This window comes from Quercus lobata, chromosome 2, assembly GCF_001633185.2.
Source record: "Quercus lobata isolate SW786 chromosome 2, ValleyOak3.0 Primary Assembly, whole genome shotgun sequence".
NCBI lineage: Eukaryota > Viridiplantae > Streptophyta > Magnoliopsida > Fagales > Fagaceae > Quercus > Quercus lobata.
Window position 1 is genome coordinate 6,161,246 of NC_044905.1, and position 143,417 is coordinate 6,304,662.

General features: G+C 35.5%; 10 protein-coding genes across 24 annotated transcripts in view; 4 read left to right on the top strand and 6 right to left on the bottom strand.

The window, feature by feature from the left end:
- Nucleotides 1-8,403: 8,403 nt before the first annotated feature.
- LOC115974235 (CST complex subunit CTC1) lies at nucleotides 8,404-17,190 on the bottom strand. Of its 3 annotated transcripts, XM_031094493.1 has the most exons (16): nucleotides 15,982-17,190; nucleotides 15,733-15,851; nucleotides 15,334-15,408; nucleotides 15,147-15,222; nucleotides 14,973-15,035; nucleotides 14,807-14,884; nucleotides 14,497-14,694; nucleotides 13,654-13,932; nucleotides 12,926-13,417; nucleotides 12,642-12,785; nucleotides 12,183-12,542; nucleotides 12,005-12,096; nucleotides 11,036-11,243; nucleotides 10,787-10,907; nucleotides 9,365-9,699; nucleotides 8,404-8,823 (listed from the first exon to the last, which is right to left on the bottom strand). In XM_031094493.1, exons 1-16 carry the CDS (start codon nucleotides 17,089-17,091, stop codon nucleotides 8,650-8,652), a joined length of 3,924 nt encoding a protein of 1,307 aa, XP_030950353.1. In that variant the 5' UTR covers nucleotides 17,092-17,190; the 3' UTR covers nucleotides 8,404-8,649. The 3 variants fall into 3 exon arrangements, with proteins under 3 accessions (XP_030950353.1, XP_030950352.1, XP_030950354.1); XM_031094492.1 differs by having other exon boundaries at nucleotides 12,183-12,785; XM_031094494.1 differs by lacking the exons at nucleotides 8,404-8,823; nucleotides 9,365-9,699; nucleotides 10,787-10,907; nucleotides 11,036-11,243 and adding an exon at nucleotides 11,513-11,627 and having other exon boundaries at nucleotides 12,183-12,785.
- A 3,863-nt stretch (nucleotides 17,191-21,053) lies between these two features.
- LOC115974237 (gamma-tubulin complex component 5-like) lies at nucleotides 21,054-32,092 on the bottom strand. 3 transcript variants are annotated; one of them, XM_031094496.1, is made up of 19 exons: nucleotides 31,873-32,092; nucleotides 31,601-31,653; nucleotides 30,720-30,839; nucleotides 30,486-30,601; nucleotides 30,098-30,361; nucleotides 29,911-30,008; nucleotides 29,243-29,405; nucleotides 29,037-29,147; nucleotides 27,562-28,596; nucleotides 27,314-27,466; nucleotides 27,103-27,202; nucleotides 26,910-27,004; nucleotides 25,529-25,711; nucleotides 25,385-25,441; nucleotides 25,238-25,309; nucleotides 24,933-25,031; nucleotides 22,282-22,413; nucleotides 21,990-22,163; nucleotides 21,054-21,771 (listed from the first exon to the last, which is right to left on the bottom strand). In XM_031094496.1, exons 3-19 carry the CDS (start codon nucleotides 30,751-30,753, stop codon nucleotides 21,601-21,603), a joined length of 3,057 nt encoding a protein of 1,018 aa, XP_030950356.1. In that variant the 5' UTR covers nucleotides 30,754-30,839; nucleotides 31,601-31,653; nucleotides 31,873-32,092; the 3' UTR covers nucleotides 21,054-21,600. The 3 variants fall into 3 exon arrangements, with proteins under 3 accessions (XP_030950356.1, XP_030950358.1, XP_030950357.1); XM_031094498.1 differs by lacking the exon at nucleotides 30,720-30,839; XM_031094497.1 differs by lacking the exon at nucleotides 30,720-30,839 and having other exon boundaries at nucleotides 31,601-31,780.
- Nucleotides 32,093-33,647: 1,555 nt separating this feature from the next.
- LOC115974238 (mitogen-activated protein kinase kinase kinase 5-like) lies at nucleotides 33,648-39,976 on the bottom strand. Of its 2 annotated transcripts, XM_031094499.1 has the most exons (11): nucleotides 39,237-39,976; nucleotides 37,778-38,551; nucleotides 37,608-37,695; nucleotides 37,003-37,065; nucleotides 36,738-36,901; nucleotides 36,275-36,350; nucleotides 35,926-35,985; nucleotides 35,703-35,828; nucleotides 35,183-35,392; nucleotides 34,843-34,940; nucleotides 33,648-34,544 (listed from the first exon to the last, which is right to left on the bottom strand). In XM_031094499.1, exons 1-11 carry the CDS (start codon nucleotides 39,623-39,625, stop codon nucleotides 34,379-34,381), a joined length of 2,214 nt encoding a protein of 737 aa, XP_030950359.1. In that variant the 5' UTR covers nucleotides 39,626-39,976; the 3' UTR covers nucleotides 33,648-34,378. The 2 variants fall into 2 exon arrangements, 1 of the variants encoding a protein (XP_030950359.1); XR_004087875.1 differs by lacking the exon at nucleotides 33,648-34,544 and having other exon boundaries at nucleotides 34,848-34,940; nucleotides 35,183-35,297.
- A 5,746-nt stretch (nucleotides 39,977-45,722) lies between these two features.
- LOC115974239 (protein OSB1, mitochondrial-like) lies at nucleotides 45,723-51,966 on the top strand. 6 transcript variants are annotated; one of them, XR_004087878.1, is made up of 5 exons: nucleotides 45,723-46,138; nucleotides 47,004-47,142; nucleotides 47,839-47,923; nucleotides 49,754-50,322; nucleotides 51,623-51,966. XR_004087878.1 is itself a non-coding variant. In XM_031094501.1 (4 exons), the coding sequence occupies exons 1-4, from the start codon at nucleotides 45,840-45,842 to the stop codon at nucleotides 50,026-50,028; spliced, it is 798 nt and encodes a 265-aa protein (XP_030950361.1). In that variant the 5' UTR covers nucleotides 45,723-45,839; the 3' UTR covers nucleotides 50,029-51,196. The 6 variants fall into 6 exon arrangements, 1 of the variants encoding a protein (XP_030950361.1); XR_004087879.1 differs by having other exon boundaries at nucleotides 51,664-51,966; XR_004087876.1 differs by lacking the exon at nucleotides 51,623-51,966 and adding an exon at nucleotides 50,919-51,196.
- Nucleotides 51,967-64,181: 12,215 nt separating this feature from the next.
- On the top strand, nucleotides 64,182-67,857 carry LOC115974240 (probable disease resistance protein At4g33300). Its single transcript, XM_031094502.1, has 5 exons — nucleotides 64,182-65,008; nucleotides 65,501-65,889; nucleotides 66,001-66,356; nucleotides 66,459-66,664; nucleotides 66,833-67,857. Exons 1-5 carry the CDS (start codon nucleotides 64,300-64,302, stop codon nucleotides 67,657-67,659), a joined length of 2,487 nt encoding a protein of 828 aa, XP_030950362.1. The 5' UTR covers nucleotides 64,182-64,299; the 3' UTR covers nucleotides 67,660-67,857.
- Nucleotides 67,858-70,493: 2,636 nt separating this feature from the next.
- LOC115974241 (nucleobase-ascorbate transporter 3) lies at nucleotides 70,494-76,888 on the bottom strand. Of its 2 annotated transcripts, none has more exons than XM_031094503.1 (13): nucleotides 76,268-76,888; nucleotides 75,555-75,652; nucleotides 75,268-75,444; nucleotides 74,676-74,776; nucleotides 74,438-74,513; nucleotides 74,107-74,348; nucleotides 73,902-73,998; nucleotides 73,596-73,682; nucleotides 73,390-73,448; nucleotides 72,630-72,721; nucleotides 72,454-72,531; nucleotides 72,200-72,363; nucleotides 70,494-71,316 (listed from the first exon to the last, which is right to left on the bottom strand). In XM_031094503.1, exons 1-13 carry the CDS (start codon nucleotides 76,410-76,412, stop codon nucleotides 71,098-71,100), a joined length of 1,635 nt encoding a protein of 544 aa, XP_030950363.1. In that variant the 5' UTR covers nucleotides 76,413-76,888; the 3' UTR covers nucleotides 70,494-71,097. The 2 variants fall into 2 exon arrangements, with proteins under 2 accessions (XP_030950363.1, XP_030950364.1); XM_031094504.1 differs by lacking the exon at nucleotides 76,268-76,888 and adding an exon at nucleotides 75,856-75,967 and having other exon boundaries at nucleotides 70,988-71,316.
- Nucleotides 76,889-87,121: 10,233 nt separating this feature from the next.
- LOC115974242 (serpin-ZX) lies at nucleotides 87,122-91,158 on the bottom strand. The gene is made up of 2 exons (XM_031094505.1): nucleotides 90,627-91,158; nucleotides 87,122-88,188 (listed from the first exon to the last, which is right to left on the bottom strand). Exons 1-2 carry the CDS (start codon nucleotides 91,014-91,016, stop codon nucleotides 87,409-87,411), a joined length of 1,170 nt encoding a protein of 389 aa, XP_030950365.1. The 5' UTR covers nucleotides 91,017-91,158; the 3' UTR covers nucleotides 87,122-87,408.
- A 20,609-nt stretch (nucleotides 91,159-111,767) lies between these two features.
- On the top strand, nucleotides 111,768-115,763 carry LOC115974244 (protein NRT1/ PTR FAMILY 4.5-like). Its single transcript, XM_031094506.1, has 6 exons — nucleotides 111,768-111,813; nucleotides 112,077-112,155; nucleotides 112,276-112,493; nucleotides 113,575-114,012; nucleotides 114,531-114,655; nucleotides 114,765-115,763. The coding sequence occupies exons 1-6, from the start codon at nucleotides 111,811-111,813 to the stop codon at nucleotides 115,621-115,623; spliced, it is 1,722 nt and encodes a 573-aa protein (XP_030950366.1). The 5' UTR covers nucleotides 111,768-111,810; the 3' UTR covers nucleotides 115,624-115,763.
- Nucleotides 115,764-115,870: 107 nt separating this feature from the next.
- LOC115958068 lies at nucleotides 115,871-125,424 on the bottom strand. Its single transcript, XM_031076434.1, has 11 exons — nucleotides 124,435-125,424; nucleotides 123,638-123,706; nucleotides 123,468-123,539; nucleotides 123,166-123,252; nucleotides 122,985-123,052; nucleotides 122,641-122,759; nucleotides 122,398-122,521; nucleotides 122,218-122,279; nucleotides 119,351-119,535; nucleotides 118,920-119,246; nucleotides 115,871-116,811 (listed from the first exon to the last, which is right to left on the bottom strand). The coding sequence occupies exons 1-11, from the start codon at nucleotides 125,098-125,100 to the stop codon at nucleotides 116,065-116,067; spliced, it is 2,526 nt and encodes an 841-aa protein (XP_030932294.1). The 5' UTR covers nucleotides 125,101-125,424; the 3' UTR covers nucleotides 115,871-116,064.
- A 16,975-nt stretch (nucleotides 125,425-142,399) lies between these two features.
- Nucleotides 142,400-143,417, top strand: part of LOC115974584 (leucine-rich repeat protein FLOR 1-like) — a 5,251-nt gene continuing 4,233 nt past the window's right edge. For all 4 annotated transcript variants that reach the window (XR_004087979.1, XR_004087978.1, XR_004087980.1 and 1 more), the window contains exon 1: nucleotides 142,400-142,893. Coding sequence is in view for 1 of the 4 variants with exons in the window: in XM_031094996.1 (XP_030950856.1) it covers nucleotides 142,847-142,893 (47 nt within the window). In the remaining 3 variants the exon portion in view is untranslated. The remainder of the gene's footprint in view (nucleotides 142,894-143,417) is intronic.

Here is a 143,417-nt window from a genome sequence, read left to right on the forward strand (position 1 = left end):
ACGGAAAACCCACCGCCTGGTGACCAAGGCCTAGCCTTTCAAACCCACGCTCTACAAATGATATTGTTTGGATCTTTTTACGTACGAGCCCAACACCGCTACGGTTCGTCACGAATCGAGTCCTTACAAGTACAAAATAGCCTTGGGATACAGCCGAGGACGATCCAGTCCTCGGCATGTCCAAAGTCTCACAGGAAGGAGGGACAAAAACGACATAGAGACAGCTTGGGAAAAAAATCTAAAAATATCTGTGTCAATAGAAAAGGGTACGTTGGGAAGTATAACGATCAGGGAAAGCTGCCCTTACTGCCATTCAATACTCTGCACCTGACAGAGCCATACTCTCAAGCTTTTACAACCACCCCCAACCACTCTGGGTATGGGCTGATGGGACAAGTATCCGCCTTGGAATGTCGATCTTACACGTGGACGAAGGATAAAAAAACACAGGCTAGTATAAAAGGAAAAAAAAGCAATTCAAAGAAAGGGCTGGGAAAAATGGCCAAAAACCAGAGCCTCCCAGCCCGCCTCTAGGAGAAAGACTCCTAGGGCGAAGACGACTTAACCATGTATGGATATCACGAAAAACCCACTGCCTGGTGACCAAGGCCTAGCCTTTCAAACCCATACTCTACAAATGATATTGTTTTGACCTTTTTACGTGCGAACCCAACATTGTTACGGTTCGTTACAAATCGTGTCCTTACAGTAAGTAATGGACAATTAAATACACATGAATCTATTTTTTTTTTTCTCAATCATTCACGGTTAATCACGTGAAAGTTGCAGCAGAAAATCATGTCCCTGCACTTTTTGGTTTCGTTTAGTAGCTATTTGGATTTTTGAGTTTTGACTCTTCCTTCTTTACATGTCTTGAGACGGTATGTGTTACCGGTTTCGGCACATAAATTGGCTGAGAATAAATTTAAAACCTCCTTGGCAATGTAGAAATTAAAAATGTTTGTACCATTCTACTTATAAAAAATAAGTTGTTACCTATCCTCGTGAACTTAACAAGGAATAATATTTATGCTCCTGCAACTGCAAGCTTATATATTAATCAATGGAGCGAACTACCGCATTCAAGCACGAGTTCATAGGTCGGGGTTGACCATTGTGGAAAGAAGAAAACACCTCCTTACCGATTCCACCCAAGAAAGAAAAAAAAACACTTTTTTTCAGACACGAATATTGGATTTTTTTTTTTTTTTAAATTTCCAAATGCAAAGTAATTTGAATCCACCATCCTCATTTGTTATAAACAAAAAAAAGTGCAAACATGGAGCATTTAAATGGGCTAAACATGTAAGAAAAACTAAGGTAATTTTAGTCGAAAATCTTATAGCCCAACTTATACTTTATGGCATTTTCAATTAAAGGAAGTTTAAATCTCCTTCCCCAACTATTGAATTATAAAAAATAAAAATTGAGGCAACTCTAGCTAGTAGCCATGGCCTTGGTGTATTCCAAGTAAGGTCATTGTCACAATTTAATGGACGCATTGATTTAGTATATTTAGAAATTTTTTATGGAAAAAAAAAAAGTAATTGATTTTTTTGATAATTTTTTTATATTTTATATAATAGTAGCAAAAATTTCCTAAAATTATCCATTAAGTTAATGCCACTAAACCTCTCTCTCTCTCTCTCTCTCTCTCTCTCTCTCTCTCTCTCTCTCTCTCTCTCTCTATATATATATATATATATATATACTAGTGTGTAGCTTTATGCATATGCACAGATACAATTAAAAACAATCACAATTATACAGTTCAAATTATACATATTTTTAAGAAAATGCTCAAATTATACATAGTATTGTTAAGGCTCATTTTTTACAAGCCCAGTAAGAGAAAAGGCCCATCAACACAGGCAGACCAAAGTTAGCAAGCAAGAAAAAGCCATTGAGCCCAAGTGATAGGAATGAATGGCTCACGGGCTCATAATGTGGGTCATGAGGAAGCAAACAGGCTTGAATAGGCTTGGAAAGAGAGAAGAAGCAAACCGATGAGCAGTATGTAGAAAAGCAAGAATGGATCACAGTAGACCCAAAGTAATGCAAACAAAGAAAGTAAGGGGCTAATGGAAGACCCATCAGCCCCAAAGATGAGGTATAAAGTAATTGGGTCAAGAAAGCTCAAGAAAGTTAGTAAAGGCCCATGGGAAATCAAGATTGGAAAATGGCCGAGGAAGCCCAAGGAAAGCAAATGGGCTAAGGGTGCCCAAGAGGGAAATGGGACACAGGAGCGCGCAAACAATGTAAGAAAAGGTTCAGTGAACACACTGAGTCATTGAGAGGGAAATAAACAACAGGCCCAAAAAGGCCTAGTAGGATTGAGTCAAACAACATTACAACAAGAATAGCAGAATGGTACGGCTAGAAATGCTAACAAGGCCACGGAGTGAACACAGAGTAGGCCGGAGGAAGGAAAGCCCATGATCCAACAAGGCCCAACCCCCAAAAGAAGTAGGAATGGCAACGGGTTGGGTTCGGGCCAGGTTTTTCCATACCCGGACCTGACCCACGGGTCTGTCCCAGAAACCCGGACCCGGCCCGTTTATTAAACGGGTTTTTTTCTTAACCCCAAACCCGCCCCGTCGAGCCTCCGCGGGCCCCATCCCCTCATGCCCAGCCAAGCCCAAAATCGGAAACACAAACTTTGATTTATGATTTTCCGACCCAAAATCACAAACACAGACACAAATCCAAACACGATCACAAACATAAACACAGAAATCCTAAACACAAATGTTAGATCTATGATTTTCCCTTTCATAATCACAAACCAAACACAAATTTTAGATCTATAATTTTCCCTTTCAAAGTCACAAACACAAACTCACATTGAGACGAACTAAACCCAGAAGAAAAAAAAAAATGGAGATCGAGGTGGAGCGAGGCCATGAGGCCATGGGCAAGGAAGATGAGAGGGGCAGAGGGCTGTGCGACAGTGAGATCGGCGACGGTGAGGACGAACAAAGTTGAGAGAGTAGAGAGCTATAGGCTTGTGACCGTGCGGCAACAGTGTGAGATCGGCGACAGCGACTACGACTGCCTGTACTTGACTACTTGTGGGCTTGTGGCCATGTGAGACAATGAGTGAGTGAGATTGTGAGCTGGAGATGTGAGGCTAAGGGCGTGAAATTGAAATAAGATCAGATTATGAAAGGCGGCTGGATTAGGGAAATAGGGTTTACATTACGACTATATATATAAATATAAGGGGTCTTTTTGTAATTACATAAACTAGGTCATATTCGGGTTGGGTTTCGGGTCAGGTTTCGGGTTTTTTATAAAAACCCGGACTCGCTTCGGGTTTTTTTTTAAAAACTCATACCCGACCCTATTCTTTACCGGGCCGGGCAAAATCCGACCCATTAGGGTTGGGCCGGGCCGGGTATCCGCAGGTCGGATTTAAATTGCCATCCCTAAAAAGAAGCAAGTCATAAAGAATGGCAGATCAAAAAACAACCCACGCCATAAGAGGCCAAAAGTGCACGGCAAAACGTACAGACCAATCTCCAGATCACAGCAAATGCATGGGCAGTAGGCAAAGAAGGTGGAGCACGCGCAAGACCCAGGCACCACCAGCCTGTACCCAGCCAATATAGGAAGTGGTGAGTCATGGGTCAGAGGTAAGAGAGAACATGGTCTAGCGGTGAGGAGAGAAAAAAAAACCTATTCTGAGGTTTTTGCTCAGGTTCTTTTTGGGGGAAATGTCCTACTAGGATGACATGCCATCCAAAAGAAGTAAGGATGAATTGGAACCACTAGATGCATGCCATAAGAGATAGAGAGAGAGAGATCACACACACTGTAACGGGTAGAAAAGCCACGGCAAACAAACAAACAAAATAGTTTTCTTTGTCTGGCAGGGGGGAGCAGCACAGCCAGTATAGGTAAATGGTGGTGGCTGAACAACTGACAACCAGTAAGTGGTCGGCAAGGACACCCACACCAGACAAAAACAGTTAAAGGCTAAAACAGTAAATACTAATCACGGCAGGCTCTATATAAGGGACCCCTTGTTGTGCACTAGGGGGAGGAGGAAAATCACGGTAATAGGAATTTCTAGGAAAAACGATAACCAGAAGTAAGCATTGGGAAGAAAAGGAAATAAAACAAAAGAAAAGAAAAGTAAGAAGTAACGAGAGGAAAAGAAAAATAGAGAGTTTAAAACGGTAGACATGCACCAATAGGTTGATCCCCTCTCTCCCTCAATAGCCTTGCTCTCTATAAAAGGCAAAATACCTGTATTTGGGCATAGACCATTTAGGCCTGTTCTCTCAAAACAATTAATTTCTTCTCTGAGATTACTCGTGTTGAGGGAACGTCCCTTCCTTGGTTTCAATCCCGTGTATCACTTGGCATGGCAGACTAACACTTTGATTTTGCTTACTCTGTTTATCCTTCACTTAGCTTATTCTGTATACAAAGAGCCTTCTGTTGCTCACTTTTATTTATTATGACTAAAAGTAGTGACTATATTTTATTGTGTTATTCGTATTATATCTGCCTACCATAATTTCTTTATAGCGGCTCTACTTGCCATGGGCATGTAACCAAAACCTGGCAAACGTAGTGTAGTTTGTGCACAAGTCAGACCAAAGTAGGTTCCAATTAGACCAATCCCAACTCCTTTATCCAGAAAACTCAGGCCTAGTGTAGTAGGAAGCAGCCCAACATTACAAACAATGCCCACCACCTTACAAGTATTAATTTACACTTTTTTGAAACCATACATTTTCTAAAATATGTAATGGTTTCTCATTATATATATATGATTTAGAATTTAATTGGTTTTAAACTCAACGATTTTTGCACCCAATAATTCATTTGCCACAAAAATTAAAAACTTAGATGAACACGTGGCGAAAAATTGGACTCCAATTAAAATCCAATTGGATTTGGACTCTTCAATTTTTAGATGGACACGTGGCAAAAAATTGGACTCCAATTAAAATCCAATTTAGAATCTAAATTGAATTTGGACTCTTCAATTTTTACAATCAATAATTCACTTGGTACAAAATTAAAAATTAAATGGGACATGTGTCGCAAAATTAAGAATCCAATTAAAATCTAATTGAATTATCTTTAAGTTTTGGCTATTAATATATATATATATATATATATAGATGAGTTGAGTTCAAATTACACCTAATGTAACTTTAAGTAATATTACACTTCCTAATATTTTTTAATTAGATGTGAAATTTGATAAGTCAACCGCTGGATTACATTATCTTTATATATTTTTCATACTTACAAAATTTTAAGATGATCAAAGATTAATAATTATGTCATCAATTAATTATTTAAATTCAAATTTTTGAAATTTAAAATAATACATAAAATATTAGTTTATAGATCGAATAGTAAATTACATCAAATTGGCATGCAAAATGGCATATTGGCATGCATGTTAAAAATGTATAGAACATGTAATTCAACCGTTGGATTTTCATAATATGAATTGAATAACAAGTTATTAAATGATATAACATTATTTAGAGTTACAAATAAATAAATAAATAAATAAATATATATATATATATATATATATATTTGTTAATGACATTAAACATCACCAAGGCAGGCCTATTGAACCCACTCCTAGGAAGTAAATTAGGGAAAAACGACCTCACTCGCCAGCCAAAACCGTATATCAAGTAATCTAACAAAACTCCTAATAGGGATTGAATGTCTGGTCTATAGCTCATTCAATGCCTCTAACTACTAGACTGCACCCTGTCATTCAGCCAAAAAAAAAAAAAAGGGACTGCACCCTGTCATTCAGCCCAAAAAAAACTGCACCCTGTCACACAATTATATAAGATAGGTATTATTTTTTTTCATAATGCAAGAGAACCTAATGACCAAAATTTTGTTGAAAACAGTCTTCTAGCATATGCATCTGGCAAAAGAAGAGATGTAAAGGCATTTCAGCCTTATCAGGAATGTAAACATAAACTGAAAACATACTCAGGATTTTTGATATTAAAGGAAGAAGAATCCATCACATTCTTTAATAATAATATATAATAATAATAAAAAACTACCAAAAAGCTATTTCCAAAATTAATAAAATAAAACGGTAAAAACGAGCTATAACATCGAAAAAACACCTGAAGGAATTAAACATTTGCCTGCGGATTCTGAGGAGAGGGCTCCTCTTGCCTGTCTTCTTGGTGGGTTTGAATTGGCGTTGTTGGTACCGAGGTGAGAGACGCATTATTAGCCCTTGGTCTTGTAGTAGTTGTTGGGGGGCTAATCCTTCCATCAATGCATGATGAGCATTTCTCCTCTACCCACCTCTCCATATCATAATGGCCGTAGCCCAGGGTTGTCCCACCTGAGCACAGCCGTCCGATCATAATGGCAAGCACCCCAAAGATTATGATCACGGCGAAAACGGCAATAAAAGGAACAAAGGTGCTGTGGCTGGAGAAAGTTTGCTGTGTTATGGTCACTGTTGGTGGAGGTGGTGCTTGATCTAGTGGCATTGACATTATGTAAAGAACTCTGTGAAGTTTGATGTTCCAAGATAAATATGATTCTGGACTGTTTTTGGAAAGCTGGGAATTGGCTAGGTAAAGATTTCAAGCTTATGGGGTTTTTGGAAGATGTAGCCTGAAAATGTTGGAGGGTATATGGATTACAAGTTAGAGGTCGAGTTTGGAGGTTTGGAAAAGAGATTGATGAAGAGAATATAGAAGGGACTGGAAGGACAAGATATCTTATGGCTAACTAAAAGAAGCAGTAACCAGATAGTGTAACTCATTCAATAATATAATGAGAAATGGAAGTACAGGGTCAATACTTGAGGCAAAACCAATCGAGAAAGAAAGATTCTGCAAGTACAGATAATACTAAAAGGATGTATGTGGAATCTTAAAGATCATGAATACTTTCATTTCATAACCACTGAGAGAGAGATGCAGTTTAAATTTCAAAAAAAAAAAAAAAACAAGAAATGGGACAGATAATGATAATGTGTTTGGCAAGTAGAACTGACTATGATAGTTTTTAAGCAAATATTGGATCTACAGAGAGGACACTACACAGTTCTGTTCACCAATGGCAAACGCAAACCGTAGAGCTGTTTTCACATAAGTAATAATATGTTATTTTCACTTTGAGGAACCCAAGGAACAGAACAGACTACAACAGTAAAAGGACGAGAAGAAAAGCAAAAAGTCATCAGAAAAGTGGGGGATTCTCGGTACTCTAAAGTCCAAACTCTTTCCGAGAGAGAGAGGTATTCTAAAAAGAACGTCGACGAGCTTTTTCAGGACTTTTTTTAAAAAAAATCTTTGTGGTGTAATGTATGAAGCAATGGAGAAGGAAAGAAAACAACCTTAGCATGACACTCCTACCTGAAAGTAGGAACTCTTTTTTTCTTGCTCGTACCACGTGAACACCACTTCCTATTAATAATAATGGCAAACAAACCTCAGGCTCAAGCCAACATTGGTCCCCCTTTTATTATTTATAATTATTATTTAATAAAACCTCAATTCGTCCAAGCTCTTAACCATTTTTGTTTCCGGATTTTTTTAATGAATTGGATTTTGTTTGTTCTGTAGTTTTAGGGCTTTTAAGCTTGTCTAAAGGTACAGTAATTGAGCTCTCATTGGATCAAACCGGTTGTTTAAGACAGGACAAGTATCATCTTTTATTATTCTCATAAAAAAAAAAAAAAAAGATGGACCATATTATTATGGTAGGAGTGTGTCTGTGACATGATTGTGTGTGGATTTAAGCCCTCAATATAGGGGCCACTCAAAGATTTTTAACTTATTTATTGCCATCAATGTTTTAGTAGCTGAACCGGTCGAATGAGTCGCAAAGGGTTGTGGCCAGATACCGATTCATCAGTTCAAACAGTTCAACCGACTCGACTAGTTTAGCCCATATTAGAGCCAACCTCTACTTGAGCTCGCTCAAATATACACATGACATTATTCAACAACAGCCACTCATGCTATCTACATCCTCAGGAACTACGAGCAATTAATTCCTTTCTATTTTTCATATGCTGTCGTGATCAGAATAGCTTTTAAAATCGCTGTATCTGATTGCATTGTTCATAGATTGCAAGGGCTTAGTGGTCCTAGACCCTCAGATATGAGATCAACAGTACATGAGATCCAAATCCTCAGCAGCGAACAAGAGTAAACTCCTCAGCATCCACGGCAGCAAACAAGAATGAAGAACCCGTGTAAATCAAGGACCTGGACCGGGTTGCTCCTAAAGCATATCCACAACAGCTTAAGAACAAGTTTCAAACAAACAAATTAACCAAGACGTATTCGGGAAGGGCAGGGTCCTCAAGTTGATCAAATAAGTCAATTTGTATGTTAATGCTTTAACTACACAAGTTAATTAGTATCATTGACATCATCGAACTAGTTAGACATTGATTTTATATTTCAACATATATGGTTTTCTACCTCCTTTTAAAAAAAAGACCCTGCAACCTATAGTTGGCTACTAACAACAAATCCTTAATCCCAAGACTTTTCAACAATATGATACATTCTTGAAAAGTAACTAAATTTTACATTTGCCGTCAACCTTCCGCAACCCTCCACCTTTGTGTGGGCTTAAGACCAACTGTGAACAAACACATAGGCCATAAAACAATTATCTATTAAGCAGTTCTTGGATCAAATACCTGCCATCAGTAAGTTGGTTTGAGTAACAAACTTCCATAGCCCATATGTTTTGTATGGCATGCACAGTCGGCCCCATTCCTGAAAGGTGTTCTTTCCCCAGTTGCCTAACAGTACTTGGATCCATCACGCTTGCAACAACATTCTGCCAACACGAAATTGAGTCAAATATTTCAACGTGTGAAGAGAGGAATGGTTAGAAGATAACAGAAAAGGCAGCAACTGCAAAAGGCCTGATCAAGAAATGAGCACAGGGAAGAGGAATGATCAACTCAGAGTACAAGAGAACATCCAGGACAATGGTAAAATTGATAATAAGTTCCCAAGCAGAAGTAAATAATATACACTAATCATCATGAGGAAAATTAAAAATTGCAAAAGGAATATGCATGAAGGGAATTTAGACATATTACAAATGTGTGAAATCAATATTCTAAGCTTTCATAACATTCTACTGAGCACGCCTATCCTACAACCCTTTGAAATTGCAGGTAAAGTCACTAGCAAATTGAGAACTTCCGGGTGATGACTAGCAGGTTCAAACTCAAATTTGTCATGAATTTAAAACCAAATGATTCCATCTCCATGTAAAGGCCAACCATCTAAACACTAAAAATATCTTCATTCTATCTCTGAGGAAACAGAAGTTTAATTTGCAAGCTCTTCCACAATAAATGTAAACTCACCCAGAATGTGCCAAAGCAAGCATTGAAGATTATGAACTTAAGGAGGTTCTCATCTGAGCAACTGAGGGCGTTATCTGAACTGACAGAAACAGCAAGGTCTTGATAAGAAGAATCAAACATTGACCCATGATTCTTCACTGTAATTCTATCATGGTTCCTGATTATTCTCTCAATATGATAAATGATTGTGCTACAGGCATTGTCATCTATCTGAGCCCACTTTGAAGTCCAGCCACTGTTTTCAAAAGCTCCCTGTGGGAGTTTTTCATGCAGCCTCAGCAAGGTTGCTGCTCTTTCAGCGTTGGCCCAGCAAAAAGAAGAGGATGACCCATCATCTACAAGTTGAAATGAGGGGTAAAAAATAAGGATTCAAAATTACGCCAAAATAAGTACACTAACAAATGAAGGCGAAGTCGCTAGCAAAGCTGAGAACTCATGGAAAGTGGAGGTGCTTGCTTCTGAATGTTGATGATTAAGTCGAGATCATTGTATAATCTAACCTGCTCCACTTCTGTATTATTCACGAATTATTTTTGATAGGTAGTGTACGATGCAGGACATTTAACTATGACTCTCCATAACGTTTACTAGACTACTCAACAAAAATAAAATTTACCAGACTCATGACAATTACATTAGTGCTGCAATATTTTGTAGCAGAATGATTTAGGGCACCGAGATGAAACCTAGGAATCACCACATTCAATAAGAGTTTTGGATGTATGTGGGGTAAAGTGTCAGACTTCAAAAACAGATATATTGCTAATTGAGATTTATCGTAGCCCTTTTTCTTGAAAGAGTAGAGAACCTTAAACAGACTTTGTTAAAGCTGGTTTCTAAAAATAGATTCCAGTTCCTTCAAATTGAGCTTTACTTGTCAAAAAAGAAAAAAACTTTGATTCAATATACTTAGACCTTCTGAAAACAACTGTTCCTTAGTCTCACCAACTGAATGTTCATGCACCTAGGCAAGTAGAGGGTCTTGTCTTTGACATGGAAAAGGTTATAATCAATTTTCTACCATAATTACACAACTCCAAAGAATTAGTGTAAAAGAATGTTTAACCGCAGGATCAATTCAATGAATTAAATTCCTATAAATTGTAGGACATACTATTGCACATACCCAAAATTCCCATGATCTGAAGGTCCCCAACAAAATATAAACAAGGAAAACAAAGAACAGTAATTGGAGAAATAATACAGGGATGAGGAGGAGAAGCCTAAAATGCTATGCCTAGATACCACAAGACAATATCACCAAAACAAGGAGCTGTAAAGAACCCACTGCAATCTCTCATCCTGGCTATGAGAAGCAATCAAGTAGTGTCAACTAGCCACAGCTTTCATAACACAAAAGGCCTTAACTCTTAACAATGTCATCATATTATAATATTTTCTGCAAATAGAGAAATGACTTACCCAAAACAAAACCAGCAAATGGGATGTCAACAAAGGGTGTCCTAGAGGTATCTTTTGATTGTAAATCATCATATTTTACATTCCTCCTCTTCTCCAGAACCAGTGTATGGATAGCAACAACCTGTAACAACCAATGGCACAATATGAGTAAGCTTCATCTGTCTGAGAAGACACATTTGGGGGTGTAGTAAGGAGATGAATTTAACCTGCTTAAAACTCATATAGTATGATAGACAAAAAGCAACTTACCCTGCAACGAAACCTCATTGGCTTGCAATCCACTCTTTGAATCAAATCAGAAATCAGTCCTGAAGAAACAGTATCTGGAGCAGCATCATTGTGCACATCTGAAGCAGGCCAAGAATTGATATTTTTGTCATTGTAGGGTTCACTGACTGCACTGATGGAGTTTATTACAATAAATGTTACAGGTGTCAACATAAAGCTATTCTTTCCCCTGGAAAATCAAGGAATAAAATTGAATTATTATATAACCATTGCAACAGTTTAGCAAAATGTAAAGAAACCGATTTAGAAATAATCCAGATAATCATTGCAAAAGTGGAACTATGAGAGTATAGGTAATTTCATAAAGATAGATTATGCAACCACAACTTAGAATTTGAAACTGAATAAGCTATGAATGGAGACAACACACACAAGAAAAAATGAATGATATATCTTATAGCCATGAATAAAGTCTGTAAAGGAAGTACACCCTGCAACCTTCAATGCATAAATGTGGGCAATCACCATTGATGCTGCAGCAGCAAAATGTGTTCCAATGTGTTCCCCAATGTCATACTTGGATGGTTACCAGATTCTCATCCCAACATGCCACCTAAAGCCAAAATCGGTACCAATTTAATTGATTTAATAAGTTAATACTACCTTTCACCCACTAAATCATAACTTATTTTTGTGGCTGAAGCACTGTCACTTCTACATACTTGATTGCTTCTTTAACCCCATTAAACTCAGTCCCACTTGCAGTTGTCCTTGATTACAGAACGCTGGGTGTTATTTTAGAAATCACCTATAAATGTTACATTAAGCAGTGCCTAGAAAGTGATTGGCCAGCAAATGTCTTTGAAGCTTCTTACTAGTGGACATCTATAAATAAACCTACCGATTCATACAATCAAAAGCAAAAAACCACAGGCACTAAAGAAGAAGAAAGTAAAATCTATAATATTAAATAACAAAAAAACTGCCTACCCCCTGTCAAGAATTCGATGGAATGTTGCATATGCTCCAGGTCCAAATCCAATAGGAATAGCGCGTTTATTCAGGGAACCACAGATCCTCACCTAATTAATGGAATAGATGCAATGAGATAAGACATAATCCGTCCAAATTATATCCAAGAAAAGAAGAAAGTGAACTAGGAATTTACGATGTGATGGTCAACCAAAACATGAATACAAAAACTTCTTATAACTCCCTGAAAGAATCTTGTCTGGAGAATATCACCAAGGCTTTCACAGCTCAGATGTGCATCAATGGAACTATGGTCCATGCTATAAAAGGAAACCACCTGCCCCCGTAAAGATGATAAATTTCCCTCAGGAAATAGGCAACTACAATCAGTGGATGCCATAGACAGAGAATCATTAGTGATTTCTTTAGGTGGCACAATTGGTTTGACCAGGCCATCTTCCAAACCCCCAAGATTTGCCTCCAAGATATCTCTTACATTTGCAGGGAAAATAATATGAACATCTGAACAAGTGCTAGGAGAATTTTCTGTAAAAACCTGCAGGTGTTCAAGTTTATTTTCAGAGAGAGCCTCATTATTGCTGAAAGTAGAACTACTGAATACCCGGTGGTCAGATGAATTACTATCAGGAAAAACCTCATCAAAAGCATATGAAAGGCTCCACATATGTATTCCAGAATTAAGAAGAACTTTAGCATCACTGACGTAACCAGAACCCTTTTTACAAAAAGAATCATCTCCATGATGTTTTGTGATGTAATAACCACCAATCTGCAAAAACTGGAATTTAGATGAAAATAAACACAAGTTAATTCACATTAAAAATGAAAGCACAATGCAGCATTATTTCCACATCCCTGGACCAAGAAAGTACCATTGGAGCAGGAAAAATTTGGAGTAAAGAAAGAAATCAAACTCACCTGATACTTGAAAAAACTTTCAGACTTGATCTCCAGCAATACCTTTCGTGCACTTGGTCTGCAACCACCACCACCATTTAAACTGGAACTTGTGCACTGCAAGGTACCTGAACTAACCATGCTATTACAGTTAACACCTCTAACAGTGATCAAACAAGAAATTTTTTGGTAAGAACTCAAGTTGCAAGACATCAGCTCCTCATTGAATTGAGCATAAGAATTAGAACAAGAACTCAGTCCATGGTCAGGTTTGCTGCAATCATACATTACAGCTGCACTCAATGCTTTGATTGATGCATGATCAATTTTACGTCTCTTGAGAGAAGCATGCTCCTGGTAATTTTCACCAGCACAACATTCCATGGGTTCCTCCAGCTGTTCCATTGAAACCTTTGTTGGAAGCCCATCCCCGTTGAGAAATAAATCCCAAGGCAAAATTATGGCCTCAACAAATAGACTTGACGTGTTTGATACAGCCATATCACCATTAAGCTGTGAAATTAAGTAAAAGTGGATTTATTGATCACAAAAGTAATGAGATAACTATGTGTTCTAAACAATCAGGGCTAATGCTCCTAGAATTCCCACCCTCCCCTCTCTCTCTCTCTCTCTCTCTCTCTCTAATTTCCATAGGTTTCACTTGGGACAACTCCAAGTGAGACTTGGAAAAGCTTCTAAGAACATGACAGAAACAATGTAGAGAATAAAGTTACAACAACAAAAAATACCTTGTGCAACACAGGAAATTTGTGTGTTACGCGAAGTAGATGAAATGCTCCGCCTTCAAGTTTCTCAAAATCATCCTTTTTGTCAATACAAGGATAAAAGGGAAGATTTCTGCAGGTTGCATCCCTCAAATGAAAATAAATATAGACTGCTAGGTTTATATCTCTTGCCAGTGGGATGCACTGAAATATACTTCTGCATGAGACTGACTCATTATCAAGCAAACCCAAATGATCTATCAAATGAGGTTCACCTTCAATAATAAGACTATAGTCAATTACCTGAAAAGCCAAAAGAAAATAAATGTGACTCCAGAGACTGGAAGAATACAGCCAACACGTGCAGACAAAATTTTATTTCAATCAAAGAATCTCATGACTAGATAGTGGAGAACAGGTTGCAACATCATCACCGTATATGACCTCATATATGCTGTGGGTATTCCAGGTTGATGGAAGATCTGGTATAAGAACATCAATGTTACCAGTCGCATCAACCAACTGTAATCTTCCAACTGTAATCTTCCAGAAGAGGGAGAAATCTGAATAGAAGGCATTCTCATGATGATCAGATCTACAGAAGTTTATAACCCAACTCATCTAAATTTTACAGTACACAATCAGCATTTTGAGAACTTGACACCCAGTGAAAATCATGTAAAATGTGCAGAACATACAATTCAAATGCTCAAAAAAATTAGACCACCCATTAGTATTATGACTGTCTTCTTTCCTAATCAACAACTGGACTTTGTGGGTTACATTTGATGAAACTGATACAAACAACATGATGGCCCAGATGTTACAAGATACTAGAATAGTTTAAAATAAACCTCAATTACTAACCTTTAGACTTCCAAGCAAACTAATGCCCATATCTTCACTTGTAATTATTTTCTTGATTGATCGGCCATAAAATCTCCCTTCACAAGATTGAAGGTTAAATTGGTTGTTCTCACAAATATTTTTACAGTCATTTTCCCGTTGTAGCATTCTCATCCATGTGGCCTCACAGTGACAGATAAAACTAGATATGGGCATCACCTGAAATAACAGCTTGAATAATCACATTTCTATAGGAACTAGATAACATATGTCCTTCAAAAAGATCAAGAAGTCAATCCAACACACAGAGAATTCAAGACACAGGAGTTACCAATTTGAGGTTATTAGAATGCACTTCACTACCACAGCCACACTGGTCATGATTACATACTTCCACGAATGATCCATGCTGCCAAAAGAAAATAAAAATCATTATATAAGATGAGAACAAAAGAAAATGATAACAGATTTTATCCAACTGATAATTACCAATTTACCCGAGATCGAAACGCTGGCGGAGGTAAATGTAAACTAGCATAGACCTGAGCCAGTCCTTCCTTCTGATAACACCTTGCAGACGCCAAAGCTAGCTTATTGGAAAACAATATAACAATGACTATTGAAAAGAACAGAATGCTAGAAACTCTGTGAATCCAAAGCTAGTGAATTACATGTTTTGATCCCAAAATCTCCTCATTTGTCATACCAGCAAACTTTTTCCCAAAGCATGAAATGACAAGTAATACCCTGAAACCAAACCATCCAATAAAATAAAATGTCAGACATCAAAAGGTTTCATCTAAAAAAGATAGTTTGATAACTATACAACATATAGAAGCTTTTGGGACAACTGCATACCATAGTCGAGCAGAAAATACTAGGGACTCAACAAACTTCCCCAGCATACTTTGCAATTGTGAAACTACATGACTCCTGCAGCATAAGATTAGATTATTTATAAACGGGTGGAACGTATGGAAATTCCAAGGAAACTCAATGTTTAGAATCTCATTTGAAATATCAGGGACTAAATGCACTCAACAAGTAAGCTTTAGGGACCAACAGTGTATTTTGGGATGGTTCAGGATCATTTTGAGTCATCTTCTGATATGGTTTAATGCTCAAATAAAAATGAAAACAAATGTTCCAAAAAAGAAAAAGATGCTCAGTTTCCACGGGTTGTCCACAGCTGCCTTAGATGACTACTCACACATCAGGAATTCATTAAGATAACAAAATTAAGTAAGCATCCCATACCCAGTTTCCAATGGGGAGAAGGATTCCACAACAATGCTAGTCTTGAAGCAAGCCCCCAGTATAAGCATTTTCTTCCAAGAAAATTTTGGATTCACAAAATGAACATTTCTCACAGATATCTACAAACAATTGAGGTGTTACAAAACTCAGATACTTGCAACAAATTTCACCCATTTCTTATGATAAGACATATTGTATGTGCAAAAATAAATTTTGGGTCAGACAAACAGTGAATTCATTCTCACTTACAAGAGCGCCAACCCTAAGACTATGCGGTGGAGTTAGTAAATGCTCAGTCAACAAAAGCCACACTTCATTGTCCAGCTCAACAACCATCCCTTCCATGTACACACCTCTAATTACGCCCTTATACGAACCACATTCTCCTTTCCCCTCCATCACACGTTTTTCACGCAGTGCCCATTTCTTAGACAATCTACACAAATGCAAAGCAGATTTCTCCGTAGTCACATACATCAACCGAGACTCTTTCTTTCCTATATACACCAACTTCATATTCAACCCCGAGACCATCACAATCTTCCCAATAAGTTTCACAATTACAGGATGCCAAAATGAAGCAGAACCACAAAAGTACACAAACACGGGTTTTGTATAAGAATGAGTATCATGTTCTCGAATGGAATCATTCAAACCCAATTTAGAACTCTTTGAACTACACAATTTACATTCACAAGCTATAACTTGAAGTAAAAAACCTCGAAGACTTGAATTTACACCTCTTTTATTGCATGGAACCACAGAAACAGGACTAATAAACTCTAGAGCACCGTGAATTCGATGCCAAGCTTTGGGATCAGCGTCAGTGGTGGTAGATGAAGAACCTGAAACCAATGGAAATGTATCCACATTCGAACACCGACCGAGCCCGGGCCCACTCGATTCGAGGAAACTCCATTTGATAATCTCCAAGAACCAGCCGCCGCGCTTCAAGGGAATGAAATTCCAAGCGAGGACGCGGATTTTCTTGCCGATGATCCGAACATCGAGGTCGAGAACGTCGCAGCAGATCGAAGCCGAATCATCGGAGAACTGGAGGCAATTGTTATTGTTGTAGGGGCATCGAAAATTAGGGTTTGGATTTGAGGGAGAGGTGTTGATTGGGAGGGTTAGGGTTCCGATCATGGTGGCTGGGTTGTTGAGAGGAGTGAGAGTTTTAGGGTTAGGGTTTAAATGGGTGGGATTTGGGGGTTTAGGTTTGTGTTTGGGTTTGGGTTTGGGTTTGGGAGAGATCGGACGGCCGGGAAGGCGGGAGTGGAGAGATGAGGTGGCGGTGATCGGACGATTACGGTGTATTAGGTCGGAGATGGTGAGGAGTTTCGGAGTCGGATCATCCATCTTGGTTTTGGGTTCGGAGATTGAGAATGTGTTAATGGCTTTCTCTATTCTCTAGTGCTCACTGTAGAGAGAGAGAGAGCGAGAGAGAGAGAAAGAGAAAAAAAAAGGAGGGAAATGAAAAATGAGGCATTTGAGAGGGAAAATTGGTTTTTAAAGTGGGCTTCTGATTTGGGCTTTTCAATGCGGGTTGAAGGCTAACCCGAAACTGGATCCGGTGATTCGGATTCCCTTTTTGTTTTGTTTTTTCTAATTTTAGTTTATACTGTGTTTTGTTATTAATTATTTAATTAATTGCATATCTTCTTGTCAATTTAATTTAATCCACCGTTATTATTATTATTATTTTTTTAGAAGGCCATTATTATTATTTTGATAAAAAGAAGTAGTGTCCCAACTTTTGATTAGACTATTTCACTCTTTATCCATGAAACTTAAGACTTTCAAGTTTAGGACACGTCTTTCAAGTCCATTATTTTGCTTATAAGAAATAAGTTTGGCTTATATCCAATACTCTAATGCACTGGACAAGACATGATTTAAACACGTGACTGCATTGTGTCACACTGCCCACGATAATCTTTTCATTTCCCTTATGGGTTTGTTTCGATAGAACTTATTTTGCTGAAACTGAAAACACTGTAGCAAAATAATTTTTAAATGTGTGAATAGTACTGTGGGACCCATTTTTAATGAAAAAGTTGATAAAAAATGGAGTTCGTGGGACCCGTGAATAGTGCACAAGTGCACTGTTTACAGAAGACCGGGTCAACAATTGCGGCTGGGGAGAATTAAAAAAAAAAAAAAAAAAACGCAGAAAGAGGAAACGTAGACGCGCAAACGCCCTATCCATAGATAGAATTCAATGTTAAGTCCTTTATTTAAGGATGAAAACTTTACCAGTAAATCTAAATGCCGGAAACGTGACATCTCCCAGTTTCTTAGTTTGAAGAGTATCAATCAAGAAGAAACGAGACAGTGGCAAAAGTCCAAATCTCGCTTATGCAAGTTAGCTCTGGTGATCTCGTCTTGGGCATACTCACAAGGACCTAAAGTAATTATAAGCTAGGACCACAAAAGAAGAAGCAAGACAGATCAAAACGCTTTTAAAAATAAAAAGAAGAAGAAGCAAGTTGCCATTAGCATCCCACTAGTAAATGGCCATTGCTCAATAGCTATATAAGTTTGATGATTTGTGCCATTGCCCCAACAAGACGTGTGATTAGAGTCTCCATTTTTGACAATAGAGTCTCCATTTAAGTTGATGAATTTTTGTATTATTTGGAACTCTACTTTGTGTTGATATGATTAAGTTTTGTATTTTTAAATTGTTATATTTTTTATTCTCTTTGATTTCATAGATGTTATAAAGATAGTATATAAGAATATTGTGGGGCCAGGAAATTTGTGGTCCCGGCCCACTTTATATTAGAGTCCAAGGCCCAGGCCGATGAGACCTATTGCCGAGGACGCATAATAAAAACCCTAAAAAGGCCCAAGGGTGTGGCTGAGAACAATCTCACGCTCAGCATCCCGCAAGACACCTAAAAGAAGAAGGACGAGTTTAATACAAGGACAAGACAAGTGAAAAAGCTGCCAATACTGTAATAAATAGCTCTGCGTCTGACAGGCCCATGCTCTTCACCATGCTATTCAACTTTTACGTTTACTCCCAACCACTTTAGGTATGGGTTGATAGGACAAGTCCTCATGCCAGAAAGTAAAACTTACACCTGGACATTGAAAGGGAAGTAACTACTAGTATAAAAGGGAAGAAGAACCAAGGGAGGAGGGGAGGCCATAGGAAATGGAGGAGGAGAAGAACACTGAGCTCCTCGGACGGGGTCCGAGGACAAGAACCCTATGAGTGGCACTGAAGAAAAGTTTTATCATTCACGCCAAGCCCACCTTCGTATGAGCTACCATGAAAACCACAATTACACTGCTGTCCAGTAACCAAGGCCAAGCTTTTCAAGCCTACACTCTACAAATTATATTGTTCGGGCCTTTTTACATGCGAGCCCAATGTTATTCTTGGGTCGTGAATAATCGTGTCCCTACAAATATAATGTTATTTTATTACATAACATGACTTAGATAATTTGATATTTATCACTATTTTTTTTTATACTTTTTTTTCTTATATTATTTCCTATAAATTTCTTATTATTCTCTCTCACATTCTCTCTTGAAAAAGTGGTTATTCTCTTTCTCTTGATTTTTTATTCTTTCTTGCAACTCTACTTTATGTTGATGAATCATTGTGATTTTTAAAAACTTTATTTTGGGTTCATACTTTTTAGCTCCCCATCACAAGTACTCTCTCTCTCCAATAAAATTGAAAGAATAAATTATACATATTTCGTATAAGTTTGATGTAAGTTTTGATTATCATGATAAATCTCTTTTAAGAGAATGAATAATTTGAATTATTTATTTAAATAAAAATTATACATACACACATATAGGTATATATTTATTTATTTTACTTAAATGTATACTCAATTCCATGCAATTCATTTAAAATAACGACATTAAAACAAATAATTGCCCTAAATATTACATTTATAGATTTATAACTTTTATGTTTAAAAAGACTTTTACTTAAATTTAGTTGTACCAAGGTTCAACAAGATATACACTGCTGTAAATTTTTTTAAAACCTTTTCGCCTCTCTCCGTGTGTGTGTGTTAAAAATATTTAGTATTCTAAATATATATATATATATATATATATATATGGTTCAACAAGTTTCTAAAAAAAAATATGGTTCAACAAAAGCGTAGCAACAATGAATGCTATGTTTAAAATTTTAGATATTACGAGTTTGAGATTTATATATATTTTAATAAATTTGGATTTAAATTAGATACTTTCAACCCAAACATGTCTCTTCCCATTATGTAAGTACACAAAAATAGATTAAAGTAGACCAATATGAACTGAAGTAATTTGAATGGACTTGGACCAAATGGACAGAATATGACGGAATAGGAATAAGGTGGACCGAATAGGACCAAATGGACTGAACAAGAACGAATGGACTGAAGTGGACCAAATGGACCAAAAAAGACCAAATTGGACCGAAGTAGAGCAGTGTGCACTGAATAGGACCAAAGTGGACAGAATGAACCGAATAGAACCAAAGTGAACACAATGGACCGAATAGGACTAATGTGGACCGAAAGGCTCGAATAAGACTGAAGTGGACAGAATAGAACCAGTATAGACCGAATAGAACCAAAGTGGACAAAATGGACCGAATAGGACCAATGTGGACCGAATGGCTCGAATAAGACTGAAGTGGAACAAAGTGCACATATTGACCAAATAGGACCAATGTGGACCGAATAGGACCAAATAATACCAAAGTAAACAGAATGGACCGAATAGGACCAAAACGGACAGAATAGGATTAATGTGGACCAAATAGGGCCAATGTGGACTGAATAAGACCGAATTGGACCGAAAAGAACTTTAATGGACAGAATGGACTAAATAGGACCGAGTTTCTAATGTCTATTTTAGTATTTTCCTTGTATTTTTTAACTCAAAACTAAAGAGTTTAGCCCAAATATAATAAAATTTTATACTTTTAAACCCAAAAATTAAGAAAAGAAATGAATTTTTGAACTAAAATTGAAAAGAAAACATACAGAAAGAATCAATTTAAGACCCAACTAGTCTAAAATGGACTGAAGGGGGATTGAAATTGACCATGTGGACCGAATTGGACCGAAGTAGAAATTATTTACTTTTTAGGGAGAACAAATTATCTTCAAAAAATTTTAGAGAAAAAATTATACATTATATTACAATACAAAATAATTATTTATTCCCACGTATCGTGTGGGTCTACGACTAGTAATAATAATATTAATAAACATGTAACATGAGGTGCAAAATAGTGCACGGCCCTAATACAGCCGAGGTATACATGAAGAAACGAAAGAAAATTAACATCCTTCACCAGAAGTTCACATCCTTCAAATATATGAGAGTTCCATTCATGCCAAACACACCAAATATGGGGCAAAGGCATAACATTCCAAGATCATAGCATTCTTATATACTTCCCCAACTTTCCAGTAAGCTAAAAACTCTATCACATTCTAAGGCATAACCCCACATCACACCAAAGATCTCTCCCTAGAGGACAATGAGAGAAAATGATTCACAGTCCACTTTTACTCATGAAACAGTAGTCTACTATAATTAAAATACCATGACCGAGTCTTAGAGCACCTTATATCTGCACATGTTTTAAGGAAGGCAATGAAACAGAACATTGCAAATGGAGATTAATTTACAGGTGGCAATTTTGAGAACTATAGGTAAGGGCAAGGGGTCCATTGCTGCCACAAGCAACTTCCTCCATATCCATCATGTTCTATCAACAAACCCTAAAGCATGGTGATATAGGCTTTTTCAAATTCTGTACAATCTAGAGGACACACTTGCCCTGAAACATGTTAAGAGACGTAGTATCACAACCATCCCAAACAACACCATTCAATCTGTTCTACCTACAAAGGCCTTCCCCATTCTCAAACCAACAGTTTCAGAGCTAGGTGCAATCATCAAGTTTCCACTATCAGACATGTAGAAATAGTTGTAGTTGATCCTAGTAACCAAATCTGCCAAATGAGGAAAGTGCCCCACATTGAGCTTGAAAGATAGGACCTGCGTAGAACACCACAAACTATAACATGCCCGTTTTCAGGTGGTGAATGAAAGAAAGAAAGCACGTATTTATGGGTGCAACTACTTGAGGATGCACATCTACTTGAGCATATATTTGTGCTTACAGAAAAGATGTTGTACAGTCAGAAAACCAGAGTTCGATGCAAACTTTGACATTCACATTATAAGAATCAATACTAGTATAAATAGAAGCTTACTCTTAGTAGGAAAGCAATGCAATCATCAAACTGTTTCTCAATACGGTCAACTTCCATTTCACATCTGGCCTTGATTGCAGAAACTGCTCCACCACTACTAAGAGTTTGCTGTATGGAGTAGAAATCAAGAGCTAATCCAAGGATAATATTGATTCGGCTTGCAATCAGAGCCCACTGAATTCAAAGAGATCACGAGAAGATACTCAGCATTACCTCAAAACAAACACTGAATTACACAAGATCCAAGCATTTAGGTCACAACAGCCAAACAAGAAAGGCAAAAATTACCCACCAGTTTATCTGGGACAACAAAGCACTGCCGTTGAATTGACAATAAGTAGGCCTCATGAACTTCTATGACTTCATCCCAGGATCGAGCGGCAGCCATACCTTCACACAGTTCACGCCATGCACTATGATATACCTGATTACTAAATCCTAGTCAGATATCTAACAAGTTCTTATTCTTTTGAAAACATAAACTTAGATGCAAAATGGTTCATGCATAACTAATAATTCATGGTGTCTACAACTATGTGAAAAGGAACATAATGCTTTGGAGTCAGCTAATAAAATCTCTTGTTATAGAACAAGGAACTTTGAACCAAATTCTTCCTACACCAAGGGAGATGGTTTAGGAAAGGGAGAGGAGGTTACCTCCCATTGTGTAGCCCATACCAATAGGCCTCCAATTGAAAAAGTAATATAATCCATAATTAAGACAATACCACTTCCCATTATTATCATATGTAAGCTTTTCAAGACAAGTTTGTTGAAATTAATTTTCATCTTGGAGGAGCTTTTGCATGGAGAGGGTCCCTTATTAGTAAAACGCACCGCATTTATTATAAATTTAAAAATAAAAAAACCAATATGCTGAAGAACCCATTTATTGTGCATGGTAACTAATATAAAAGTCCATAATCCCTAATAACAAATGAGTTGCTTTTAGAGTCTTGAGAATGCATTTGAAGCACTATGAAACCAGAAACAGAAGCAACCATAAAACTTAATTTTTGACTGGAAATAATATCAAACGCATTAAATGAGTAACAAAGGAAAATCTAGTCCGACGAACTATCATTGAAGACCCGAAGTGTGATTGGTGCCATGCTGCTTCTGAATCTCCATTGCATGCATTGTGGTCATGCCATGAACTGGACATTGTCTGGTCGGACCCGGTGCTGTGGCAGTTTTGAAGTTCAGTTTTTTTTTGGGACTTCAAGGAGCTTCTGTCTTGGATTTTTGAGCAGGAAAAAAGCCCAGAACTTTTTGCAGCCATGGCATGGTCTATATGGACACAACGGAACCAGGTTTGCCTCTGTCAAACAGCTCCTACCCTTCATCTAGTCGAGCAGCTATCAAGAGACAGGTTGTGTGAATTCCATGCTTGTCAAGCATCTCCATTACCTTGTCATCAACCTCGTGCTAAAATCAGATGGGTTCCTCCTCCACGTGATTTGGTGAAGATTAACTTTGACAGGGCAGTGTTTGCTAGCGAGAACAAGGCAGGTATTGGAGTGGTTTTAAGGAATAGCTCTAGCTTAGTTATTGCTTTGTGGTCACAGATATTACCTCAAGCTTACAGTGTTGAGGAAATAGAAGCACTGGCAGCAGCTAAGGCGCTCTCATTTGCAGCAGAGATTGGAGTTTCAGGGGCAGTTCTTGAGGGTGATTCTTTGGTTGTAATAAAAGCCTTGTCTGATGAGAGTGTTTCTTTGGCACCCTTTGGTTTGTTGGTAGAGGATGTGAAGGTACTTTCTCAATGTTTTAGTCAATTACTTTACTCTCACACTAAGAGAGAAGGTATCAGTGTCGCTCATAGTCTAGCAAGATATGCAATTGACATTCCAAATTTTTCAGTGTGGATGGAGGATGTTCCACCACAATTTTTTCATGTACTTTAGGCTAATTTAACCAGTTTACCTTAATAAAGTACTTACTTTTCCACCTCAAAAAAAAAAAAAAAAAACACTAAAATTATAATTGGAGGAGCTTTTGCATGGAGAGGTCCCTTATTAGTAAAATGCACTGCATTTATGAATTTAACAATTAAAAAAAAAAAACCAATATGCAGTAGAACCCATTTATTGTGCATGGTAACTAACATAAAATTCCATAATCCCTAATAAAAAAGGAGTTGCTTTTAGAGTCTTGAGAATGCATTTGAACCACTACAAAACCAGAAACAGAAGCAACTAAAAAACTTAATTTTTGACTGGAAAAAAATCAAACAGTAAAATTATCATTATAAACACATACTGAAAAATAAAATTCCAGAGAAACTTTAGTTTCTTCTTTCTTGTGGGCTGAGTTATAGTTTTTGAAACATCTCTCCATACTAACAACTACACACACACACCCAAGCTCAATACATGCTCACTGCCCCTACATGTCCATATCAAAAATTGTAATTCATGAGGGAAATTGAAAAACATGAATATATGAACATGAGGTTACATTTGGTAACTTATGCCATTAAATATCATGCAATTTTTTTTCACCATGGAACACCACTACAGTACTGAACCAATCTCATTAGAGAACAACCAAATATAAGTGACTAATGATTAATTACATCAGGGTATGTTCAAAGGTAGGTGAGTAGACAAGGTCGAAACCACACACACACACACGTATATATATATATATATATATATAGGACAGGTCAGTGAATGGAAGTACATTGACACAACTACCATACTATACATAACCTATAGAGTACACAGGCAAACATATGTACATTATAGAAAAGTCACCAAACAAAAAAATAATGTAATGGAAAGAAACATGTAGCAGTTTGTTTGGCTTTTAAAGAGTTGTGTCCAATATCCCTAACTCAAAAACACCATGTTTTTGTCCATGTCCGTAAGTCAAAGATTGCAAATAGTGATAAAATTCCCGTGAAAGTAAGGTCCATATCTATGGTGGGACAAGCCTTACCCTATCCATTACATATTGGTGAAAAGCATCCACGAAATGGAGGAGTTTCTGCTCCACTAACCAATGGTGCTTGCGGTTGTATGTCGGAGTGCCTCTACCCTGCAAGAGGCATAACAAAGATCAAGGTAATTGGAGCATGATACAAATCAGAACGCCTTTAACATGTGGTTTGCAAAACATGATATTTGTCAACATTGATCCTTAAATTAAATATTTGTGCAGATGTCTTCATCTATGGTTATAAGCTCTGTTCAAAAGGAAATGGCTATATGCTAGAATGGCATTGGAGAAAAATAAATAAATACCTTCCACATCCACCTCCGAGCTTTATCAAGAACAAACTTTGCACGCTTGACCTTCAACAAGAAGCACATCACCTACATCAACCTGGAAGAATTAGAGAACAAAAAGAGGATGATACCTCAAATCCAACCAAAAGTGAAAAGAATTACTTGGTTATACTTCTTAACAGCCTCTGCATTAGCAATAAGTTCAAGTGGCCAGGGGACCTGTCGCATCCAATACATGTACACATTAAAGTCGATTCATGAAATGGAGTTGAAAGATAAAAGAAAGTGAACCCAAACATAATAAACCTTGTAGGTGAATTTCAATAAATCAAGGCCATCAATCCCAAAACTGTGAACACGATTTTTACGAGGGGGGGAGGCAACAGTAGCCAAACTAGGATCACCATCAAAACCTTGATTTTTAGCGATGTACACAACCAATGAATCTGGACTTAGTAGCATTCCATCAGCAGAGTTTCTAATAGATTCCTGCATTGAATAAGCACAGACCACTACTATGATTATGATATGAAGTGGCAAGAGAAACAAAAAACATATTGAGCAAACATATAGCACTGATAAATGCCACCTTTGCAGTGTATTTGATCATTCAATAAAATTAAACATTAACAAAAACTCCCCATTTAATCACAGAATCATCGTTTTTGAACACCATGTTCTCTCTGCATTTGTGGCAGGGTATGAGATTGTTCACCCTAGCCCCATACAACCAAAATTGCATAGGTGTCCAGCAGAAATTTAATGAGCCCATTATCTTTTCTATAGCAAATTAGCAATTAACCACAATTCCTTAGTATTGTGATGTTAAAGAGCACCAGAAAAGTTGACAACCCGCATACAAAGGAAGTACACAAAAAAGTGCCTCTCAAAAAGTAGAGGAAAAAGAAAAAAGAAATACGCAAGGAAAAAAAATCAATTTCTAAAATTTATAACATTAAAGAAAACCCAAAAACAAGCCCAAAGCTGCATATGAAAGTTGAACCAAAAACCATGATAACTATGCCCTAGGATATCACATAATCCCCCCATGGGCTGCCCTTTACCCTGTAAAGCTCAGCTACTTCTCTTTGTCCAATGTATTAAATTTAAACAAGAGGGCACAGCTCTCCAGGCTACCAAAGCCTTCCATTACATATTTGCTTTTCTGGATCTCATTTTTATTTATTGGCCAAGTGACCTTGTTCATGTCTCCATATTATAATACCAACTTTCCATTCAAATGCTATGCATAACAACACATTGGATTGACATCATTTTCACTGGGAAAGGAATTAACTGAACTGTAAATCATCAACTATGAGTGTATGACTTAAGAAAGTACTTAGTTAAAAAGTTGATTTCTAACATTTATAAAAATACAACTGACCAACCCTAACTAATCTATTGATGATCCATAGGACCATAGCTGAGCTCAAAATTTTGGACTAAGGCTTAAATGTTGTTGTTATTCCTTTTATGGGTAAAAAACTCTCAATAATAATTAGAAGCAGTTTTGTACTTTTGTTATGTTGACAGCTGTTAAAATCATAGCTAAGCCCTTACAACCAATAATCCTAGTAATCATGCAGATGGAAGATATGGCCCTACAACAAGAACTGAAAAGAAGAATCCCCATATCCTACCCCAAATATTAAGCAAAACATTTTATTGGATTTAGTAACATCACCTGTAATAATGTATTCAACTCAAAATCATCATCCCAAGTTTCTCCCTTGTCCAGCTTATTAAAAATCACAGTCAAAAAATGCTGCAGTAGATCACCTGAAATAACAATATAGCAGTAAATAAGTAAGAGAAATTTGAGGTGCCTAGTAACCAACAAGGACATGAAGTTAAAAGTTCAATTTGCTAAACACTACCTGAACCTAACAAGTATATGGCCCGCAATACTGCAAGCTCATCCATCAATCTCCAATCAGTCATCAACTTTGACAATATATGCTTGCCAATATAATCCACCTATGACATTTAAAAGTGAGCTTCTTTTTAATATATATACATGTGTGGGTGCGTGTGTGTGAACAGCACAATAAGAAACAAAAGTTCTATAAATTAGTTTGAGCTGTTTACTTGCTTCTTAATGTAGACAGTAAGGCATTCCTGCATTATAACCACAGGGAGTGGAGTAGTTCTTGGCTCAACATTTTGAAGCCAGCAGAGAACTCTTGATGCAAGTGTGCTATTTTTCTGGAAAGGTAACAGCTCTGGCATTTGGAGATCATCCTGTTGCCCAATTACATATAGGTGGTTTAAGGAATAATCTTAAGGAATGGTAGTATAGCTAGAAAGTGACTCAGAAACTACCAGTCTAGTACTACCTGAAATGAAGGAAGAAGAGTAGGGAAAGGAAACACCACTTCTAAGGGTTCTGTGTCATTTTGTGAACGAGCATAATCGGATTCTCCAAACTGAAAACCAAAAGTATAATTTGTTCCTTGAGTAACATGAGAAGATTTGCTCTCACAACCATAGACAGCCTTTCGTAAAGCCTCATCATTTAAAGGAGGTAGATAGAAATTTCTAGACAAGTTCAATGTTTTCCAGGCATCCATATTATTTCTAAGGCTTGTCTGACAGACAGTAATAACTGGATTTTCTGGGCAGAATGATTCCAAGAGAGGCAATTTATCCCTAAGACCTGCAACCATATTCTCTTCATTTGCATCAAGAAAAGAACTTGCATCCATACATGCAGACTTTAAATTGTTCATTCTTTTCTGCAGCAATGTATCAACCAAGAACTTATACCAAATCTTCTCTGAGCATGATGGCAAAGTTTCACCACCAACATTTCCCACTTTTAGCTTGCTCACGAAGGATTCATCAAATGATGGGAGAATCTCAGATTTGCAGAGGTCATCCTGCCAAAAGTATCTTGAGATGTGATCACCATGGCCTATAAGACCTGTTAACGAAACTAAGAAAACTTCCGATAATGTTAACCCTGCTATATGTTGCCCACGATGAAAACCATCAATAGAGCTTCCAAAACCATCAAACTGACAATCACTTCCTTTGCCAGATGTCGCTGAGAATGTAGTCGGAACATGCTGGATCAGCTGCAATGATTTTCCAGCAGAAAGAATTGATTTAGATATGTCATGGATAAACAGAGGACATGTTCGGCAATCTCTAATGACCCGCTCTTTTCCTTTGAATAAACTAGGCATAGAGATGGAATCCCGTCCACCCATATCCTTCTTCTCATTTGCTATAGGTACATGATTGCTGTTGCTAGTCGCAGCAGAGAGCTCATCATCTAGTTTCTGAAACTGTACAAATCTTAATAGATAGCTCTTCTCCCAGAACTCAGCATCATCAACTGAGATTGCTTTGTTAGCATAAAAGAACACCTGCAAAGGATGCAAGAATGAGCAAGATAGTATTTAGAAAGGATATTTGAATGAAGAGACTAAAAATAGAAAGTCAATCCAGCAATACTGCTTATGTAAATAGTGAGATTTTTTTTTTTTATAATTAAATCATGAGATAAAAGTATAGTTTCAGAAGACAATATATCAGGAACATATAGCACACAAATATTCAAATAATAAAAGATTTTATGGGCCATCAAACATGATGTTCCCTAATATTCTCTCGCACAATGCAAAGAAGGTGATCTGCGTAACAATCATCAATATTCTTGCACCAGGGAAATGATTTTGGAAAGAATGTCTACATTAATGATATCAATCTTCAAAAATGTATAGTTCCTTTGGAGGAGCTCTTGAGCACAACATAAACAAACTATTCTGAGTTTTTGGCTATAAAACAAATTTTTAATCACAATTACCTCCTCAAAAGGATCATCTAGTGTTCCTTCAAATAGCCAGGAATCAAGAGCCTCAATGTATGGTAACAAACTCCCAACAAAAATATGAAGTAGCATTTGATAAGCTTCCTCCTGAAATTAAATAAGTTCCACATTTGAATGCATAAACTAGAAGAAACACAAAAATTTAAATTCCAAACAAAATATACTGCCACAGGAGTCACAACCTCACCACCTTGCACTAGACATACTTCATCGAGCTTCTTGTAAAGATAGTCAAGCACATGCACAGCCAATTCAGCAGCTGGAACAGAAGAACTGGACTCAAAATACACTTGGGGTATGGCTCCATGAACTATTTGCAATAGATACTCAGCACCTGAGCAGAGGCTAATATTGATAAACAGTCATCAGTGATTGTCAAAACAAGAAGAACCGAAGGATAAACAGGGATGAGACCATGAATCTAATTACAAAACAATGAATTCCCTACAGGGGAAAAAGTAACCTATGTAATTGCAATGCAAGATGCCTAATATAATGAGAAGGGAGATAAAAATGTGGGGTCTAGAGAAAGATTCAAATGCGTCTAACACAGAAAAGTACAATGTCTTAGTGTTGATATTACAGTTCAAAGAATATAGTCATGAAAATTCAAAAGATCGAGTCATTCTCAAGTCGTGTTCCTCTTTTTCTTTTTCCTTTCTAAAATTTTTTCCTCTGATTTTGTAAGCCCCTTGACCAAGAGAAAATAACTTTCAACAATAATGATAAAAGAAGATCCCAACTTGAAGTTGAGAAACTATGGATGGTATTAGTTGCCAACAGGCAATAGCATAGCCCAAACCGCAACAATTACCACGCCTAATTCCAATGAGGTTTAACAAGTACAAACCTTGATAGAGAATTGACTAAACCTAATAGGGTGGGAGTGGTTCCAATGTCAGCATCACTGATCTTCATTTCCTCCTTCAGAGCAATATCCCGCAACCTCTGCTCTAAACACAAGTGAACTCAGTCTTCATTATAGTAAAATAGATCATAGATTACAGAAATTAAATATTTAATACAGCAAAACATACCTTAATCCAAGCAGAGACAGAACATGCAAATGCCCTCAAAGTAGGGGGTGATAACCTCACAGATGTCTCAACTTTATTGACCACTATTTCTACACGCTGTAAACATGTCGCAGCATACATAAATTGGTTGAGGATGTTAAGAAGGCTTGTATGGGAAAGGTGAGTCACATATATCCCACTTTTGGCATAAAAACTCTTTTCACTCTGGCCCCAATAGAACAAGGAACTAGAAAGCCCTTGAAACATTCGTAAAACACCTCGTACCTAAGAAAAGAAGAGGGAGATCGTACTTGCAAGTTAAAAGCAGCAGTAGGAGCATATATATATATATATATATATTATGAAACCAGCAAAATTAAGAATCTATTATACCAAGACAAGGCCATACCAAATCAACTTCATTTGTCCTCAAGGAGGAAACTGGTGTTGAAAAATGTATGCCATCGGAGAAGACATCATAGATCCTATTGATTAAGCTTTTAGAAATTTCTGCCTTTGCCCCATCTGCTTAAATATAAAAATAATGCAAGCCTATCATAAACTTTCCCTACATCATAACCCGGTTGTAATAAAGAAATATTATAATAGGGGAACCCCCAAAATTAAAAATATTGATCCCTACCAGAAATGTTCAGAGCATTTAAATCCTTTAGCATCTTTGAGTGATTTTAATCTATAATGATTTCGGAAAATCTCATATTAGCCTCTTAAGATCAAGTTCATTAGATTCCGCGTAGAATAGCTGTATGAAACGTAAGATAGTGAACCAAGATTCATCATACAAATTTATCAACAAAAAATCAAACTCATCTCAAGTTGAGGTTTGGTCACATGCAAAGGTGAGGATAGTATCAAATAACATCAATACTCAAACAAAGCCTTAGTCTCAAAAAAAATATATATATATATATATATATATTTGGGTTGGCTCTGGATCCTCAACATTAGTAAAGGTCGGCCAAATGTATTGTTTCCTACTTTCTACTCCATCTGAAGTCATACCCTCTATTACTTCTACTTCAACTAAGTAGTAAACATCAGTATAACTGAAATAATAATAATAATAATAATAATAAAAATGTGGGGAAATAATACATTAGCGGCCTAATTAACCTATTAATGTTGTTGTTAAATCTTTTGACTGATTTTAACGTTTAACGAATTCGGCAAAACTCAAATTAGGCTAATGTAAGATCAAAGTTTATTAAATTCCACGTAAATTACAACTACTATATTGTACATAGAGCTCGTTTGATATATGGGGTCCATATGATTAAGCGTTTTTGGGAGCTTAAATGAAAAACCCAAATCTCCGTTTCCCAACAGCAACTGCTCATAGCTTTTTTACAAACTTTCATTTTAAACTCAAAACACATCTATACAAACGCACCCATAATGTTCACATGGAAAAAAAGAAAAATCAAGTAATTTCAATGGGGGCTATAACATTTAATCTAAATTCACAAAATCTAATACAATTAGCACAGAAAAATGTATACATACCGTAGTAGAGAGGCTTTCCCATCATCAAAATAATTTAGGGATCACACTTCAACCTAACAACACGGCCAAAAAGCCAAAATTCAATGTCCATAAATTAGCTTCAAAAAGCTTAGAGCATTCGCAGCAGCAGCCTTGGCTGTACGCTAGAAATGGCTATAATTTTGGGTAAACAACACAAATCTGCTTACATCAGTATCAATAGAGAATAACTTGAAATGGGCACACACATTTTACTAATAATTGGACAAAAACAAAAACAAAAATCACATTACCTATTTTTTTGGGTTTGGAGTTTAGTTTTCCTAGTAGTGCTCCCCCAGGTGAAACAGTCGCTACTTACGTTGTTCCCATTATTTTGGGGTTTAGGAATTTGGCTCTGTGAGTGTGAGTTCCATGTGGTTTCTGAGTCTTTAAGGCCGATTGGCGCAGCGGTTGTAGATTTCAAAAAAAGCAATGTTTTAGGAAAGAAACAACGTTTTTTTTTTTTTTTAAGGTAGTGAACCTAGTGGTGGGAAAAAATTTCAATACGTAAAAAAAAAATATACACATTTATGTATTAAATGTCTGCAATATTATATATATATATATATATATCCAAGAGTTTGTTATTTTGGATATTCACCACTATAAGTTTCTTTTAAAAAAACATTCTCCCTCCTCTCTTCATGTGTATTAAAAATATTTAGTATTCTAAATATATATATGCATAAAATGTATAATATTGTACACATTTTTTTAGTTTACAATATAAATCTTAATAATTTTTCATAAAAGTATATTTGTATTGTAATTTGAAAAATACTAGGTTTTTTTTTTTTAATAATACAATATAGAAATTATACTCTAACTTGATCTAAGTATATATGTATACGAAATTTCTTTCTGGAGATTTGAACCTCAACCCTTACTCCAACACCCCACAAGTATTTATACTTATAAAGTGATCACCACACCAAGAGTGAGCAGTGATGAAAAATACTAGGTTTTAAAAAGTTATAAATACACAAAATTCTTAAATGCAAAAACACCCAATGTGATTTAGGACACTTGTAAAAAACACTGGCAAGATTAATTATTGTTAACTCTCATGAATGGAAAAATTATGTAACTATCAGTTGGCAATATCACCAATCAGTTGGCGCGTCTTCCTAATGTGATCATATGATGGTCATGTGATTTTTTATCCATAAAAGCTAACATCAATTAGTCTTAAGGGTCAACTTGGTGGATATGAAAAATTCAAGAAGTCGTAAAAAATAATTGAAACTTCAGGGGTTTTTTTGTAACTAATCTAAATCCTAGGAGTGTGTTTGCATTTTCACCTAGACAAAATAAGTTAAAAATTCAACGAAAAAAGCTCATGACAAATAGACCAAAGTATGTGGAAATCACAACTTAAAAGGTTATATACATGCACTAGTAGACTAGTCACATAATTAATAATACATTTTGATAGTTTTATAAGCCTTCAATCTAGTTAAGGGGAAAACTTTATCGACAAAGAAGAGTGGTGCAAGGTATACAAATGTTACCAAAGAGTATTGTAGTTAGATAACATTTGAGTATTGCTTGTTCTACTTTACGAGGAGAATCTAAGTTCAAATTCCCTTCTCCAAAGAAGAGTGGTGTAAGGTATACAAATGTTACCAAAGAGTATTGTAATTAGATAACATTTGAGTATTGCTTGTTCTACTTTACGAGGAGAATCTAAGTTCAAATTCCCTTCTCCAGTATTTGTAACTATCTAATTATATAAATAAATAACCTGTTGATGCATAGTTTCAAATGCAATTGATCTATTGCCCAAACTGATACAAATGCACTCATATTGTCCAAAATTATGTCGGGCAACACCATTTTAATCAATTAGCTAGCACCTTTAGGGTAAGTTTGTAAATCCAATTGCAAAGACTCGTAAATCCAAAACCAATTTCGTAAGACCGAGATCCAATGTAATAACTAGGATAATTACACCGTCCTAAATTACCATTCCCATGTGATATGGAAAATTTGATAAGGTAACAAAAGTTAAAAAGGCTAATTAAAAAACAAAAAGAACAAGGTTTATTTTGGAATAAATTTCTGTTCCAAGTGATACTGTCAGTTCTACAGAAAATGACAATAAATTTACATGTAAGAAAACAGATTAAGCTGCCATCATGCAGACTGCTTAATTGAAACAAGGATCTATCGAAAATGAATTAATTGAAAGAGGATGGAGCCTCAATATTTACAGATTAAGTCAACTTTCGGTTATCTATTATGTGACAACATTATCCTAATTTTTCTACCAAGTTCTCTATCTGTTCAAGATCAATTACAGAAGTATGAACGCCTCGTGTTAGTTAAAGCCTTAAGCTTTAGTAAAGAATATAAGATGACAAGCTTCCAATTTCCAGCCATGTAGATTTCCTGCTAAAAAGGGCTTGTAACTTCAAAAGAGGTATCAAAGATTCATTTGATGGTAAATTGAACCTCTTTTGGATGCAAGGTACAAAAGAAATCTCTAAATGGTAATGAAAAAATTTCCATTACAGGTCCCTGCAGGCTGCAACTTTTCCAGTCGACCTCTGGCCTCTTTCCAGCTTTATCCATAAGTACCATAGTTTCCTAACGACCTAAGTTAGCTACAAAACTATTTCAGAGGTATGGGATTTCCTTTCCATGGGTCCTTAAAGTGCACACGGATGGTTGTTCACAGTACCTAAGGGCACATTGTTGGAAATATTTGAAGGGTGAAGCTATGTGAACCATGAATCAATTGGTTGTTCACAGTACCTAAGGGCACATTCTGGAAATATTTGAAGAAAGGGTGAAGCTATGTGAACCATTAATCAACTGTGTGTTAGGGAGAGAAGTCCGGACTTGATGCATAGTGGAAGAAGGATGACGGAAAGCCTCAGTGCAGTTATAAATTTTAGCATTACGATGTTGGCAGGTCCCTCTGCAAAAGAAAACATAACAACAATGAATTACTATGAATAAAGCCAAATTGAGTGGCTAAGAAAGAGCAATTTATTAATGGGAAAAATTAACATATATTTTTTTAAACTTTCTATAGGAAAAGAAAAAAATAACTAATTATTTTGATAGTTTTTTATACTTTCCATAAAATTGGTATCAAAACTTTCCTAAAGTGGTCTTTTAACAAATGCCCTAAAAGCACCAGTTAACTAGACCCTTAAATAATTCAATAACTATAGCCTGAGAAGTTCAGGAATAGGTGAGGATGTATTTTTTACCTACTACATGGGCGTTTCCCATTCACAATCTGTGTGCCAGGAGAGAATGACATCTGATCTTTATGCCTAGTGCCATCTCCTACAGTATGCGGTTTCTCCTGGAGGAGCACACACAACACAACAAAAAACATTCAAGTAAACAAATAATATATTTGGTTCTCTCTTTTTCTTTGGGAAGGGGGAGAGGGGAATGTTATTACACTGCAGTCATTATGGCCAAACACCAAGTAAACAAATAATATATTTGGTTCTCTCTTTTTCTTTGGGAAGGGGGAGAGGGGAATGTTATTACACTGCAGTCATTATGGCCAAACACCAAGGACAAGTATTTCATACTTACCGTTAGATTAATTGCAGAAAATGCCTGCATGGAGACTGCAACATTTTGATCATATGAATTTCGTACAAAAGGATGCTCAAGTAGCTTCATAGCTGTTGGTCGCTCTGCAGGATCCCTGCGAAAGCAACAATGAAGGAAATCCTTTCCCTCTGAGGATAATGTTTCTGGTATGGGTGGAGTTCTGTTCAAAACTTTGAACATAGCTTGAGGCTGAAAAACAGAAGAACAGTTGGATACTTAAAAGGATCAAGTTTAAAACACAAGGATAGTATTAATAATAATAATGATTTATTTTTTTAATTTCCTCCTTCAAAACAGGATAGTACAAATAAGTACCAGTTGTACATCAAAAAATTAGCCACAAGAAATTTCTCAAAAGAAGTGTGATTCTTTAATAGGTCCATATAAATCAGAGATGGGTTGAATTCATACGGAGCACATGAAACAATAGCATGTAGATGACATTTTACATGCCTAGATTATGATCAATAAAGCATAACGAGGTTAACAATGTCCTCACCCCCGTAAAATCACTCCAAGGAGGTTTTCCATTCAGCATTTCAATAATGGTACAGCCCAAACTCCATATGTCAACGGCCAATGCAACGTCAGGGTTGGCATCTTTAGTCAATGCAGCCTGCATGACCTGCACAAAAGTAATCAGAGTCAAAAAAGAAAAGAAAAAAAAATAAGGAAGGGTACTAGCTGCCAACAAAGTTATTTCCAACTGCAATGTGAAGTACCTCTGGAGCCATCCAGTATGGACTGCCCTTCAGAGAAAGATTATAAGTTTGTCCTGTAAGCTGAATACAAACCAGGGTTCAAGTAAGAAAACAACCCCAAAAAAACTCCAGGGTCTGTCAATAAAGAATCTGATTAAAAAAAAAAAAAAAACCTATAACCACAAAGAACAGACCAAGTAAAAACATCTGGTCCAGATTATGCGGGGCGGGGGTCGGAAATCCAGGAAGCATTGGTGGACCACTATTCACCAAAGAGAATAGCAGAAACACGGTGCTTAAAGATGACACTAGCTTGAGGGAGTATAATAACCATCAAATTCTAATGTGTGGATAAATAATTCAAACTTACATGCTTAGCTACCCCAAAATCTGCTAGCTTAACCACGCCTGATGCATCAACAAGCAAATTAGCACCTTTGATATCCCTGTAGAGCATAATCATCCAAGTCGCTGAAAATTCACATTAACAAAAGCAACCAAACTACTCCAACAATGTGCTTTTACTGACCACTAGGTAGATATAGCAGAACAATAAGTATCCTTATAATCTTTTAAAGAATGCCCAAGAATCAAATTTTCCCTCATTTTTTTTAACATATCATTTTATGGAGTACAGTACATGATTTTTTTATATTGTAAGTTACACATGCACCCAATGGGTTGCAAACTCACAACCTCACCCTCCACCAGAACTCATAAGGGGAGGAGGTGCCAGTTGAGCTAGAGCTCATTGGCCGAAGTATAGTACATGATCAACAAAGAACTTAAGTTACAATGCAAATTTGTTCTTTCTTATCAAACATGATAGTTACCTGTGGATAGTCTTTGTGCTATGCAAGTAAGCCAACCCAGTGAGGATATGGCGAGTGAAATTGCGAACTACAGATTCAGTCATAGCTCCAAAATGTTCTTGTACATATTTGTTGACTGATCCAGGATGAACATACTCCAAATATATGTAAAAGTGATCGTCAATCTGCTCATAAACATCATTACTTTAAATTGTCAGAATTGCAAAGAAATCATAAGCAATTAATTTAACCAATATAATATAACAAGAACCAAAGAAATACTTACTATCTCACTTCCATAATACTGCACTATGTTTGGGTGCTTTAATTGACCGAGAATTTTTATTTCCTGTATCAAGAAATATAGTAAGAATAACACTAGAACATAATTAGAGCAGACACAAAGTTATAAGTGAACTCCTAACTATTAGGATGTGGTCACAATGCATGACCTCAATTCATGACATGGAAAAGGTTAAAGCATGATGTGAACATCCCAAACAACAATGCTGATCATTGGGAGTTATAACGGGGAATTTTTCTATAAAGAGACAAGTGGTCTTAGGTACTCAGCACCGGATAAAGGGGGACAAAACAAAAGTGGAAAGAGTCTTTGGGAATGCCTCTAATTGGAGTCTAGAGTTTCGGCCATTATGCAGGTTGCTGACTTAAACCTCTTTCATGTAGTAGAAACCAATGTTCATTCCCTTCCTAGAATTTAATGTAGCAGCACCAATTAAGTCTTAATCCCAAGTCCCAACTGGCTGGGGTTGGCTAAATATATCACCTTTTGCCATTATAACTTCCTGGTCAAATTTTGAATCTTCCCTCAACAAGAAACAACATATAACAGCAACTATGCCCCAATCGAATGAAAACTCTAACAAGTACCTGCTCCAATTGCTTTACACATTCAGCAGATTTAGGATCATCAGGAATCAGATCAACTTCCTTCATGGCACACAAAGCTCCGGTCTCTCTGCCAAATAAATAGATAAGGCAAGATTAACTACAGAAGAAGGTCAATAAACCTAGAAGCAAACTTCATAATACTTGCATACCGGTTCGTTGCAAGGTAAACACTTCCAAATGTACCACGTCCAATGAGTCTTCCTTTTTGCCATTGACCTTTAAAAGATGACATGTGTGGTTGTTCTGCAATGTGGTGGGTGGTACTTAAATGTGATTGCGGGGATGATTGTGATGATAATGTAGCTCTTGGAGGAAGAGGCAAAGGGTAGGCACTGACATGATTAATACTTTCAGGCCAATCCATATGACCCTCTAACAGCAATTTATGATGTGAGGCAAGTGCAGATCTCTTTGGACTAGGGGTGAGATGGGGACTTTGGGCTGTTGGGCTACATTGAGGTGACTGGTCAGGACTTCTCATGGTTTTCGCTGGTTGCACTTTTGAAGAAGACCCAACAATGCCATCCTGAAATTTTTGAAAAGCCAAAATAGAGGGAAAGAGATCCCCATAGTCTGATTTTCGTGGGCTCACATTAGGGCTCGAAAAGCCACTTGCCGGAGCACTCTTGACAAGAACTTTCTGCCTAGAGTTGCATTTGTAACCTTCAACATTTAGATCTTGAGGAGAGAATCCCTTATGATAATTGGTTGAAGATTTAGCCGAACTTGTGGTAACATAAGGAGGAAAAAACTCCTGACTCTTTGGTCTTAAATGTGGACTAACAGCAGGACTGAATACATCATTTGTTGAACCGCTCCTGGCTGGAATTCTCACAGTCAAGTTTCGATTACCACGTCCAACATTTACATCCTGAGAGAGTTTCATAGGACAATTGCTTGTGACAACATTGTCAGTGTGGTTCCTGAGTTTTTGAGAGCAACGTCATTACAATAAATCAACAAAGGTAAGTTGGAGAAAAATTAATGGCTACAATAAATAAACTAGATAGCAACATCATTATCATTATTATAATGATGCTGTCTTAGTTATAGTTCCTGTAGTTACAATTAATCAACAAACGAAATTTGGAGAGCAATAAAAAGTTACAAATTGACTAATGCATCAAAAATAATAATACATCTTTCAATGACAATTAAATCCGACCATATGTTTCATTAATCAACGCAACCACATAGTTAAATTTGATTGGGGAACCTAAGTTACAATTCCTAAGGAACCGGTAAGTTGTACACCTATCATAATAAGCGATATCAGGGATACTGCAAATTTTACTACAAAAATCATATAAATTTTCCTTGCAATGATATCTAATTAATGATAAGCTATAGTTTTCCGAATTAAATTCAACCATGTGGCTAACCTTACAAACTTTACCTAAATTTTGCTCAATTAGATACATAATCATGAAAAACAAAAAAGACTAAAACATGAAACATCAAAACTAACTGTAATAACATAAGCAAATGAATCAAACAAACAACGGTTTAATTACATGATACAACGAAAAACCAAACCAACCACCAATTTTAACCAAACAAACAAGTTTCTGTTTTTTTTTTTTCAACAGAAAAATAAAAAAGCTTTACCTCCTCAACGAGGGTCCGATTGCTTCATCGGGTGATCCGGGATGACCAGCCTGACCCGTTGACTCCGATTTCCGAGTCAATGAAAAATTGGCCGGAAGCGGAGGCAAAGGTTGTGGCACAGCCGATAAAGACCAGTGCTCCGATTCGAATTCGGTTCCACTAGGCGTCCGAGACTTTCGGGTCGAGTCGGTCGGATGCGGGTCCGACGACCCACACCCATCACTGGATCTGCTTCTCAACCCGAGTTCTCGATCACTGGCGTGCCGGATCTTCCTCTGCCTCGTGAGCCTCCTATCGAGAATACGAGATTGCCCAGAATCCCCAACGAATTTATCAACACTGCCATTGTCATTCCTCGTAGCACGCGAAGCTTTGTGGAAATAAAACATTGAGAGTTTCAGAACACAAGCAAAGTGAAAGTGTAACAATAATAACAACAACAACCACACATAATTATTATTATTATTATTATTCTTCGTATCTGTAGCTTTGTCGTGATAAAAGGAAACAACACGGTTCTTTCTCTCTTTAATTGATTAGCTGTAATTTTTGAAAATTTTAAAAATCAGTTTTTTTTTTTCTATATGTGAATTGTTGTTTGGGTTAAAACATATTGACCTCGGTGACGCAATAACAAAACTTGAGAAAAAGTCTGAACCTTATCTTGAAGAAATCTAGGACTATTAGCTTCGAGGAATCCGAAAATATACAAACAAACAAACATATTTGTTTATGTCAATACTTTACTGTACTTGCTAGGAAAGAAAACAAAGGAAAAAAAAATGGGAGACATTTTTAATTTTTTATAACTTTTTTTTTTGTCAACTTGTGGTTGTGAAACACGAACTAAGTCAAGGTTGACAAGATCATTTTTTTTTTTCCATAATGATGTTGTTGTTGCCGTGTGTAAACTTGCAACGTTTATTAACTTTTTGAATTTCTCCTCGATTGTTTTTTTGTGTAAAATTGTCAACCACGAGTTTGTGTGTGTGTATGTCAAGTGTCAACTTATAAATGGGTTTTCACATTTTCAATCTTTTAGTACGTAAATATATACATTTCTGAATTTAACTTCAGGTTGTAATTCTGTTTGAAATTCAGAAAGCATAAAAATTTTCATTGCATCATCAATGTGTAGACTGTAGACTGTATTCTATCCTTATTTATTCCCTTAACATTTAAATTTTAAAAAGTAGAATCTGTTCTTATTTTAAAGTATCGATACCCATAATTCCGTCTATCTTAATTAATTATAAATAATATTTTGGAAAAATTACATTTTATCATATTAAATTATATCATACAATTTTTTACATTTACTTCTTAAACTATATTATCTTTTACAATTTTCTCTCTAAACTATTATTGGTGTAATACTTTACACTTCAATTCATAAGCAATTGTTTAGGGAAATAAGTATGTATTCTCATAATTTATGAGGTACACATAAAATGAGATATCGTTTAGAGGTAAGAGTAAAAGGAGCATAATTTAAAAGGGTAAAGTATTCATTCTCATAGTTTAAGAGGTAACCTAGTAAGTATAACATGAGGTATAATTTAGAGGGTAAAGTGTAATTTCTCCCAATATTTTTGACAACTCTATATATAGTGGCAGAAGTCAAAACCAAATTTTTTTTCTTTTTTCTCCTTTTCTTTTTATGGTGGACCAATCGATAAAATAATGTACATACATATATGTGTACTTGTGTAGAATTTATACATAAACGTGTATTATACATAATTTATTATATTTATTATTATTCGTTTATAAAAAATATCATCAAGTCAATTTGATATAATTTAAGGAAAATATTTTATTTTAACGTCATGTGTATTATTTTTAAATTATATTAATCACAGTTAATAGTCTTTAAACGTTTCAAATTAAGTTTTTTTTGTTGTTAAATTAATTAAATATTACACATTAGAGTATAATAATGGAATAGGAAATAAATAAATATATATATATATATATATATAGCCTCATCACATGCGCTTTATGCATACAATAAAACTCTTTTTTTTAATTTGTTTTTTGGGTTTAGTGTCATAATGTCTAAAAGTGAGATAGAAATAGTATCATATTTCTTAGGATATTTCTTTATGTGACTTTTTTTTTCTTCTAATTAGTTATTTGTACTTTAGTTAGTGGCTAATGTGAATGGTATAAACTATTTGAAATTTAAATTTTTCATTTTTTTCCAACTCTCACATAGAGGCATTGGAATTCAAATAGAAGAAGTAATCTTTCTAAAAATATATATAAATAACTATGCTTTTTAAAAAAATAAAATAAAAAAATAAGGTAACGTGAAATAATGTTTAAAACTTAAATAGAAATAGTGTCCTAATTTTTAAGCAGAATTGAGAAGATAAAGAAAAATGCCTAAAATTTAGGAATAGTAAATTACTCTTTTAAGTTTTAAACCGTTTGTGTTTTTTAATTTAAAATTATTTAACTAAAAGATAGGGATATTTTAGATTATTTATAATTTATGTGAAGATATTTTAGGACACAAAATGATGAAATCTAAACAGGAATCATGTTATTTATAGTATATACTATGTGTGCAAACCAATTACAAATATAGTATTTATTAGATTGAATGGATAATTGCATTAACCTTAAATAAAAGTACATCTCTATCTCTATATATATCACTAACTAGGGAAATTATTGTGTATTCTCGGAGTACCATAAATGCGTACTCTCTCCTCTCACATGAATGGTGGGTCTCACTACGCATTTATTGTACTCTAGGAGTACCTAATAATTTTCCCACTAACTAAACAAAATATCTCACTAACTAACTTCCTAACAAAATTAATCTTATCGGAGCTTCCACAGGTACATGATTTGTAACTTACTATGCTATTTATAAAAATACTTAAACTACCTGCAGTTTATGAATTCTATTTACAAGCTACATGTCGTTTAGGCTCTCTTAACAATACTAAATAGTAAATATCACTTTTTATTTATTTATTTATACAAGATATAAATTTTGATGATGCAAAGAAAATCAGTAGGTTGAATGCTCTAAGCTTCAATGGACTAGTGATTGCTTGGAAGGCCTGAAAAGAAAAAGACACGATTAAAGGTGATTGAGATAAACTGGCCAAGAACCCTCCAATGCTTAAGTTAGTTTTTCTGGAAATTTAGAATTCCAATTTTTAGGAGTAGTGAAAACTTACTTCCATTTTATGTGGATGAGTCCTTATATAGTGAGCTTTGGAGTGGTTACTTGTTTCGTAACTTCCCCAATATTTGTGAAAGTTAGAAAGTTCAAACTTAACTTTCACAACCGCTATAGAAGTTAGAATGTTAAATCTTATTTTCTACAACTGTCATTTGAAGTTAAATACTTAATAGGAAGTTATAGTGATGAATAAGGATCTTGCTCATTTTTCAAAAGAGCAACACGTGGCCTGATCCACAAGCTTTTGTAGAAAAACCTTTACGGAAATTTCCTAAGTGCTGGGGGTCGTCCAGTCGCTTTCCTGATGGACGACCCTCATGCCCATGGACAACCGTCCTACTAGGGACGACCTTTATTTCCTAGGTGTTGGGGGTCATCCAAACGCTTTCTTGATGGACGACCCTCATGCCTATGGACAATCATCCTACTAGGAACGACCTTTCTATGTTAAGATAACCTTTTTGATCTAAACGACTCTTATGGACGAATTGGAGTCGATTCAATTTTTAGTTCACCATCAAATTCTATTATAGTTTAATCTACGTGTATATGTATGTAAAGTTCCTTCCTAGAGACTTAAACGCAGTCCTTACCCCTTACACTCCACAAGCATTTATACTTGTAGAGTGACCATCGTGCCAAGGGTACGCAGTGGTATAAATATCACTTTTATATGCCTTAACATAGACAATAAAACATAAGAGAAATATAAAAATTGCAATAACAAATGGATATATATTGTTTATTGATCACAAACATGCTCCAACCAATTGATCTTTTAACCATAAAATCATATTATCTTTTCTTTTAATAGAAAAATAAATAAATGCATTCTTGTATCCTTAACTCTCTAAATACAGCATGAAGAATAGTCTTTATATATATATATATATATGTAATGACCATATTTGAGTCCCTAGCCCAAAAGATGGATGGACTTAGACCCAAAAAGCCCAAAACAATTAATTTGTAGATAGTGGATTGGAAAACTAGGCTAAAATGAGTTGGACAATAAAATAAAATGACAAGAATAGGAAGATAAATTGACTTTTCTAAAGAAAATCGTCCTCGACACAATCTGAGGAGATCAGTTCTTATATATTTCACACAAGTTTGATTACAAATTTGGTTTCTGATTACTACAGTATTTCTCTCTTGATTTCTCTGATCCCCCTCTCTCATTGCTCTCTCCTTCTTTTATACTCTTTTTTTTTTTTTTTTTTTTTTTTTTCATTTTTACCCTCCACCTGCAAACTAGTTGGTGGGTGCTTGATCCTTGTCCCATCAACCTCTTCCTAAAGTCTTTAGGTAGTAGTTGTAAGACTCAAAACCACTGTTTAAGTATCACTTCCACATTAATGCGTCAAGAGAGTTAGCTGCAGAGCATTTAATGCGGTGGTAGCAGTTTTCTCCTTAAATATTTTAGGACTCTCCTTTGTCATTTGTTTCTGAAATGCTTATCTGTGCCAACAGAACTTTCTGGAACATTCCCCTGGATGGCAAACCACCTCTACGGACCTCGACCTTGGTTAGCCGAGGAGGCATTCATCATTGGCCCAATCTCCTGAGCCGTTATGATCAAAACTGACTTATTCATTTACTAACATGGACTCCCTTGATAATGTTTACCCTCCTTGGACGATATTTGGTCCTCGACTTGGGCCTTAGACCCATTATATACATAGATAATGAGTTTCTGGGCCCAATACCCCTACAATATATATATATATATATATATAGACAAAACTTAGGTACAGTATCTTAGGTGCTGTTTTTTTTTTTTTTTTTTTTGAAAGGTTAGGTGCTGTTTCTTAGGTTGCCTTATTTAAATTTAGTCATGTGACTATTTAACTAAAAAATACAATTCCATCCCATAAGAAAAAATCCACATAGCGAAATCTTAAAAAGGGAATCTAAGAAACAACACCTAAGTACTGTACCTAAATATTTCTCTATGCATATATATATATATATATATATTACTAAAGAGATTTATTTATGTATTATTTGAAAACATACTTGCTCTTAAAGTTAGTGAGTTTTATTCTTCTCAAAATGGGGGGGGGGGGTAAGATATTAATACCTCTAATAAGAAATGATTGTTTCTTAAATTTGTACAAAAGATAAAGGGGGCCATTACTCATTAAGCAAAACTATTAGACACATTTTTCCTCTATATAAAAATTTGTCAACTAATGTAAAGAGCCCTGTAAGACTGTAACTCAATACCATTGTCTCAGGTTTTGGATCCCACTCCACCAATTGTAAGAGTAACAATTAAATTATCCAAAAAAATTTGTTGACCAATAAAAGGAAGATATTAACTTATTTAATTTTAAGTTATTGCTAATCAACAATTGAATTTTAAGGGGAGTCTACATAATCATTGAAACTCATGATACTTTATTCACAATGGCTAAGATTTATTCATAACTTTGTTTTTTATTTTGTTTGATAAAATATGACTGTCTAACTTACATAGATGAGGTTCATGAGAACTCTGAACAAGTTATTTATGCTTTTATTTTTTAGTTGGAAAAGGGGAATATAATTATTAGATGTCTCACTCTGTTGGCTTAAGGCAGTCCTTGATGTTATTTATACATTAATATGTTGCTAATTTTACAACTTGAATTACTTCCCTATGAACTCTCAAGCACTTAATGCATGGCATGGAAAGATACCAATTAAAAAAAAATTATAAGGTTATCAACTAATATATTTGTGGTTGGTCAAATCTAAAGTTCTTGGCAATTTGAAATGATATCACACATTTCTCAAAAAAAATAATAGGAATGCTATCACACGTAATAAATGAGTTATGAGTATCCAATAATAATAAAAAAATAAAAAATAAATTCTGAAAATCTTATTTGTTATTTTTAACTTTACAAGGTTAATTTGATTCCCAGCCTTAATTAGATCATAGTTTTTCACATTTTCTTATTCGTTTTTTTTTGTATTTTCTTGACAATCAAATACAAAAACATAAAATCATATTTACCAATTTTTAACTTATAGATAAACATATTAACTCAACAACTAAGATGGATCTAGAATAATTGTAAGTTGAAAATAACACGATAATATGATCAATTTGACTACTATCAAAATATAAAAACCAAATTTACAACAAGTTAAAAATAATAAAAACTAAATTAACTGTTATTATAAAATAATTTTTTTTTTGTAGCCAAAATATAAAGACTAAAAATTATATTTTCCCATTAAAAAAAAAAACTGCAAGCATAAATTTTGGGGCCCTACATGTCTAGCTAGAGAAAAGTTAACGTTGCCGCCGTGAATCTTTTGAACCCTAATAATCAAACCAGTTGTCAGAGTGTACTAAAAAAAAAAGAACAACAGTTTTCAGAGAACCCCCGCCAAATTGGCTTTCAACAATGAATACGCACCGTTTCGGAGCCCTAATCCGAAACGCGAAGCGGTTCTATTCGTCCTCACCCGCGATCGCTAGACCAGAGAAATTCTTCTTCGCCGACGACGGCGAACCCGGGAGCTCGGTTTTCCGGCACGCCCTGAAATTCCAGCGGCCGGCGACGATCATGTGGGAGTGGAACAAGCAGTTGCTGAACTCCGGTAGCTTTATTGGGACCGTCGAGCTTCCTTTGAAAATTGTGGACACAAGGAAAACCGGTCGCTTTGGCGTTCACACTATACTCTCCGTCAATCGCACGGTTAGGTACTCTACTCAGTACTCCACATCTCTGTTTTCGTTATCGTATCGAATCGTATTGTATCAATTGGTTCTTCAAATTGTGCTTATAATAATAATTATTGTTGTAGTTGTTTGTATTTCCAACATTTGATTTTGCATGAGTAAATGGCCTATTGTATTGGAGCAACACCATTTTCACATGGGTTCACTATTTTTTATTTTGTTAATTTAATAGTTGAGGAGAGAGATTTGAATACTAGATATCTTCTTTCGAAACATCATGAAGTACCAGTTGAGCTACCGGGTTCACTATTGATACCACTTTTATCATGCGTCAATCACAAGAGACCATGTCAGCAGTAGTAAAAAACATGTTTTGTTTATTAACTTATTGTTGGGTAAGACACATGCTGTAATGCACTCTCACACACACATACACATACACTAGAGATAGAGAAGAAAGAATAGCTTCATGTTGTATTTGTATAGTTATCTAAGTGGGGTTTTTGGGGAAAAGGCTTTAATTTAAACTATCTCGATGTTTTTTCTAATACTCTATGTGATACATGGCAAACTTGATCAAAATTTTCCATTGGGTCTTCAGAAAGCTTCTAATGATATCACAATTTCATTTTAAATGAAGTTTAGCATATGGGATTTGATGAATGAAGGTTTTTGAATGAACAAAGAAGGGTGGTTATTATTATTATTTTTTCTTGCTAGGACATGTAATGGCTATGGTCATGCATTGGATTTGAATGTGTAATGGGAGGTCAATTTGATTTGCTCCTGCTTTTCGTTTAGATATATGCATGCATTTCTTTATATGGAAGTTGGTGGGTTTTTAAGTTTGCCACTATGCAACTTACATTCTGTAATTTGTGAACAGGATACTACTGTTGATGTGGGACGAGATGGCAGAAATGTCTCTACAACATTTGAAACCAAATGATTTTATCTATGTTTCAGGTCCTTTAGGGTGTTATACAAAGGCTCATGAGGATGGAGACCTCAGAACATATTACAAGGTTCAGAAACCAAGTACATCTTTTTAACATGTTGCATAGCTGGGTCCTTATTTGGCATGAAAAGTTATCCTTCCTGCTCAGTTCTAGCTTCATGTTCAAAGATGCAGCTACAGTTTTTTATACTAAACTGAATTTCTCTCTTGCATTTGTCTTACTCCTCTTTTGAGTTCCTACTTTATTAAAAAAAAAACCTCTTGAATTTTCTAAATATATATTTTATAAAATATGATAATTAATGATATTTTGTTGGCATACATAGTGATTAAAGTTGTTTATTGGTTTCTTTTGAAGACTCATATAGTTAGGGTATTCTTAATCTTTAACCTTGTGTTTAGTGGTAACCAATACCTAGTGGTGTATCAAATTTCTTTCTGGATCCCACTTGCACCTTATATCTAATACCTGTTCAAGCTTTCACTTTATGAATTCATGTTCATTCTTTTCCCTTTGCTAATCATATTAGGCTTTGATTTTTAAGATTTATTTGCTATGAAATTGGGATGGAGCTATATTGGATAGAAGCTAATAAACCGTGGTTTTTGATAGATTGAGGTCACATGTTAGTGTAAATGATGGTGCCTTGAACCCTAACCCTTTTCTGCTAGACGAGAAAGTATGAGGGCAGTAATTTTTTTCCCTCTGCTGATACATTGGCACAACCTCTATCTGTACAGTTATTTTGTTTTCTCTTTATAGGTCACAGTAGAAGAATTGAATTATGTTGCCCGAGATGGCCAAGGCCCAACCAGCCAGAAAGTCGAGGAGTCGCAATTAGGAGCAGGTACAATGTCTTCTATAGTTGAAATAAATGTGTAACACATATCTTCAATATCTTCTAAAATATATGGCTTAGAGTTTTTATTTTATTAGTCTTTTGGAAATGAGTAGAAAACTACAAAGCTAGTAACTAAAGCAAGGCGTGTCTTTAAAAGGAGCAAGTTGTTAGCACAGGATTTGTATATCTGACCTAGAAACAATTTGAACCAGGCTCGCAGGATGATAGTGATTATAATATTGTAATTTCTTTGCTTATATGCATATATTTATGTCAACTCTTGGCACAAAAGGGATGTGTATTTTTTATTCATTTTTTTGATAGTACATTACACTAGAATCCATATCTATGGGGATTACACACAAAAGTCAATGATAATTTGAATTTGAATTGCATGTTGATTGTTTCCATCCTACAATTTTCTCTAGCATTTAGTCTATTGATTTATTAATCAATCTCATGATCTCCTTTAGCAATTAACGTCTTGATTTGGTCTTCAATGACATGGAAAGTGAATTATACTTAACCTCTCTTCTAAAGCTTACCCTTTTTTTTGGAGCCTGAGAAAATTAACAAACACAAGTTAAATTTGGTAAAATAACAGCGCCATTAAAATGGTGAATCCCCCTCAATGAGAAATTCATAAGAAATTATCCTATAAAGATGTCACTATAGATTAACGTGACAAAAAGCCTTTTAATATGAAGCAAGATAATATGAGTGAGAATTGCATAGGTAAAATTACCAATAGGCATAAGGAAACGTTAATATCTTCTTATTAAAAGTAGGAAGAAAAAATGATGTAAATAATAAAAGATGATTGACAAGGTGATTATATTAAAAATTACTAACATGAGGAAAATCATGTGAATGAAGAGATTCAAGTAAGGTCCAATTGATACGCTTTGATACCATGTCAGAATTCGAAATATCATGTAGCATAAAGATGAGAATGGAATAGATTAATGTGGTCGATTATTGAGACCTATGTCCACAACACCAAAAGACAAAGGGCTACATCTTTCATTCACTTTTCATGATAATACATTACAATAAAATCCATATTTATAATGAGGATTGCACATGGAAGTCAATGATGATTTGAATTTGAATTGCATATTGATTGCTTCAATATATGATTTTCCATAGCAACCAATCCCATGATTTTATGTGATAATCAATGTCTGGAGTTGGTTTTCAAAGACAAGGAAAGTGAATTATACTTTCCAACAATCTTTGAAGCACCAAAATTGGTTCATGCTAGGTTTTTCCTTTATTGGTTAATATTCTTGTACAAAAAAAAAGGAAGTTCAAAAATTTTGGAAGACAATTTCAAGCTTTGGATTCAATTTTTGCAAGTTGTGCATTTCATCAAAGATTAATACACAACTTGAGGGGTTGAGGGGGAGTGTTGGAAAATATGACACTTTTCACAAATTAAAGACGAAATCAACAAATTGATTGGAGTAAATCAAGAGATTGGAGAAATAAAATTATCAATATGAAATTTTAAATCAAAATATACATTTAATAAATTAATAGTTGACCTATTTTCAAAATTTATAAATCTCATTACACTATGGGTTCATTTGTATTTGTGATCAATCAAGTGAATGAAAGATGTGTATGTGGACTTCGATCTTAGTGATTGAAACCCATTAATCTCTTATGATCTTCCTCTCTCATATTCTCTTTGTCTTCCATAATATTTCAAGGTTTGACAATACTCAATTATGAGTTTTTTACGACACTTTTTAACAGCTAGTCATTGCGAAATATTTACTTTTTCCACATGCTTATCTATCTTTTTTGTCCTGTATCTTATCACATTTCTAGGTAGAGCTGACTTGGAGGGGTATGAAAACCGCAATTACTTGTGGCAAGTGTTTTTCACCAATCCATATGAATGGTGGGATTTAAGGAAACGTAAGGTAAATCCAAGACAGCCAGATTTCACACACAAGGATACTGGTGAAGCTCTCTGGTTGAGTCCAAATGATCCTCCATGGATTAAAAGGCAACTCCAGTTGCTTGATACAAAAATGGCAGAACAAGGCCAAGGTGATTTCGGTTTGCGTTCCCGTGTCTCCATGTGGGTTTATGATGAGTAGAGGCCAGTCTGGAGGCCTTGAAAGAACCATCTGCTTTTGCGTATTGGTCATGTACAGGGTTTTACGATCTTAGTCATTGCATCTAACTGGAAGGTCAAAGAATGACAGAAGCAATATCAAAACTAGACAGGAATTTGAGGTTTTTACGTCTCCAAGCATATTTCTCAATCTCACTTATGAAAAAAGAAAAGAAAAAAAAACATATATATATTTATATATCTCTCTCAATCTCAGAGTTGCAGTGTGTTGAGCACTGAATATTCTGCATTCAGTTCTCTCTACAGCAGGTTGCAGGTATCCTATACATGACAAAAATATGAATACAAGTCTTTTTCATTTTATGTAGTCTTTTTTTTTTCCTTTGTATAGCCTGGCCACTTCAGGGGTCACTTCATGATTGCAATATCTATACATAATGCATCTCCACAAACTTGTTTCCTTCTTTAAAGTAAGTTTGGATAAGAAAACTGTCTGAAACTTTCTGTTTAGATTGAATGAGAATTTCTCATTGAGGGATATTGGTTGACTTTCTTAGAATATTTAGATTTCCTTTTGGCTTGCATATGCCTTTGCATTAGGCTTTCCCACCTTGTATGGGTACTTGACATCAAATGAACTAAGAAAATTTAGAAGAATATTAGAAGGGGAAAAAAAACCGTTTTTAATTCCCTCGATTATTGATCAAATAGACAATAAAATCCAGGTGATTTAGGAAACAGGCAGGTTGGAGCTTGCCAGGAAATCACCAACTTTGGCCACTTGTTTTGCCCCTTAGAAACAAAGAATCTGAGCATAATCAATGATTTTGTTGTGATAGGCTTATAGCTATATTTACAGACAGTTTTTGCTTTCTGCAAACCCAGTAACAAAATGTGGAATACTTTATTCAGGGTGATCACTGTGAAGATGACATATGACATATGTATAGGTTTCATGCAATAATTAATTGGGGCACTCCTAAAGGATGGGATCATTGCCATGTTGATGCCCTGTTGAGACAATGAGTCGAGCAACAAAAGATGAAGGGTGCCTTTTTCAGTACATGGTAGAGGCTTCTAGTTCTAGTAGAGGGCTTTTGAAAATTTGTAGGTTCTTAGAATGGGAAGAAGATGATGAAGATGGTGATGATGGCCATGGCTACATTAAACTTCAAGGTTTATAAATTGGACGGGAAGAGAAAAAAAAGGTAGGTTGGGGTGCAACTCTTGGGCAACAAGGTTTTGTTTGTATAATATAATTGTGCACTGTCTCTCAGCCCTGAAATGTCCTGGGATCAAAGCAAATAGCATTACTTCATGGATGATTATTTTGAAGGCTATTATGATTTTATGAATGTCCATATGAGAATTTCAACAATGGTATGTTCAGTTTGGAGGACGAGAGCCTAAAAAAAGATTTCTACACCTTGCATTTGGATTAGTCCTAAAACTGAAGGGATATTGCATTTCATCTCTGTCAAACTTGTTAGGTGCTGTATTGAAATTTGAAAGAATGTCAAAATGAGTCTATTAAGTTTTCTATTATCGGCTTTTGTATTTTTAAACTGATATATTGCAATTTTTTTTTTCTTTTCTTTTCTTTTCTGGATTTCCAGGGAGTTGAATTCTTGTAAAGAATAAAATGTTTCTGATGCAGATCTTTATCCTTAAATGAGAAATCAGTGTCCACTCCCACCACCCCCCCTCTTCAACAAAAGGGATGCTTCTTTCTTTTTGTGAGAAAGGTTGTTATAACATGCCATTCGCCATTAGTAGAGAATTTTACTTATGTTTCTCTTATCATTCAGAAGCATTCTTATGCTTGCATGTAAATGTGTCAATGTCTTTCTCCTTTAGTGTATCAATCTCTAAATCAAAAATGTATTTTGTACTATGAACAAGGAACACTGCAATATTTTCACTCTTAGGTCGTTGGTCCATTAATCAATAATCAAGCTCATAGTTGCCTCTCTCTCTTTTTTTTTTTTTTTTTTTTTTTTTTAATTTAATTTAATTTTTATGTGCGCGCACGCGCTTGTGTGGCCAAAATGGTAGCATATGAATCTCATGACCTGGGTTGGATTTTGTTTGTTGGGCCTCAGCCCGTCACTACATTGGGGCTTGACTGTCTGGTGAGACAAGTTTATTGAATCCATTCATTAGAGCCCAAATTTCACTCCTACAGCTCTCTGCTTTTCTTGATCCTCCTGATCTTGGGGACATGGCCGACATGCCACAAAGACCTTGTGAAATGCAATGATTTCTTTGTCATGGCTGTTATTTCCTTTGCACAGATACCAGCCTTTTGTATATACCTGGGGATCAGAATTGTAGCAATTCCCCACGAGTTAGGGGTTCCTGTTGAGGATATTATATATTACAAGTTCTTTTCTGTGACTAAGTTTGGAGCTTTTATAAGTAGGCAGCTTTCTGATGTCAAGGCTCCAAATTGGAATAATTATACATGAAAATAAATGTTAAATGGCCAGAACCAGAAGGGTTGGTACACTAAATGTGGTGGGATATATATTTAGAGTTTCAAGATAGGCTTGAAACTTATGTTTAATGAGTCTCATGGACCGCACTCTTTTCTTTAGTTGTTTACCAGAAAAAAGAAACTCATTACTTGAAGTGAAAATCACTTGTACAGGCATGAGACATCTGCAAAAGACTTTGAGGTCAGCGTTGCTTTTTTTTGACTAATAAATCTAAGGACTTGCTTGAGTGCTTTATATAACTAAATGCTGATTGATGTACTGCATGACCCCTCTGCACGACTATAATGAACAATTAGTCAATGTGATCGAATTAACCTCGGAACAAATTGGCTAGTACATTTTTTTTTCCCCACAAGATATTCTAGGAATTTCTCATTGCCTGAGTATTCTACGGAGTAATGGGCATGGATGATAAATATGATCTACTTTGTTGTATGGAGCTAAAAGAATATTTTGGCCTCGTTCATCTATCTCTAAGCTCTGCAATGATCTTAATATTGGGATTCAGAATTGTTTGTTTCAAAAGCATAATAAGCTCTTTTGTGTGAACTCCAAGCTTTGACTGATGACTCTCTTACATTTTGTTATTGGCTCCAGGATCTTTAGGAAGATAATGTTATGTGACTCATGTTGATGGAACCCAACCATATATTAGAATTCGAGGCATTCAAATAGATAGAATTTTGCCAGTTCGACCAACAGTATGTTCCTTCAATAGCCTCTTTTTCTTCGGTCTATATTTTGTTTTTGTGCTAGCAAATCAAAACATTCAAACTACACAAACATGGGGGATGTTCGAGTGTGGGACACTCCCAAGGACTAAAACAACTTCGGAAACGAGATATTCAAAGAATAATTTCCACAAGCAACAGCCAACACTCACTGTCAAATTATGGCCAAGCAATTCTACAAACAACTTTTTTTCAACTTGTTGAGATGAAAAATTGTCGATTGGAATAATATTACGTTGAGCAATGTCTATTTCACACTTGCATTTTTTGCACAGAAGTCGTTACTGTAAGAGAAGTCACGATTCCAAGTTAAAAGTCATGATTTTAGTTTATACAATTGAGTGTGTGTACTATGTGTATAAGTGAAAGAGAAGTCATGATTTTCAAGTTAAAAGTCACGATTTTAGTTTATACAATTGAGTGTGTGTACTATGTGTGTAAGTGAAAGAGAAGTCACGATTTCCAAGTTAAAAGTCATTATTTTAGTTTAAACAGTTGAGTGTGTATACTATGTGTATAAGTAAAAGAGAAGTCACGATTTATAGGTTAAAAATCAAGATTTTAGTTCAAACAATTGAGAGTATGTACTATGTATATAAGTGAACGTGTGCAACAAACATTTCTCTATTACATTTACATGGAACTACCGCTCATTCCACATTCCACTTTCCATATACATAAATCACAGTGGGTCCAAGTAGTAAAAAAGATTTATAAAAAGTTGTGTCCTACGCATTGTTCTTCATAATTTGACTGTGTGTATTGGCTGTTGCTTGTTGTAATTATTCATAGAATATCCCTGACTCCAGATTTGTTTTTGTTCAGGAAAGGAGATGGGACTTCAAAATGAACTAATCTACAAACATGACAAGAACTTTAAACGTATCGCAAAACGCTAATCATTAATCAAAGACCAATCACTCTAGGAGCCTCGTCATCCCCAACTTGCAAGTGCTCTTATGATTGAAAGTGCCATTGCCTTTTACACTTTTGTGCTTCCGCACTATACCTAATGTTATCTCCATACAAAACAAAACAGATAAAAAGAGATTATAATAAAAAGAGAAAGAACAAAGAATTTTCCTAGTTTTCATTTTGTGTTGAATTGCATATAAATTTATTTATGATATTGGTTTATGCGTCCATGAAATCTTCAAAAATATGTCTCTTGATGGTTCATTATTGGGTTTATTATCATCTGAGAAATGTCTGTCTACCAATCACCACTATAGGTCCACATAAGAAAATAAAATCAAAATTAAGGTTATGACAAAGTGATAGTTGCAGTTACACAAATGAGAAGCACCATGCATTTCTCTTTGACCATTTGCATAAGACAATGCAAAAAAAAAAAAAAAAAAGTGTTCAATTTAATATATTCAAGCCCTAAAATCATCTTGTTTAAAGTGACATTGAAACTATTTATTTTGCATTTTTTTATTTGTTCTTTACATATTCTGAGGGTGAAGGAAGAGAAACAATTAAAAAATAAAAAAATTTTGATATTTAAATGGCTTTGTGAGCATGCTTGTAAAATATAATTTTTGGGACCAAACAAACAAAAAGCTTATAATTTTCAATCTTTGATCTCATTTCTCATAGACTCTGGTTCAATGCTACCGAGTCCACCCTGTGCATTTGGAACCCTATGCAAGAAAACCACGAGTGATGTCAAGTTCCTAATCCTATTGTGTTCTAGAACTTGAATAGTTCAATGAGTTAAATACATACGAAACCCTGACCAAGTCTTTTTCAAAAAAAAAAAAAAAAAAAAATCCACATATTCTCTTGTTTCATCAGATTCTTCATCGATTTTAAGTGAGATCACATGGACAGCCAACTACAAAGAAAACTTTGAGGTCAATGTATATATATTCTGCATAAATCTCTTTTTGACTGGCTAATATATTGGAACTCGATTCATTGCTTTATATGACTAAAGAGGTCTATTGCATTGTTATGGTGGTTAACTAACAATTAGTCAATATGATATAACTGAGCTTAGATGTTAGAACAATTTGGCCAGTAAACTTTCCCAAAGAAATCCTATGATTTTTTTAATTGCTGAATTAGCTATATTACATTGGTTAGAATTTAGAGGCAATAATAATTAGCACCCCTCTCAACATGTAACATTAAAAGTAATAATTATCTCGTGTGTGTTTGGCTGTTTGGGAATCGTTTATCTAACTTTTTAAAAGTTAAATAAAATAAGCATTTGATTCATATAAAATTCATAAGTAGTATGAAAAATAAGCAATAAACTTACTTGTAAGTGCATCTAAAACGAGCATGACGTATATAATCTTACGCTTATAAAACAATTCTTCTTCCTTTCTCTCTCATGAGTAATAAGTGGTAATGATTCATGGATCACAAACTTGGATCTAGTTTCTACTGACCTAAAAGAAACGTTTAACCTTGTTCATCTACCCCATCTTTTAGAGTGAGATTAACACTATAGCCTGTTTGATTCAAAAGCACTACCCCATGTATGACTTTCAAAGCTTTGACTGATAGCTCTCTCTCTCTTTCTTCATTGTAAAACGAAATAATAAAATAATTATTTCTAGTTGACGAGGGGTATGGTGGTCATTTCGCTCGTCAACGAGAGAGTATTGTATTTGTGGGGTGCAACGTTGTCTCCCCCACTTATTAAAACAGTAGTCAATATCCAATCCATACAGTAACATTGCATCGTTTTCCTGCACTCATCTTCTTCGGTCGGTCAATTGTTTTGTTTTTAATAATAAATAACTTGTTCTTTCATTTCATTTGTCAGATTTTAAGAAATGGACCTATACACAAAAAATTTCACAGATCTTGGTCATACATATCAAATTTAGGTCTAGTTTTTTTAGGCATTTTTTATAATCGTATTATTAATACAAAAAAAGGGGATTATCTCTTATCCAATAATTAGTATTACCTTTTTTTTTTTTTTATGTATAATATAATTTAATTATGTGATTTATTGGTTAATGTAATTACAAAATTGAATTTAATTAGAAAACCTAGAATACAACACCAAATGTTACTTAATTTTCCTCATTTTCAAAGCTATTAACATGATTTCTTACGAGAATGTTAAGATAGATAAGTGGAAATACAAAGATAGATGGACTTCGAAATGAAGAAAATTTGCTTGAAGATAGGATTAATCCTGACCGTTGAGGAGTAGATGATCAAAAGTCACTTCAAATGGTTTGATGATATAAAGGAAAACAATTAATGCAACCATGAGAAAAAATGAGTTGATTCCAGCTGTGAGAACAAAAGAGGGTAATAAGAGGAGGACCATAAATAACACTAATAAAAGTAGTAAGGACAAATCAAGTAAAAATTACCTTAGATTATGAGTTTGAATATAATAGTATGACTAAAAAGAATACATGTGGTCAATACTGACTAGTTTATTGAATATCTATAATTATTCCTAAAATATTGGGACTAAGATTTGTGGTTATTGATGTGAATGATATATATAATAAAAGTATGTCAATTGATGAATTCATGTGAAAATGATGTTATAATCACAACTTTATTATTACCTAGCGAGTATGAAAATGTGTAAAAAAAATTATGTGTTTATTAATATTGCTATTTTAGTGGCGCCTTGCATTTCTAGGCTGATATTTATAAACCAAATAAAATTTTTGTTATTCAAAAACCATTAAAATAAATAACATATTTACAAATCATGATTTTTTTTTTTTTTTTGAGAATGCAAATCATGAAAAGTTGAAGTGCTTTAGTTAGCAAATAAAACTAAGTTTTTGTCATTTTAAAATCAATTTAAGACACCTTTCAAAAATAACAAAAAACGGGACTTTCACTTTCTCAACTTCATTATGATGATTTTCTTCTTCTTTTATGGCTGCTCTAGATAGAGAACTTAAATTTGGTTTGTGAACAAAGCAAGCAAACAAATTAAGCAAACAAATTAGGCGGAAGCGTGTTGAGTTTTCCGAATGAAGTCCATTACGCTAATCAATGCAATATTATATTTAAATTCATTATCGATATTGCTTTAGGTTTCTGTGAATCTATGGATTTCATAAGAAAACTTGTCCTTTTTTCGTAGGCTGTGTAAGATTGTGTTAATGATACGGACTTTTATGCTTAGAAAGTTTAGTACAAAGTGATTACTAATCACCGCTGTAAAAGGTTGACCAGTACAAAGTGATTACTATATATATATATTTAATGAAAAAGTGACTACTATTTGGAACTTGCGGTCATGACTTATGTGAATGAGACAAGCATTAGTCAATAAATAACTCGTTAAAGCATTCACATTAGTTCTTCTAAATTTTCTGTCTATTTTATACGAAAAAATCTATTTTTTTTATTTTACACATCCACTTTTACAAACCACCCATATCAGTTTATCTATTCTACACATTTATTTATTAAAATATTCATTATTTTACTAATTTTTATTATTCACTCCCTCACTGTCCCTCTTTCTCACAAACTCACAGCCACCATCACCACCACCATCACCACCCAGCCACCGTCACCACCTTCATTAGAAACCAAACAAAAAACAGATATCAACCCACATGAAAAATCATCAGAAATCAAAGAAAAATCCGATCAACCCACATACTGATCAACCCACACAAAAAATCAGATTCAACATCAGATTAACCAACACCGATCAACCCACACGAAAAATAAAAGCTGATCAAAACGCCATCGTCTCCATGCCTCCACGCCTCCACGCCTCCATGCCTCCATACATACCCAGATCAAGCCACAACCCAAATCAACCCAGACCAAGCAAACCCACACAAACCAAGACCAACCCACACCATAAACTCAAATTAAACCACCGTCGAGACCTCCCCACGTCGCCGCCATCGATCATTGACCCAAACCCACACCGCCACCATCGAGACCACGCCACACGCCATGCGCCGATCTCGCCACGCTGTGAACTCCGGTGGCATGCTTTGAACGAGAGAGAGATGTGAGAGAGGGAGAGAGAACTGAGGATGAAAGGATTGGGTGGGTTTTTTGTGAGAGAAAGAGAGAGTGCAAAGAGGGAGGTGAGAGAACGCAGAGAGGAGGTGAGAGACAGTGGAAAGGAGAGAGAAAAAACTTTAAAAAACTAAATACACGGGCTACAGTGCCCGTGTAAATTTACACGGGTACTGTAGCTCGTTTAAAAATTTAGACGATTTTATACATTTTTAAACGGACTGATGTGGGGTGTTTTTTGGTTCAAAATGTGTAAAAGTAGCCAAAATGTGTAAAATACACATTTATACACAATTATGCAAGGGCTGGTGTGAATGCTCTAATGCTCCATACAACACATTTACTATATACATGGTAAGTTCAAAAAAGAGAAAACCACATGTACTCAAACAAGAGGGAAGTAAAAGGAGTGTTCACAAGTTAAAAAGTTCCGGAGTATCTTAACTAAGCTCTTATTGCCCTCATCCCTAAACATCTTGGGTCTAAAACTATTAGTCAGTATAGACCAATTAGCTTGTGCAGTGCTATTTATAAGATAATATCTAAAATTATTGGGTAGAGAATTAGACCCCTGTTGCCATCGTTGATCTCCCCTATGCAAGCAGCATTCCTTGAAGGGAGAAGGAACTCGAATAATGTCATAATTGCTTAGGAATTAATCTGCTCTCTGAAAAGTAGGAAGGGAAAGGATGGATACATGGTAATAAAGATTGACCTGGAAAAAGGCTTATGATCGCATTGAGTGGAGCTTTATCAAAATGGTTCTTGAACATTTTGGATTTCCACTAATATTACTAATCTCATCATCAGCTACATATCCACAACAACCACATCCTTGTTGTTTAATGGAAGTAAATTAGAAGCCTTTCAACCTTCGAGAGGCATTAGGCAGGGTGATCCCATCTCACCCTATCTATTCTTTTTATGTATGGAGTTCCTTGGTGCACTAATCACAAGCATGTGTAAAGAAAGAAGATGGGATAAGATGCAAGCTTCTAGACATGGGTCGAGCTTCTCACATGTGTTCTTTGCAAATGATTTGATGCTTTTTGCAAAGGTAGACCATAAGAATTGTGAAGCTGTTATTGAAGTATTAGATAATTTCTGTAATCTTGTTGGTCAAAAGGTTAATTTGGGAAAGTCTAAGATCCTCTTTTCACCAAATGTTACAAGAAGGAGGAAGAGGTATATATGTAGAAAACTGGGAATGAATGCTACAAATAATCTAGGAAGAAGCCTTGGGTTTCCCATCCTCACCCAGGGTAGACTAGGTCCTGCCTTCAATTTTGTGGTGGAAAGGGTTCAAAATAAGCTTGTTGGATGAAGGACCAAGCTGCTATCAAGGGCTGGAAAGCTTGTACTTGTCAAATCAGCAGTTGCCCTAATAGCATAATACTACATGCAGTGTCAAGCCCTTCCTAGTAAAGTGTGTAATGTAGTTGATAAGACCATTAGAGATTTCCTATAGGGCTCGATTGAAGAGAAGAGGAAAAGGCATATGGTCAAGTGGAGCATAGTGACCCTTCCGAAAGAGTTAGGAGGGTTGGGATTGCACTTAATGAAGGATAGAAATATAGCTATCCTTGCTAAACTCTATTAGAGGTTGGCTAGTGAACAGGAGTCCCCTTGGGTAGCAACGTTGGTTGCAAAATATCTAACTCCCAGAAGAATGATGGAGGAAGGAAGAAAATACCTTGCTTAAGTGTTTGGTCTGCTTGCAAGAAGTGAGGTCCAATCTATGTCAAAGGTCTAAAATGGTTTGTAAGGAGTGGTGAATTAGTCAATTTCTGGATGGATTTTTGGCTACTAGTGGGTACCTTACGCAGTCTCATCCAAGGGCCTCTAAATCGGGAAGAGGACCATCTAACAGTCAGGCAATGCTTTGATGCTGAGCGTGAATGGAGTGCTTAGAGTATATCCTTTGAAATACCAAACCATTAACTGAATGTCATAAAGCTACCCCTTTGTCTATTGACCAAAATGTAGAAGACTCGCTGCATTGGGCTCACTCCGAGAATGGCTTCTTTTCTCTTAAATCTACCTATTTGCTGGCAAGGGGTTTAAATCCCTTAAACCTGGAAACTGAATTGATAGCATGTGTATGGAAGGTGGAAGCTCCGCCCAAGGTTCAATTCTTTTTATGGTTGTGCCTTCATAACAGCGTACCCACTGGAGAAGTGCTGGGTTCAAGGGGTTTAAACCTCAGGCCCATTTTTAGTTTGTGTAAAAAGAATAATGAATTTGTAGATCATCTTTTAAGGGGCTGTGAGGTGGCAAAATATTTATGGTAGGAACTAAAATTTCCCCATTGCTTGAGGGACACGTTTAATTTACCCCTTGGAAAATGGCTTGAGTCCAACTATCAGAGTGATATCAGTTCGAAGTTTATGGGTATTCCCTGGAGGATTTTGTTCCCTATGGGGGTCTGGCAATTATGGCAGTATAGAAACAATTTTGTGTTCAAAACAGGCAAGGTGGAGCATTTGTGTTTCAAACGATGCATTAAAGATAGTGCAAAATACTACTCCATTGGCTTTAATGCAAAACTACAAAAAGCCAAAGTTGTGATCCTAGTTGGCTGGATGAAGCCACCTGAGGGATAGGTGAAGCTTAACTCCAATGGATTAGCAATGGGGAATCCAAAGAAGGCAGGGGGTGGAGGGGTGATCAGGAGTCACGATGGGAGTGGTTAACAGGTTATGCCAGACCACTTGGACATACTAATAGCTGCATGGCAGAGCTTTGGGCCTTGAGAGATGGGTTAATGTTGGCCAAGGATATGGGTCTAAACAATCTTATTGTAGAACTTGATGCATTAAGCATGGTTCTTCTTATGAATAACAATACTAGTAACTTGCTAATGGAGCCTTTACTAACTGATTGCAGGAACCTGTTGAGGGCAATCCCCAATAAGTGGGTTGTTCATGCTTACCGAGAGGCCAACTAATGCGCTGATGCATTGGCTAAATCGGGAGCAACATACCTTCTTTTGTTGTATTTTTGAGTCCACCGCCTGTGGTGGAAATTATATTAGCTCATGACAAAACTAATGTGTTTTGTAACAAAATAGTTAATTCCTAGTTTAATGCACTATCCATGGTTTACCACCAAAAAAAGAAAAAGAAAAAAAGATATGACTCCAAATTCTTTCTAAAAAAGAAAAGAAAAAGATATGACTCCCAAATTGAGACTTGTTGGTCTCATTGATTCATTTCTAATTAAAATTAACAAATTATGTTTAACTAAAAAAAAAGTTAACAAGCTCATTGAGAATACAAAGCTAATTATTATTAAAATACAAGCTAATTGTGAGGAAAAATACAGATATATAGTAATTGAATTGCCTTAATCGAACTGTGGAACCATCATAAAAGGAGATATATATATATATATATATATATATATATATTTATTTATTTATTTATTACAAAGAAAAAATTTTAGTTTACATTGTACTGGCAATGCAAAATTTACATTGATAGTACAATGTAGACTTATAATTAATTACCCTATTATGAAAATGTTTTGCTTTTATCTACATGATGATTAACATTGTGATTAAACAAAAATAAAAAATAAAATTTGAATCAATGTAGTGATATCTGATTTCAACAATCGTAGTTTATACTATTTCCATCAATGCTATCCAATTTCGATGAATCCCAATCATATAATAAAATCTCAATATTTCAACAAATGAACAAATGAAATACAAAATTATAATGATAAAAAGGATGAGTGAAAAACATTGTATAGTTCAGAATTCCTGGTTTCTCACAATGAATTTTTATATTCAAGTCCCACAAATTAAAATATTTTTTACAGCTTACTAAGGTATCTTAAGTCTTAAAAATAACATATTTCTTATTCGATGACAATAAATTTAACTAATTGAAACCAATACATATTTATAACTTATTAAGCAAGTTTTTATAACTCTAATTTTTTAACATACAATAAGCATGTGTTTTAAACATTCCACGTGTTTGGTTGGATTATCTTGAAGTCGATTGTTTAAGCTTATAAATTTACTTAATTTTTAAGACAATTTATGTATATTTTTTTAAAACTTCATTTTTTTTTACCCCAAGCACATTTATTCTTTTAGGGTCATTTTATGTATATTTTTTTAACAATCCATTTTAGGAAAATTTGGACATTACTTTTATGGGAGATGAAAAAAGCTGTCAAAATATTAATTGTTTTTTTTTTTTCTTTTCCCATAAAAAACTTTCTTTAACTGAATTCTTAACCAGTGCCCTAAGGACATTTGTTAGCATTTCTCATTCTTTTATTCAATTTATTTTTAAAGTCAAATAGGTAAGTAAATTTAAATATTTCAAAGTGACACTTTGACCTTTGGTGATCAACACCATTTATGTAAGTACTCTTCATTTATATCCGATTGATTGCTTTCTATTAATTTTAGGTCAAAATCAACCATCATAATAATAATAAAAATATCATGTAAAAAACCTACGGATAATCACAACTATTTTTCATAATATTTGAGATTGCATAATATCTAAGATGGTAGACTCAATAAAGTAATATCACTTTCATGGAATAAAATCATCTCCATTTAGTTTGGTATCCATTTTAAGTTCCATATCCATTTTAAATTCCTTTTTATGAGACTTGAAATGGAAATGATAATTTTTCCCTTTTCATATAGAACCATCGTTAATATCTTTTTTACTTTAACTTTAAACTTTTTTGTTGGAAACATGTAGAAATCTGGATTTTACTTTAACTTTAAACTTTTTTGTTGGAAACATGTAGAAATCTGGATGAGCTGCAAGGGCCTCTTGACAACGTCTCTCTTATTGCGCACTAAGAGCACTATCATCAGGTGTGCCAAATGCCAAATATTTGGCATTTGGCACACCAAACAACAAAAATAGGCTCTCATGAGGTGTGCCAAATGCCAAAAAATTTGACACACCGCTACAGTACCGTCTCAAATATGAGACGGTACGGACTCATGTGCTATAATTTTTTTCCCATATTTTATTCTCTTCTCTCTCTCCGCAGCTCAGTTCTCTCTCTTTCTCTGCTCTCTGGTCTCCGTCTCTCCTCTCCATCTCTCCTCTCCATCTCTCCGTCTCTACGCCTCTTTCTCTCTCGCTTTTTTTTTTTTCCTGAGAAGGTGATTCCGATCTCAGTTTCATTTTCTTTATCTTTCCGTCTCGGCGTCTCTTTCTCTCTCTCTTTTTTTTTTTTTTTTTTTTTTTCCTGAGAAGGCGATTCCGATCTGAACCTTTGCTCACCGATTGAAGCTCGCCGATCTGAAGCTCTGCTTGCCCAGGGGTGGTCGCCGATCTTTGCTCGTCGTCCTCCACAGTCGCCGTTCTTTGCTCGTCGTCCTCCACAGCTCTTGCCGCCGATCTCGTTGCCGATGGTTGGTTGAATTTGGTCATTGATTGATCTGTTGGGTTTGGGTTTTGTTGAAGATTTTGAGTTTTTTTTTTTTTTTTTGGTTGAGGTTTTTGGAGTTGAAATTTGTTGGAGGATCCGATGATTGTGGTTGTTGTGGCGGTGGTTGTAGCGGTGGCTGTTGGACCCGGTGGTGACTGGGCTGTGCATTTGTATTTTTGCTGTGTTTTGAATAAATATATTATTTTAATGTATAGAACATCTGATAAATGATATGTTGTAAATGATGTTCTAAAATGATAAAGTGGGTTTTTGGTGTGTTAAAATGACATTTTTTTTAGAGAGCTGATGAGAATGCTCTAATAGTTGTAGAAAAAAGTGTCATAAATCTTGTAATTCAACTAACATTTTCTAACGATTTGAACCGTTCAGTTAAAATCCCTGGCTCCCGACTCTTATATTAAAAAAAAAAAAAACTATATTCTACACTTTTTTATTTATTTATTTTTTTATAGTAACTACAATCACACATCCTTTTTTTGATAAGGTACAATCACACATCCTTGATCCTTAATAAAAACACGATTTTAATATACTTCGGTTGTTGGCACTTGGTGCTATAAAACACAAACTTCCACCCGCCACAATTTTTTCTCTCGCACGCACAAACTGTCTTTCTCAGACCATTCCTCACCCGCAACCATGGGTGGTGTTGTAGACCTATTCGCCGGTGAGATCACGACGGAGTTACTGAAAATGCTGTTCAGCATAGCACGCAAGTCATGTCTCTGCAAGTCAAGTGCCGAGCAACTAAGCTCCACACTCGAGCAACTCAGGCCCATGGTCTACGAAATCAAGATGGCTGGAGTCGAGCTCACACCTTCTCGACAAACCCAACTCAACAGCCTCTACAAGACTCTCGAAGAAGGCATCGATGTCACCCACAAGATCCTCGCTTCGCCTCGCTGGAACGTCTACAGGAACTTGCAACTTTCAAGAAAAATGGATCAGATTGATAAGAAAGTTTCGAGTTTCTTGAAAATCATGGTTCCGATGCACGTGCTCGCTGATGTGCACCACTTGAGAGCCGATACGGCTGAGAGGTTCGACAAACTTGAAGGGTCTGCTCGGCGGCTCGAGCAGAGGCTTGGAGCTATGAGAATGGGAGGTGGTGGTGCTGGAGGGTGGGTGATAGAGGAGGCTATGAAGAGAGTCGAGGAAGAGGAGGAGAGGTGGGGTGCTGAGAGTGGTTTTGTGAGTTTTGGTGTTGGGTTAGAGTTGGGAAAGAGGAGAGTGAAGGAGATGGTGTTGGCTGAGAGAGATGAGTTTCGGGTTGTTTCTATTTGTGGGATTGGTGGGTCTGGGAAAACCACCTTGGCTAGAGAGTTTTGCAAAGATGATCTTGTTCGAAGTGAGTATTGTAAATCTTAAAAGAATAAGACTTTATCATTGTTATTTTTGGTTCTTAATTGTTTTATAATTTTGGTATCTGGGTTTTGATCTGTTTGCTTAAAAGTTTCAATTTTTAGTTTTCCAGCAAATTGAGCCAAATACCACTTTTGTATCTGATTTAGATAAATGTTTCGTTTCAAGTTACAACCTTTTGAGATGAGCGCAGATTTTATAACTTAAGCATACATGTAGCCGCTCCTAACTAGTCTGTTGAGAATTCGTAACCGATCATAAAATTTTGGGAATAAGGCTTTGATGGTTGTTGTGTACTCCTCATGGTTAATGAGTATTGTATTATAGCGGATATTGGAAGAAGTATTTTCTAGTTTGGAAAATAAGATTGTCTTAGGAAAGTACTATGTAAGGTTGTTTATTATGTTTAATATGCTCAAAATTGTACAACCAGCGTGAAGGTTTGGTTCCAATGGACTCTTTTTATCACTTTGTGCAGGTTACTTCTGTGACAGGATTTTGTTCCTGACAGTATCACAGTCTCCAAATGTGGATCAGTTGAGAGCTAAGATTTGGGGATACATTATGGGGAATGAGAATTTGGACTGGAATTATATGATTCCACAATATAATCTCCAGTATGAGGGGAGAATTGGTACCCGACCCCTGGTGGTATTGGATGACGTGTGGTCACTTGCAGTGCTCGAAAAGCTTATATTTCCAGGCTGCAAAATCCTTGTTGTTTCTCGGTTCAAATTTCCTTCTGTTACCAAGGCTACTTATGAAGTAGAATTATTGACGGAGAATGAAGCACTGTCTTTGTTCTGCCACTCTGCTTTTGGAGAAAAGTCCATGCCTCTTGGTTCTGATGAGAATCTTGTCAAGCAGGTAGTATTATTTAACCTCTGTGCTTGTGTACCAAATGGGGTTGTGTAATTTTTCAGAATTGTAATTGGTTACTTGTTTCTTGCTGATGCGCATTAAATTTGCATTCAATAGGTTGTGAGTGAGTGCAAGGGGCTTCCTTTGGCACTTAAAGTGATAGGAGCTTCGTTAAGGGATCAATCTGAAATGTTTTGGTTAGGTGCAAAGAGCAGGTTGTCTCGAGGTGAGCCTGTATCTGAGCCCCATGAAAATAAGCTGCTTGAAAGAATGGCAGTAAGTGTTAAATTCTTGAGCAAGAAGGTCAGGGAATGTTTCTTGGATTTGGGGGCCTTCCCCGAAGACAGGAAGATTCCTCTTGAGATCCTTATCAATATGTGGGTTGAGCTACACGATATCGATGGAGAAGATGCTTTTGCGATTCTCGTTGAACTTTCAGAGAAGAATCTCCTCACCCTGGTGAAAGAAGAGAGGTATGTAGGTTTGGGCTTACTTTAGTTGTCATGAACATAGGTTGCTCTTGTTTTAGCAGTGATATGCATTCTAAATCTTTTACTGTATTATTAATCTGGCAGAACTGGAGACATGTATAGCAGTTGCTTTGAGATCTTTGTCACTCAACATGATGTGTTGAGAGACCTTGCTCTTCATTTAAGCAATCAGGGACTCATAAATGAACGCCCACGATTGCTTATGCCAAGAAGAGAGAAAGAACTTCCAAAAGAGTGGGGCAGGAATTCAGATCAGCCATTTAATGCCCAGATCGTTTCAATTCATACAGGTATTATCATCACTCCTTCTAAATTGCCTTTCTTTCTAGCGAAAAAAATTAGACTTGTTGGTAGCTTATCCAAACAGGAATTAGAGTATAATAGGAGCATGCATCTCAATTTTGTTGTTTTGTTATAGTCTTTTTTGTGCTCACTCTCAATATGATTTCATAATATAGGGGAAATGAATGAGATGGACTGGTTCCGATTGGATTTTCCAAAGGCTGAAGTGCTCATCCTGAACTTTTCCTCAACCGAGTACTTCTTGCCTCACTTCATTGATAACATGCCAAGGCTGAGGGCACTAATAGTTATCAATCATGGTTCATCCAGTGCAGTCCTTAAGAACCATTCTATTTTTACCAATTTGCCCAACTTGAGGAGCCTCTGGCTTGAGAAAGTTACCATCCCTCCTATATCTAAGGCTTCCATCCTGAAAAAGTTGAGCAAAATTTCCCTTGTTCTATGCAAGGTAAAAAACATCCTCGGTCAGTCAGTAGAGCTACCCCAGCTCTTCCCTTGCCTCTCAGAACTCACAATTGATCACTGTGACGATTTATTTGAGTTGCCTTCTACCATCTGTGGGATGTACTCACTCAAGAGTCTAAGTATCACCAATTGCCATAGCTTATACCAGCTGCCTGCTGACTTGGGCAAACTGAAAAGCCTACAAACCTTGAGGTTATATGCTTGCCCAACTTTGAAGATGCTTTCTCCTGGAATATGTGAGCTAGTTCGGTTGAAATATCTTGACATTGCTCAATGTGTTAATTTGGCATGTCTTCCTGAAAGCCTAGGTAAATTAGAGAGTTTGGAGAAGATTGATATGAGTGAATGTTCACAGATAAGGAATCTTCCAAGGTCTGCTTCTTCATTACAGTCATTGCGTCGTGTAGTTTGCGATGAAGAGGTTTCTTGGCTGTGGAGAGATATGGAGAAGGCCATGCCAGATCTTCATATTAAGGTTACTGAGAAATGCTTTGATATGGACTGGATAAATGAATGAACATAGTGTATGTTTTTTTTTTTTTTTTAATCAACAAGGTTTTTGGGGGGGGGGGTTCTTCCTAAAAGGGAGACTAAGTTGCCAAGTTGCAAGGCTCTTGGCACGTGTGACTATTAGTATTCGTATTTTTTGATGTACATGATTTTTGGAAATAATGTGAAAAGATGTAAATGAATTAGTGGTAGATTATCTCTCTCTTCTTGGCTTATAGCCTCTGCAATGAGACACAAATGTGTTTGGTAGCAAGCCACTACTCAGTCATTGATTGGATGAGCCCTTTGAACAGCTGAACTAGGGGATAAGGGTGTAGAATTCTCTCTATATCATTACCCATCCAACTGACCAAAAACTCAAAACTTTTATCTCAATGAAACACCAAAACAAAAAGTCTCTGGCTTAATGCCGTGGAAAACAAATCAACGGGGCCATATGTCATAAGTAGTTTATAGACCCCATCAATTGCTGTGGAAGTCTTCTCTTTTTGGCATAAAACCGTGTAGTAGTTGGGTATCTCATTTTTACTGCCTATTAAGTACCAACCAAGGCAACAATTACATGAAGCATAGCCTCTATGATTTTAGTCTCAAAATGCCAAATTTTGTACACCCTGTTTCTTTTTTCCCAAAGAAACACATTCTTTTTATTTTTATTTTTTTTTTTTATACAGGGGAGAAGAAAAAAATGCACATACATACATTCATAAAAAAATCAGGGGTTGTTTGGTAATGTTGTTTAAACAATAGTTTTCAATATTTAAATACCACACCATGTATTTTCACAATACTTTTTAACCCTAATGTATTTTCACAACACTTAAATAACATTATTAAAAATCTTTATCAAATGGGTCCCAAATTATCACCTATAACATCTTAATTTAAACGTGATTAATGTTGATTATGAAAAATGATTGCATTATTGAAAAAAAAAAAAATTAACTCTTTGGTAAACATTGCTCTTGTCAATGTGGGGTCCAATGCATTATCAGGTTCGTGCACCCAAAGTTTTTTGTGCCCTTTAGGCCTTTTCTTATATGGCATGCGTAGAATGTGGATTTTCTGGTCTGATTAGGACAGTGTAATATTTGCGTTTATATTAGCAATAACGCGGAAAGAGCGACGAGAAAAAGAAGCGTGTGGGACCTACATAGCAAAATCAAAAACCGAATGTTATTGGAGATTATTATTATATTGTGGGACCCTTCATGAGATTCGTAATCGTATCATGCGTCATCAAAAGAGTGAAGTTTAGTCGAGCATAGAGGAGAGAACCAAGAAGCTGCTTTAGTCAGTTTCTCACTTTCTTAACCTTGTTGATAACTTCTAGTCCTTCAATTGAAAGTGACTTGAAAACCTTTTATTCATAAAAATATAAATAACTTGAAAACCTTTTAGTATGCGTTCACACACACATCTTTGGCCCCACCTCAACTTTTTTTTTTTTAATACATGTTGACAGTTGATAGATCGTGAACTATGTCTGACCAAAGGCAATATTTTTTTTTATTTTTTATTTATTTTTTATAATCCTAGTTTTTAATTTAATCACAACACAAATGGTCAAAGATGCCACATGATAATGATTTGGAGTGATAAGTCTATGGTCTATGGACTATGGGGTGGTAGTCTTTGTTTATTTTTTGTCACATTTATCCTTTTTGTTAAAATACTAGAGCCCTTTAGCACTCTGCATTAGTACAGCCATCTCTTCTTTTTAACTAAAATTTAGTAACTTTTTCTTATGTAGGTTTAGCACTCACATTGATGTAGCCATCTCATATTTTCAAATTTCAATTGGAGTAATCCGTTATGTATTTCTCAGCAAATTTCACAACAATTGAGTTTACATTTTTTATTAATTCTCATAGACCCACTATTAATACTACTTTATTATGTACCATTAACAACTTGTTACTTTAGACAATTGTGAAATCCATTGTGAATTATATTGCCTTACTTATTGTTCCACTTTCTTCTCAAAGAAAAAAAAAGAACTTAGTGTTCCACTTTGTTGTGAGGTGTGGCCAATCTTGGTCATTGATTAGCCAAGCTTGGCTGTTGTGGTCGATCTTGCAAGTGAAAGGGTGGCTGATCTTGATTGTTGAATTTGGAGTGTGAGGCTATGATTAAAAAACAGAACAATGAAATGGTATTTAAATTGAATAGAGAATTTTTTTTTTTTTTTTGATCCAGGTACTTGGGTTCCTATGGATGAAGATATGGTCTATGTGGATACTATTGAATTTCCGTTGGAAGATGAATAAAAAAAGAGCTTGATGTAGGTAAATATGAAAAATTGACTAGATAAAATGGAAAAATAATTTTTCTAACTAATTAGTTAATTTTTTTTTTCTGAGCCTTTGCTCAAAAATCAACTATTTCTTCCAATCCCAACTAGGGTGGCTCATGAAATTCCACATCAATCAAAAGGAGAAGCTCCAACCAAACAAAAAAGAAAAGGAAAGTGGGGAAGGTGTTACTAATGTACAACCATTAATTTTTGCCTAATTAATAAAGAACCAGAAGGAAGCTGGATTGAAACAGGGTCTGTACTGTTAAGGAACATTAATTATTACAGTGCACATTAAATTTAGTGTTGACCAAAAATAGATTATGCATGGCCATAGGAAACAGATACATGGGGATGAATCCGAGCCCAAGCGTGCAAGAGCCACAAATCCATACTGCTGCTCTTTCAAAGTCAAAGTCAAAATTATAATAAATAAGTAGTAATATACTAGTAGTACCTGTGTTTCACAATTCACATATAACAATATATTAAATCCGCATCTGTTAATGAATCAGATCTGGATATATAAAATTGTAGAGTTTGAATGAAGGAACAAGAAGGTTTTAGTGGCTTTTGCTTTTCTACTCAGCGCATATTGTATCTCATTGGTTCCCTTTCCACCAATGCCTGCAGATACAAATTCTAAATAGAACAATTTTTTTTTCTTGAAAAATTTTAAAAAAATGGAAAGAGGTCACTTGTATTAATAGATCCTATTTGAATGTGACCATAATAGCTTCAATCAACTGAGAAACCAATGCCTAAGGGATGTTAAACAATATGAGGCCACGAGCGCTCTTGTTGGAAATATTTTAGTGAATAAACAATGTGGAACTCACACCAAAGATCAAGTGTTTGGAACACATCCACACCAAGTAGTGGACACACCAAGTGAACCAAGAATTCCATATGGGCTACTGGGAGAAGCTAGTCAGTTGTCGCGCTAGCACTTGGGTAGGGATATCAAGCAGCCATGGAGATATGAGGTCAAGTGAACTAGGGAAGTACTCTACGGGCTCACCTTTGGTGACATTATCACTTCTATATTTAGAAAACCCCTTGCTTTGCATAAAAAACACAGCCAATATTTTCCTCATAGTAAATATATATCTAATATACAATAACAGGTTTAATAACAGGTTTAAGAGTTCAGAGAAATCTGGTGGGGAGGTACTCATTTAACCTCATGGGATAATTGTAGAACTCATCACTTCTAGAATCTCCATTCCTCCTATGGAAGGGAGTCAACCATGGAAGTCCTCTGTTATTAACTTCGTGCTTTGCATCAAGCGTGTTATCAAGCAGTGTCCCAACAAACATTGCCACAGTTGGCGGTGATGAGAATATTGTGTTAAAAATGTCGTTGAACTGCAACAATTATAAAAAAAGAAAAGAAAAAAGAAAAATCAGACAAACATGTAATAGAGTTGATGTATTGGCCAGCAAGGATATATATTTTTTTAGATGGACTTATCCTGTTCTCGTCTCATAACCAGGACAACTCGTTTGACAACATTCTTGAAAAAACATTCAAACAAGGGAACTATGAAGATAAATAACTAAAGAATTTCAGACATCGTGAGAAGTCAATGTAATCCTATTAAATCTACATGCAGAGAAATATCATTAGACTTCAATGCCAAGGCTGGTATTAAAGAGACTAGAATCATTGGTCAATCTTTGTCAAGACCAACACTCTTTAATTGTACACACATTTTGTAATTGTGCATAATCAATGCAAAAGAACAGTACAAACACTGTAGTGGGTATAACTTCCTAAGTTAAGTAGTAAAACATGTGGTTTACTAATTCAGCAAATGGAGGGAAGTGAAGAGGCAGAAAGAACTAGATTGCCTTTGATTGAAATTCAATTAATGTAGGGTCTTAACATTGATTACGTCCAAGACTAAATGAAATGTGCTAGGTTTAAATCAGGATTTAGAACTATTGATAGATTGCCACAAAGCTTAATCATAAAGTCTCAATTCTGCTAATATTGTTTTTCCCTAGTATGAGATTCATGTAAACCATAAGCTCATTTGGTTAAACATAATTGCATTTTCTGTTTGCGCAATATGGGTGTGGATTTGGTTATTATCTACTTTTCCATAAACTTTTTTGCGCCTCATCTAAAACTTTTACCTTCTATAAGATGCTGAGAAAAATTGAGAGAGATGAACAACATGGAAGCATTAATATGTAAAAAGAAATTTAAAGAGAAACATGGAGGCATATAGTGTACAAAACTTACCCATCCACCACCTGTTCTAATTGGTCCATGACCAGTATTCATATCAGTGTTCATGACAAAATATTGAGGTATTGAGATCCCCAGGAACAGGGACAGGCCCAAAACGTAGTGGTTTCTCAAGGAATTAGGGTTTGCAAACTGCATAAATGAGATCCCAACAGCAGCTGTGGATAAAGTAAAGGTAAAATTTTCCATTAAGAACGCATCAACAAGATTAAAACAGATTTAGCTACAAAGATAACAAAATCACTCACCAACAAAGCCAAACAAAACACAGTATATGGCGGCAAATATTGGTAAAGGAATAGATGCAAAAAATGCACCAAACTTCCCTGAAAAAAACAAGGTGGCACAATTAAATATGACATGATAGAGCCCGGGCTAATGGGTAAATAGTACCACAATTCATCGTGGAAGTAGAAAAAAAAACCAAATATGGAGAAGAAGATCATGAAGGAAGTTGAAATCTGCACTACTCTTCTGCTCCCAATGTGAGTCAGTCCAAGGAGTCCAACATTTTCACTGCAATATCATCCCAAGAAGTGAGTAAACCAAGTGTTACTTCATACAGTCTACTAGCAGCATTTTTACGTACAAGAAGGATGGAACTTGTTTGATTTAATCCTAAACAACGGTCAATAATGTCAATATCACCACTGTCACAGCAACAGTTTCAACTCAATCACCTTATATAACACATAGACAGACACAAACCTTGTATGGAAGCTATTTTACAAGGTGTGATGATCTTACTGCTTGGATCTGTGATAAGGAGCTAAGAACCTGGAAATACAAGCCAGGCACAGATCCTGACACCAAACAGGACACCAGAGTGGTTCGTAGAATGGTCAAATCATTCCAGGATGCAAAGCTTCTTATCATGGAGCATACTGAACTAAAAGCCAAAATACCAATCCCATTATAGGCATTGTAATTTGTAAACAATTGCAAATGCATGCCTGCATCATCTGCAACATCTCTTCCCCTCTCCCACCACCCCCCCCACCCCCCCCCCCATCCCCCTCCTTTTTTTCCCCCCCTTTTTGGCAAGGTGGCCTATTGCATCATAATTGAGGGTTAGAGAACCCAAGAATTGTTTTTCCAACCATATAGAGGAAAGGTTGAGAACCAAGCAAAACAAAGACCCAAAACAGATTAATATATTGATTGCTAAAGCACCAATTGCTTACACAGATGCAGTAGTACCAACAACAGAACCAAAGATCCCTTCAAGCAGCGTGCCGAGACCCTGCATTTGAAGATGAAGCCTTAATTTTAGTTTCTAGATGGTAAAGCCAATCAAGATTCATTTCATATGCTGTTAAAGCAATCATAGATACATAAGAGAGAGAGAGAGAGAGATGAAAGAAGAATTGTAGTCAGTCTATGACTGTACCTGTATGCCAATACTTCGGTTGAGGACATGTGATGGTGGAGGTGTAGCACCTGCAAGACGCGATGCAGCAAAAAAGGTTCCAGTTGACTGCAGCAAAAGTTAAATGAATAGACAGAGGACCAAATTTAAAATATGGAATCAGTATAGTTGAGAAATATTTCAATTTAAAAAAACTAGTCAGGTTGATGGAAATCATGCACAAAGGGTAAGCAGGTCAAATGTTTATAATGGATTGATATAAAGATATATTCATCCAAATCTTTGAAATGATTCTAAATTGGAGATTTTCTAGAATAGCAATTAAACCTCTGCTGATGTAACAAGTGCTGCCCCCAGCATCCCAAAGACATGGCTCGCTCTGAATATGGGAGTACCCCACTGAAATGGATAAGGAATTTTAATCCTAGATTGGGGGAAAAAAACACCAGGTTATGCATCAAAAATGGATGATTCTTATGAAAGGGAGTAGTAACTCCATCTGCAAACAGAGAGCCCAATTATCCGGACATACCAAGGAGCAGATGACATAAGGAAGGAACGATCAGTGCGGCAACTCTGTTTAGTCGCCTCTTTTACGTGGTTGTAAGCACCAGCCACAGTGAGGATAGCAGCAAAAGCCCAGACAATACCAATGCAAATAAGCAAACCATACCTCTCAAGTATGACATGGGACATAGGAATGATGCGCTTCAAATACTGGGTAATAACCAGTATAATAAGCATGGGCAGGCCAATCCAGACACAGTTAGCAACCTGCACAAAACATAGGAGAGTCATATACTGATTTTATTATTTTATTTTCAGTGCCACTGAGGCATTATAGTGTTCTTTAAAGAAATTACCTGTGGGAAGCCCCTCTGGAACAGACCAAGACCCACTACACAAATTACTGGTACAAGAACAACGGGACTAAATAATCTGGGGACCAGAAAAGCAAAGTGGTAACAGTTAGACAACATAAAAACAAGAACCTGAAAGTTTTACTAGGTTTCAAATGAGAATCCTTGAGATGTAAAGGATTTGTAACCATTGAATAAGATGAGTAGAATGAATTGTTTTTTCATATCATGATTACCGTACCTTGTCAACCTCCCCCATGCCTTACTAAATCCAAGAACGATGTTGACAAAGGAAGAGACAATTAGGGATCCTTGAATTGTCCTCATAGTGTGCAAAAACCTCTGCAAGCACCCACATCATAATCAGCAGGCAGTCCTCTACCTTTAATTTAGAAAAAAATATAATGTGCCAAACCAATTTAGGTAGAAAATAAGAAGGCACGTCAGTTTGATGATAAACCCACCAAGCTTGCACCTCAATGGTCGATAAATTTAGTTATTAGCGGTAGGGAGATGTATGCATCAGTGTGACAACATCACAATTTGAGAAATAGATTGGATTTGTAAGGGAAAGAAAAGGCATCGCATGTTAAAAAAAGGAAAGGCAAATGTTACCATTCATGACCTTTTCAGAAGAATTCACGAATTAAACATATAAATTAGGAGCATTCTCCCAAACATTAGTTGATAATAATTCATAAATAGTTAAATTAACCAGATAATCCATGCAATATAATCTCTTTCAGACACAAAACCATATAGCACGTAGAACTCTATAACAATGATATAGCAAAGATATGGCTCATATTACATTCTGCTTGAAATTTAAATACCTGATGCTCAGATGTAAAGGTCTCATCGGAGATATCATTGATAATTGCCAACACGGGTATGACGTAAGCAAATGATGCACTCATCACTGTAGGAAGCCTCGTCCCAATCATTGTTTGAACCAGTGTATTCAGTCCCGCCATAAAGAGCAATGTTTGAATAACACGGGCTTCATCACCCTGTTTGCGTCAACATTGAATTTCAGATATTGGAGATTAGAGAAAGGGTCTAGTCCATCAAAAAGAGATTTGATATAAATCAAAATAAGATATAGTGGACAAAAACTTACATGGCTGCCACCCATTTTAGGCACAAGTATACTGGCAATCAAAACTGTAGTTCCAAGCATTACAATATAGTGCTGGAAACCCAGTATAAATGTTTCCACTGTAAAATTTACATTGAGTAAAATTAATTAGTTGTAGAATATCTGAGTGGCACAACATAGAGTTAATTAAGATCTACAAAATTCTAATAAAATTGATACGCAAAAAGTTCGGAAATTTCATTGGAATTTTCAGTAATATATACAGAGTTCTTCCAAATCAGGAAAAGTAATGGAATCAGTAATGAAAATCATCTAAACTTACAAAAAGGTTTGTCCTCTACAGCAAAAGAACAAAGTGTACGTATATTCAAGATATGAGCAATTAAACATAGTGAAGTAAAAAAGAGAATCAAGAATCAAGTATACAGATAGAAAAAGATAAAGAAAAAAAAGTGAGATGCAAAATTAAGAAGAAAAGGAACCAATAAAGAAAAAGCTTAATAAATATCAAATAAATTTGTGTGATCCTCATCTTCCCTCAAACCCCACCACAAAGATAAAGACAGGCAGCTAAATACCAAAAGTTTTCACCTTTTAATCACAGAATCTAACTTAAACCCTTTATAAAAAATCCTAAGCAGAATCAAAAGAAATCAATAAAAATAAATACCAACTGAACTAAAACCATTAAAAATCAAATCACAAGGCAAAAAGATAGAGAGAGAAATACAAACCCCATCTTGGGTTGGAGTGGATGCAATATTGGAGGTGTTGAAATTGCTCGTTGGGAGCAAAAAGAGGACCCCTTGCCCCTCCAAGTGGCTGAAGTGGTGCTGGCGGTGGCCCCTGTGGGTGCTGGTGATTTGCCGTTTCCACCATCTTCTTCTTCAACTACCAGTCCTTTTGTTTCTTTTTTGGTGGGTGTGTTTAAACGCTTGCTCTTCTTCTTGGTTTTTATTCAATAAAATCACAGACGCAACAAAGGATATACTATATATAGTAAGCAAAGGAAGATCAGGAAGAAAGGGAAAATTAATAAAAAGTAGTAACTACGTAAAGCAAAAGTGTATCGGTAATTGATTTCTTAGAAGAAAGGAAACTCTTTCAACATGTATTGAAGTTTGTTACCATAAAAAAACGAAGTTTTTTGAGAGCTAGGGAGACTAGAGAGGAAGAGAGAGAGAGTGACGAGAGAGAGAGAGAGTGAGTGATATAAAGGAAGAGACTGAGAGAGAGAGCGCCTGGGATTACGTTAAGGTTGTAATTTGAGGTATAGGTCGTGTAGTGAGAAGTAAGCATACGCTAGAAGCTGTTTATTAAATATATCGTATGGGCAGAAACGCGTTGGACTTTCAGTCTTCGAGGAAGTTCTGTATCTACTTTCTTCTCACGATTTATCAGTTATCACTTATTACAAACACCCAGTTCGTGTAGTACCAGATTGGTGTTCTACTCCTTCATAATTAACCATCTTGCCATTGTCCCTTGCACATGGTCATGGTCATACTCATTCCCCTGTAATAATAACTTGTAATGTCTCTAATTAAAACCTCACACTTTCACGAGTGTCACAATCAAAACTCATATTTACAAAATGTTAATATCACAACATTTTAAATAACTTTTGTCATGACTCATTATGAAATAAATTGTGAGTAATAAAGAAAAAATTGTGAGTTCATATCTTCACTGATTACAACTCATTATGTAAAAAGTTATGACAAAAGTTATATAAAATGTTATAATATTAACATTACTTCTCTGTAAAACAATATTTTAATAAGAAATTTGGCACCGGAACACAAAAGAAAAGGTGTACTTTTTTTACTTAAAAAAAAAAAAAAAAAAAATTGGTGTTTTTTGTTGAATTGTGTGTGTGCCTGCGAGTGAGAGAGAGATAAATGTAATGGTTTTTAGATGAATTTTTGTCCTTTTTTGTAAAGTTTTCCTCACTCATGTGAGCATATAAAATGGTGAGAGATGCCGGTTGAATCAAACAAGGCCTCTTTTTTTTTTTTTTTTTTTTTTTTTTAATGTGTATTTGTATTAGATTTCTTATGGAATTAGATGAAGATTTTGATTGTTAGGTTAATGAAAGTGTATGGTTATTTTTTTTTAATTCAATAGTTTTTTTTTTTTTTTGAATGTAATTCAGTAGTTATAATGGAAGAGGAGAGATTTAAATCCTGGAAGTACATTTTTATTATTTGATAGTTACAAAACAATGGTTTAAATTAATACGAGTCTTTCTCAAAAAAAAAAAAAAATAATACAAGTATAAGGTCTAATTTATTACAAGTATAAAACTATGGGGTGATTTTGAGATCCCTTTTTTTTCTTCATTTTTCAAGTTGAAAACAAGTTTAAATATATATATATATATATATTAATGTGACCTTTGAATTTTTGGTAGCAGTTTCATATCAATTGTAATTTACCACCAATAAACCTTTTTATAATTAGAATATAAAGACAATATTGAATTTTGTAGTAATGTCTTCTTCTTTTTTGAGAAACTTGTAGTAATGTTTGTACTCAAAAAAAAAAAAAAAACCATCATAGTAAAGTGGGTGGTCATACTTTTTATGCATTTCTTAATCCAAAGCTAACCTTCTTTTCTTTCCTTTTTTTTTTCTTTTTCTTTTTTTTTTTTGAAAAACAAACTCGTACAAAGGGGAGAGAGAAATGAGTTCTAATATAAAGGCACACCACAACTCCACTCAAAAGTCATGGTAGCATTTCTTAATCCAAAGCTAACTTTTCTTTGAGAACCAAACACACACATAGGGGAGAGGGAAAGTGGTTTTAACACAAAGACACATCACAACTCCACTCAAAAGTCATGGTAACTTTTAAAGGAAGATGAGGAAAATTATACTACACACAACATACTCTCTTAAGCAATGTGGGACAATTACCCATTCTTTTTTTTTTTTTGAGAAACAAACACACACACACACACACACACATAGGGGAGAGGGAAAGAGGCTCTAACACAAAGGCATATTATAACTCCACTCAAAAGTCATAGTAACTTTTAAGAGAGGGTGGGGTAAGTTATACTACACACAATACACTCTCTTAAGCAATATGAGACAATTACCATTTTTTTTTGAGAAACAAACACACATACACAGATGAGAGGGAAATAGATTCTAACACAAAGGCACACCACAACTTCATTCAAAAACTATGGTAACTTTTAAAGGAGGGTGGCGCAAGTTATACTCCAAAGCCATTCTTTTTTTTGAGAAAGTTATTACCCATTCTTTTTTTGAGAAACAGACACACACACAGAGGAGAGGGAAATAGGTTCTAATACAAAAGTACACCACAACTCCACTAAAAAATTATAGTAACTTTTAAGGGAGAGTGACGCAAGTTATACTCCAAAGCTGACTTTAAGTTGATTATTAGTGCATATTTAGAAGATTGTGCTCATAATGATATTGCTAAAGATGGTTAAAAATTTAATGCCAATGGTCCAAATCTTATTTTATTAGCAAACAATTATTAAGTTCTAGGTCAAAAGCTAGCCAAATTATTGGCGAAATTATTCATTAGACTCAGTACAGTGTACATTTCTATTTGTCAAGGAATAAAAGAATAAAGCAGTATACCATACATACAAGTGGACCCCACACATGAATTTCACTTTTTTATTTTGAATTTAATAATTGGATAATTGGGACGGTGTAGATTAGATACATGAAACTCATGTTTATGTAAGAGGAATGTGTAGTATATCCAATATATGGAATAATTTCTTTGAAAAACTAAACAACTAAGCATGCATTTGCCTAAGGAGTATTAGACGTTTTGCGTTTTTTGGTTGGATCTCACGGCACTGTTTACCATCCAGCCACACTTCAAAAAATATGCATAAACAGGTCAGCCATAGGTCTCATGGTACTATTCATAGTTTAAAAATTATTTGATTACAATGTTTTCAGTAATAAGTTTTCAGTAAAATAAGTGGTATCCAAACAGATCATAATACTTTGAACAACATTGTTCACAAGTTATTGAGCTGTCAAGTTGGGAGTCATTACTTCTACAATATTTTATAATTGACACAATTTTTATTGTGCATTAATCATGACATGTGACCTCATAAGTTATTAAAAAATAAAAAAGTGAAAATTTGTATGGTGCTGGACTTATTTATCTCCTACATTCCCGTCATGTTGCAGAATAGAACAGTATTGAATTTCATACTAATGTCTTGCCTCAACCATCATACTAACAGTTTTTAACGTTGTTTTAGTGATCAACCATCACACTTTTTATAATACATATTTGGAATGATTATGCTGATAAAGATGGTTTAAAGCTTAATGCTAATGGTTGGAGTCATTTTTCATTATAAAGAAATCAATTTTTAAGATTGTGAATGTGTAAATGGACCATCAATGTACGATTTCATGAATCCTAATATTCCATAAAGGAGAATGTGTGAAACTATTACCATTCTTCTTATATAAAAGACTTATATATTAATTGATATGATAATAAATATGATTTATGTAACTTTAAGTCTTTAATAATATAATAAATAATATCTCAATTTTTTTTGTTATTATTAAATAATGACATGTAAGACTTATGCGGGATAAGAGCATTCACATCAGTGGACGCAAACTTTCCATCTATTTTGCACAAAAAAGCTATTTTTTCTATTTTACATACCCATTTTTACAAAACACTAACATCAATTTATCTATTCTACACATTTATTCAATAAAATATTCATTCTTTTACAATTTTTTATTATTTTCTCCCTCACCGCCTCTCTCTCTCTCACAGACCCAATCCGAAACCCATTCAATCACCTATCTCTCCCTCACCGCCTTTCTCTCTCATAGACCCAATCCGCCTCTCTCTCACTTTTTCATCAACCAAACAATAATTACAATCCTCCATTTCATAATAAAATAACCACAAAACATCCAAATAACATTCCATTTTCACTTTCTCAGATTTTCTCATGAACCAAACACTTTCCTAGATTTTCTCACAAACCAAACAACTCAGATTTAAGACAAATTGAACAAAATTTTCTCAAATCCTCCCACCTCCACCACCACCACCACACAAACCACCATGAATGACTGTGACAAATTTCCCAACCAACTCGTTCATCACCTCCTCCACGGCGAACAGACCCATTCAAGACCTATTGAAGTTGTCGAGACCAAAAACCCCGTTGCTTTAGGGCCATGGAGACGTGGGTTCCGATGAAGCTAGTGGCACCGATGATGAGGATGGTGAGGCCGGTGACATAGACGGCGAGGGTTGGAGCCAAAAGGAGAGAGAGAGAGAGAGAGAGAGAGAGAGAGAGAGAGAGAGAGAGAGAGATTAATAAAATAATAAATGCAAGTGCTATAGTAACTGTACATATATGCACGATTACTGTAGCAATTGTGCATTTATGCACATTTTTACATCCACTAATGTGGGTTTTTTTGGGTCAAAATGTGTAAAATGAAGGATTTTTTGCATTTTGTAAGACTCAGTGGATGCTCTAATACTGCTAACATCACTCTTCTCCTAATAAAGAGATGTTAACAATAATAGTGATAACAAAGTTTATCTTTCTCTTGAGGGGGAAAAAAAGCAATAACAAATGCCTGTGCCTTGTTTGTCCTCACTCCAAAAATAAAAGGTGCATTTATTAGTCTTTGTTAATGCATGAAAGGAAAAAAAAAAATGATCTTCATTTTCTTTAAAATGAAAATACTTCATTTCACACTTAAGATTTAATATTCAATTTTCTTTAAAAAAAAGATTTAGTATTCAAGAATTTAAGGTTATACATAGTGCCATGTAATTTAAATTGGTTACTATTAATTTTTATTTTATATTTGGTATAATGGAATTTCAAGGGTTAATTGTACTTTACTCACCTAAATCATGGGGTCAAGTTCGATCCCTCTGCTGAACTATAGAATCAAACAATCAACCTATTTGATAGATTTTGATAATAGGTAAAAATAAATGCCCATTTTTCGAAACAATTTTCATCAATTTCAACATTTTAACTGAAAAATTCAGAAACTTAAAATGTGAGAAATTCATTATGTGGATATTACTCAATTTTAGAATTTTTCTTGTTAAAAACAGCAAATGTCTATTACCAATCAATCAGGGATATTGCTTGATTTCATACTTTAGTAAGGAATTGAATTTAATAACTTAATATCCACTTTAGAGAAACCAAATTCTATGTTGAACGCATCAGAGTGAAGCCACACATACATAAATACATACATTTATTTATTTATTTTTGATGCTAAATAGTGAATACCCAAAGTTTCCACATTATCAATACATGGTGGTGGGCCTCTCTATGGATGTCTTCCATATCTGAGTGCCATTATCAAAAAAGTCACGGTATTCTTTCTCAAAAAAAAAAAAAAAAAAAAAAAAGTTTCCACATTATCAATATGTCATGCTCATGCAACACATCTTTTTATTTTTTATTTTGCAGCAATGAAACCATTAAATAAAGATAATCAGAAAAGTAGATATCGTAAGGTTCAAAGCACTTCATTTGGTTCTTTAGAGGTCTTATCATATCCTAATCTCAAAAATCTTATCCCATGTAACTTGTCTAATCAAGTTTAGGATCATTATCTGATAAGGTAAATCAAGGCATAAAAGTTTATCCAAGCACTCATGAACTTTTAAATTATATATAATTGCATTCCTTTTACTGTATATGAAGCCCCAGCTGTAAAAATCTTGGTTTTGATCATAATAATTCATATATCTGTTTGACAAAAAAATAAGTGTTTTTGAGGGGCCTAGGCAATAAGAGGACCGCGCGTAGACGTTTCTCAAGGTTTGAACACATGACTAAATATCCCAAACCAAAACTTTAAACAATGACCGACATCAATATATCATAGGATGATGATGCATGACAGAAACATTTCAACTTACTTTCAAAGTAGATTTTGGTCTTCTGATTTCTCTAAAACTTTGGATTCTTTATTAGGCATAACATAAAAACCCACCACCCATTAAATGGAAAATAAGAAAAGACAGAAAGGAAAAGGAGAGAAAAGGAGAGGGGTGGGGGAGGGGGGTTGTATTGGGAACATGATTTAAGCACTTAAAAAGTTAAAACCGTGTTTCTAAAATACAATTTCAATATTTAAATCAAATTTTAAGCGAAATATTGTTTTGAAAACACTATTTAAAATCACGTTTCTAACATACATTTAAAAAAAAAAAAAAAAATCTAAATTCTCGAAAAGTTTCAAAAACAATGTCAATTAAAAAAATTATTATTATTTTGAAAATTTTGCTAGAAGATATATTGAAAGGGATTTCAAGACGTATGAAAAACGAACTTTTTGCCATAAAATTGATAACGTCTAATAGGTTGTTTTTATTATTTGACCAATCAACTTTTTTTGAACAAGACAGGAGGAACTAACATCATCAGAATTATCAAGAAACAACAAAACCCCCCAAACCATATAAGGGGCAAAGAAAACAACAACAAGTCCTCCACTTGGAATCTACCCAAGGCTGCCAAGATATCAACACATCTATTGGCTTCACTATCAAACTTGCATAAACATCCAGTTCTACAACTAAATAGGTAAAGTCCACAGATAACGCCAGAGAAACACCAATCACTTTTGTATTTAACTTAACCTAGATCAGAGCAGGAGCTTACAAATTTTGTTTACCTATTACCTTTAACTAAAAAAAAAAAAAACCTTAAGCAAAGTTAAAAGTTCTCCATCCTTGAGCATTCTCCAAGATCAATGGCAAAGCCAACACTTTATTTTTGGAGTGTTTGAGTTGAACTAAAACTAGGACCCACACACGATATAAAACTCACAATAGTGAGAGACGAGATGCACATAGCTACTACACGAGATAATTTCATCTTAATAACATTTTGTTCAACAAAATCATTGTTGAACTTAAATTATAAGCGCTTTTAATTTAAATTATCTATTATTTGTAGCTTTCATATTACTTTTTGTCTCAATTTTATTGCAAATAATATAAGTTTTAATTTTTTTTCCCTAACTTTTTAAAAACAAGCTATTGAAAATAAGCAAACACTAATTTAATTTGTAAATATTGTTAACAGTGGTCTTAGTTGTAATTTTGGGGCAAAAAAAGGTTTGAATGTCTAATATGTGGCAATGCAGAGGATATATGACAAAGCAATTGAGTAACCGTTAAACTATTTTTTAAAATTTCGCGCCAGCCATGTGATGGCCATGCGATGCGTGGGACCAACTGACAAGGCTATCCCTAAATATTTCCGTTTAAATAAAAAAAATAAAAACAATAAGTAGTACTAACTACTTGGTAGTAACTAATAAAATAAAACCTTGGATTGGTCAAGTTAGTTGGACTTTCGGTTTTAAGGTATTTGTATTGAGTTCGATTGGAAGTGCTTCCCAGTTTAAGTCTTGTTACCTGCACTTTGGAAAAAAATTTCTTGGACCAGCGCTTTACCCTTTCATGGATCCACCTAGTGCAAACAATAAATAGTCTCTAATTGAAAGTCTTAAAGATACACGGTGCAAAAGAAAAAAAAAAAAAACTAATAAAATAAAATAACCTTATTATTATCAAATGAAAGAAATAAAATAATCTACTTCAACAGGTTGGTTGTTTTGGACATGATTGCGATTTACACAAATTTGAAAACACAGACTTTGGCACCTTGTTAGTTGTTACCAACCTTTCATTCATTATTTTATTATTATTTACCACCTTAATTACTAAAATTAGATAGATAAGCTCTTTTTTTTTTTTTTTTTTTTTGGGAAAGCAGATAGGTAAGTTTAAGTATTAAAAGGGTTGCATTATTTTATTAATTATTTGTTTGTTTGTTTGTACGATTTTGTTTGTTTGTTTACTTTTCATTCGTTATTTTATTAATTATTATTATTTTTAGAGGAGAGGTTTTAACCTATTATGACTGTTCTAGATGATTATCCTTTATTAGGGCTTATTGAGGATCCGTTTATTTTGTTAAAACTGAATTTTTTTTTCTGAAAGTACTGTTGATAAAAATAAAAGTTACTTGAAATAATATAATGAGGCCTATGAATAGTATCAAAAAGTGCAGTGGGACCCATAAATAGTATAAAAAATAAACTGAATAGTAAAATAAATTGACAAAATTAATTATGCCAAACAGACACTTAAGGTTTGTTTGAATATCGCTTATATTGTTGAAAATTGAAAACACTGTAACAAAATATTTTTTAAATGGCAAAACACTGTTCACATTGTGCCGTGGGTCTGTGTTTTTCTTCATTTGTTTGCAATAATTTCGTGGGTCCCACGCTTAAAACGCGTGTATAATGCCTTACGTTGTAAAACGCGTTATCCAAACGCATGCTTAATAGAGTAAAATTTTGATTTATTTTTGGTATAGGCTTTTGGTATAGGCAATGATGGAATCTAGGTATCCTATTCTACAACAAGAGACTTTGTTTTTATAAGTCCTGTATTTGTATATTTCATTCATTATTTGGATTAATTGATGTTCTTTACCGAAGTTTTTTTTTTTTTTGGTCCAAGATTTGTTTCATAGATGTATCATGTAAGTTAACCTTAAAAAATGAAGTGCCGGAATCCGAGATCAGAAACACGTGATGCATAAGTGAAATTGTACAAACCATAAGTCATCATTATTATTAATTAATTGTCAACCCAGAACTTCGTTTAAGAGCTTTTCTGCACTGCCTTCTTTTTTTTTATTGTTTGCACTTTGCAGCATTATCGTGAAAAGCTGAAATGCATGGACAGATCCAATTCAAATTTTATATATATAAATATAAATATATATATATATATATGTTTACTTGATAGAATAATTTTGTTCTGATTCTATTGCCATGCAGCAGGTGTGACTTTAAATGAATCATAACTAATGGACAAATCAAGCTAACTTGATAAAATAATATTTAGATGAAATCTATATATAATATCTAAAAGTTGAAAATTGAAGCGTAGTATTTATTATTATTACGTTCCTTTTGAGCTATATTAGTATAACATTTTAGTTCAATCAGTCTTATTTTGTCCATTTCAGTTCTTTCAGTCAATTTAGTCTATCTGGTCCGATCCATTTTGAACTAATAAGGCCTTAATTTGATTATTTTTGTTGGTTATCTTTTTAGTTTTAGGCTTAAAATTTTATTTTTTTAATACTATTGGATATGTTCCAATTAGGCAATTGAAAAAAAAAAGTAATTTTAATAATATCTTTTTTCATTTATATAAAATAATATTATAATTATATAATATATATATATATATATATCATATTACATTTTTTCATGCATTACGTAATATTGCAACTAGTAAAATTAAATTTACTTGCATTAACGAATTTGAGATACTCAGGTACACTTCGAGAGTGAGCTTAAATTTAACTAAATGGAGATTACAAAGAAAACAAACAGGATTATTTTATTTTATATGGAGTTGAACAGTGTTTGTATTATTTCTAGTTAAGTGATGTTTTTATTTATGCTTTAAAGTTCTGATAGTTATGGTCAGATCTCGTTGGACACATGCCTTCATAACCTCAATTTTTTGGACAGTTTTTAGGATGCGTTGTTGAACTTTTCTTGATCTTTGGGGAGGTTGTCCAATAAGATCCAAATCACTCTAATATATAAATCTTAAATTATTATAACTACCTTCTTACTCATTACTACATGTTTGTCATGTAATAAAGCACATATTTCAGATACCTCTCGTTGTTCAAATGTTGAGTGTGTGTCTCCTTCATGAATAATTGTTCAATATTTTGAGAGCAATACTCTCACTTCTCACATAATAGAAGGAAAATCATTAATGTGAGAGAAGGAATCGGTATTCGGCAGTTCCAAATTCAAATTATTGAATAAGTTTTCCTCTTTCGACTCTTCTGCCCTGTTTGTCACTTGTCACGCATTGGCAGTGGCTTGTGGTAGTTTAAATTAAAGGTTTAAATATAGACTGTACTCAAATACTCCTATAAACATAACGATCAGGCGCACATCAAACAGAAGTTCGAATTCTTGTTGATTTTTTTTATTTTTAAAGTTTATGCTTAATTTATTTGGTTTTATTTTATTTTTTCTTTACTTTATGCTAAACACATGCAGAAATCCTCCCATACCTCCTCATGGATTTTGATTATATTTAATTCTGGGAAATTAAAAATCAAGTGATTTGAGTAACCATTACTAGTATAAATAGATGGTTATGAATTTTAATAACAAATTATAAATGTGAACATTGAAGATTTTGTTCCAACAAAAACATTTGTCAAATTGATTTAAAATAGTACTTTACTTCCAATTCCAAATCATATCAAATCCCCAGATTAGTAAGGCTTAAATCTATAAATAAATTTATTTTGCTAAAATAAATTGTCTTCTTCACAAGTTATTCACACTATTTAAATTAAAAACCGGTTCAAATTCTTCTCAATATTTCTGTCCAACTGAACCAGAAATCTGAAAAAGATCACGTAGCCTAGCAGATTGGGTTAGATTTTTTTTTTTTTCTCTATTATTTTTTAATATCGCATTGCCTAAAATTTAACATCATTTTAATCTGATCCAGAATTGTAATTTCCAGACCTTTAACATAGAGCTTAGTAGCTTTCATAACCATACAGCTTAGTAGCTTACATTTCACTCACAAGCCAATAAACAGAGAAGAAAAAGAACCCCCCCAAAAAAAAAAGAGAGAGAGAGAAGAAGAGAAGCAGCAATACATCTGATGATAATAGCTAACTACAGCAGATTAACCATACAATTATTAATTATGATGGTCACGTGTTTGTTAGGTTTCATCGACTTACATGTCTTCTCCGGCATGGCGGATTCATTCAGTTTGCAAGAGGATTGAGCACATGTCCAATGAACAGCACTGTTCCAGTCAAGTCTTCTCTGATCAGGAACAAAAATGGGTGGTCAGCCACAAAGTCCATCTTAGGGGGTGGGAGGCCTCTCAATGCTATGACAGCGGCAGAAGCAGCTGCAGCTTCTGTGCCTTCTTCATTAACCTCTATGAAGGATTTATGGAATATGCTTGAAACATATAGGTTCTGACCCACAAGTGAGTCGACCATTTCTGTCAAATCTGCTTCACCAGAGAAAGGCAACACCAGTCCTAGTTCCTTCAGAAGTTTGGAAGCTTCAAACCCAAAAGATATCTTAAACTTTGGGATCCTGAAGTCACCCACTTCTGCCTTTTGTTCTGGAAGATGGCGATCCAAGAACCTAGACTCAGAACCAACTTTCTCTACCAGAGCTGGCAACCCATCTTTTGCGTCTGGAAGAAAGAAATACATGGAAAATCTGCGCTTATCCTCACCTTGTTTATAAGGAAGTCCAAGGACTTTGAAACCATCATAGGCACCAACAACCTGCTTCTTCTTGCTAGTCATGAAGGGAACCTGAACTGAGCTCCCATTAAGAAGGTGGAAATCAGATTCTTTTGTTGCCGATGCATCAAACTTCTCATCCCAAGCTCCTTTGAAGTATAGCGCATTAGCAAAGATTAGTCTGGTTGTGCTGTCAACTGACCCAGAAGGAAGCACTTCTTTAATGAGGCCACTAGTCTCCTTTTCAGCCCATGAATTCACTGTGCTTGTCACTTCAGCAGCCTTCAAAATTAAACATTATACTATTAGCATATTTAGTAGATCAGTGCTAAAGAACTAGCTGGTAAATACTGTGAACATGATAATTAAATAAAACACGTAGCATTACCAACTAAGAGACACTTCAACTTGGAAATTGAATAAATCCATCACGTAAGGTGCACTGCACAAATAGTTAACTGTTTCTGTATGGCATTTGGCGCACATAAAGATAAACAAATACATTCAAGTAAACTATATCCTTTAAGCATTTCTTAAGTATGGAGAATTTACTTCAATATATTCCTAATGAAGAAAATAATATTAAAAAAAAATTCAAACATAAAAAATTATTCAGTTTCCATTAGATGTTCAACCTCACTTAAAAGAATCATTGAAAACATATCATGTTGCAACTCACTGTGTTTGCAGGGTCAGTCAAATATATAAGCAGAAGGATCCAGAGATTTGTCTAGGCTTAAGTTGGAATGAAGCACATATTCTAGTAAAGGAAACCAAAAGCATTTGCAGGATTCTGAATCTTAGCATTAGGAAAATGAAAACCCAAACAGATGTTTAGTAAAATACTCCAGTCTTCATTGCATAGGCTTCTGATGAAGACCTCAGCCAGCATAGTAATTTACAACCACCAAAAAGCAGTACTGTAGCTAAAACTTATAATTTGAAATACAAACATGTACACATGAATCCAAGCTTGAATTATGTATAAGTTTTTTATTCCAATTCATTTCCATTTCAGACACCTGATCAGCTAAATTGATCATTCAATAGAACCAGACAATTATAGTCATTCTAGCATGATCAATTAACAACAGAAACACATGGTTAATACTGAGATAGAATCATAGAATACCAAATGATCACAGCAGATTACAAACTGGTGACCATGCACAAAAAAGGTGAGCAAGCAACAAAGTGGAACATGTTAAGTATATAAGCAAGAAAATATAAAAATAAAATAGTAATTACATTTTAAACCATATATTATCATGGTAGTTTCAGATTAAACCGTTAAGACCATTCGTTTCATATTAAATCCCGAACTTTTAAAATTATATCAATTTAAACCCTGGACTTTTCAAGTTTGATTGGAGGTTTAAATTGATCCAATTTTAAAACTCCATGGTTCAATGTGAAACTATAGTTTTAAATTTGTAATAATCTTGAACTTCAGAGTTTAATTTAAAACTTTTGAAACCATTGGGTTTAATTTAAATTCATCCCCAAACCGACCTGTTGCCATTCCTATACTTTTGAAACCATTGGGCATAGAAAAACCCGCCCCGTTGCCATTCCTACCCAAAGTATAGGGATTAAAATGTAAAATTTTCCAAAAAAGAAAAGAAAAGAAAGAAGGGGTGGGGGGTGCACTGGCAAACCAATATACGTATTTTTCCCTCAGACTGTCCTTCAGAATCGATATAGTAGTAGCTAAACCCAGTGGATGCAACTTTTACAAGAAAAAACTGAATTCGCCCCCTACTATACTATATGCTTTTCCCAACTACTAAAAGGGGGCACAACCGTAGTACACATGGTTTTTTTGGGTTGGTAAGTTACACATTCGCTGGGTCATGAACCTAAAGCCTCACCCTCCACCTTGCTTTTTAAAGGGGGGGAAGTGCCATATGAGCTAGAGTTTATTGGCCTAATACAGAGGATGCATATAAGAAGGAACCAAAAGCTATCATCTAAAACCTCTACCCATTTATATATTTCCATCATCACATAGTCTACTGAAACCCTATAGATAGGCCCAAGAGTAATTATTCAGAAGACAGAATTCTAGCAAAGCCCAAGATATTTGGAAGTTACAGACATGAGTACATGACTGACAATGAAAAATGCGTATGTCCCTCTTTGGTGAAACAAAAGCAAGGCAAAGCAAGTGCACCATTTTAAATCAAAAACCTCTAACCAATGTAATTCCATCTCATTACAATGAGAACCAAATAGAGGACCACCAGGTAATTAAAATCACCCAAATTGTTCCAAGGCACAACATCAAAATCTCCCCTAGAATAGACTAGGGACCACTTATGTTTTTTCCTCTAAACCATTGAGCACCAAAATAGAGCTAACAAAAGTAACCCATTTCACATACAATACAAGAGCCTTAAAAACTAGTATAAAAACTTAAAGCAAGAGTAGGGTTACATTTTTCTCTATTACTCAATCAACTTGCCTACTATATATAAAATTGAGTATCAAAATCTACCAATTCAAACAGCATTTAACAACAACAAAAACAGAGCTAACAAAAAGAAACCCATTTCACAAACAATGCAATACCCTAAAAAACCTAGTACAAACTTAAAGCAAGAGTTGGGTTGAGAATCAAAATCTACCAATTCAAACAGCATTTAACAACAACAAAAACAGAGCTAACAAAAAGGCAATACGTACAAACTTAAAGCAAGAGTTGGGTTGAACGAGCTAACCTTGGTTTGAAAATCAACTTGGTCCAAAGCGGCCTTATAGTTAGTGTCCACAACCTGTTTGAAAGAAGGCTTGAGAGAGAAAGACTTGTCGAGCCAAACCCCGTTGGCGAAAGACAAGCGAGGCCCACCAGAGGGACTTGCATCAGCGAAAACCACAGCAACGTACTGAGAAGCAAAGGAGTTGATGTGGTCGACGGACTTGGATTTGAGGAAAGAGAGGAATTGATCGAGCGTGGAACCCTTTGAACCAGCAGCGACTAAGCTCAGCACGACGTGGATCGAGAGGGGAGAGAACACTAGGTTCGAGTCCTTGCCTTCGGTTAACAGTAGGTGCTTCGAGATTCCTAAAGCTACGTCGGTTTGGTTGCTGATCGATTCGCGGATCTCCATTGTTGTTGATGATGATGGTGTGTGAGTGTGAGAGAGAGTTAGAAATGGTGGAAAAGCGTGTAACCGAATTTCGGAAGTGAAGGAGTCAATGAAATTAGAGGCTCTCAACAGAAACTCCACCGCTTTAGAAACTAGAGAAAAGTCCTCTTTTTTTTTTTTAATGGAAAATATTTTATAGAAAACTGATCTATTTTTTTTTTGGATAATTTAGTAGTCGGAGAAAAATAAAAAATAAGCTTGAACATTTTTGTTAGAAAAAAAATGTCAATTAAATTACAAAAGTCACGAGATTTATTCGTTTGGGAACAGTTTATTTGACGTTTTGTTAAAAGCATGCTAAGGTATATTTGCACTAAAAAATATATTTAAAAAACTGTATATAGAAGTAAAAAAAAAGTAAAAAACTAACTTATAAAATGTATCCAAACACATTTAATTGCAACCATCAAAGTGACTTAAAAATCATTTTACTTATGTCTTAGCTTTTCAAACTGGAAAACAAGCCACTAGTTTAGAATTTACGAAAAAAAATTAATTGGGAAAGTGATGGTTTGAGCATGAAATATTATTTTGAAAAGAGTTAATTCTAAGGAATGATATTAAGTTAAAAAAAGAAGAGAGATAAGTTATTATTAAAAGGGAGTTTTTTTTTTTTTTTTTTTTGCAAAAGTTTATTTGTGATGGTTTGATAAGTATATAATATTTAAAAATAATAATTTTCCTTATACAAATTTGGATTCGATATTATACCTATAATTTTATATTTTTTCTCATAATTTTAAACCAAAAATATTGAACAATAAAGTAAATCAATTTTCTCAACTCAATTGTTTAACTTATCAACCCCCTTTCTCTCAAAAAAAAAAAAAAAAAAAAAAAAACTTATCAATCCCCCTTCCCTCCGGAGATATTTTAAAACGCACCACCATATCCACATCTAATTATTATCATGCAATTGCTTTTAGCAATTAAGTTAAGCCCATGAGACACGGACTCAGCCGACCTCAACCGACAAAGAGACTAGCAACTTGTAGCTTTCAGCGTAAGGAACATATAATTCTGTCACATCATATGGTTCCCTAGTTTGGTTGGCGTGATTTGTTAATTTCATTTATGAAGGTGGTACGATATATTTTGTAATTTTAAATTACAATAATGTTAAAAGAAAATTAAATGAACCAAATATCTTATATGTGATATTAAAGTAATGTACAATACATTAAGAGCATATGGGTGCTACGAATTAAATGCCCTTTTAAAATAATTTTGTTTTTTTTTTTTTTTTAAATCATCGTTAAAGTATGCGTGCATAATATACCTTGCGTAGGAAGTAAGTCATGGACAATCGAGCAAATAACCAAGAAAGAGAAGGCCCCTGCCGTTTATTCTCAAAAAAAAAGAAAGAAAGAGACGGCCCAATATTACGACTTTTTTGGTCTCTAGATGAATCAGATCATTTCTATTAGGGGCCAAAGCCCAAATACATGAAGTTCTTCTTTTAGTGTCTCCGTTAACAAGCCCATATTAGTCCAAGCTTAAACTAGAAGCGCATTGCCAATTGCCAATTGTAGTTAAAAGTCCAAGAGTTGCATCTGCAATTGAGCAAGTAAGCAAGAAAGAGAAGGCCCAATAAATCAGATCATTTCTGTTACTGATTACTAGGGGGCAAAGGCCCAATACACGAAGTTCTTCTTTTCTTCTGAATCCATGAAGTGTCTCCATTAACAAGCCCATATTAGTCCAAGCTTACACTAGAAGCGCATTTTACCGTGTACTTTGTTCATATATGGGCTTAAACTCAAAACTTGAATTATTTTGGTCTCCTTTGAGAAAGCTATGGTCTTTTTAGGTTGGAAATGTGAAAAAGTGAAATGATAGAAAATAGGGAGATAATATTGTACAGGTACAAGGACTAGACTTTTCTGCTTCCCCTTTTCTCTTCAAATTGAGGAGATAACATTTTGACAAGTCCAAAGAGAAAACGCTAGGATCTCACTAGTTTTCTCTCTTAAAATCCACCCAATCAAACACCCCTAAAAATAATTCTTCCCCCTTTTTTCTCCCCTCTTTTCCATCCCATAAAATCTACCCAACCAAACAAACTTATAGAGTTAAATCACTTTTGTCACTGACTATTAACAATATTCACAATAATAAGCTATAAACAGATTCATCACTTGTATTACGTACGTGCTTACACAAATGCGATGTGGGCAAAAGATCCTATTGATCGTTACTCAACTACCAGCTTATGTTTTGTGTTAGGTGATTCATTAATCTCATGGCGCATAATAAGAAGCAGACTATGGCTGTACGGTCCAATATAGAAGCATAATTGCTCTTTTATCACTCATGTCTACTCCGATAATCTAAATGCAATACATGTTGCACACAATGACATTTTTCACGAGCGAATTAAACATAAAGAGATTGACTAATTATTATATTTTAGAGTATGTTACATTCACAATTCAAACCTTCTCATGATCAACTAGACGATATCTTCACCAAATCTTATCCAATAATTCGATTGTGTGACCTTATGTCCAAACTCAAGTTGACTTCCTACAACTCATTTTTTACGTTTGAGGGATCAAACTGTTAATACATCACTTTGGGAAATGATGTTGCTGGTGTTATAGTAGTGGCAAATGACTTTATTTCTGAGCCAAGTTTTGTGCACTATATATGTCGCTTTACAATGGCGATTTTAAGATTGCTATGAGGAAAAGCATTGGCCTAGTATATGCTTTATGTCCACAAAAAGCAAAAATAGTACATACTTTATGTAACATCAATGAATAATGGTGCCAATTCAAATTTTGTCCTCACATAAGTTCTAATTGAATTTAAATTCCATAACATAGGAGTTCCTCAACGGTTTAAGGCAAACTTCTCTTTTTTTATTGATCTAAATTTTCCAGTTTTATGATTAGAAAAATAGAACAGGGAGAAATATGGGTAAGTAATTTTAAATTAAAGAATATTATATTGATTATAAAAAGAATGAAAATCTTCAATTGTTTTTATTTTTATTTTTATTACCTAAACTTATATTTTGGAGTTGGATAAGATGAGTACAAGAATGAGGGAAAACAAAAACAAAAACATTCTTGGTCTACAACCTAATGAGTGCTATAACTGCCTCAATTAGGTCCTGTTTGGTATGTGATTCCAAACAACAGTTTCCAGTGTTTAAACACTGAAAATTGTGGTTCTAAAAAAAAATAACGTGTTTGATAAGGGTTTTTTTTTAAGTGTTTGAGTTACGTTACTCATTTTAAGGTATATAAACACTGGTTGCTCAATGACACTTTTGGAAATATTTTGAAAAATATAGGGTCCACTTAATTAGACAACACATAAAACTTCATTTTTCAATTCAACCAAGGGGCCCACTTGTCAGCTTTAAAAAAAAAAAAATACACACACATCAAACACACAATTTTTCACACAATGAAACATGTTATTTGAAATATGGTACCAAATACATTTTTTGCTTTATGAATACTATATACACGTGTTTTCACAACACTTTTTAAACCACAATTTTTATATCATTTTAAACAACAATACTAAAAATCTCCTACCAAACGTAATGTTTTATATAAATACAAAGGCTTCAGGTCTTAAGATTGCTATTCTAATGTTTTATATAAATACAAAGGCTCCAGGTCTTAAGATTGCTATTCTCTGTACACTTGGAGCTACAAGCTTAGAAACTAGAAACCATGCAATGTATGATGGTTACATGATTGTCATGCTGATAAAATGCTGACAAGGCTAAACTTCTAAAGAGGGCAATCCTACATGTATGAAGCCAAAGCTGCAACAACTCTTTTAATATATATTCATATTCATACATTTTTATAAGGCTGATACTTGCTAGAAAGGACAATTGATAATAAGCCAAAACCAAAAGCTCCATTTTCATGGAAAATAATCAGTGGCGGCTCCAAATATATTTTTAGGGGGTCAATAAGAAGATGCATTTTGGGTAAAAAATGAATTTTACAATCTACGTGATTTCTTTATTACAAAGTGCTATATTTACAAAATTTTCATAACACTTTTCTAACAATTTTAGATGATAATTTGTTATTAGTTTTAATTTAAACTCACTACTGAAATTATTTTTTTTCCATCAGTAACAACCAATAACATCTGTTACTTAAGATTTGTTGTGAAAGTATAATAAAGATAGCGTTTCTCATATAAGACAAACTATAAGTTTAACGTATATTTTTTATTAATACGATTTTTTTTATAATAGTTTATTAATATAATAAAGATACTAATTATTGTTGCTAAGATTAAATCTTGAAAATCATTTATTGTTTTTAAATACTATAAACATATGAATTATTGTTGTTAAGTAAACTCCAAGCAAGATCTAAATACAATAAACTTTTATGTATTAGTTTATTTCAAATTTTTAAGATCTAAATTATTTTAAAAAAAAATTAAAAAGAATAAATTTATACTTTTGTTGTTAGGCTTACTATTTCTCCCATATTTTAGGAAAAATTGGTTTGATATTGAGTTTTTTTTTTTTTTTTTAGACCAAAATATTGTCAAGATAATCATAATCAAGTTCATTTCAACTAGGCTTTAAAAAAATTTAGGTCTAGGGGGTTCAAAATTTTATTTTAAGAGGGTTAAAAAATAAATTAAAAAATTATATATAATTTTTTTCTTTTTTTGGCCAGCTCAGGGGGTTCATTTGAACCCCCTGACCTGTTCCTAGAGCCGCCCATGAAAATAATGAGAGCCTTGATGTCTCCCTTTTAACAAACTGTCATATATTACTCATATAATTGTCGTCTGCTTCAAAGTTCAAACTAAGCTGACGATTGACGAACTTTCTAAATAGTCTCATAACATTTGAGTTCTTGAATTATGACCAATAGAATTTATTAATATACTTATGTCTTAGTTTTATGATCTAGCTTCCATGCATTAGCGTGATAGCTTACATATTTTAAGATGCTCCGTAATTTTTGACTTTATGTTGTTGTACTTTTATATCTCTCAAAATTTTCATTTGAAGCTAATTGTAAGCTAAATAATGCAACAAAAATTCATATTAGAATAGTGCAAGTTGAGGAACCAAAAACAAAATCAAATTCATTTGAGCTATAGTACATTGTACATGTGGTTATGACTTATGAGAGCCCATATATGATATATGCTGAGATTGTAATTTGCAACCAAACATAAGCTAACAAAGTTTGATGTTTAAATGAATACCTAGTAATTAAAAAGTTTGATTGAAATAAACTATGATAACACATGAACCATGTTTCCAATTATTTTACTTTGTTTCAATAATATATATTTTGCCTTGGAGCTGTGGTACCACTGCAAATGTCAAGGGTAGGTATATTATAGCATGAAGAAGTAGGCCATATGAGTATATGTATATGATACCGCCTGATCAATTAATGTTGGTCGCTATACCATCAAAATCGTCATTGCGATTCTCATAACGAAAATGATACCCTGATGAATTATAAGTTAACTAACACATGATCACTTTCTCTGGCTAAAATGAATATACTTTATTTTCAATATTGGAAGACCCTTAAAAATTAATATATGATTATAGTTATAATTTAGCATGCAAGTTGACCTTGATTTATTAATGTGGGGGACACTATACCCAATATTTCAACATAATAATTAAAAAATGTTTCAAAAAAAAAAAACATAATAATTAAAAAATAAAGTACGTAAAGAGTATAGAATAATTGAGATATATATAGTAGAAATTAAGCTAACTACGTGCCATGAACTACCGTCCAAATAGGAGACATTTCAGTAATTTAAGCTACGTACGCAAGTGATGCTGCTGCACAAGTATGTTTCATTCAATAATCCTCAAATTATAATTCTTAATCACATGAGCCATTTACATTAATTTTGGCCATCGAGTAAGGACGCTCTGTCAGAATGACCCAAGTTTCTTTAGAGAACGTGAATGTTGCAGACATCACGGCGGGTTCATGACCATGCGACCTTAATTTTGCTCCAATCCATGATGTGACTTAATTATTTATTAAAAGAACTGCTTGAAGAAGTCGAAGTTTCAGAAGGTTCGCTTGATCAAGTCCATATAGAAATTTTGCATGATCCTCGCTCAAGCAAGATCACAGATTTTACAATCCTGATTCCACTAAGGTTATTATTGATTGTGATGTTGTTAAATTTTTTAACTCTTGGCATGAGCAAAAATCAATTGCTAAGTAGAATGTTGGGGGTGAAGATTCGGTTGAGAGAGAGAAATGGTGGACTATTGTCAATCATATAAAGCGACACTTAATACAACAAAAGTAAAGTTACAAATACATCATTTTTCATAATAAATTTCACAATTATTGAGTTGACAAGTTATGATTGATTATCATATGAGCCCACCACTAACATTACTTTATTATTTATTTACCGATAACAACTTGTCATCTTAAACAATTGCAAAATTTGTTGTAATTTTAGACTTATTAAAACAAGAAATCTAAAGGACGCACATACACATATATGTATATTAATTGGATGGGTTGAGATTAATGAGTTTCATTAATGGAAACTTATTACTTAAATCATTAAAATTATCATAAGATGTCATACCAATAATGTCTATATATGCATCATTGAAGGAGATGTTATTATGTACACCAGGTGTAGTACACCTTTTCAGTTTTGTACGAGAATTACATGTAATATACAAAAAAATTTTAAGAGGAAAATATTATACATTGGTTCATTGAATAATGTCATCCTTTGACAGAATGACAATACAGCACCAAGGACGAAGATAGCCTTTGACTTGGTGGAAATGGCCCCTCCTAATTTTTCTTTTTAAAAATATTAGAATATTGTAGTTGCACGATTTTCCTGTCCCAAATTCTATTGATCAGGCCTTGACCCAAGGCGCAACCCACAATAAATATTTGTAGAGGATGGGTCAAAGAACTTAGCCTCAGTGAGCCTATTCGGTCTGATACATGGACAATATTGTTGCAGAAAAATAAAAACACAAGAATGGATCTCTAACGTATGATTCTATTTCTTCAGTTCCGAATACAGTTTTTCCGTCCCCCTTCTTTGAGGGACTCCACTACATTATATAGTTCTCCTCTTCTCATCTCAACCTTACACTTGTTGATCATCTAAGCATCTACTTGAGCACCTGTCCCATCAGACGCCCTTATCACTCCCTTTGTGAGTTGCAGAGGCCAAGGTAGTACTGTTCAGGGGTCTTTTCCTCATTAATGCGGCCAAGAGGGTGGTTGGGGCGCAATTAATGTGGTGGTGGCAGCTTTCCATGAGATATTTTGGATTTTATTCATTTTATATGCTGGGAGGATGAACTGAAATGGTTGGGACAAGTTCCTCGTCTGGGCTTCGTAATGTCCGAGGAGGAGTTACTCCTCGGACAGGTTTCTTTGGCGCTATTGGGACTGAGTAATACTTTATCTGTGACTTCTCTTCGGACAGGACGCTCCTCAGACGGGCCTAAATTTGGACTAGCTCATTATTTTTGGGCCGGGCCCCACAATAGCCCCTCAAAACTCCAGTTTTTATCTCCTTCCGAGGAGAAAAGCGGGGTTTTGATGTTAGTGAGAGGATGGAAGTAAGAAGAGCTTGGGGCGTGCGTGCGGATAGTTACTTTGGATGCGCTACAATTTACGAGGCGCGGCCATTTACTTCTGGAGGCGTTATGCCCCCTTCATCCAACGGTGTGGCGTGGATCGAACGACCATCGTTTTTTCTCGTATTTTTAGGCAGGAGTGATTTTTTTCTCTCTCCTCTCGGCTATATAAGATGTCAGAGGGGTTCAGTTCCTTCTTTTTATCTGCATTTCATAAACTTCACAGGATTCCAAAGAACTCCATCGAACCCCAGAGATATACGAATACTTGCGTCTGTTACGCCACCGTAGCCGTTTTTCGTGAAGCGTTTCCTCCAAGAGAGATTTCCAGGCATCCCATTGAGCGTTTTGTGAAGGTACCAGTAAATTTCGTTCATCTTGCCGTTTCAATTCCCTCCTCGGACTCTACTTTTCTTCTCGGTCTTTACTTTCATTCCCCCAGTTCAGCTCAGATGGGTAGATTCGAAAAATTAGTAAAAACTCCGGCCGCTATGGAGGCCTTTAGGGCAAAATACCACATTCCCCCGGGGGTGGGGCTACAGTACTGTCCTCTTGAAGGAGTATTGACAGATAGAGGTGAGGGAGAAGTTGTTATCCCCATGATTGCTTTCATAGAGGGGGGGATGACACTTCCCATGCGTAGGATTATAAGGGAATACCTGTCCAACCATAGGTTGACGCCGTATCAGTGTGCCCCGAATATGTTCAAGATACTAGGCTGTGTAGATGTCTTAGACGAGCGGATGAATCTAGGCCTTACTTGGCACGATGTGGCTTATCTGTACAAGTGTCACCGTCTCGGGGATGAAGGGTATTATCTTAAATCCCGATCCGAGGTCGTTAGGTTGATCTCTTGTCTCCCAATATCCAATAAGACCGTGAAGAATGACTTCCTTATTGCTTCAGGGGAGTGGTTCAACGGTATTCATTGTCCAACTCGGGCAGGAACCCCAGGTGTGGCGTCTTTAGGGCCAGTCCTTTTTGGGAAAGGATTTAGTATTGAGGGGTTATTTTTCTCGCTTTCTTTGTAATTGGAAAATTTCATGAACTAACCCCACTTTTCTTGGTTGTTTGCAGATAAAGTTCACGTCGCTCCTCGGATAAACTTCGTGAACGTGCCAGCGTTGAACTACCTTCTTAGGTCGGAGATTTACGTTACCGAGGACGGACAGTTGCGTGCGGCCCATCTGGTTCTGGGCTATCAACCTCTGAGCAGCTCTTTCCAGGCTATCGGTCACGCCATAAGGGCTGGCAGTCCGAGGCTGGCTAGGATTGATGTGTCCAAGGACGGGTTCCTAGCTCAACGTGATCTGCCACCAGTCGTGCTACCCGGCGTTAGAAATCCCTACTTAGCAGAGCAGCTACCTCCGATAAACGAGCCTGGCGTTGCTGTTCCGGATGAAGAGGAAACTGAATCATCTCGTCTTTCCCTTGAGGAAGAGATAGGCGAGTTTTATTTTGAGGAGGAAGTTCAGCAAACCCCCTTGGTGGAGCTTTCTGATCCTGAAAGAGAGCAGGACCAACATTCCACAGTTGGTGTTCCATCAATCTTCATCTGCTCGGACGATACTTCGGACGAAGAGATAGAGCCCATGGCAGGAAAGGGAAAAACTCTAAAGGAGCTGATGGCCTCCCGAGGGAAAGGTCAGTCATCGAAAGGCCAGTCATCAAAGGGACCAACTCCGTCACAAGTCAAAACCCTTCCTCCTGTGGTCCCTCAGGACTCCTCGGACCTTGGCCTTAAAGTTAATCCGGACCTGAAGAAGAAAAGACCGGTTGACACTCCTGAGGAGGGTGAGGTGGTTGCCCAGCCGGCCAAGCAGCAAAAAACCACTCGGGCGCCAAGGAGCAGAAGGGGTAACTCCTCGGAGAGCCGGGATGAGGAGAACCTTGCTGAAGTGCGCGCTACCCCGCGTGCATGGAACCCCAAGTTGGAACTGGATGGGGTTGCCATCCCCTACAATGCTTCTTTCCGAGAGTATAACCGAGGCCGGGCAGGGTACGTGGCTGATGCCTTAGAGCAACCCCTACTCCTTCATCGGGACATGGAGGCCTATAGGCGGTTCTCTCAGCCCGAGATCTTCCTATCCCTCAAAAGGGATCTCGCGATGGTAAGTAAACCTTTTGCTGTTTTATTAATTTATTTAACCTTGTTATGTTCTTCAAACAATCTTGTTTCGTTCGTAGATTACTCAGCAGGTATTTGTGGCTGAGGAATTTTGCCATGGTAACCGCAGTCGGGCTGAGGCTGAGGCCCAGACTCGGACAGAGATGGAGAAAGCCTTGGGGACCCTCAAGCACGATCACCTTGAACTCTCGGAGAAGTTCAAAGATTCGGAGCAACGACGCAAAAGTGCAGAGGCCGGTTTGAAGAGTGCCGAGACCCAGGCAGAGGACCAGCGCAAAGAGCTGTACTCGACCCAGATCAACCTTGCTACCGAGAAGCAGGCAGTGCTGGATCTCAAGACTGCTATGCAAAAGGTCGAGGATGAGCTGCGGTGGGTCAAAGAGGAGGCCCAGCTGATCCGAGAGGCCACAGAGGCTGAAAAGAATGCCTCTCGCCAGCTCGGGGCCGAGGAAACGGAGGCAAAGCTATCCGAGGAGATCCCCGAGGTATGCAGGGACTACTGCAGCATCTCATGGGCTCATGCCCTTGATGCTGCAGGAGTTCCTGCCGATTCAGTGCTAAGACTGCCCGAGAACATTTTCTATCCTGAGGAGATCCGAGAGCATCTTGATGGCGTCCAAGTGGCTTCTGAGCAGGATCTGGTGGTGCCTGATGCCGTCCCTGTGCCTGATATGGCGAAGGATCCTGCCACGGACTCTACCATTGAGATTCCTCCCCCTCAGCCCGAGCCAAAAGAAGATCCTCTTGCTAAGGCTTAGCTTTTTAGGCTTTTAATTTTTGTATTCCCTTCTTCTTTTTCTTCTTTTTGAATGAGAATCGTCCTGTTTTTGCGCTCTTTTGTAAGGACCTCTCTTTGTATTGCCCTCGGAATATTAATATAGAATGTTTGCTTTGCTTTCAGTGGATGCATGCCAGTATCGCTTCTCTTTTTTTTTTATAAAAATTTACAGCGACATAGATAAATGTAAACGGTCAAGATAAAAAGGATTGTTGGGTAGCGCATTTGAATGAGGGTTGCAATGGTGCCAGACTGCGCGCACGCCTTAAAATGATTTCCTTTAAGTAATAATCTCCCAATCTATCATAAGTAATAATTTCCCCTAAGTCTGTGGTCCGAGGAGACATGCAGGACTTAGGTTCTGTTTAAAACTTGTATGGTTGCTTTAAGTAATAATTTCCCCTAAGTCTGTGGTCCGAGGAGCCATGCAGGACTTAGGTTCTGTTTAAAACTTGTAAAAATTGTCATGAGTAATAATTTCCCCTAAGTCTGTGGTCCGAGGAGCCATGCAGGACTTAGGTTCTGTTTAAAACTATGAATAGTTGCCTTAAGTAATAATTTCCCCTAAGTCTGTGATCCGAGGAGCCATGCAGGACTTAGGTTCTGTTTAAAACTTATAAAAATTGTCATGAGTATTAATTTCCCCCAAGTCTGTGGTCCGAGGAGCCATGCAGGACTTAGGTTCTGTTTAAAACTATGAATAGTTGCCTTAAGTAATAATTTCCCCTAAGTCTGTGGTCCGAGGAGCCATGCAGGACTTAGATTCTGTTTAAAACTTATAAAAATTGTCATAAGTATTAATTTCCCCTAAGTCTGTGGTCCGAGGAGCCATGCAGGACTTAAGTTCTGTTTAAAATTATGAATAGTTGTAAATAGACCAGTAGGCACAGGATAATTACGAAACAAAACGTGGGCTAAGCCATTTTCATTAATAATAATATCTTCTGAGGTTATTTACATTCCATGGTTGAGGTACAGTTTTTTCATCCAAATCTTCTAGATAGTAGGTGCCTATCCCAGCCACGGACGTTATACGGTACGGTCCTTCCCAATTGGGACCCAACTTGCCCCAAGAGGGGTTCTTTGTGCTGCCAAGAACCTTCCTCATCACGAGATCACCTGGACCCAGAGGTCGCAGTTTAACATTGGCATCATATCCCTACCTTAGCTTCTGGTGATAATAGGCCATATGAATCGTTGCTTTTTCCCTTCTTTCCTCGGCTAAGTCTAGACTTCTTCCCAACAACTCGTCGTTACCGTTTAGGGTAAACGAGATAGATCTTAGCGTGGGAAAGTTGTTCTCAATTGGGAGCACGGCCTCTGCCCCATAAGTCAATGAAAAGGGGGTCTCACCGATTGACCGTTGTGGCGTTGTCCGATAGGTCCATAGGACGTGTGGGAGCTCTTCTACCCATCTCCCCTTTGCCTCATCCAGCCTTTTCTTCAGTCCGTTCACTATGACCTTGTTCACGGCCTCAACCTGCCCATTTCCTTGGGGATAGGCAGGGGTGGAATATCGGTTAATGATCCCAAACTCGCGGCAATACTCCCTAAAGCCCTTACTGTCGAATTGAAGACCATTGTCGGAAATGAGTGTACGTGGAGTTCCGAAGCGGGTGATAATGTTCTTCCAGATGAATTTCTGGGCGTCCACGTCCCTAATGTTGGCCAAAGGTTCAGCCTCCACCCATTTAGTGAAGTAGTCGGTTCCAACTATTATGTATCGCTTGTTCCCCGCAGCTTTGGGAAAAGATCCGACAATATCAAGACCCCATTGCACGTACGGCCACGGGCTAGAGAGGGGGTTGAGAACCTCTCCAAGTTGGTGGATATTCGGGGCAAATCTTAGGCACTGATCGCACTTCTTAGCGTACTCTTGGGCCTCTCTTTGCATGTTCGGCCACCAGTATCCTTGGGTGAGTGCCCTGTGCGCCAGCGACCTTCCTCCGGTGTGACTTCCACAAATTCCCTCGTGTAACTCCTCAAGTAGAGACTCGGACTCTTCTGGATGTACGCAGAGTAGGTACGGTCCAGAATATGAGCGCCGATATAGTTTGTGATCCTCTGATAGCCAGAACCGAGGAGCGTTCCTACGTATCTTCTCGGCCTCTAGTTTTTCATCTGGTAAGATGTCGCTTTGGAGGAAGTCCCTTATGGGGTCCATCCAGCTGGGACTCTTTCTGATCTGATGGACTTGGGCTGGGTTTTTGCTAATTGGACCTGCTTGGGCTAGATTTTCAACAAGGATCAATCGTGGCAGATTATGCGCCGAGGACGTGGCTAGAGTGGCCAGCGAGTCTGCATGGGTGTTTACACTCCTAGAAATGTGCGTCAGTTTGAAGGACTCGAAACCCGTCTGTAGGCGTTTGACTTGTCCTAGATACTCCTGCATTCTAGCATCTCTGGCTTCCAACTCACCCATCACTTGTCCAACGACCAACCTGGAGTCCGAGAATACCTCTATCATTCTTCCGCCCAATTTTTGAACCATTGTCATTTCTTGAAGTAAGGCTTCATATTCGGCTTCATTGTTCGTAGCCGAGAATCCAAGTCTCAGTGATTTTTCAATGGCAGCACTGTCTGACGATATTAAAACTATTCCGACTCCAGATCCTCTCTGGTTGGCCGCGCCATCCACGTAGACCTTCCAACGTAAGGTCCCCCCTGCTGAAATTGCGCCGACCATTTTTCCATCCATGTCTTTCTTTTCGGTTGCTGTTTCTATAGAGGGTTCAGCGAACTCTGCTACCAAGTCTGCGAGGACCTGACCTTTGATGGAGGATCTGGGCATATATTTGATATCAAAGGCCCCCAAAAGCGCACTCCACATGGCGATCCTTCCTGTGTAGTCAGCGCTTCGAAGCACTGCTCGAAGGGGAAGCTGAGTTAGGACGATGACCGTATGCGCCTGAAAGTAATGAGGGAGCTTCCATGTGGCATGTACTATCGCCAGGATTGCCTTTTCTAAAGGTAGGTATCTCACCTCGGCCTCATGTAATGATTTGCTCACATAGTAAACCGGTCGCTGCACCCCATTATCATCCCGTATCAGTACCAGGCTTACAGCATGGGGAGCTACAGCGATGTACGCAAACAGCACCTCGTCTGCCTCAGGGCTGTACATGATGGGTGGTCGTGACAAGTATTCCTTAAGCTGCTGGAAAGCCCGAACGCAATCCTCCGACCATTCAAACCCTTTCCACTTGTTTATCAGGAGGTAAAAAGGTCGACATCGGTCCGCTGATCGCGATATGAACCGGTTTAACGCTGCAATCATACCAGTGAGCTTCTGCACTTCCTTCGGGTTCTGAGGAGCCTGTAGATTGTTAATTGCCTTGATTTGGTCGGGGCTTACTTCTATTCCCCTGTGGGTTACCATGTACCCCAAAAATTTCCCCGACCCGACCCCGAATGAATATTTGGAAGCATTCAGCCGCAACCGATGTTCCCTTAAGATAGCGAAGATTCTTTCAAGGTCTTTCACGTGCTCGGACACCCTTTTACTCTTCACAACCATATCGTCTATGTAAACCTCAATGATTTTGCCCAGCTGTGGCTCGAACATCCGGGTCATCATCCTTTGGTAGGTTGAGTCGGCGTTCTTCAGCCCAAACGACATTACCTTATAGTGATAATTTCCGATGGGCGTCATGAAAGCTGTCTTCTCCTGGTCTTCTAGCGCGAGGGGTATCTGATGATAGCCCTGGAAGGCGTCCAGGAAACTCATTCGAGGGTGGCCCACGGTTGCATCCACCAATCTGTCGATTCGGGGCAGGGGGAATGGGTCCTTTGGGCACGCCTTGTTCAGGTCCGTGAAGTCCACGCAGACCCTCCACTTCCCTGTCTTCTTCTTTACCACCACAGTGTTTGCCAATCATTCAGGGTAAAAGACCTCTTTAATAGCTCCCGCTCTTTTCAGTTTTGCCACTTCGTCTTTTACGGCACTAGCATGTTCCTTTGAAGGGCGTCGAGGTGGCTGCTTCTTCGGAGTGGAAGAGGGGTTGACGTTCAGGTGGTGACAAATAAGGCTAGGATCAACTCCCGGGGCGTCGTAGGTGTCCCATGCAAACACATCGACATTCCCTCTGAGAAATCTGACCAGTTCCTCTTTTTCTTGAGAAGGCAACTCAGAGCCGATCTGGAAAAACTTCTCCGGGTCGTTGTTAACAGCGATCTTATCTAAACTTTCACACCTTATCTCCTCGGCTAGTCCATCATCTTGCTCTGCCGAGGCGGTTGATTGCTATAAACTTTCAGGGGTCGAGGACTCGGCATGGGGCCGATGTAAGACGGCGGCCACCATACACTGCCTGGCCACGGTCTGATCTCCTCGGATCTCTTCTACTTGTCCTCTGGATGGGTATTTTACTTTTTAGTGAAGTGTGGAGGACACGGCCTCTAGGGCGTGGATCCATGGCCTTGCAACTATTGCGGTGTAGGGTGAATAAGCGTCGACCACGATAAAATTTACCTCCACCACCTCCGCCCCAGTCTGTATGGGTAGTCGGATTTGCCCCTTTGGCGTAACAATCCTTCCCTCGAAGCTGAGAAGGGGGGAGTCATAAGCTGTCAAATCTTCCGGCTTCAGGTTCAGCCCCTTGTATAGATCAGGGTACATTATCTCCACCGCACTTCCCGAGTCTACTAACACCCTTTTCACATCGAAGCCCCTAATTCTCAACGTAACCACCAAGGCATCGTCGTGGGGTTGAATAGTCCCTCTCTTATCCTCGTCCGAGAATCCCAGCATCAGAGAGCTTCCTTTTTTTGACCTCTTGAGTTCCCTCTACCTGCCCTCGAAGGGGAGCCGATCAATAGCTAGTACCCTAGGAAGGGGTGGCCCAGTTCTTCCTGGTGCAGCGAGGATGACATGTATCGTTCCGGTGGGGGGTCTTAGGAACACATCCTTTCGAGACTCTTGTACTACCTGACCGGGGTGGCCGCTCGAGGGGTGCAGAAGGTGATGTAGCTTCCCTTCTCGGACCAACTGGTCTAGGTGATTCCACAGATTCTTGCAATCCTCAGTGGTATGCCCATGGTCCTGATGATAGTGGCAGTACAGGTTCTGGTTACGTTTGGAAGGGTCTCCAGCCATCTTTCCCGGCCATCTGAAATAGGGCTCGTTCCTTACTTTCTCCAGTACCTGTTGTACTGGCTCCTTGAAGACGGCATTTACTGTCTGCGGGTTGCTTTGCCCAGCCTGTCGCGAAAAATCTCTCCTCGGCTGGCTAGGGTTATACCGTTCAGATCTAAAATCATTTGCTTTGGGGGGAGTGACCTTCTCCTTTCCCCTTCCTTGCAGCTGATCTTCCTCCACCCTTTTGTATTTGTCGATCCTATCCCTCAACTGATCAACGTTGGCAACCGGTTTACCAGTGAGGGATTTCCTTAAGCCATGCTCGGTGGGGAGCCCGCTTTTGAATGTCCTGATAGCGACAGCATCATGGTTGTCATCCAGGTCGTTATACACCTCCCAATATCTATCCGAGTATGCTTTCAGAGTCTCTCCTTCGTGCATGGATAAGGACAATAGCGAACCGAGGGGTCTGGGGACTCTGGTGTTGGTGATAAAGCGGGAGCAGAAATCCCGAGTGAGCTGCTTGTATGAGCTTATGGAATTTGTCTTCAGGCCGTTGAACCACCTCATCGCCATTGATCCCAAGCTGGACGGGAAGATTTTGCACATAAGGGCTTCATTTTGCGAATAGATTGCCATTTTTTGGTTAAACTGACTCACATGCTCTACCGGGTCTGCTCGGCCGTTATAGATGGTGAATGCCGGTTGGTTGAAGCGTCGAGGCAGCTTAGCCCCTTCAATTCTATACGTGAAGGGGGACCTTGAAACCTGGTCCAGCGCCTTCTTCATGGCATCGTTTCCCAAACCCTTACTGGATGTGCTCTCATACTTCCGCACAGGGCGTGGTTCCTTTTGGTAGGAAAAGGTTTCACTTGGGGGGGTCCTTGACTTCCGTCGGTAACTCGCATCCTCCGCATTAGAGGACTCGTCTGAGTCAGAAGGAGATCGTTTTCGCTGCACTTGTCGTAACTTCCTTTTCAGATCATCTATCTCTCGCTGCATGGTCTAGTGACTATTTCGCCTCTGGGACACATGACTACCTATCTGAGTGTGACTCTAGCTTGTCCGGATAGTATGCACACTTCCCTCACGATTTCCCCTGTCGCCTGGGTTGACGGGGTTATTTTGCTTCTGGGACTCGGCGGGTTGTATCTGTTGGGAGTTAGCCTGGTGAGGATTCTCCTGGTGCGGACCTAGTTCTGCCATGCTCGACCGTTGTGCTAGCTGATGCCTTAGTTCTTCCCACAGACGGCGCCAATTGTAGTTGCACGATTTTCCTGGCCCAAATTCTATTGATCAGGCCTTGGCCCAAGGCGCAACCCACAATAAATATTTGTAGAGGATGGGTCAAAGAACTTAGCCTCAGTGAGCCTATTCGGTCTGATACATGGACAATATTGTTGCAGAAAAATAAAAACACAAGAATGGATCTCTAACGTATGATTCTATTTCTTCAGTTCCGAATACAGTTTTTCCGTCCCCCTTCTTTGAGGGACTCCACTACATTATATAGTTCTCCTCTTCTCATCTCAACCTTACACTTGTTGATCATCTAAGCATCTACTTGAGCACCTGTCCCATCAGACGCCCTTATCACTCCCTTTGTGAGTTGCAGAGGCCAAGGTAGTACTGTTCAGGGGTCTTTTCCTCATTAATGCGGCCAAGAGGGTGGTTAGGGCGCAATTAATGTGGTGGTGGCAGCTTTCCATGAGATATTTTGGATTTTATTCATTTTATATGCTGGGAGGATGAATTGAAATGGTTGGGACAAGTTCCTCGTCTGGGCTTCGTAATGTCCGAGGAGGAGTTACTCCTCGGACAGGTTTCTTTGGCGCTATTGGGACTGAGTAATGCTTTATCTGTGACTTCTCTTCGGACAGGACGCTCCTCGGACGGGCCTGAATTTGGACTAGCTCATTATTTTTGGGCTGGGCCCCATAAATATATATTAGATATTAATTTTAATAATTTTTTTAATAAAATTAAAATTTGTCCTCTTAATAATATCATTAATTTTTTTTTTAAATGATGTTATAATTACAAATTTTTTTACAAAATTTTTACAAACTATTGAGATAGCAAATTTTTATTGGTTCGCATTTATACTCACCACTTACACTATTTTTTATTTACCAATAACCACTCACTACATTATTAATTTGTAAAAATATTTTTAGTTTTAGCATTTTCTTCTTTTTAAAGACTATAAAAAATCTATAAATTTAAAATTTAAAACAAAATATACAAGCCTAAAAAATTAAGCCAACAACAAAAATTACTAAGATTGCCTATCTCTTGGGTTCATCGATGGTGGTAGATGGGTTTTAATAGCGGCCAGTGGTTGGTGGATTTGGTGGTTGAAGGTGGTGCTTGGCAGGTGACCTCACCCTGAGGCTACTGTCGATCTCACCCTCTTCCCTCTCCTCTTTGTCCGCCTTTCACTCTGCCTCTCTCTTGTTTTTTTTTTTTTTCCCTGCAATTTAGGTTGATCTGATATTGGTGAGTAATTGTGGTGATTGGTTTGCAGTAGAGGTGTTGTTGCGGTAGTGGATATTGGTGCTGGTGGTTGTGTCGTTGATGTTGTTGCTGTTGTTGATGATAATGGGGAGGAGATAATATATTATTTTAATGTGTAGTAAATATTATTTTAATATATAAAATTGAATAATAAAACATCTAATAAATGGGATATTGTAAAATAATATGGTAAAATAATAAAGTAGGCTTTTGGTGTGTTAAAATGACATTTTTTATGAAACATTTGCTACGGATGCTCTTATTCACTTATTTTCTCTCTCTTACTATCACTCTTAACTTTTTTTTTTGATTCTCATCTCTCATTCACTCCCTCTCTTTGCCCCTTTCACTTCTCTCTCTCTCTCTCTCTCTCTCTCTCTCTCAAATAGTCTAGTGCTTGCGTGGTGGAGGTGTGGCTGTAGTAGCAGCGGCTTAGCATGTGTGGTGGAGGCGTTGTGTGCCTGGGTTTTGGGGCTTTTATTGGGTTTTATGGGTTTCTGCTGGGCTTTGGGGTGGTGCGGCGGTTGCGGTGGCGGTGTGGAAGAGAGAAATAGATGGTGGTCGGGTTTGGGTTTGGCTGGATGATTAGAGTTTGGTGGGTTTGGATTTGGGATTTCGGTGTGGTGGTTTGGAGATCGACGTTGACAGCGTGGACTGGAGATCGGCGTCGACGGAGTGGTGGTTTGGAGATTGGCATTGATGGACTAGAGATTAGCCTCACTTCGATTCTCTCTCTTTCTCTCACTTCAATTCTCTATCTCAGATTGGGTTTGTGTTTTGGTATTGCTTTGATTTTTTTGTTGTGGCGGTGGGGGGTTGTTGTGGTGGTGGTGGGATGGGTTCACTGTTGGTAGGAATTGGTTAGAGTTTGGCTTAGATTTAGTAGGTTTGTGGGTGATTCAGTGGTGGTAAGGATTTTCAGTGGTAGTGGTTGGTTGGTAGTGAGAGTTTTTTTTTTTTTTTTGGGTAATTTTGGTGGTGTCGGAATTGTTGTTTGTGGCTGAGTTTTGTAGAAGGTGTTGAGTGGGTTTGAGATAGACAAATAGGTAGAGAGGAAAGAGAGATGGAAGTAAAGAGAGAAACTGAATTTTTTATATTATTTTTTGGTTAAGTTTATATTATTTTAATAAGTTGTATGTAAAGATAAAAACTAAAATGTTGAACGAATTATAAAATAAGATGGTAAAATAGATAAAATAAATTTTAAATGTATAAAATAGAACTTTTGCGTCTGAATACTAATGCTCTAACTGCAACTCCTCACCGTAAACCCCCTAAATTTAAAGAGGTTGACATGCGTTACAACCAAAAACCTTCCATCCAATACAGTAACGTGAAATGTCGAAAACCAATAACCTATTGCTTTTAGTTGCATGAATATTGCAGCTTCAGTTTATCAGTATAATCATTAGCAACATACAACTATTCAATGGTGATTTCTTAAACTAAGAATTGTCACATCCATCTTAGACATTAGATAGTGAAACTGTGAAAGTGTTGACCATTAATTGTCTTGAGCCCACTATGTACGGCTGCCATTTAAAAAAAAATCATTTCGCACTCTTTTACATCTACCAATTCACATTAATATTTATAATTATCGTGAAAATATTTACATTTTAGCGTATAAAATTTTTTTTTTGAGGGGGAACGTATAAAAGTTAAAAGAAAAAAACAGTTGTGAAAAGACAGTGTATGGGTCTGTTTGGATAGAACTTATTTTACTAAAATTGAAAACTGAAAACTGAAAATACTGTAGTAAAATAATTTTAAAATGTGTGAATAATACCGTGAGACCTATTTTTAATAAAAAAGTTGATAAAAAATGAAATTTGTGAGTCTTTAAACAGTGTACGGATGTACTGTTCACGAAAGACTGGTCAAAAGTTATGGTTACTGTTCATATACAGTACATGAACAGTAGCCGCTTGTAGGGAGGGGGAACGCATGCAAAAAAAAAAAACGCAGGAAACTAAACGCAGCAAAACGCAACATGTATCTAAACATTGCCTATGTGTATAAAAGCCACTCAAGAACAAAAGCCAAATAAATAATTTAATAATGTAGTATTCGACTACAGTAGCGTGACGATCTCTTTTATAATGTAGCGTTCGACTCCATTTATCACGGATTCCGATAGTTAAAGTCAAACAAATATAATTCATATATCCACCATTATTATCAAAAAAATATATATCCACCATTAAAGAAATGGTTTTTAACTTTTTATGGGTGAAGACAGAGCTATTGGGAAAGAGATCGTATAAAAAGATTAATGTTGCTGTTAACCATTGTTAATAAATTATTTAAAAAAATATTAACATCACTTTCATAAGAAATAATAAGTTTAAGTTAGTTCAACTAATAAAATTTTTAATGGTTAAATAATAAATCTGAGGTTCAATCTCCGTATACACTAAAAACTAATTGATGTCTTGCCGTTAACTTTTTCCAAAGATAAAATATGATCCTAATAATTTCTGGAAGGATGCCATTTGATTCCTTTTATGTTATTATTGTCACTATATGAATGATTAGAACATTTGTCTCAATAAATAGTCAGAGGAGTTCATTCTAAAAAAGTCACAACTAAGTGAGAAGGAGCCTTTTTCCTAGCAGGCCAGAGAAGAAAGCTCCAACACAATGGTAATTAACGTCTTGCATAAACTTCACTAGGCACTGGTCTCAGAGCCGCCATCTTTTTTGGAAGAGAATCTCAATTTTACTTGAAATGCATTTATTTCCTAAATCTAACTATACAGATTCCCACATCATTTATATTAGAGATGATATTGTTTTCCCATATTTGTTTCTTTAAAGCTCTCTCATGCATTTTCCTTTTATTCTTTTCAATTTCAAGCTCTACATGCTATATGTGCTAATGTTTCTCTATGTGATTATTTCACCAGGGCATCTGCAGAGATGTTAAAACCCAGCCTAAGAAAGAAAAAAGGCTAGGAGGAAATCGAGCTGCGCTTTTTGTATTTGGTAATCATAATGTTATCCTCAACTATTTTGTGTGTGTGTGTGTGTGTGTTTTTTTTATGTTCAGATTCTTGAATTATATGTGATTATTGGTTGGTTTTTTTATACTGTGAATTCATGCAGCTACTGAGGGACTAGAGAACATGGCCTTCATCACCATTGCAGTGAGCTTAGTAACATATTTTTATGGATATATGAACTTCAGCTTAACAAAATCAGCCACAACGCTCACCAACTTCTTGGGTACTGCATTCATGCTAACACTTGTTGGTGGATTCATCTGTGATACCTATTTGTCAAGATTCAAGACTTGTGTGCTCTTTATATCCATGGAACTACTGGTACGTTTAGTCTTCCATTCTAGCCTGGAATTCTCCTTCTTGGCCAGTGATAGAATAATAGTAAAATTATAAGTTTATTGCTTTTAATAGTTTAAATTTTTGGAATCAAAAAATTTTTATTATGGTATATATAATAAAGTTGGACAGCCTATATAACACCCTAAACTTTTCTTAACGCAATGAGAAAGGAGAATAAAGAAAGTAAAAACTCCATTTCTCCATTTCAAAAAAAAAAAAAAAAAAAAAAAAAAAAAAAAAACTCCACAAGTTGTCTCTAGGCAGATAGCATTATACAACTACCAAAGTATTTGGGGATAACCTAAAATTATTTTAAGTGTAATAATGGCAATGTGTCAATGACTCAACAATAGTAAAAAAAAAATTATAAATATATTGTTCAGTCTTACGTAGTAGTTTCACAGCTTTAATCATTAGCATGATAGCATCCAATCACATGGTTTGAGAATTCATAATTTTAGCATCATACCCACCACGTAGTTTGTTTGGTGGATGTCGTTTTCTGTCGATAGAGATAGAGTCAAGCTGATATTAGTTTAATACTTCAAGTTGTCCAATCCTTCTAGAGATAATTAAATAAACAAAAGCTTGGAAATTAAAGCAATTCAACATAAAACAAAACAAAAAATCCCACAAAAGCAGCCCTTATTGGGTTTTTTTTTTTCGTTGATTGCTTTTTACTGAAAATATACTTCGAAAAAAATGAGTTTTGAAAGCTATACTTTAGCAAAAAAAAAACCTAAAAGCTGGAAGAAAAAATACAAAGGACATAATATTTTTTTATATCAACTTACATGACTTATTATGATTGATATATCATGAAAATGATATAAATGATATATCCATTTGAAAATGATGTTACTCTAATTACAAAAAACCAATAATTATGAAAGATGGTGTACCATGACTTGTTATGATTGATACATCATAAAAATGATGTAAGTGATATACCTTTTTGAAAGTAATGTTATTTTAATCACAATAGACTAATAATTATGAAAAATAGTGTATCTGTAACATTACTAAAAATTTATGTACATTTTGTTTGTGCATATATATGCAGGGATATGCCCTCCTCGCAGTTCAAGCACATTTCCCCCATCTAAGACCCATACCATGCAAAGGCCATATGAACAAATGTGAGGCTGCAAACTCTAGCCAAACAGCAATCCTTTTCACTGGTTTATACCTGGTTGCACTTGGAACCAGTGGGGTTAAGGCAGCTTTGCCAGCCTTGGGAGCTGACCAATTCAACGATGAAAAGAACCCTAAAGAGGTAGCTCAATTGTCAAGCTTCTTTAACTGGTTCTTGCTTAGCCTCACCATTGGAGCTATACTTGGTGTGACTATTCTGGTATGGATAACCACCAACCAAGGCTGGGAGTGGGGCTTTGGTATATGCTTTGTAGCAGTCTTATTTTCATTGATATTTGTTTGCATGGGCAAGTCTTTGTATCGGAATAATAAGCCCATGGGAAGCCCACTACTACGGATTCTTCAGGTAATTAACTACCATATACAAAGATGTATGGTTTTATGTTAGACAATTGGAAAATACAAAAATTATTATTAATTTATTTCACAAGGTTTATAAATTGAGATAACAATAAAGTGATTAAGAATTCTACTGTACATACTTTTTTTTAATGTACCATACCTACTAATTTTGAACATATTATAACTCCTTATTTAATATATATTTAAATAGTATATATGAATAACTAAAATTAGGTTGGTATGATAGGATACATAAAAAAAATGATAATTAACATATTTAAAATATAATAAATAAAATTTTAAATTACATTTTTATTTTGGAATGATACTAGAGATATGACAAATTTTATAATACAAACCTTACAAACTATTAGAATAATATTTTAATTATTAAATTTATCATTTTTTAATTGCTTAACATTTTGGAACAATTGGTAATTTACCAAAGTAATAAAATAGGTGATTAAGAATACAAATTCTGGGGTTAATTAATTGAAATCTTTTTTGGTTCTTAAAATTCAGGTTTTTGTGGCTGCCATCCAAAACCGAAAACTTCCAATTCCAGAAAATACAGAGGAATTTCATGAGATTCATGACAAAGAAGCAAGAACACAGGATGAAATTCTGCAGAGAACAGAACAATTTAGGTATATATGTTATCAAAATTTTCAAAGTTACCTAACCATGTGTGTGTGTATATATATATATATATATATATATTACGTGAAACTAAATACCCTACCGTATATTTCACAGATTTTTGGACCGAGCAGCAATAATTAGGAGCACCAATGATGCAACAACATCAACCACACAAGGACCCTGGACCTTGTGCACAATAACACAAGTTGAAGAAACAAAGATTCTAATCCGCATGCTGCCAATTATATTTAGCACTGTATTCATGAACACATGCTTGGCTCAACTCCAAACATTCACTATCCAACAAAGCACAACCATGAACCCCAATCTCTTTGGCTTTAAAGTCCCTGGCTCTTCAATCCCAGTAATCCCACTCTTATTCATGTTCGTTCTTATCCCATTATACGACCGGATTTTTGTTCCACTGGCTAGAAAAATCACAGGTGTTCCCACTGGAATTCGACACCTTCAGAGAATTGGTATTGGGTTAGTGCTCTCAGCTGTTTCTATGGCTGTTGCTGGAGCTGTGGAGACACACCGCAAATCTTTGGCTTATAAACATAACATGGTGGATAGTCTTGAGCCTTTGCCTATGAGTTTGTTTTGGCTTGGTTTCCAATATGCTATATTTGGAGCTGCAGATATGTTTTCCCTTGTGGGCTTGCTTGAGTTTTTCTATGCAGAGAGTTCAACTGGTATGAAGTCACTAAGCACAGCCATTTCATGGTGCTCAGTGGCGTTTGGGTACTTCTTGAGCACAGTGGTGGTGGAGGTGGTGAATAAGGTGAGTGGTGGGTGGCTGGCTAATAATAACATAAATAGAGATAAGCTGAACTACTTCTATTGGTTATTGTCAGTGTTAAGTGTGGTGAATTTTGGGTTTTATTTGGTGTGTGCATCATGGTATAAATACAAAAATGTGGAAGTGAAGCAAGGTGATGTTGAGGGCAAGGTTGAAATGGCCATGGCTTAATGATGTTAGGTCTCTTTCTGGTGGCTTCAGATGCTTCTGGTTTGGTCATTGTAGTACTGTTCCCTTGAGCTTAATGAAACTCTTATTTACCAAAATGAGGTTCTGGCCCATCGTGGCAGTTGTGATGCTTTATACAATGGAGATTGTAAACATATCTTGACTGCCAAAATGACAAGCAAACTCATTAACAAATCATGCTATCCTCAAACCAAGCTCAGCTCATCACCATTCTACATTAGTCAACAGAAACGAATGCACATCATGATTTATCTCTCATTTTCCTTTCAAATTTTTTTAACTTATGTACAAATCCAATGAGTGCTTTTTATACATGTATCTGATAATACAACCCCCCATCAAACAAGAGAAAAGGCAAAATGACAGCACACTGCCTTGACCTGTGAACATTCACAAAACAAAGTATAATACAATAATTTCATGCTACCACTTCACATCCAGCGTTAGAGCCTCAGAAGGGACAAGGACAGATCGTAAATTCGTAAAAGATACATTAGACATTAAATTACTCCATGAAACTGAATCTACTCCAATGAAAGGGTTCACCTTCTTAACCAGAAGAGGCCACAAAGTCTCTGCTTCAACTCTTGCCATTACCTCAAACCACATTCTTTCAACATTTGGCCTTGTTTTCCACTCTGCCAGCTTACCATGGAGTATGTCATTACTTCTGATATCTCTTTCCAGTTCTATTGGGAAACGAATGATAGCAGATGCTTTAATCTTTGTTTTGAGGAATCCCGAATGATTTTGACGAATTCTGTCACCAAGAAAGCTCTTCAAAACTCTTTCCAGCAAAGCAATCCTTGAACTCAAGAAATCAATCGGGCAAGCCCGTTCCTTGTAAATATGACTATTGTAACACTTCTCCGGCAGCAACTCAATTGTGTCCTTGGAAATGAATGTAGTTTCAATGTAAGCATCAGGATTTCGAGTCCTATAAGCAACTACTGATGCAGCCCCTAAAACTTGTATAGGAAGCAATGGGATGCACATAGATTGCCAAAAGGGCCAAAACTCAGTTTTCTCCTTGTTAATTGCAACACTTCTATTCACCGGTATACCAAGACCAGATGAGTGAATTAGAGAGACTTCTTGCGCTCTTCTCACTTCCATTGTGATGCCTTCACCAACAAGAATTCGTTTCAAACCATTATGTGAAATGTTCATCTGGAGATAAAGGTCAAAATGTCCAGACTGTCAGAAGTTGCACTAAAGAATCAATCTTGTGTGCAGCAAAACATTCGTAGCCATTAATAAACATATCAGTTAAAAAATAAAAAGATATAGGCACATCAATATGGTAGGATAACTTTGTCAATCCATGAATACAGCTAGACATTGCCAAACAAATATAGTTAGCAAGGCAGAAAAATAAATAAATAAACATATGCCTTTGTTTGTTGAGGCTATCTGTTTTAACAGATTACAACCAAGGTGATTTTAAATGGCTTCTACAAGAATTTCTGGAATCTGTATTCCTGCTCTTTTTTGTTTTTGTTTTTCAAGATCACTGTATCAAAACTATTCACTTGCTTAACAGAAAATGAAATGTACCACGGAGATCTTATAAGAGAAAAAAGATAGTCAGGGTGGTGATATATCAATCTGAGGAGTGATTTTTAGAATCCAGAACAGAATAAAAATGCTCTAGCAGCTAGAAAATAAGTCTTTTCAACTCCCCAAACCCCCTTCCCCCCTCTCCCAGAAACCATTAATTTTTTTTTTTTTTTTTTTTTAAAAGGCACCACATTTCTTAGCATCATCGAAATTTTAAAGCTTGATCAAACAAACAATATAAGAAATCAGAAATCAGAACTCAAAATTCAAAATTCAAATCCTTATTTTCACTCTTATCACAGTAACCAAATGAATAGATACCTAACAGCATTTCTCTCAACTTATCAGGAAAAAATTCATTTTACTCATTTAAGATATCAAATAAATTGAAAACTCAAGCATTTACAAGCTCTTTGGTGCCCTAACAGAATACTATATATATATATATATATATATATAAGTAATTCATGAAGTTTTATTGAAAAGAGAGTTACTTCAGGTTCACCATCATGAACTCAAAGTAACAAATAAATTACATAGAATATATGTATCCTGATTTTTAATCGCTCAGTTGTTAAGGAAGTCTTAAGTTTCTGATTTGCGGTTGGAGGGAGAGGTTAAGCTGGAATGTAAGCTTTCAAAAGGAATTTCATGATTGGGAGGTGGAGTCTGTGAATTCCTTCTTAAATCATATCTATTCTAAGGTGCCTACAGGGGAGGGGGAGAGTGATAAAATAAGATGGCGTTTAACTGGGAATGGCATGTTTGATGTTCGTTCCTACTACAAGGCTATCCAGGGCACTACAACTGAATCAGATACTTATCTAATACATGCACACATAAAGAGATAAAATTAAATGGACAGTTATCACTGAGTTCACATATGATACAAAGAAGCAGATAGTTGGATAAAACAACTAACAGACCACAATATATTATGGACTCACAGGTAAAAAGAAACCAACAAGATGCAATTTGGAAGAAAACAGTCGGATTCAAATAATAAGCTTAGAGTCATTCCTGGCCTCTGAATAACTGAAACTGATTTAAGTTAGACATAAAAGCAAACCATCAAATTCTTAAGTAATGCAGCTGCATAACAGCTAGCCCTAAAAAAGTTTCTCATGCAAGGTTCATGTTTCTTGCGCTGATAAGCATCAGACACCGGCTGATCTTTAGCTGCATCTTTAACAATTTCAGCCAAAAGAACTTTGCTACAAATTCCAGAAACATTATAATACTTCTTCTTTTTTCTATCTTCTTTTTTCAATTGGTATGGGTCTTGAACCCATGATCTCACCCTCCACCTAGAACTTGTAAGGGTGGCAATTGAGCTAGAGCTCCTTGGCTCCGGAAACATTACAATAATGCTTGTAACAATTCAAAGTTACTGATAAAACCCAATGGAAGATATAAAATAACAAACTTTACAAGCTGGATTAAGCAAAATAAGATACCCATATACAAATAATTTTATTTCTATTAATTCACAAAACTTTTTTTCTATCTTACAACTAATTCATTCAACAACAATAACTAAAAATTACCAATTAGTACTCATAACCCACATCAATATAGTAACAAATTTGGTCATAATCCAATCCAACATATTCAAATTTGACTCCATTACCAATAAATCAGAGCTAAATTTTTTTTTTTTAATTATTTAAAAAAAAAAAAAAAACAGTAACTTTGATAAGCTTAAATAAAAAGCATACCGGCAACAATAGAGAAAGCTGGTGATCACCACCGACCAGTAACTCAAACGGACCCTCCATTTTAAACGTGTTAAGCACACCCATCAAAGAACCAATTTCAGTAACTAAGGACCCAAAATCGCTCTTTTCATTTTTGAACTTTTTCCAAGACCCCACTTCTTGTTCTTCATCCTCAGACCATTTGATGACCCATTTACTCTTACCGAACCCGATCCGAAACTCGACCCGAGAAGCACTCCCAAACCGAACCTTACGCAGATCCAACTTGGAAACCTTAACGTCCTCCAAATCCCACTTCTGCTTCAACGAGATTGCCTTGAGGACATCCTGAATAATCACGAAATTAATAATAAAGATCTCAGCTTTATTAAAAGAGTTTTAAGAAAGATTTGGATTAAAAAATTGAGGTAACTGATAAGATAAACGTGTACCTGTAAGAAAAGGGTGGTGAGGTTGGAGTTCGAGGCGTTTAAGGAAGGTGTAATAAATGAGAGTATAATTAAGATTGGGAAGGACAAAGGAACAACAAGACCACGATGACTGTTCTTCTTCATCTGAGGTAAAAAGAATAACTGATTTAAGATTGGAGGGTTCTTTCCGAATCTGTTTTTGCTTTCTGGTTAAGGGTAGGCTAGGCAGGTGGTTGTTGATTTTGATTTTTTTGAGATTTGGAGATTACGATAATGCCCCACCAAATTAGGCTGGGGTGTGTGTGTGTGGATCACAATCTCCACCCTTGCTTTATAGTCACATTCTCCTTTGTTACGCAGAGTAAATTTTTTTTAAGGGTAAAATACTATTTTAATCTCTAAATTTTATTGTTTCTCAAAAGTTTCTAAATTTTATTAAAAGTTTTTTTTTTTATCTAAACTTTAAAAAGTTTTTTTTTCATCCTTAAATTTTATAAAGAGTTTTTTTTTGAATAGCATGAAGGCAAAAATAAGGATGAAAAAAGAATTTTCTCAATAGTTTAGGAATGAAAAACAAACTTTTAGTAAAGTTTAAGGACATAAATAAAACATTTTCAATAGTTTAGGGACGAAAAATGAACTTCTTAAAATTTAGGGATGAAAAATAAACTTTTGGTAAAGTTTAGAAACCAAAATAATATTTTACCCCTTTTTTTATGACTTTTTTTTTAAAAAATTTTTATTATCAATTTTAATGTCTAAACTTAAGAAATTGTTTTAGGTTGAAGCTTAAGTCCCAATCCATCTCACTATTCATTTTCGATGAAGAGAAATTGTGACGTGTTAGGTAAGTTTGATCTCAAGTGAGATGATTGACGTAGCAGCGTGGACTTATGAGTATGACTAGAAAGATAACCATATTTAACTAGCTATCGTCATTGGAATAAGCAACAAACCCTGAAGATTAATGGATGAGTCTAGAATCACAGGGAACAAATTGCAAGGGAATCTAGAGTCAAAGGGAATAATAGTAATCCAATAGAGCTTGCTAAGCAGATCCTAAGAGTTTTTCAAGAACACAAGCGGGCTTGGAGTGAGCAGTCAATGAGGTCAAATAATGATGTGTCTTGGTCGCTGCCTCCATCCAATTGGATTAAACTGAACTTTGATGCTGCAATAAGGGATGAAAAAACCACAATTGCAGTGATAAGTAGATATTATATGGGCAATACCTTAAAAGTATGGTCTGACTAGTTTGTTCCCAGCAATCCTTTAGTGGGGGAAGCTAGAGCAGCATGGAGTGCCATTAGACTTGCTGTTGCTGCTAGTGAAGGCTATGAGAACATTATACTAGAGGGAGATGCTTGGAATGTCATTGAGCCAATTCGTAATGTAGATGTTGATCCCCGTTAGAGTATTAAAACTTTATATGATGATATTTTGTATTTTGTAAAGTACTTTACCAATGTAAAATTTTCTTTTGTTTGTAGGGAGGACAATATCTCTGCCCATTTTGTGGCCTAATGGGTAGCTCTTGTAAACTGGACTAGGCCGGTTCCTATCTCAAATCTGCCTTCTTTGATTTTGCGGGCTTTAGATAGAGATGGAATTTGGTCCAGTTCTTTTGTTTTTCCCCTTTTTCGGGTTGAGCAATAAAGTATTTATTTAGCAAAAAAAAAAAAAAAAATTGCAAGGGAATGGAATCCATAAAATCATGAGATAACTTAATCCCCATGGTTGTACAAATTGGTCACTATAAACCCGCACTACAAGCCCTAAGAGATACACCAAAAGAATCTCATTCATATACTCTCTACCAACATAAGAATCAGAGAATCCTCCACTGACATACCCTCTCGACAAGTCTCCATTGTTCCATAGTCGGTTTTTTGCAGGTGTTCATGGACCGGGTCAAATCTCTGAGCTAGCTAAACAGCAGATAATGAGTGGTTGGACACTTGGACCGATTATTTTAGCCATTAGCCACACAATATAAGGGGAGGGTAGGAGTAACAGCTAATCCTAGAACGTGTTCGACGGTCAACTGGAGCATGTGAGATCATGTTCTTTAAAGAATGCATTAAGCTAGAACGTGTAGGAATGTACACAGTTTGCTCTTCTAAAGAATGCTTATGGTTTGGTGGGGGATGGGGGTTGATTCCAAGATAATGCTTTTTTATCATATTTTGTTCCCCTTGCAATTTGCTTTTAACTACACTTTTATATGGCCTTTTTAAACAATTTCCCCCCCCACAGAATCACATTATAGAAGTGCAACAAGTAGTTTTATTTGTTAAAATGTAATAAAATCAGTAGCTTAAGTTTTGAAGGTGATCCCTTCAACTCGCACCTATCATGTATGCCGTATTATTCAATATCAGTACGAGCAGAATTAAAAAGAGGAAATTCTCAGGGCCACAATTAATAAAAGTGCATTTTTTGCAACTTAATAGAATTCCATACATATCGTTCCAAAACCATCGATGAATAGAGTACATGGATTCATAGTTTGCAAGTACACTGAAAAGAGTGGGATCAACCCAGAAATTAGAAGAGATGCTTGGCAACCATCTTAATAGCCAAGATCTTTTACATGAGATCGCCAGCTGCTGGACCAGTGATGCGAGGCTGTATGGATAAATTCATGAGCTTTGAGTATCACCGTAAAGTATCTGCCTGCCTACTTCCCTTCACCAATTCACCATCAGGGGTGCTTTAACTGCAACAACAAAGTGAAATAGAGATTTCCAAATACATTCAAAGTGATAGCAGCACCCGAGTTCCCTTCACCAATTCACCATCAGGGGGGTGCTTTAACTGCAATAACAAAGTGAAATAGAGTTTTGCACTACATTTAAAGCGATAGCAGCACCAGACATCCAGAAAACCATCTTGCTTCAGATATTTGAGTCCTCCAGTGCCAAGTAAAAGTGCATCAACTTCCCAAGTACTGATACATAACAACAACATAAATGGTCGAATAAGATAAATGAAAACGAGATATGTTTTCTCTTTTTCTTTCCTTTTGTTCTCACTCTTTTGTTCAAAAGGTTTAAACATGTCATTACAGAAAATAATCCATCAGCGGCAACAGTTGACCGCTCTTCAGTCCGATGGACAAGACAGATACCCCACCAAGAACCAATCCAACATAAGCAGGCACATGATGGGAAAAAGGTTCAAAATTCACAACTGCTCAATAACGAGCAAAAGGGTGAAAAAAATAACTTGTAGAATCACCATCTAGGTGAAATCAATGTAGTTAAGATTCTTCCTCAACGAGAAGAGGCCAATGTGTAGGCCAATGTGTCAAGAAATTGCTACAGCATTCCCCCCCAAATGAGGTTCATATATGGTGTCTGATACTTTGGATGGAGGCCAGTAACGAAACACCGATCTACCTACAATGTTCTTGATAGGAAGCGGACCCCTGACAACAAGATAAATGCCGTGTCAGAAAATATTTTCAGAATTTCAAACCATATTAATGGACCAACATCAATGACAGTTCTTTTAATCTTCATACATTCTAGATGTTAACAAAATCATGTTTGATTATCTGTAGATGCCACATGCTGGAAATGTTACTTTCCTACCTAATCAGCATATTATCAAACCAAAAAGATCATCAGCAATACAAAGATTCTAGAATTACCAGTTATGAGAGTCAAAACTGTTGTTGCGATTGTCTCCCATCACAAAGACATAACCTTCAGGCACAAGCTGCAAAATCAATTCATAAAACTATGTTATTACCAATGCTTCAATGATGCATAGGGTATATGATAATAAACCAACAGAAGGAAAAGAAATTAAAGATATACGGGATGCATTACCACTGGTTTCATTTCATAAGCAAGTGGCTCCGCAACAAATTTTTCATCTTGAACATCACCATTCACATATAATTTCCCATCACGAACCTATCACATGAAATGGCCAGGTGAGATCCAATATAATAGAGATAAATGGTAAAGAAAATTTTCTTAAGTATGGAAAATGAAAAGAAGAAAAGATCTTCAATAAATTGCTTCTTAAATCTATAAAAAAAAACAAAAAAACAAAAGGGGGGGAGAGAAGGCAAGAATTAAGACCTTAAGACACAGATATAATCAATTGAATATATGTGAAATCTTACTTCAACATAGTCTCCAGCCTTTGCAACAATTCTTTTTATAAATACATCATCTCCTGAACAATAACCAAAATCCTGCACAATGCACACGATTGACAAAATCAGAAACCCTCCTCAATCAAATGGAAAGAAAAAAATTTCAAAGGCACTTCTAAGTAAATTTCACCTCATACCTGTAAAATTGGAGGTGCCTTAAAAATTACTATATCTGAAACTTCAGGCTTCCTGAAAAAGTATGAAACCTGTGACATCAACAAAAACAGAAGCGATGATATAAGCTCACCTGCAACAAAATCAACATTTAACTGTCTTATCTCTGTTTATCTAGACAATTCCATATATCTTCTCAATCTACCAGAGCATCAACGACCAAATCATTAAACAAACAAAGAACTACATGCTAAAATCTTAGGAAATCCATTGGGTGCCTAAAGTGACTAATGGAATAAACCAAAATTTTCAGCACTTAATGCAACCGCAATATACCATAAGAATCTTTCTAACATCCCTTAATAAACCCAATTGCATCATTGTTCATTTGTACAATTTTTTTTTTTCCCTTTTGAAGTCAATAAAAGGAATACAACTTTTAGAATTGATCCTAACTACACGTAAAAATTGTGACAAACACTCATATAACAAAACCAACAACAACAACAACCAAAACCTTAGTCCCAAAAATTTGAGGTCAGCTATTTAACAGACTCGTCAGGGTCGGCCACATCTAGTTAAACATAGAATTCTAATCAGAATCATCAACAACAGTCTTACCAGGCAAATACCCATACATGAAATTATAAACCCACATCAAGTTAAACATAAAATTTCAATCAGAACCATCAATAACAGTCTTGCTAAGCACATACCCATTTATCAAATTATAACCCCAAATTGATTCGAACCCAAAGACAGTACCTTTAAGAATGATGATCAAAATCAGAGAATTCACCTAAACTTTCACAACACTGACCTTCTCAGCTAAAATACGGTCACCAACATCAAGAGTAGGGGCCATAGAAGACGAAGGAATTGACCTCGGCTCCGCCAAGAATGACTTGAACAATATGCTCACAGTCACAGCAGTGAACACAGCCTTTGCATCCTCCGAACATAAATTCAAAATCTTCGACAACCAACCACTCTTCTGATCAAACTTCGACTCCGCCGCAGCCGCCATCTTCATCGTCGTCGTCGTCGTCGTTATTGTTGTCGATGACTCCGATGACGTTTCAGGCTCGTCGTTACAAGGTGGTTGCACCCACTTCGAAACCGAAGACAAAATCGAAGAAGACTTAAAAGGCGAAACTCCGAAAACACCCAGAGCCGTAGCTGACGTGCCAGAAGCACAAGCCGTCGATCTCATCACCGAGATCAAGCCGAGAACGATAGGACTCTTCGAGTTCTCGCCGATAATTTCACCGGCGATACTCTCGAACAGAGAGGGCCTTCGGAGATCGGAGCGGTAGTTGCGGACCGTGCTGGCCGGGTCGAACTCGGTCTTCTGGTTTGGCCCGAAGATCCGGGTTCGGATCCAACAATCCCCGACGGTCTTGCAATTCCCGACACGAAGGCCCGCTGATGTGGCGAGGTTTTGGGCGACATAGCCAGAGACACCAAAGGTATAACGTAATGCCATGTTTGCGATTGTGATAAGGTTGTTGAGGATACGGTAAATAGTGAATTCGTTAACTAACGAGGATGGTATGGGAAACCCTAGAATCCGAGATATGCCATTTCCGCAGTGGACGACACTGAATCGGAGACCGAAAGGATGAATTGAGGGTTTCGGAGAAACTAAGGTAAGGAAATCGGACGAGGTTTTGGTTGAATCGGAGAGTTAGTTTTGAGGTTTTTTTTTTTTTTTTGGGAGATCCTGAGATTTCTCTGATCGGAGACAGAGAGAGAGAGAGACTCTCTCAGGAGCCAAACCACCGAAACACCAAAAAAAAAATGAAAAATTTGGAAATAATAATTGCGAAAAATTTGGAAGAGCCTTGCGGGTTTTAATAGACGGCGGCTATGTCTGAGCTTTACAAAGTTACAAACTGGACTATTTGTTTTCTCTATTTACGATTCTGCCATTCGTTTCCCTGTACGACGGCGTCTCCTATGTGAAAATGAGGAATTTTTTAATTCCTTTATTTTTCTGATATTTGATTATAAAAAGTTGAATTTTTTTATGAAAAATAAAAAAAGTAACTGATTTTATTTTTTTTTCAGTTTTTATATGCTCCATAAAAATGGTTTACCTTATTTGATTTATTGAAAAAAAAAAAATTTATAACTGTTGCCTAATTTTTAGGCAATTTTTTTATTTTATTTTCTTAGTTTAAAGATATTTTCTTGTTCTACTAAGTGAATTCTGTGAGTAATCTTTATTTCAAAGAAATTAGCAAACATATTTTTCCTTAAATGACACCAATTCATGGGGTATCAATGATTGGTTGCATGATTGACCCTATGGAGAACTCACCTTTATAAAAGCAATATATATATATATATATATATATGTCGATTTTCCTTCGAACAAACAATTTTATTTTGTGAGTTTCAATTAACTTGACAGACAAAGTCAAATAATGGAACTAAGATTCAAGTGTTATGCATTACCAGCACTAATAGTGTGCCCTTTTACTCAACCATGTTTGGGGCAAATATAAGAGTTTTTCTTGTACAACTACAAGAGTCACCAATACATAATTACCTTGACTCACCATTGGTAGAACCCTTACTTAACCATGGGTGAAGGGCATGGGAGTCTTCCTCATTCTACTTGGTGAAATCCACTAATAAATACTTGACCTTGAATCATTGGCTCTGATATCACTTGTTGAGGAGATAACACATTGGTGAGACATCTTGAGTAGTCGACATAACATATAAAGACACCACTTAACAAAAAAGGTTTAAGTCCAATGGGTATGAACTCAACAATATTATATTAATCACTCGTTTTTCTCATTAATATCAAATGTGAGACTTTACTACTTAATCAAATACACTACTCACACATAAAAATTCCAACACATGTATCTCTTTACTTTGATCTTAAATTTGCCCACAATATTATGCGATTAAGACTAAAAATGTCCTAGAAAATTTGAATAACTTAGGTGGATGAACAATAAATATATAAGTTTCTCAAAAAAAAAAAAAAAACAATAAATATTATACATAAATGCAAAAAAAAAAAAAAAAAAACTCACTTCTCTCTTCCCTTCAGACACATGTATATAAAAAGTCTATTAATGATTATATTTATATATAATTTGAAGCCTATATAAAAATATTTATGCAAAACTTGGTAGTTATGTTAAGATTTTGTTTTTGTTGAGAATATTAAGTATTTTAACACACGCATGGGAAGATGAGAGAATGTCTTAAAAAATCTGACAGTGATATATATCCAAAAGGACCTAACTCTTGGATATACAACACATACTTTAAATTGACAATAGTAATTATGTTAAGATGAGTATGATTATATGATATCATATTCATCAGTAAAATAGCTTTAACATAATTATTAGTATATTAGCCTCACCTATAAAAAAAAAAATTATTATGTTAGTGTAAGTATTAAGGATGTGTTTGGATACTATTTATTTACTAAAATTAAAAATTTATTACTAAAAATATTGTAACAAAATATTTTTTAAAAATATAAATAATATTGTAAAATCCAAATTTACCTAAAAATCAATAAAAATCTGGTTGATTGAATTTAGTGATACATGAACAATACTAGTAAGACTCACTAAAAAAAATGCTGAATGTACGGATAGGGCAAAACGCCCCATCCAAAGGCACGCAAAAATAGTATCTGTACTAGAAATATTTTTTTTTTACTGAACTGTACTAGAAATCTTTTTTTTTTTTTGACTGAACGTACTAGAAATCTTTTTTTTTTTTTTGACGAACTGTACTAGAAATCTTCAAAGAGTGGTACTATGTAGTCTGTACAAATTCTGAGCAGGGACAGTCCTTTACTTCGCCTCTCATTCAACATTGTCAATGAGTAAGGCCATGTACATTGTACCAAACAAATAAAAAACAGGCCTGCATTAAAATAATAATAATTAAAAAATATTTATAAAAAAAGGCCATAGAAGTTGTCAAGTTAGGTTTGCCCTGGAAATTAGTTGCAAGGTCGAGGGTAATTTGATAATTTTCACCTCCCAGCCTTTATGGGTATTTTTGTTGACTTTGACCATGAATTATTTTTTTAACATTGCCTTCTTTCCTGCAACTTTCCTACTCCCCACATGCGTGGAAAATTTAGGCGACCCAAAGACCAGAATAACCCTAATTCACACTGGGATGAATATAAAAAATTGTTCAAATACAATTAACCAAGTGAGGACATAGTAGTCAATGGATTGGTTTATAATTTATACAATTAAATTAATATTCTTTTTCCTCTTTTTCTATTTTACCCATTAATTTTGTCAAATTGAACCGATCTTTCCAAGAAGTTTCCAAACACGTGAGCTATTAAATGTTCACTGCTACTACTATCTAATCCTCATCAATAGGAAGACATGCAAAATTCAATATATTCAAAATGTAGACTTTCAGTCTTGGATGATGCAGAGGGTAGTTGTATTTAATCTGAATTATGATGAGACTCAGGATCTGTTTGGATTGAGTTTATTGTTGTTGAAATTGAAAACTGAAAACTGAAAGTACTGTAACAAAATAATTTTTAAATATGTGAATAGTATCGTAGGACCTATTTTTAATATTTTTAATGTGTAAACAGTACATGAACAGTACGTGAACAGTAAACCCATGTGAGGTTACTGTTCACGTGCCAAAAAAAAAAAAAAAGAGCAAAACGTGGAACTGAAAATGCAAGAATAAGCACTCCCCAAACGCTCACTCAATGTAAAAGTATTACGATTTTAATTGAAAATTTTTTAAAGCTTAGCTTATGGAGTGAAGACTTTGGATTAATAGGCCCAAGCCCAAAAAATTTTGGCTCATTTTTTTTTACCATTTTGGATCCTCAGTGCACGACATACAATATTGTTGTTTTAGATTAGGGTTTGAGGTATTGTTTTAAGAGTATAAATTTATATTGCCGTATCTTGTATTTTTTCTTGAAAATAATGAAATCACTAAAATTTTGTGGACATGTGCATATTGTTGAACCACGTAAATATTGTTTTGTGTAATTACCTGTTTTTTTTGCTGCATTTTTTTTTTTCTTTCTATTTTTACATCTCATAGATCTAGGAATTTCATGGATATTCCCTACATAGTCTAATCTATTTTTGTCGAGTCATTTTACTTAAAAATGAAAGGGTAAAATATAGTCAATATTGTTGAGATTTAGGCTAATGCCAATCAGGTTAATGATATTTTAAAACTGACAAATCTGGTCTGTAATCACGGTGGGAGAGGAGAAAATTGAGTAATAGTTTAGAAATCAAGTTGGATTTAAGGATCGAATTGGTCAGTTCTGATCATGTTCCCATGATATAAAACAGCTTGCTTATTGGATGGGCTTCAAATAATGGCGTGCGCAAATGATCCAAAAAGTTATATCATACAATGATATTCAACAAAAAAAAAAAACAAAATGGTATCGTACAATGCCACTTTATAATAGAATATTGGTCTGCTTTGAATTTAGTTAAAGTCTCCTTAGTTCGAGTATCTTTTTTTTTTTGGATGAACTTAAGTTCGAGTATCAAATTGTAGAGCTAAAGAGATATTATATAATATACACCAACCTTTTTATTTGAAAAAATATACTAACTTTTTGACACGACAAAAAGAGTCGTGAAATTTTTTTATAATGCTATTATATTGACTAAGTACAGGCATGAATGCCTTTCTTAGTGCTGGTTGCTGTTGACGCAAGCGCATGCATCAGCCATATATAGTTGGTTGAATGAAAGGAAGTTAAGCTAAACCACTAATATAATAATATATATCTAGTGTCTTAATTATGATTTTCAATTGACAATTCTTGATCTATTCAACTTCTTTCCTGTCTAGAATTGATAACAGTAATAATAAGTTATCATTTTCATTCAACTAAACGTGACCTGTTTTATTCTGCTTTGGTAGGAATTATCTGTATTCTTTTTTTTATTACCACTTCCTGATAGTGATTGTAAGCAGTAAGTTGTTTTAATTTTTCCTCTAAGAATGAGGACATAAAATTTTTCAAAATTTATTTCATAATAATTGATATGGTTGTGAGTTTCACATATTCCACATCATTTACGCTAATTCTATATTAATCAATCAGAAAAAGTTTGGTAACAAACTTGGTTGTAACTTGAAGCTACGATTCTCACTTAAAAAAATTAACATGACTATATATTTTAAAAATCTAACCATTTGATTGCATGTTTTTTATGTTCTTAACACACATGTAAAATATCATGTCAATTGGATTTTATTTACTATTTGATCTATAAACTTATTTTTGATGTATAATTTTAGATTACAAAAATTTAAAATTTAAACATTTAATTGATAACATATCTATTATTCTTTTCATCTTTTGAAAATTTTGCAAACATGAAATATATAAAAAGTAAATGTCATTTATCGGTGGATATGTCAAAATTCACTTACAATAAAAGGATATTAAGTGGAGTTATAACCTTAGATTATAATCTAGTGGGGATTCACGCCCCCACCTCGTCAGGTGTAAGTGGGAGGCAAATGACCTACCCCCACCTATTAAAGGGAGTAGTTAGGCACCTACCAGAGTCACGTGTCTTCATGCACCCCAGATGCGATGCACCTGCTTATTGTTGCGCCATCACACCTACCATTTTGTTGCCAGATCTGGACTTACGCTAGCAAGGTGCTGCCACGTCTTATGTACACTCAACAGGGAAACACAAAGCCGGGTTGAAGGCATGAAGAGACGCTATATGGCGGAGAGCCCTCTCTCCCTCTCTTAGAAATCCTGTAACCCTTCCCTTCAGACATACATAATCTTGTAACCTTTCAGGTTCAAAAACAGATTTTACTTTGTAATCTTGTAACTCTTTAGACAGAGTTTTATTTTCAAAGCTTGTATCATAGACATACGTTTTCAGTTTTAATCAAAGATAGAAGTTTTTATTCAAGTAAGATTTTACTAGTTTCTGTTTCCATATTCCGTTTTAACTTATTTTGAATATATCTATTTTGTTATTTTCTTCTTTATTATCTATTTTATCATTGTTTATGCTTCCATATTACTGTTGTGCTCTCTCCTGGGTATGTTTTGGTATTAGAGCCATGGGTGGTAGATGTATGAGTTTTATTTCTTTGCAATTAAGAAGTTACTAGGAACATATATTACTTCTATAGCCACTACTTGCTCCTTGATAGCGTTGGTCAGCCTTAAGACTCATTTACAAACCATAGTTTTGCGTTGGTCAGCCTGTTTTTTGTTAGCCGATGGACAGGCGTTGTCTGGGTGGTTTCGCAATGGAGTTTCCTGAGGAGGTGGTCTCGATAGCAAAGATACCAGTGGTTAGTAATAGTTTCGCAAGTAATTATTAATTGCTTAGAAGTAGAATGAATATTTTTAGTCACTCATCATCTGTTGCTAGGTCACACTTAGGTCAGGCACACACTGATAAGAACATGGATAATGATAGAATAGTTAATTATGAGGAATATAGCATGAAAGATATATACAGGAATTTGTTAGAATGGAATAAATGGAATATACCGACAGAAAAAATTGATAAAATCTACTGATAGACTTCATTTACTAAATTATCCTTCATGACAGACTTCACTATAAAAACTATTGAAAGAACTTACTCTTTATTTAATGAATATGAAACAATTCAGTTATTTTCAATAGACTCAATTAACCGACATAGAGAAAAATATGTCTTTTTACATGTTGGTTTGGTTTAGGTAGCTGTAAAACCATTAACAAAAGAAGCTTTAAATAAAAGTGTTTTACTTTGTTTAAGAGATGACAAACATTTAAGATTTAACGACTCACTTCTAGGAATGATAGAAACAAGTTTACATAATGGACCAGCATACTTTAATTGTTATCCTAATTTTGCTTTAAGTCTATCTGACAAAAATATTATGGATGCTTTAACTTTGAATATAAAAATAGATGGTTATTATATGAAAGAAGGCTCAGAACCTTTAGCTATCATTTATAGGATTTATTATAAACTTATGAAAACCACCCTAGACCCTCAATCTATGGTAGAACCATCCCTTAAAGGACATACTCTCCTTCTTCAAGCCTCAACCCCAAATAGTAGACTTCGTGTACCGCGATAGATACAATGGAAAGACATAAACCTTCCTAAACGATGGCAACTAGATGCCATTGCTCCTTCACCAAAGGTAGAAAACATAGAACCAAACTTTATAGCTCAAAAGACATACGGTATAGTTATAATTTCTTTCAATAATAATGACTGACAACTGACAGCCTTATTAGACTTAGTAGTTCTTCAGGCAGAAAGACCCGTATGATGTTTACCCCTAGAAGCTCCTTCTCCTCTAGGACACCTTTCTTTGATTCCAGACCTTTACCTCCCCAAAATCTTCCTCCAGTCATACGCCTTCCTCCTATAAACACCAAAAGAACCTCGGCCCAGAAAGAAACAGCCTATTATCCGACAAAAACCACACAACTGACCCCTTATGTTCATTAAGCCCTTTATGAGCCCCAACCTCAACCTGATTCTCCTACCTAAATAGACATATTAGGATTCACAAATTATGACAGACGACTTAATGTTTTATCTAAGGAATTTGTTTTAGATAAAGAATTACTAAAACATATCATTATTTAAATAGTGATCCCACTAGCCTTTCAATTGGCCAGTAAAACCGATGACAATTAAATGGGCTACTTGGTGGTCTAATTTTCCATGATTCTTATAAACATTAGTGAGCAAGGTCATTTCATGTAAAAGGTTTATTATCTCATATTCTGACATTCCATCAATATTCCATTCATATATCAAATCTAGCGAATAAGACGAATTAACAAATGTCTTTCTTCAAATTGTAAATCAGGGGGAGTAGGTTTAGGATACCAATTCTTTTTGGGGTATATTTCATCATTTCTTCCTTTTTTGCAATCTTGCGATGAAGATCCTAAAGTTAATTTATTAGTTTGTAATTTATATGTAAATTGTGATTCTAAATTATCTATGTCTGATGAGTTTGTCAATTGATTGTCTTCTGATTCTTCATCCTCTGAAGCCTCAGTTCTTCTTATTGTATTTAATGTCATATCTTTGTTTTTTAGTGGCTCCATGTCTTTTGTGATTCTAGTTTCATTAGGTCTAACTTTTTATTTATTTCATTAAGTAGATCATTAGTTTTCTCTATCATAGGTCTCTTTAAAAGTGGTCTAAGGTGAGGAGGTATTTCATGAGGGGTAAATAAAGGGGTGTTAGACTCATTTTCCTTTTTTATGGAGGTGGAAGGGGGTGTTATTCTATCTTCTATATCTTGTAGCTTTTGACCAATTGATTTTAGATATATATTAGTGTAATTATTCTGTTGAATTATGCTATCTAGGTTCTTATTATCATCACTTAGACTAGGTCTTTTAATAGGAGTAGTCAACACTTGAACTCCACTACTTTGATTCAATATAACTGACTCAAAGGGTGGATAAGTTTGGTACACTTTTTCATGATTTTTTGTCTTCGTCCATGATAATGTTTTCTCTTTTACACTTATCTTTTTGTTATAATAGTCCAAAAATTCAAAGAAATTAAAGTGTGTCTGCAAGTCTATAACCATTTCATAATATTTGGTTCTTAAATTATTCCTTTCTTGTTCGTTATATTCTTCAAAAAACTGGTTTTTTTTGTCAGTCTTTTCAAGTTTTAAGTAGTCATGTTTTAGTAATTCTTTATCTAAAACAAATTCCTTAAACAAAACATTAATTCATCTGTCATGATCTATGAATCCTAATTTGTCTGTTTGGGTAGGAGAATCAAGTTGAGGTTAGGGCTCATAAAGGGCTTGATGAACATTAGGTGTTGCTTGTGTGGTTTATGTCAGATAATAGGCTGTTTCTATTTGGGCTGGGGTTCTTTTGGTGTTTATAAGAGGAAGGCGTATGGCTGGAGGAAGATTCTGGGGAGGTAAAGGTCTGGAATCAGAGAAAGGTGTCCTAAAGGAGAAGGAGCTTCTAGGGGTAAACATCATAGGGGTCTTTTTGCTTGAAGAACGACTAGGTCTAATAAGGCTGTTAGTTAGTTTGTCATCATTATTGAAAGAAATAATAACTGTATCGTATGTCTTTTGAGCTATAAAGTTTGGTTCTGTATTTTCTACCTTTGGTGAGGGAGCAATGGCATCTAGTTGCCATCGCTCAGGAAGGTTTATGTCTTTCCATTGTATCTGTTGGGGTACATGAAGTCTACTATTTGGGGTTGAGTCTGGTTCTGTATTTTCTACCTTTGGGGGATGGTTCTACCATGGATTGAGGGTCTAGGGTGGTTTTCATAAGTTTATAATAAATTCTATAAATGATAGCTAAAGGTTCTGAGCCTTCTTTCATATAATAACCATCTATTTTTATATTCAAAGTTAAACCATCCATAATATTTTTGCCATATAGATTTAAAGCAAAATTAGGATAACAATTAAAGTATACTGGTCCATTATGTAAACTTGTTTCCATCATTCCTAGAAGTGAATCATTAACTCTTAAATGTTTGTCATCTCTTAAACAAAGTAAAACACTTGTATTTAAAGTTTCTCTTGTTAATGGTTTTACAGCTACTTGAACCAAAACAACATATAAAAAGGCATATTTTTCTCTATGTCAGTTAATTGAATCTATTGAAAATAACTGAATTATTTCATATTCATTAAATAAAGAGTAAGTTCTTTCAACAGTTTTTATAGTGAAGTCTGTCATGAAGGATAATTTAGAAAATGAAGTCTGTTAGTAGATTTTATCAGTTTTTTCTACTGGTATATTCCATTTATTCCATTCTAATAAATTCTTGTCTATATCTTTCATGCTATATTCCTCAAAATTAACTATTCTATCATTATCCATGTTCTTATCAGTGTGTGCCTGACCTAAGTGTGACCTAGCAACAGATGATGAGTGACTAAACATACTCATTCTACTTCTAAGCAATTAATAATTATTGGCGAAACTATTACTAACCACTAGTATCCTTGCTATCGGTACCACCTCCTTGAGAAACTCCATTGCAGGACCACCCAAATAATTAGCATAATAGACAAAAGAATAACTTAGTAAGTATTGACATATCTATAAACATGACAGATATTAAAAATAGTAAAAAAGATAGCCTAATAGAGACAATTAATGAAAGAAATGACATAAAGACACTAAAAACAACTCTGATAGATAGTAAAGAAGATAGTCACATAGTGCAAAAGAAGTTTGGAATAATAGAAGTAGAGAAAGAAAGAAGTCCTATAGAAATAATGCAAGAAGAAGATGACATAGAAAGACAAGAGAATAATAATAAGAAAGATGACATAGTAATGGAAAGAACAACACGTATAGAAGCTAAAGGAAAGAATCCTAGTGCTATAGAAATAATACAATAAAAGAACCTAGACGTAATTGATAAAGACAAAGAAAAAGGAATGATAAGAAAAGGCATAGTAAAAGGGATGTTGGAAAAAATTGAAAGACAAAATGATGTAAAGATAGAAGCTATACGTAAGAAGATAGATATAAAAGAAGAGGTAGAAAAAGCAAGGCAAATGAGTACTTTAGTAGAACTAGTCAACAAAGGATGGACAAATAATGGTCCTAGGAATAATGATAGTTTAAAAAAAAAAATTGATGAAAGACTAAAATCAATTGAAAGATTCATGATAAATACCCAAAATGATAGTTTGGTAGAATTAACTAAAAAGATAGAAATTTTAAACTCACCTTTAGATATAGACAGGAAAAGAGATATAACAGTTTTAAATACTACTAAGTCATTAGATAATGAGAAAACTGACAGACATATTAGAAATACTATTTGTCATAAATGTAAACAATGTGGACATACTAAGAGACAATGTGATAGACATAATAAAATTGTTAAACAAATCAGTAAATTAGAGTTTGAGAAAGATATAATAAATGAATTAATGGAAATGTTTGATGTTAAATAGAAAGAGATAGACCAAGTAACAAAAAAGGAAGAACTAAAATCAACCAACCCACTCAAAGTCAATAAAAGAAAAAGGAAATAAAAAGACATAATAATGAAATTGATAGACAGTCTACCTCATCACCTAAAAGATAAAAAAGGCTATTTACTAAAATTGAAAGATTCTATTGATATATCTATTGCTTGAATTAAGTGTAGGAAATATGGACACCATGTTACGAAATGTGGAAAAGGAGAAAAAGCTAAGAAAGAAAAAGATAAGAAAGAAAAGACAAAAATGAAACAAGATGGAACAAACATAAAACCAGTAACTCTACAAGACTAAATGACAGAAGCAAAAATAGTAAAACAAGAAATTAAAGAAGATAATTCCACAAACATAGGTGAACAAAATATTGCAGAAATAATAAATTTAAAAGAATTTTCTAATCCATAATAGATCCCCTCCCTTCATTAGAAAAAGATGTTTCAGATATTGAGAACAATAGACAAAATTTCTTGAGTTTAATTGATAGAGTAATTTTTCAAAAATGGCATACAAAAATCACTTTAGTAATTAATAAAGAGTTTTCTTTGACGAAAATTGCTTTAATAGATTCTGGAGCTGACATGAATTGCATACAAGAAGGATTAATATCTTTAAAATATTATGAAAGATTATTTGAAAGATTAACTCAGATACTTAATTATAAATTACCTAATGTTCACACATGTTTTGAAACTATTTTTAAAGACCTTTCTTCTAAAGTTATTTTAAGAAATCCCTTTATGGCTTTGCTTTACCCTCTTTTAATAACAAATGAAGGAATTAAAATTAATGTGCTAGTTTTTAGATTCACCTCATGCCTAATCCTGAAAGAAATTCGTTCCCTTAATAAAGTCATTATCCTAAAATATATTAATGAAGAAAGAATCTGTAGAACAACAGGATATTTGATAGAAAAATCAGTTGATGGCCAATTGACAGATAATGACATAAAGAAGTTTAAACAGGATATACAGACAAAGACTTGTTCTTATTCTCCCATTGCTTTTTTGCATAGGCACCAACATATAGTCCAAACATCTTGTGAGAAAGACTCTAATGGAAAACATACAAAAGATAGAACTATGCTTATAATTTCTTTTAGTCAATATGAAAGGACTGACAGTTTGACAGATGTACCAAACAAAATTATAATAAATGACAAACTTACACCCTTTATAGTATCCTCAAATACTCATATAACAAATGTTTTAATAAAAGAAGTCTTGACAAATACCCCTTTACTAATCATTAAAGAAAACATTAATTGTGGTAATTTCTTGGACAAAGACAGATTTAATTTCCTAACAGGAAGAGTTAATGATAAGTCCCTGATAGATTTTCCTATTATAGTGGTTGATAAGAGACTTTATGGAGAAGCCTTATTTCACATATTCTCGCAAAATGAGATATATAGTAAGACATATAAAATGGATAGAACTATGGCAGATTTTGTAAAGTTTTTGAATTCCAGTCACTTTGGCATTGACAGACTTCATCATGACTACTCTTATACCACTACTTAGCGAGAGAGCACAAAGAGAAAGAAGTTTGTTCTATTATATATGCTTTAAATTTTAAAAATGATTTTCTCATAATACGTTTTAAAGAAATTTTACAGAAAGACATTGGCAAAAGGGTTTTAAAAATAAATTTGAAAGAAACTTTGCAAGGGAATATTTATTTTCAAAATATTATTTCTAGACATAGTGACATAGCAACTAATCCTTTTACCAAAAGCCAAAAGCCAAAAGCCAAAAGCCAATTACAGACTAACATGAATAAAAGACCCTCCAAGGCAGAAATGAAAAGAAAGAGCAAGGCACTAGCGGTGCAACCCAAAGAAATTCGAAAGGCTTCAGCAAAGATTTCAGATAAGCATGAAGGTATCTCAATAGAAGCAATATCCCTTCAGGATACATTGCTAGCAAAGACAATGTATTCATGTGGTGAAAAAAGTGAAATTTTGCAAGAAGTGCTCCGCACTGATCTCACTTTTTAGGACGGAGAATTTACAGACCTTCCTTTTCATATTAAATTACTTCTTGATAATTTACAAGCAACCTTCACCCTCAGACAGAAACCCTTATTCCAAAAGACCCTTAAGGCTTTGGAATTATATCTTGTTAGCACCAGTGCATTCATTGAAGCACTTGGTAGTCAACTCCCTGGCAAGGAGGATAGAGATTCAAGCTCCACAAAGACAAAATCACAGTCTTTAAAAAGTTATCTTATGGGAAGAAGCTTTTCAAAGCTCCACCCTAAGATTCAGCCAAAAACAAGACTTGCCATTAGAACCTTACCCCCTAAAATCCAACAAAATATACTAACTTATAAAGCCATAACAAGTTCTTATGACAAATGGATGTATCTTTTTAAAATTTTAGTCTTTACAGCATTTATCAGGACAGACATGACAGACGACATATGGCTATCTCATAAAGCCATATGGTATGAAAGCTTTGGAGAAACAGAAAGAGTTTATGATGGACAACATCCCTATCCGGGATTACTTATCAACACAGAGACAGAGGATCCAGTGATTTGTGATCCTTTATGGTTATTTGAAACACCAGAAGCAGGGTTTATCAGCAAACTAATCCTAACTTCTAGAATTCAGATTAGTTTATTTTCTAAAGTCATCGAAGAAGCAGTTGCACAATTGGAGGATTTAATTATATGAACTTTACTATTTGGAGCACTCTCCCAGCATGGGACACTAGTTACTATATGGAAGCTTGACCAGCACACATTTTGGTTCTTATAAGTGATTTCAGTTATAGTCCTCACTACTACTGGTATACAGGGGAGACTTACCTATCACTTGATGACCCATATGCTTTGGCACAAGAATGGTCTAATTTCATGAGCAATAAGATTTATGAAGTATAGAAAGAGTTAGATCATGACTTCCATTTATAAGGCTACACCAACAGGATAGCTGTATATGGACCGAGACCTTTAACAAGAAGGCTCATTGGGAAAAGAAAGATTACTAGTGACCCTAGAATAATGACAAAGAATCGTGCTCCTACCTTTCTTCCTATTTCATACAGCATTCTATGTGGTAATTATGGAGTACTCCATGAGCATGAGCAGTATGTGGATATAGATTGATAGACAAACAGAAATGCTCTCCCGAACAGACAACTGCGATAGATCACTATTCACTTGCGACAAATCACTATTTACCAGCACACGTGAATAGCTTCCAGAAAAATCCAAGATAGTCCAGACAAATACAGACAGATGTCATAAGTCACTACTGTTTACTAGCATGCGGGAAAAGAGACCTAATAGATTCCCAGACAGACTACTACTCACCAATAGTAATTTCCATAATCTTTTACAAGTTTCCACTGACAGATTAACTTGAGTTAACTTTACTAACTCGGGTTACTTTTAAAGACTTACCATGGTTCATTTCATCTATAAAAGGACGGACTCTGAAGATAGAAGATAGGTTCAAATAATAGAGGTTCAATTCTCAGGTTCAAATTTTAGAGTTAAGGTCCAATTCCTTGAAAGAAGATAGCCCTCTCCCTCTCTTAGAAAGACTTTTGTAATCCTCCCTCTCTTGTAATCCTATAACCCTTCCTTCAGACAGGCATAGTCTTGTAACCTTTCAGTTTCAAAGACAAATTTTACTTTGTAATCTTGTAACTCTTCAGACAAAGTTTTATTTTCAAAGCTTGTATCAAAGATGGATTTTTTCAGTTTTAATCAAAGACAGAAGTTTTTATTCAAGTAAGATTTTACTAGTTTCTGTTTTCATATTCCATATTCCGTTTTAGCTTATTTTGAATATATCTGTTTTGCTGTTTTCTTTTTTATTATCTATTTTATCATTGTTTATGCTTCCATATTAAGCAGAAAGTTGTTTTAATTTTTCCTCTAAGAATGAGGACATAAAATTTTTCAAAATTTATTTCATAATAATTGATATGGTTGTGAGTTTCACATATTCCACATCATTTACGCTAATTCTATATTAATCAATCAGAAAAGGTTTGGTTACAAACTTGGTTGTAACTTGAGGCTATGACTCTCACTTAAAAAATTAACATGACTATATATTTTAAAATTCTAACAATTTGATTGCATGTTCTTTATGTTCTTAACATATATGTAAAATTTCATGTCAATTGGATTTTATTTACTATTTGATCTATAAACTTATTTTTTATGTATAATTTTAGATTACAAAAACTTAAAATTTAAACATTTGATTGATAACATATCTATTATTCTTTGATCTTTTGGAAATTTTGCAAACATGAAGGATATATAAAGTAAATGTAATTTATTGGTAGATATGTCAAAATTCACATACAATAAAAGGATATTGAGTGGAGTTATAGCATTGGATTATAACCAAATTTGTTGCCAAACTTTGTCCCAATCAAAATAGACTATATGTCTCATTAGAATTTTTTTTTTTTTTTTTTGTTCATAAAAAAAAGTCCCTAAACTTTTTTCTAGATAATTTCCTTTGTTATATATAAAATAAGGGATTTGAATTTTAAACATCTTTATTGAAAATAAAAAGTAATATTATAGAACTATAAGGCGCTTGGTTTAAATAATATCGTTAGTACACATTGTTTTTTCTCTTTGCAATTATTAGTCATTGCTTACTATTTTCATAGCACATGCATGATGCATTTAGGATACGTATACATTAGGATTTTGCTAAATTAAATAGTTAATATTAATAGATTAAAATAGGGAAACTGAGGAATCATGCCATAATTCTCTAGAAGAACATTTCCAACTACCCCCATCCTAAGCAAGTAAAAAAAAAAAAAATGATTTTGTTTTTAAACAATATTATATGACTTAAAATTTCGTTGAATCTCAACTTTATAGATTTATATGTAAAAACGTACAATATTGTACAAAATTAATGTATCAATTATAAAATATGAGACAAAAGAATAATTAACAAATTTTTATGTTACTTTTGAGATGTTAATCATATTTATTGTCACGTTAATTTAACATATTTTCTATAATTATATAGCATATAATAATAGAGAAGTCACCAATTATACCCTTTAGGTTTTTGTATTTGTATTTTTTTTTTTTTTTTTGGATGAAAGGTTTTTGTATTTGTGTATGCCTATACTTTTCTTTATTTAATTTTTTATAATTCAATAATTATTACAACAGGGGAAAAAGGTTTCAATCCTAGTTCTTTCTTGTAAAGAAGAACACATAAGGTTGATGAACTGCAAAATCCTTGATTGTGTGCCTAGACTTGAGAGAGGGAGAGAATGGTCATCAATCAATGGTAATAATCTTTTTTTTTGATAAGTAACATAAGAATATTATTGATAATAGAAAAAGTGCCAAACTGAGTACATTAGGGATGTACTATGGGGCCATAAATTAGGAAAGAAAAAGTACAACGATCAAGAAAAATAGGAAATGAAGAACAAGAAAAATGAGAGAAGACCGCACTCCATTCAAAGAGAGTGTGCAAGAAAGAAGACTTAGGCTGTGTTTGGTTCGTGTAAAAGCATTTCCGGAAAGGAAAATGTTTTCATGTGTTTGGTTGCATTTCAAAAAATTTTCCAAAAAATATTTTCTGGTGTTTGGAAAAGAAGAAGGAAAAGACAAACCCAGAAAAACGCGAACAAAACCCAGAAAAAAAATCATCAACGATCGACGCTCGACTGGGTTCGACGACGTGATGCTTTGCGAGATCTTGAGCGACGCTGATCTTGCGAAGCGTCGATCGCGATCGACGGCGCGGACTGGAGATAGACTGGTGCGTGTGATCAGTGCGGACTGGAGCTCGGAGTTCGCCGGCAATCGTCGGACTGGATTGGAGCTCGCCTTCCTCTCGCGCGCTCGCTCTCTCTCTCTTTGGAATTCATTTGAAGTGAAAATAGGAATGGAAATTCATTTCCGTAGTCAAAGCCTTTTTTTTTTGGTCAACGGAAATCAATTTCCGAAAAATTCTATTCTCCGGACCAACCAAACACTCGCATTTCCGGAAAAGCATTTCTGGAAGTGATTTTCACCCAAAACAAACACACCCTTAATCTCTAACAAGGAACGTTCACAACCTTCAAAGATTCTAGCATTCCTTTCACGCCCAATGCACCAAATCAAACAATGAGGCGCTAATTTCCAAACATCAATGTGATGATGTCACGCGAACTTTCCTTGTCAGGCCTCAAACAACTCAACACTACAACAAAATGTATTTTTAGTGACGAAAATTAGTGAGGAAATATTTTTCGTCGCTAAAAATACAGCTTTAGTGACGAAATATGAATTTCGTCACTAATAATGAAAAAAATTATAACATTTAGTGACGAAAAATAAATTTCGTCACTATTGTGATTTGAAAAATGGGCGCCAGTGGAGGGAAACTTTGGCGCGAGTTTAATTAATCTATAGTGACGAAATATTTCGTTGCTAAAAGTTGAAATTTTTAGTGACGAAATATTTCATCACTATAGGTATTACTATGGATAGTATTAGTGACGAAAATCCTTTCGTCACTATAAGGAAGAATTAGTGACGAAAAATATTTATTACTAAAAATAATAATAGTTTTGCACTTATATATTTTTAGTGACGAAATTACAATTCGTCACTAAAAATATGATTTAGTGACGAAATATGAATTTCGTCTCTAAAAATTTTAACAAAGCCCGGTCTTTAGTGACGAAACCGGAATTCGTCACTAAAGACTTAAAAGCCTAATTTCAATACCCAGCCCACCCAAAAAAAACCAAGAGCCACAAATATTTCAATACGCCATTTCGGTCAAAAAAAAAAAAACATAGAGCCAACCAAAAAAACCCAAACCACCGTCTCCGTTGAGCTCCCACCGTCGCCGATTAAGCTCAGCCGTCGCCGATGAAGCTCAAACCGTCGCCGATGAAGCTCCGTTAAGAGCCAACCGTCGCCAATTAAGCTCAACGGCGACGCTTCAGCTCGCCGTTGCAAATAAACACTCCGATACCCACTCCAAATCGCACCGGTGACCCTTCGACTTCCCAGTGACCCTTCGCCTTCCCGGCGACCTTTCCGGCAACCCTTCGCCTTCACGGCACTCTCTCACTTCTTCTTCGTCCTTTAAAATTGAAACAGCTGAAAGAAAGAAGACGACGATGCCTCGCAGCTGACTGCGAACACGTCTGCCGCGTTGGATTCGGAAGATGAAGATGACAATGCCGAGCAGAGACTGATTCGCACTGGTCCACGCATCGACTCCTTCGATGTCGAGGCCCTCGAGGTCCCTGGCGCAGTCAGAAATGAATATGAGGTACTGAATTCTTATTCCTTTTTGGAACTATTGTGAATCACTGTGTGTGTGTTTGATTTTAAGTGTTTTTGTCATAGTTACTGTTTGGTTCATGAGAAATTTCTGATGAGATAAGTAAAGTTTGATTTTACTTTACTAGAACTTAGTGTGTGTTGAACTCAATTTAAATGGAGTTTGGTATGTCTTAGCGATTTGCAAACGTGATTCTGTGATTTGTATGAATCTTTCTTAGCGTTATATGCACTTTAAGGTGGGACTGATATTTGGGATTTTAAGATTTGTCTAAATTATTACTCTATGGAAGAATAATGAGAAATAGCTAAGGAATTGGTACCACCTTATTTTCAATTCTTCATTTTTTTTTTTGTTGAAGATCATTATATGGGACTTGGATCGGGGCTTTTTGGTAACAGTTCAGAGGAATAAAATAATCCCATTATTACAATTTCTTATACTCTATACTTCTCCTCTCTTGATGATTAATTAATTTTTTTAGTTGGAAGAAAATTTATATTTTTATTAGT

Bases quoted from the DNA above. Each gene is read 5' to 3' on its own strand.
- LOC115974238 (XM_031094499.1), bottom strand. From the start codon at position 39,625: ATGTTTTATTTCCACAAAGCTTCGCGTGCTACGAGGAATGACAATGGC. The intron at 37,696-37,777 runs GTATGCAAGTAT...TTTATTTGGCAG, and splicing joins GTTTACCTTGCAACGAACCG to AGAGACCGGAGCTTTGTGTG. The intron at 35,986-36,274 runs GTAAGTTTGAAT...GTTTGTATTCAG, and splicing joins ATTTTGGGGTAGCTAAGCAT to CTTACAGGACAAACTTATAA.
- LOC115974235 (XM_031094492.1), bottom strand. From the start codon at position 17,091: ATGGATGATCCGACTCCGAAACTCCTCACCATCTCCGACCTAATACAC. The intron at 15,036-15,146 runs GTAATTCACTAG...AGGTGTTATCAG, and splicing joins AGATTTTGGGATCAAAACAT to AAGGAAGGACTGGCTCAGGT. The intron at 11,244-12,004 runs GTAGGCAGTTTT...TTGATTTTCCAG, and splicing joins CATCGAATTCTTGACAGGGG to GGGAAAGAATAGCTTTATGT.
- LOC115974239 (XM_031094501.1), top strand. From the start codon at position 45,840: ATGAATACGCACCGTTTCGGAGCCCTAATCCGAAACGCGAAGCGGTTC. The intron at 46,139-47,003 runs GTACTCTACTCA...ATTTGTGAACAG, and splicing joins TCCGTCAATCGCACGGTTAG to GATACTACTGTTGATGTGGG. The intron at 47,924-49,753 runs GTACAATGTCTT...TCACATTTCTAG, and splicing joins GGAGTCGCAATTAGGAGCAG to GTAGAGCTGACTTGGAGGGG.
- LOC115974244 (XM_031094506.1), top strand. The intron at 112,156-112,275 runs GTAATCATAATG...GAATTCATGCAG, and splicing joins AGCTGCGCTTTTTGTATTTG to CTACTGAGGGACTAGAGAAC. The intron at 114,013-114,530 runs GTAATTAACTAC...CTTAAAATTCAG, and splicing joins CACTACTACGGATTCTTCAG to GTTTTTGTGGCTGCCATCCA.
- LOC115974237 (XM_031094496.1), bottom strand. From the start codon at position 30,753: ATGCTAAAGGATTTAAATGCTCTGAACATTTCTG. The intron at 25,032-25,237 runs GTATTTATTTAT...TGCCTCTTGCAG, and splicing joins CTCGGAGGTGGATGTGGAAG to GGTAGAGGCACTCCGACATA. The intron at 22,164-22,281 runs GTGGGTAATTTT...CTTTGAATTCAG, and splicing joins TTGTTGTCCCAGATAAACTG to TGGGCTCTGATTGCAAGCCG.
- LOC115958068 (XM_031076434.1), bottom strand. From the start codon at position 125,100: ATGGCATTACGTTATACCTTTGGTGTCTCTGGCTATGTCGCCCAAAAC. The intron at 122,280-122,397 runs GTAATGACATGT...GTTATGTATCAG, and splicing joins CCGCTGATGGATTATTTTCT to TACTTGGGAAGTTGATGCAC. The intron at 119,247-119,350 runs GTACACGTTTAT...GTGATTATTCAG, and splicing joins TCACCACCCTTTTCTTACAG to GATGTCCTCAAGGCAATCTC.
- LOC115974242 (XM_031094505.1), bottom strand. From the start codon at position 91,016: ATGGAGATCCGCGAATCGATCAGCAACCAAACCGACGTAGCTTTAGGA. The intron at 88,189-90,626 runs GTTAGCTCGTTC...TTAATTTTGAAG, and splicing joins AAGTTGATTTTCAAACCAAG to GCTGCTGAAGTGACAAGCAC.
- LOC115974241 (XM_031094503.1), bottom strand. From the start codon at position 76,412: ATGGTGGAAACGGCAAATCACCAGCACCCACAGGGGCCACCGCCAGCA. The intron at 74,349-74,437 runs GTAATTTCTTTA...TGTTTTGTGCAG, and splicing joins TCCAGAGGGGCTTCCCACAG to GTTGCTAACTGTGTCTGGAT. The intron at 72,722-73,389 runs GTAAGCAATTGG...ATGATATTGCAG, and splicing joins GTTGGTACTACTGCATCTGT to TGAAAATGTTGGACTCCTTG.
- LOC115974240 (XM_031094502.1), top strand. From the start codon at position 64,300: ATGGGTGGTGTTGTAGACCTATTCGCCGGTGAGATCACGACGGAGTTA. The intron at 65,009-65,500 runs GTGAGTATTGTA...CACTTTGTGCAG, and splicing joins CAAAGATGATCTTGTTCGAA to GTTACTTCTGTGACAGGATT. The intron at 66,357-66,458 runs GTATGTAGGTTT...TTAATCTGGCAG, and splicing joins ACCCTGGTGAAAGAAGAGAG to AACTGGAGACATGTATAGCA.